Here is a 142,135-nt window from a genome sequence, read left to right on the forward strand (position 1 = left end):
TTTGGATGGTCTCTGCGATAACAGCCCAAAAGGTATTGCTTAGACAGCATGTAGCTATGTCTTCGCACTGGTAGGATCTTTGTCTCCTGATGGAGATGGACCACATGAGAGTTGAGGAGACAGCCTGTCCCAATTTGGAGGGTGGTATTCTGACAGATCTGAATATTATTCCACTGCGTGTCACAGAGCTGACGAGACCATTGTGCATAACTTGACACAGACCGGCCAATTGCTTTGTACGTAGTCAACAAGATTTCTTTGTCTGTACCCCAAGTGCTGCCGGCAAGTGACTTAAGGACCTTGTTTATACTTTTGACTTTATGGCAAATTGCAGTGGCATATGGGGAGAATATGTAAGAGCCGTCAAATGTGACGCCAAGTATTTTGGGACACTTGAAGGTCGGAATCATTTCTCCATCGACCATCACTGTCAGCTCGGTATTCACCTAACGCGTATTTGTAGTGAACAAAGTGGCTGAAGATTTTTTGGCAGATATCTCCAGATTTCTTGCCACGAAATATGAGGCAAGTTCGTCTGTCATTTTCGGGATGCACAATAAATTGATGGTTAAACAACCTGGCGCATCTCTTCGGATCAGTCACGGTTACGTTGCCAAAATTGACTGTGGTCCTGTCATTCCGTCTATCGGGGTTCGAGAGTCACTTAACAGTAGACCACAGCTTGCCTAAGCCGGAACCTACGTTATATTGCTCCAAGTGTTTCAGCCACAAATTCCGCCATCACGCTCGTCTGCGACTACCACTGCTTGCGCCGGGAAATTCGGCCGCATTTGGGGTATTCGACCGGCTGCTGGTATAAAGCGAGCGGCTGCTGCGTTAATGATGTCTCGGAATTTCCTCTCGGCAACTAGCACATACGAGGGGGGTGGCAGTTCACTGAAGCGGCGATTGGTATACTCTCTAAAGCTAACCCCATCGGCATTTTTCTGATTGATAAACGTTCGGCGCTATGGGGAGGTGGTCTGACCCCAAAGAGATGACGGCTTGCCAGGGTACGTCACTCAGGGGATCAGGGGGTGCAATGAAAATGTCTGACGAACTGCTGCACCTCCTCTTAACCCTAGTGGGGGCATCCTCATTCACCGTGCAAAACGTGGAGCGTTCAACCTGCTCTGCCAAAGCCATTCACGCTGGTCATTACCTAGGAGAGCATGCCATGAAATGTGATGTGCATTAAAGACCCCTAGAACCAGACGATTATGGCCAGATAGTAACCCATTTATGTCGGGATTGTAAGCTTGGCCATTAATTGGAACACAGCTACCAACCGGCGGTATGTACACGTTGTATAGCCCTATCTCGGCAGTACCGGGCCTGACTACTATTCCCATGCACTCCATGTAGGGTCACTAGCGCCAGGCGCAGGCGAAATAGGTTTATATTGCACGGAATGGTGCATCACGAATGCAAATCCCCCACCTCCATTCCTTCATATAGTCCGACGACGAGGACGCAGAAGGCGACGACGACGCTTGTGACCCACTGCTAGCTATGTTCGCACAGCACCTTGCAACATATTTAGTATGACTATACTCTCGTACTTATGTGAGGCCAGGGCAAGATCGGAAATATATCCACTCCATGCACACCTCACCGTCACCGACCGGTGATAGATGGGGTTCTGGCAAACCGAACAGAACCAGGCTCCGGGGTTCTTTTCAATCTCGGCACGCACCAGAAGCGTGCGGAGGGATGTACCTCTCCCATGATGAAAAAAAGACGCACACGTACACTGAGGCAGCAGCCCTTGCAGATGAATGATTCCATCAGGTCTATCCGGTGTGTACAACCGGCTGCCATTGGATTGGATTTGTTGTTTAAAAGATATAGTAGTGGCATTCCATTGTGATATCACAGTACTAGCAATAGACCAAAACTTCACTTGTATCCCGAGTTAGCTCAGCTACAGGTAGACAGTCAAGCCTATATCCTTCCCGCTTTAGAAGAACGACTAAAAACTCGTTTGGGAAAAATCGAGGTAAAAAATCTTGGTCTCGTCACAAAAGAGGTCTGCAACCCCCGTATTAGCTTTTGAGGTTTGCTATACTGGAATTTTCCATTTTCGAACCAATTTACAGCAAGTCTGTTGGAAAATGTGAACAAAATTGTGAACGTACCTTATATGGAGTTGTACCGTCATATGGCTGTTTTTCCAAAAGCGTGAAATTATTTTTGTCACACCTCTGTACAAATGCAACTGTAATTACGTTATGATTCGTCCAATTGCCGCAGAGGCTGGCTATTGAAAAAAGGTGCGGATTCTAATCCACGCCATGCCACCTAAGCCAAAAAGAGGCTTGTAGTGCGCTCTAAATTCGAAGAGTATTCCCGACGAGATCTATATCAGGCTATAGCTGTGAGCATTATACAGGCTGGAACATTGAGGTACGATCTGTATGGTTTTCATTGCTGTCACGAGAAGCTTAGCTGCAGGCTACACAGTTGCGGATAGTGGAATGCCCCATACTGAGTAGCTGCAACGGCAGGCGCGGTCGGGTGGCGCCGGCTCTGTGTGAACATAGTAAATAAATGCGGGAATTAGGCCCAGGGTATTTCTAGGCCTGATTTGCTTTCTCGCAGAAAACTGCCTTATACTTAAACTGTATGTTTGAGTTGTAGATCTTGTACTGCCTCCAGAGCCGTAATAGGCGCGGTCCTCATAGCCCCGTTTATTCCAAGAAAACGCATTCTTTTACCCTGTTGTAATGTCTTATCTTTACCCTAAATTGATATTTCCAACCGCCAGATTGTCGGTTGTAAGTTCTTGCAAAGTTTCTTTGTAAAAACTGAACCGCCAGATTGTCTGTTGTAAGTGCTTGCAATGTTTCTTTGTAAAAACTGAACCAAAAGCTTCTAATAATAAAAATACACATGTAATTTTTGTGGTGTTTTGTTGTTGTTTTTTTTTGTAAACAGTTTTTATTATATGTATTTGAAAATAATTATTATCAAAAGAGGAGGGTGATTAATAGTATGACTCAAATTACAATAAAAAAAAACTAAAATAGAATAAAACCATATAAATATGTATGTATATATGTATATTTTTAAAAAAATATTGCTATTTTATTTTTTTTCATAAAGGTTAGATCATAGACATGTTTTAGCTGCTACAAAAACAATAAAAAAACGTCAGATACAAAGAATACATTCGGGTGTGGAAAGACACAAAAAAACATGAAAACACTCAGATATATATAAAGAGAACGTTGATAATTAAATAAAATTAAATTATTTTACAACAGTTAATGAAGAAAAGAAATTTGGTAAAAAATTAATTAGCTTTTTTTTTTAAATTATAATAAATAAAAAACATCCAAGAGAAAGTTTAGAGTTTCTTTTTTTTTTGTATTGAAACAACAATTATTTTGAAAATTATTTATACTGATTTTTTTTGTTTTAATTAATTACATTAATAATTTATCTATGGCATTATTGTACGTTTAGACACTTTAGGTTTTTGTTGAGTTTAGTTTGTGCTGTTGGTTGTTTACATGTTACACATATTGTAAAATGTATATATATATGCATATTTATGTATGGTATATAAATTGTAGGTATACATGGATTTCAATATCGGCACAAAATTTATTATTTATTTAAAAAAAAAATGTTATGTTAGTTTAAAACAACTAATTATTCGCATTGGTTTTTGTTTTAACAATTGTTGATTGTTTTTGATTGTTTTGTTTTGTTGATTGTTTTAAGGTATACAAAAATTACTAAACAACAAACAGTTCTCATGGTTCGGCACATAGGGAGTGCTGCTCAAGCATTCCATCCTAGCCTTATTCCCAATCATTCTCATGCTGTGACTATTTCAAAAAATTCCTGTGTTAAATTTGTTAAGGCACTATTTCTATGTTGTTACAAAATCGCAATGGGGGTTTTTGTATTTAGTTTGTTGATTAGGTTCTCTATTCTCTTTTTTTGGGATTCAAATGTCCTGGAAGACCCTTCCATTCTATATCTTTTTATTCATGGTATTCTCATGGGCGGTACGCAATCGCTTTCTTAATTCATTGGGGAAGCGTTCATAGCATTTCTTGCATACTGGCTTCTCATCGTATTCATAGAATTTCGACTTTTGTGTCATTTTCATGTCGCACACGGAACAAGCGAAATGATGAACACACCAGGCTTTATTCAAGGCTGTAAATACTGCGAATGAAAAAATAAATATCAATTCCATTAAAGCTTTGCCTTTTAATGTCGCTAAGTTGTATAAAAACGAAAGAAAAACTTACCATCTCCTGCAATGACTTGATTGCAAACGAAACACAAATTGCCAAACAATTGATGATAATGAGTTTCACAATATGCCAGACCACGTTTCTCGTAGTGACGATGTCCCAAGAAGGGCTTCTCACATTTGGCACAAACGAAATGCTGCAAAATGAAATGAAAGTATTGTTTTATTTAATTTCTGGTGTATCTGATATTCGTTCTTACCTCAACGTGCCAATGTTTGCCCAGCGCTGTAACAACACGCTCCTCGATGGGTCGACGACAAGCGCCACAAATGGGAATGCCCATTTTATCATGACAACGTAGGCAATACAATTCGTTCTGGAAGCGATAAATAAATTTTAATTTTTTTTCGTTTTAGGAAAAAGCAGATATGAGGAGGAAATATTTTTAATTTATACACTAGCATATATTCTTATGCACATATGCATGTGTGTAGTAATGGCAAGTAAAAATGCAGTATGTTCGGCTGGGCCGTAATATGGTTACCACCAACCTTCCCCACAAAAAAAAAAAAAAAAACAAGTAAAAAGCCATTAAGGCAACTTTGGATACCCACCACACCTCGGGTTTATATGTAAAACCCCTTTTCGTCACAATCCGATGAAATTTGGATAATTTAAGCACCCAAATTCGGCACGGACATTGAGTGGTCTAATAAATATAAGTCACTGTTCAATTTTGTACAACAAAATATTTGTCTTTTTGGCAGCTATATCCAAATATAAACCGATCTGAACCATATAGGATACGGATGTCGAAAAGCCTAACATTAATCACAGCGTCAAACTAACTGGAACAAACTAAACAAGGATATAATAATCATTCTATTTTATTAGAACTCCACTACTATATCCGTAGTTATATCTTAATAGTGGCTGGCCTCTATCATATTTTATTCAGGTCCCAAGAACTTAAATAAAAGTAAAATTTCCAGACAATGAATCTACATTTTATGGGATTAAGACCCTACATTGGAAGATTCGTCTATATGACAGCTATATCTATGTAGTCTGATTTGACTAATATGTGGGTCGGATGTCGGGAAGCTAAAACCAACTCACTATTTCAATTTTCGACGAAATCGGGTAATAAATAAAGTTTTTATGAGCTTCAGACCCTTAATCGGCATATCGGTCTATATGACAGCTATATCTAAATACAGTTCGATCTTAAACATATTTATGTTGGATGTCGGAAGGCTTGAAATAACTCACTGTCTCAAATTTCATATTTGAGATATGATCCAATTTTGCCCATGAACATTCCACTAAGGAACAGGGGCAAACTTCTCACATATTCCAAGCACTGTCTCATCTGCTTTCACAAGTACCAATGCTTTAGGACCATATAACAACACGGGCAGTATCAGTGTCTTGTATAGTGTAATCTTCGTCTGTCGAGGGGTGGCATTTTTTCTGAACTGCTTACTTAGTCCAAAGTAGCATCTGTTTGCCAGTATAATTTTTCGGGTCACTGCTCCCTGAAGCTCATTCTGACTAGGAGGTAAACATTCTATACGATCATCAGGGATTGGATCTGCGGTATGCTCTTCGTCGCCAACGTCGTACACTAGCAGTTGAGTAAAATGTTCTTTCCATATCCTCAGCATGTCTCTGCAGGCGGATGTGCCTGCACCAAAGCCATCGTTTTGATTTTAAATTTTTTGGTAGAATCTCGTGGAGGCTAAACTTTTCAACTGTTGGACCAAAAATGTTCCGGACTTCATTCTGACTCTGATACATCTCAATTTACTCACACTCACGTCTTTCCATTTCCTTTTTATTTCTTCCCTCTTCTTTTCTCCCGATGCCTCTACTTCATCTGGCGCGTTGCTACTGATTGCAGGGTTGCTCTATATGCCGCATTCTTGGCTTCAGTAGCATCTCGACACTCTTGGTCGTACCATGGGTTTCTTGGATTAGGCTTCCGGTACCCAAGTACGGATTTCGCGGCATTTTCCATCAAGCAGTTGGGTCAGTCGAGAGGAGTATGCCGCTGCCATCTGTTGAGTTTGCAGCTTTTCAATGTCTAGCTTCCCTGCAGTGTCAGATCGTACCTTCCTCGCCATGTTCAAACGGGTGCGAACCTTTGTTGCAAAAAGGTTATGATCCGAATCCATATTCGCACCATGGATCGATCGTACATCTAACACGCTGGATGAATGCCTTCCACCTATCACAACCTGTGGACGCGCCCGGTAGCTTTCAGCGAAGCTTCCCGTGGTAACGATGGACACCACACAAGTCGGAGCTCAAAGTTCCAGCCTATGCAGTGCTCATAGTTATGCAGTGTCGGCCGGGGATAGTTATCTAATGTCGCAATCATTAGAAGCGGATAACCACTGCTTTTGCTAATGTTCTCGCCAGGATGCCTACCTACAGTGCAGTCCGATTCAAGTTTAAGCTGAATGATAAGGTGCCTCCTTTTTATAGCCGAGTCCGAACGGCGTGTCACAGTGCGACATCTCTTTGGAGAGAAGTTTTACATGGCATCCTACCTCACAAATGTTGCCAGCATTAGGAGGGGAAAACCACTCGCCATGATTCGAACCCAGGCGTTCAGCGTCATAGGCGGACATGATAAAATCTACGCTACGGTGGCCTCCGTATAGTAATCTTGCCGTTTATTTCGCTGCAAGAATTTTAAAGAAGAAAGTAGTAGTGACCAGGGCTCGGGAGTCGGATAGTCGACTTCGACCCCGGGTCGCAATCAGAAAACTGTTCGAAGTTGGGGCAAACGTGCTCAACTCTGAACCAAACTCCGACTGCTTTTCAATAGTCCGACTCCGACTTCGACTACGGCCTCAAAACCTCGAGTTGGGTCGAATCCGCAGCCCTGGTTCTGGTTCAACTATATAAACACAGATGCAGCCGCCCCATATGTGGCCCGCTTCCTACCAGGGCCCACGCGACACACGTCAACTTTTCATCGGCCCAACCTAAGTCGAGTGGGAGACTAAGTACCAGTTTATAATCTTTGGCAACCACCGTATACAGTCGAAAATGCTTGGTTCTGTTGAGTATTTAGATCCAGGAACTCTGTGACGGATTCGAGTAAGTCTGGCTGGGCAATGAAACAGGTGACGAATGTCATGCACGTTGGCATCAATCTGAATATTATTCCACTGTGTATCACATAGCTGACGAGACCACACTAGCGCTACATAACTTACCACAGGTTTCTTTGTTGCCGGAAAATAACTTGAAGACCTGGTTTTTATTTCTGACCTTATCGCAGATTGCAGTGGCATTTGAGAATTTGTAAGAGCTGTCAAATGTGACACCAAGTTGTTGTTGTTGTAGCAGTGTGTTGTACACTGAGGCGGCAGTCCTTACCAATGGAGATCTCCATCGGGTCAATCCGGTACGTACAACCGGCTGCCATGGGATTGAGACACTTGCTGGTCGAAACTGTTACTCCGTCGACCATCACATTCAGCTGCCTACCCACCTCATACATGTATGTAGTGAACAATGTGGCAGATATATTCACATCTTTTGCAGCATAAAAAAATTACAAAATGATAAATTCCCCTTTAGTGAAACTTGATGGAAAGAATCATTGATTTTTGGTGTTGTTCAATGCAATTACGGATAAGCGAAACCAAATTTATGTATATTTAGCGTTCCACTTATCCCGGTTCGGCTGTACTGTATAAATGCGTTCATATTGTTTTTGAATTCTTCGACACGAATGCTTTTTAGTGGTGCGAGTTTAAACTGCTAGACCGCAAAATAAAAATAACTTCAATGGCATTCGTTATGTCATACATCCATGTACAGTTAAGAGTGTTATTGAAAACACCACCCAAGATATTTTAAAGATAATTTCGATATGAGACAACCACTTAATAACAAATACAAAATATTTTTTGTTTACCTACCAACATCGCGCTCTCTCTTATCAATGATTCATGTTTGGGCTTAAAAATAAAGAGTCCCCTTTTATAGCCGAACAAATTGGCACAGATCGACTCCTATAGTAGAGATGTTTTGCAAGGCTGAAATACTTAAACGGGCTTTTTGGTTAAGTCTCTGTCTATGCCTGAGTACGATGTGCTGAGCAGATAGAGGAACGTCATATGTCGTGTGGTCTCTGGTAGTACACATCTAGGACGTTGGTGTCAAACCCAGACCAATGGGAATTGATAGTGGCTAGCGGGGGGTTTTGCCAATATATAAGGTTAAATGTTGGCTTCATCCCAAACAAATATAATTGTGTTTTTGCACGGAAAGGATCTTTGTTTCTTAATATATGCGTTCCACGTGGTAGCAAAGAAAAGTACGTTACAGTTCGCTGTTGTTGTTGTATCAATGTGTTGTACAATGAGGCAGCAGGCCTTGCCGATGGAGCACTCCATCGGGACAACCTGGGATTGGTCACAGTTCGTACAGCAGCATTTTCTCCATTCTAAATCATAAAATGCTTTGCTTATGTAGTGGAAAAATTACGAATATCTAAAACTTTTTGGAGCGAAATAAGCAGCAAAATCAACAAGGTAGACAGGATAACGATGAGCACCACGCAGTTTGGAATTACGAGCTTCGATTTGCAATATGGTCAGCGTCATCATGGAAAGCTCAACTGAAATCTACAGGGCATGTTCACAGTTTGCAGATAGTATAAAGCTCCGTAAGTATGCGTAGTAGCTGCTACATCAGCGGTTTCAAGTAGAGAATACTGAGTGCCTGTGAAATTCGATATGGCAATAACGTTCCGGGTCCTATAAGGATGAACGACCTTGTCCAGCTACAGGAGCTTGACGAGGATCGCTATTCCACATGCATATATATGGTTACAACGACTGTATGAACTGTATGAATTAAAAGCTTTCGATATGTTGAATGATACGAGAGCTGTCCTGTAAAAGGATTGACCTAGTTAAGACCTCGCTTATATGTGTGATGATGGTGTGCAAAGTTGTCCATGAAACCAATCATGACGATTGACAATTGACATGTGGAAAACTGTAACAAGAATCAGAAGGAGTAGTTTCACAAGTATCTTATCTTGTTGTTGTTGTTGTAGCAGTTTATTGTGTTCTATCTTTCGTCTACTTGATTCTGTTGAGTGTCAAGACCAGGAACTCTACGACTAGGATGGGGTCCATCCACAGGGATCTGGGTATGAGTCGAGTGGGTCTGGCTGGGCAGTTAAACAGGTGACGTGTATCGTGCGTTCCCTGTTTATAATCGAGACATACATCTTGGACGTCGATATCAATCCTTGTTCTGTAGGAATTGAGGCGGCTGCATTTGTCGGATCGTAATTGAGCCAGAACCACTCTGGTTTGCCGTAGAAAGTCAATTTCTTCAGGTGCAATGGGAGGCGGTCGTTCTCCAAGGACTACATTCACCCGGTAAAATTTTACCGCTACCGTGTCTGCATGAATGTTGTTTAGACCTGCTTGATATGCCGCTTTATCTAGGGGTTCTCTCTTGTAGCGCTGAGCTGCTCAGGAGCTTGATCTACCCTAAGGCTTCTGAACACGTGTACGTGTTCATCTTATCTTGTCATCTCTAATTGCTCACCGGCTAGTTGACCATGGATGCGACAAATGGTGCTGCTTCAAATCCGGCTGTAGTGCTATAAGTGTCTTATCTTGTCGATAGTTTTGTCCACCGTAAATTTAAGTTGTTGTGCATTGGCTCATTCCCATTAGAACAACGAATGGCTCTGCTTCAAACTCTAGCACCATCGAGATTGTCAACAAAAATCTTTGTATAATTTTCACAGGTGTTTTATACCATCCACCATAGGATGGGGGTATACTAATTTTGATATTCCGTTTATAACACCTCGAAATATACATCTAAGACCCCATAAAGTATATATATTCTTGATCGTCATGATATTTTAAGTCGATCTAGCCATGTCCGTCAGTCCGACTGTCGAAAGCACGCTAACTTTCGAAGGAGTAAAGCTAGGCGCTTGAAATTTTGCTCAAATACTTCTTACCAGTGTAGGTCGGTTGGGAATGTAAATGGGTCATATCGGTCCATGTTTTGATATAGCTCCCATGTAAACCAATCTCGGATATTGACTTCTTGAGCCACTAGAGGGCGCAATTCTTTTCCGATTTGGCTGAAATTTGTCATTACGTGTTTTGTTATGACTTACAACAACTTTGCTTTGTATGGTTCAAAACGGTCCATAACCTGATATAGCTGCCATATAAACCGATCTTAGATCTTGACTTCTTGAGCCCCTAAAGGGCACAATTCTCCTCCGATTTGGCATATAACTTCCAAAAACTGTGCTAAGTATTTTTCAAATCGGTATATAACCTGATATAACTGCCACATAAACCGATCTGGCATTTTGACTTCTTAAGCCCCTAGGGGGAGCAATTCTTTTAAGATTTAGCTTAAATTTGGCATAAGGTGTTTTGTTGCGTCTTTCAACAACTGTGCTAAGAATGGTTCAAATCGGTATATAAATTGATATAGCTCCCATATAAACCGATCTTCGATCTTGTCTTCTTGAGGCACTAGAGGGCTCTGATTTGGCTGAAGTTTTGCATAAAGTCTTTTGTTATGACTTCCAACGACTGCGCTAAGTATGGTTCAAATGTGTCCATAACATGATGTAGCTGCCATATAAACCGATCTGCGATCTTGACTTCTTGAGCCACTAGAGGGCGCAACTCTTATCCGATTTGGCTGAAATTTTGCATGAAGTGTTTTGTTATGACTTCCAAAAACTGGTTCAAATCGGTATATAACCTGATATAGCTGGCGCATAAACCGATCTAAGATCTTAACTTTTTAAGACTCTAGAGGGCGCAATTCTTATCCGATTTGGCTGAAATTTTGTACAACGATCTATAGCCTGATACAGCTCTCATATAAACCGATCTCCCTATTATGCTTCTTGAGCCCCTACAAGGCGCAGTTCTTATCCGAATGGACTGAAATATTACCCAATGACTTCTACTATGGTCTTCAACATTCAATTCATTTATGGTCCGAATCGGACTTTAACTTGATATAGTTCCAATAGCCTAACAATTCTTATCCATTATTCTTTGTTTGCCTAAAAATGGGATACCGCGTAAAAAACTCGATAAATGTGATCCATGGTTGAGGGTATATAAGATACGGCCCGGCCGAACTTAGCACGCTCTTATTTTTTTTTTTTTTTTTGTGGAATAGTTTTTTGCCCTGGATTAGAGATTTTATAGCATCGATGAACTTGTTGTAGCCCCATTTCCATGTGGAAGTAGCGATACTCGTCAAGTTCCTACAGATGAGCAAGCTCGTTCCGGTCCATTTAAAGGCGCCAATAACTCACTTTGTCATATCAAGCATCATTTGCACTCATTATTTAATCAAAAGCCGGTGCCGACCGGCCTATCACTGAGACTCTCTACTCTATAACGCTGATTGCGCGCGAATGCAAGCGAAGTTAAGCTTATCGCGAACTTCATACAGATCGAAACTCAAAGTTACAGCCTGTGTGGTGCTCATAGTTATCATAGCTTCGACAGTTCGGTTTAAGAGGATTGTATAACAGTTTTTCTACTTCCCATACTTTTGCACTAACGAATTTATATATCTTTGCCACTTTATGACCACTGTATTTGACATGTTTTCCCATTTCTTTAGCTCATTTATCACATTCTAAGAAATTTGAACTGATAACGCAACGTTTGAAATAAAAATAAAAGAGATTTAATTAGAAATTATTTACCATATCATTAGCTGCCAAACCGGGACGGCTTTTAACTTCTCTGGCCGTTGAATCCAGTTCCTGACCACATGCTGTACAATTAAAATGATAGCCATGGTAAACTTCACCACGGAAACGCAGTGGTTCGTCATCAATAAGGCCACTGAAATTTCGAAAATTGATTAAAACAATGAGTACCACAATGTAAATGTAAAAATAATCATCTTCCAATTTCCAGTTATTATTGAAATTTTTTACTGGGATTTTGTACAACCGAAAAAAAAGCTTGGCTAATTACAATTGCCGCATGAAGGGCGTATCTGTTTTCATGTTTGTATACTTACTGGCATTTCTGGCAAACATAACGTCCAGTGATTTCAGCCTTTACCTTGGCATTGCATTCGTGACACAGAGCACGATTTTGATTGCGTATAAAACCAGAATCGGCCAATTCTTTGGAACACAATTGGCAACGGAAGCACTGTGGATGCCAACTGGCCGACATGGCCTTAATTACGCGACCAATAACGAATTCGCCGCATTTATTGCAACAGGGTGCAAATAGAACATGAAAATCACGTTCACAATATTTGCGACCCTCGAACTCGTAGAAAATGCCATCTTGAAAAGGTCGGAAGCACTGGGCACAGCTGTAAGAAAATGAGAATTAATCAAAGAAGGCAAAGGCCACCCAAAAACAACTTACACAAAACACTGTGTATGCCATAACTCGCCATTTGAGTTGACTATTTTTTCATTTGGTTCAAAACCATCTGTACATCGGGTGCAATGCATTGCCCCCAATGACATGTTAGCTGCCTGTAATCTACAAAAAGAAGAAAAGGTTTCTTAGTAAAAATTATTTGTGGAAATTAAGTGATCATCAATTTTTTTGATAATACATCATTGATCTTCGCTGAGAGGTAATCATTGTGCTTCAACTAAAGTATTTTTTCTTTTGAAAACAGTCGAATAAATCCTTCTCCAACAAAGTTTGAATGCTTACTGTGGTGGGCATTTACTTTTAAAACTTTGCCTGTATGTAGGAAATTTGTATTTTTTCTTTATCAAATGTGGTGATTGTTGTGATTCATAAGCACCACCGCTAAAATTGTGACGCTTACATGGTTAAACCAAAAAAATGTTCATAACGATAGCAGTTTTAAAATAAACAAAAAAAAAATGTCTACAGTGGAACTCTACACGTCACAAGAGAGGCATGACCTGCACAAGCCCATTGGAAATTTTAATTAAATTTATATGGTAGATAAAAGCGTACATTTTCATAAATGGGAACTGCACTTCTAGACACATTATCCATTAAATATTAAACGATAGTGGAACAGTGAATAGTGAGGTAGGCCTTTCGAAAACCATTTGCTATTACAAAAAAGGGTTAAAATATTCATTTTTACGCAACTTCCATACATTGATTGATTTTGTGGGAAACGAAAGAGAATTTGATATTTACGATACCACATCCAGTACGAGGAGGAAGAATGCTCCCGGCACGGTATAACTTATGAGCTTCACACAGGCTGAAACATTGAGCTCCAATATGTGTGGTGTTCTTTTTTTTATCACGAGCTAAGGGCTACCGGCCGCGTACACAGGTTGCGGATAGTGGAATGCTCCATATGGAGTAGCTGCAACTGCAGTCGCGGACAATCAGCGGTATCAAGTGGAGAGTCTCAGTCAGAGGACAGGTGGCACCGTCTCTTGCTTAAATACTGAGTGCCTATGATGCTCGATACGACAAGGCGAGGCGAGATATTGGCCCCTTTAAATAACCAATGGCCATCATGTTCCTGCGGCGATCGGTCGTATAGACCAGAATAAGCTTGCTCGCCTATAAAAGCTTGACGAGGATCGCCACCTCACATGCAAATATGGCTATAACAACTGGAAGAAATCCACTTCTGCTGGATACATGCAGGGAGTCCCGGTTAGGGAAATGCATGCTGATGCTCGGCGAATGGAATTGGTCCAACGAGTGGATCGGGAGGAGTAGTCCCTCAAGCGTCTTGGCTGCTGATGAGAGAAGCAAGATCGGTCTGTACGACTCCTCTTTGCTTGTGTGCTTTCTAGGACTTGGCGCCACGGATGACATTCGTAGCTTCGTGTACGGTAAATTGCGATGGCGGTCTAGCGGCACGGAGATCACGGAGACGACAAATGGCACCCCTTCTAGCCTTGTCACTCTCGGGTCAATTGATGTTTATCTAAGGAAAATACCTCAAAAGTATCGCCAGCATTTTTTAATTTAAACAGCAGTTTTCCTAAGCAAGCAAATAAAAAACCAACCAAAATAAAAATCAGCTGTTGGTCTGCAAATTTTCACTAGAAGTCGTTCGCGTACTTTTGCTCGAAAATTTTTTAAAGAGGTTAAAAAGGCTTTTACTCTCCTGAAAATTTTTACTGAAAAAGTAAGCGAACAGACCTAATGTATTCATGTAACTAGTCCCTCTGGGCAATAATATTTCATCTTGATTTAAAAGGGGTGATCATCCACCAATCGTTGTCAGAATTTGGTCTTATATCCGCGATAGAATTGAAGGCATACAGAATAATATCGTTTCCCTTTTTAATTAAACGCAAACAAGTCGAAAGAATGCAATGACTTTTATCCAAAAGCATTTGGAACTCGTGCTGTAGTTGATCTTCTGGCGTCAGCTGGAAATTTCGACACTTCTGCCACTTTTTGCCATTTTGTATCGCTGCTGCACAGTTGTAAGGTTCGCCTCTTTATACTTTCACCTGGTACTATCGTCAATACCTTCAAGATTTTGTTCCTGCTTCCTACATTCTAAACTTTCGTTTAGGCGTATCTACAACAGTGGAAATAACTGTGTATCGTTATTCGTGGCGAAGGAGATGCTTGCATGTGCATAACATGCTAGCGGTTTACCTATTTTTCCACGCTATAAAAAAGGTATACATCGGCATAGTAGCAGAGAGCAACAGTTTACGTTCGGCGAAGAAATCCTTGAGTAGAGGTTTGTAATGCCATATAGGGTGGCCATTGGTTATTTAAAGGAGCCAATAACTCGCCTTGTCATATCAAGCATCATAGGCACTCAGTATTTGTGCAAGAGCCGGTGCCACCTGACTTCTCACTGAGACTCTTCACCCGATACCGCCGATTGTCCGCAAACTGTGGTCGCACCCGTCAGCTCGCAGCTAAGATTTTCGTGACAGCAATGAACACCACACGGATCCGAACTCAATGTTCCAGCTTGTGTCTTGCTCACAGCTATCCCGTGCCGCGTCGTAAATATTATGGATTATTAGCTAAGGAACAGATCTCAAGACCATTCAGAGTCAAATGTTTTTTGCTTTGTCTTCTATGCAATGTATCGGTGATATAGCGATTATTACACTGGCAAAATCATTTATGTAGATTTTTAGGTCATCGTAGGTGCCGCAAACAGCGGTCATGAAGTCCTTCGTCCACATATGAGGCGATCTCGATGCCTTTCTCAAAAGGTATACAGCAAAAGTGGAGATTAAACAATATACAGAGTGATATTCACTCTACCAAGGAGAAATCGCCATTTCATGGTAGGGGGCTGTGACCTTTTATCCCTAAATTTCACTACTGGAGAGCACACATGTCATCTCATAATTGATCTCATGTTAATCTCATAATTGAGTTAAATGGCGCGACATTTACAGCGAAGACTTTAAGAGATAACCGAAAAGACGTAGATCTTAGCCAAGATCTACCTTTCGGTAGATCAGAGAAAAGCAAAGGGCAATTTTTCAATGGTTTTAATGGACGACGTGTTATTAAGACCACAAGGCCACCTCTCGACAGGCGAAGATTACACTATACAAGACCCGTGTTGTTATATGGTTCTGAGGCATAGGTACTTGTGAAAGCAGATGGGGCAGTGCTTGGAGTATTTGAGAGAAAGATTCTTTGTGAGCTAACGTTTTCCCCACTATAAGGTATATATCTTTTGTCACGCATAGTGGCCAGTTCGCATTTTTGTATGTACCATTTGGGATATCCAATTCCCTTGCTGTATTTTGTCGATATATATTCGCGATTTTTCATTCTTGTTCAAAATATTAACCGCAGACCACTGAAACTACTCTGTCTGTTGTGTCTATTGCGGTTTGGGAGACGTCGAAGAGGTCACATAGTTCGACGAAGACGCTTGCGACCCATTGCTGACTACGTTGGCACAACACTTGGCAACGTTGCCAGAATGATTTTACTTCCGAATGGTGGTTAGGACAGAGCACGTGCACTCATTCCTTATATCGGAAAGGGATGACTATGAGCACCACACGGGTTGAAACTCTCAGTTCCGATTTGTGAGGTGTTCATCGTCAGAATGAGAAGCTCAGCTGAGAGCTAACAAGCGCGTTCACAGGTTGCGGATAGTGGGATGCTCCATATACGGAGTAATTGCAACTGCTGTCGCGGACAATCAGCGATATCGAGTGGTGAGTCTCAGTGAGAGGCAGGCCGGCACCGGCTCCTGCTTAAAAACTAAGTGCCTATGATACTCTATACGAAATGGGCATAACGTTCCCGCGGCGATCGGTCCTATGGATCGGAATGAGCTTGATAATATATGGAGCTTGACGAGGATCGCCACTTCCACATAGAAATGTGGTTACAACAACAACGATTTCTACCATCCCGACCCGTATCAATTGAAAACTTAGTAGAAATTCCGGAATGTGCATCTTCCAGTGAGAAAAAGAGTAAAAAGATGTATACCCAAGTCAATCCAATGCATTAAACCAACCGACTTCCATTGGAGTGCGTTGCTGGTGACAACGGCCAGAGTTGAGCGACGTGAACAGGTTGCTAAATCAACTATCCACAAAAACCGTCCTAAGCCTTAGATTGAACGGGTTAAGACATTGGCTAAATATGATATCAGATAATGGAAATGTTTCCCAACCTTTAATTGACCGGTGATGTGCCCAGGCCTCTCTTCTTTCTTCTTCTCTTTTTCTTATTTCCATCAACGATCTGTTGGGTCAGACATCGAATCCGATCTACCCATTTACGGATGACAGTAATCTCTGTCATTCGTACTCATTCAACCATAGACCGAGTCTTCGAGAGATTGGGGGCAAGAGGCGGGTTATGGATGATACACTCTGATAGGATTTGCTGGCCATTTCTGAGTGGGGTCAAATGAATCAAATAGATTTTAATGTACGGAAGACTCAGTGCTGCTTGTTGTCACACAAACGATTCGCTGACCCATTACGATCATCTTTGTCCATAAGCGGCATAGACGTCGAGCAATCAGGAGCTCTTGATGTTCTGGGCATGAAAATACAAAGTGATGTCCGCTGGGCTAAACATGTACTTGAAGTGTCGAAAGAAGCATTCAAGTGCTTAGACTTCCTTAAACGGTGTAAGAATTACTTCACTCCGTCTGATCTTCTTACCATCCACACCACTTTCATAAGGCCAAAAATGGAGTACAACTCACATGTATGGGCTGGAGCTTCAAGATCATCCCTGGACCTACTGGACCGTGTACATAGGAGAGCGATGGCGTTGATTTGGGACTTGATGGTATCCAACTCTATTATCTCCATTGAACATCGTCTCAATGTGGGTTATTTGGCGCTGTTCTATCGGTACTTTCATGGTGTGTGTTCGTCTGATATTCCTCTTTTTATTCCTGATGTAAGGATGTATGTCAGGGATACTAGACATTCCAGAAACACATACCCGTTTGTAATTGATTGGCCAGCGGACCGTACAATTCATTATAGAGAGAATTCTTGTTTCGCCCGAACCGTTCATATGTGGAATCTACTTCCGGCTAATGTTTTTCCCACCCACTTTGACATCCAGAGATTTAAGACACATGTCAATAAACACTACATCCTTTCCCCACCCCCTCCAATTATTAATTTCCATTCGGCAACGCAATGCACAGCATTCATAGGGGACATCCCCTGCGTGTTGGTTGATAGAAAAAAACTTTGGTTATCATTCTTAATTCAATTGGGGCGTGAGTAATTAATTCGCTCTCCCAAAGCTATGCGCTTTTCACAAACCAGCAATGTCTTAAAACGTGGTTTGGAGGTAAACTCTCCTAGTACCAAGTGATGCAGGTTCACCATTATTTTTCGAAACGCATCACCTATACCGACTCTAATAGTTCATCCTGAGGAAACCCAAAGCTATTCAGAACCGAACCAGATGTTGTTGCAGTCATCAGAAAAGCCCAAGCAGTTGAAGCTGCGAGAATCTCGCGGTGGATGCTAGCGAAAACCTGCAATCTGTCTATCTCCACTCTGGTGGTGCATGAAATTTGGAAATTGCTGCCCCTAGGCGAGTTAGATTCACAAGTCAATAGAGGCTTTTAGGCTGCTCTCTCTCTCTCTTCTATCCTCGGTCGAAAAGACAATTGAGACACTGCTCTTACCCAGCATGAGGTTATCCTTACCCCCGGCCGATCATCAACACCGTTTCCGTAGAAAACACAGCACAACAACAGCACGTGCCGCCATATCTTCCACGGTCTAAATGGAAAGAGGCTATGTATGTGGTTGAGGACTATTGCGAGCTTCTCTCAAAAATTTACTTTGGGATGTCATCGGAGAGATCAATCATTCATGCTCGAAAAATCACTATAAGCGGCTAGATATCTGGAGTTAGAGGTCGTCGTTCAAATTTTCCTTTTTAAATATTCTTTTACATTAGAAATTGGTAAGCAAATAATTTAACGGCAACTAAACATTTTTAAAAACAAAACAACGATTTTTCTAATCAGAATTAACATTCAATTTGTTCACAAATATTGACATACATATAAATACTATGTGGATGTATGTATGTATATGAGTGTGTTCTGTGTTGATATAAAAAAATATCAATTCTCGCACCCATGATGGCAAGCATACATAAACAAATGAGAATGAGAATGAGAAAGAGAAGAGAAGCGAAGCAAAGCGACATCAATAGAAGATACTTCCAAAAATAACAATGACGTCATACACATAAATAAACATCTGGACCTGCAAACGCAGAAAACAATTGAAAACATTTAAACATTTTGAATCATCATGGCTGTTTTTTTTTGGGGGAAAAAACAGCAATTGAATAAATCAATGAAGATGTACGAGATCATATCTTTTTTCTCCAGCAGATAAATGCTACATGAAAACTCCGACAATAAACGAAGACTATATATGCACCGCCATCATATCATGATCATAATAGAATATGAATTTTCATAAGTCCATAGTATTGAGGCCATTTTAGAGGTCTTGTTTGCAAAAACACAACGAAGTATGAGATAATCGTAGGTGGTTTCATTGACAAGCAGCAGCTCACAAATGGAGGGACCGAACGACCCGACCCACCAACCAACCATAGTGTAGTATGGTTCTTGTATGTTAAGATATTTTCTACATAGTTTTGACTTTAGTTTATTCGTTCATTAATATTTTCTGCATGGGCGTTAGGCGTCGGATGTAAAGCATTTGTCCGTCCATCCACCTGTGTAGACCAAGAGTTGATTTCATTCATTTTTGTGTTTCACCGAACCGAATAGTGATTGTCGTTGTATTTCAAAGTCTACTATAATTCCACATTATCACATTTTATTCACAAAGATAATCTTGCAACTTGTTGAGATATGTTCATATTCATAAATTATGTCATATTTCCATTTAAAAGGCTCTTGGCAGTATGTAAATATTTGTCCACCTTGAGAAAACACACAAGGAGCTGATGATGCTTACTCAACGGGAGGCATATTTTCTTCTAGCTCAACAATATAATGCACGAAAAACGCTACAATTAATTAAAAGCCAACAATTGCAACACCGTTCTCGCACACGTTCAATGCAAAATTTCTCACGAAACTAATGAAACGAAATTTGCCAATAGGTTGGCACACCACAATCTTCATCATCAACGTAAAATCGCAATGGAATGAGTGCTGTGCTTTGTTGTTACTTTTGATTGAGAAATCTAAACATATTAGGCTCCCCCTTCTGCGGTCCCAAACTTGAATTCGTTCCTCATATAGTCAGAGAATTTCTTCTTTTGCTCTGTTGAGTATCGAGTGCCTCGACAATGTGTTTTCTTTTTTTTCGTCTTTACGGATCTGGATCTCGGATCTCCTCCCTAAATTGGCAAATGCAAGATAACATTTTTTTTGCTTTTATCAAATGATGATAATTTTCTAGTATTTTAATGGAATCTCCAATCACTTTCACCACATTCATTTCAGCACTAGTTGTTGTTCTTTATTTGTATTATTTATTTTGCCAATTTAGCAAAAATTACCTTTAATTTAACACTAAAACTACTAAAATTAATAAAAGAAACTACAAGACATTCACACGAATGAAGCCGCCAATGGGGAAAAAGCAAAGTCAACGCAGTCGGTCTTGACTAACGGCGACGAGCTATGCTCGATATTTCGATAACATTGTCAGTTTAAGGTTTTATGGGGTCTTTAGACAGTGGAATTTAGATGGCACGGAAAGTACAGTTGATTTGAAAATATGCACAACAATTTTAAATTTCAATTGAAATATTTATTCAATAACTTGTTAATCAAATCTAAGTGATTTTTCTTATCAGATAATTACAATTAGCAAATTTAAAAAATAATTTAATACAAATTATTAATTTTCTAATTTTTATATTTCAGATGTACATGGAAAATGGGTATGTTATATATATTTATTACAATAATAAAAATTAAAATTTTTAAATCATATTTTAAGTTAATGTCATATGTTATTTGTTATGTCATATGTTATTTGTTATGTCATATGTTATCGGCATCATTGGATGGGAAATTGCTGTAACTGTGCTGTAACTTGCCCGTAGATAAAGCGGGGACAATGTATAATAAAATAAGAGCTTGCCAGGTGAAGTTCTTAAAGTTCAGTTGAATGGCAGTAGTTATTATTCTATAATAGGCGATAGCCCGTCCAATATTAGAGCAAATAAAATATAAATATGCCCATGAACATTTAATTAAGAAACAGGGGTAATCTTCTCACATATGGTTGAGTGCTGTCCGATTCAATTTAAAACTCAATGATAAGGTGATATATTTCCGAACGCATTGCGACACCTCTTTGGGGAGAAGTTTTTACATGGCATAGTACATGACAAATTTCGCCAGCATTAGGATTTAGTTTAATATTACGAACTTAATTTTCATTAGATCGATTTTTGAATTGAAGTTTCATCTACATGCTAATGAAACACGTTATTAGTACTTTTAGTCTACGCTGAACCTTGTCCATTGGGTGCTGTTTATTGTTCTTTATGTTCAGTATTGGTTGTTGGCTTTGCTTCTTTGTGCTTAGTACACAGTGACCTCTTGCGGCAAATAGTTGAATGAGGAATGGATGGTCTTGGCTTCTTTATTTATCGTTCAAACATTGACTTTTTACATGGGTCGATTATTTGCAAACTTTTTTGTAAAGAAAACGAAAGGCTATACATTTTGCAAGTTAGCCGTTATTTTTTTTTAGAAAATAATAGGTAACAAGGCCTCATGAATGCCCAAGATTCACTAAATTAATTTGCGAAAAGTGATCAACCGACAAGGAATTTTTTTTAAATTGTTGGCTTAGAGGATGTCAACTTGTTTCCTCACATTCATTCTTTGTTTTTCGATGTGGCACTTTAAGTTTTCGGCAAGTGCCATAACCTTTTGTTGGTGAACCCTAATAAGGCCGCTTTTTAACATCGAATGCATTAACATTAGAGAGCCTTTAAAAAATACCTATTTTTCGTGTATATTTCCATTAAAAATTTACCAGGAAATGGCATATGAGTGGTCTAGATTTAGTGGTCTGTATGTAAACCTAGCGATGACTAAGATCTGTGTTTTTAGGAGTAAGGTAAACATTGGCCTCAGTTCACATGTGGTCCACCTCCATCTAGAGGTAAGATCCTACCCGTGCGAAGGTAAAATTACACGCTACCTAATCAATATCTGCTGGGCCGCCATTGCAGAAACCATCCCAATCACCATCTTGTAGATAGTCATGCAACGCCCATAGTGTAAGGTGTAGCGCTACAAGAGACCTGGCGTTTTAAGCAGGTCTAGATTGCATTCACGCAGAAGCCGTGATAAGCTACCGAGTGAACGAAAACCATGGAGTTCAACCGCCACCCATTGCACCTGAAAAAGTTAGCCTTCCTCGCCAAACCAGAGTAGATTTCAATTGCGTTCTGGCGGATGCAGCCGCCTTAAATCCTAATGAACTAGGTTTAATGCCATCTTGGATCTAAAATCACCTCTACAGACCCTCTACAGAGTTCCACACATGTTCGAAAATCCAATCGTTAACCAGATCCTCCACTTGGACATCGGTCCTATGTTGATGATCTGGTTAATGAGCGGATTTTTGGTGGAATCCTGCCAGTTGCACTGCCGATATTGATGACTACTTAAGTCCCCTCATCTCTGTAGTGCTTCCTTGCCTCTCTGGCATAAGAGGTACGCTCCCAGTCGGCATATATTTTATACCACCATCAGGGATTGCTTTTGTGGTATCACATAGCTTACAGAGACATCTTTCCATTTCTCTTTTTCTGGGGAATAGACGTTTCTCCTCTCTCTCTTTTTCCACGCGCCAGACAAAGCTGAAACATAGCGCTTGGCTTCTGGCTTTAGGGTTGCTCTATATGTCGCATTTTTGGCTTCACAAAGCTCGCGATACTTCTACCTATAGATGAGAAATCGATCTGAATACTTTCCGGTCTTATGTTGTGGATCACTCTGCCCAGACAGGTTGGGTTCCTTTACTAGATATTCCACTCTCGAAAAATCCAAATTCTTCAGCATCAATGTAAAAATTTCGTCGCAGCACTTCGTACAAAATGAATGGTGATGGTTTATTAGTGAGACCACGATTCCGACAAATGAGTCTCCTTCTCGCCCTATCACTCTTGAAATGCTCAAAATATTGACGGTTGAACAACTTAAGGCATGCCTTTGAATCAGCCACGGTCCCTTCACCAAAAGCGGCTCTGTCATAGGATGGGGGTATACTTATTTCGTCATTACGTTTGTAACACCTCGAAATATTCCGCCATGACCCCACAAAGTATATATATTCTTGATCGTCATGATATTTTATGTCGATCTAGCCAGGCCCATTCGTCTGTCCGTCCGTCCGTCCATCTGTCTGTCTGTCGAAAGCACCCTAAATTTCGAAGGAGTAAAGCTAGGCACTTGAAATTTTGCACAAATACTTCTTATTAGTATAGGTCGGTTGGGACCGTAAATGGGCTATATCGGTCCATGTTTTGATATAGCTGCCATATAAACCAATTTTGGATCTTGATTCTTAAGCCTCTAGACGGCGCAATTATTATCCGATTTGGCTGAAATTTTGCTATGCCAAGTATGGTCCCAATCGGTTCATAATCCGATATAAAGGGTGATTTTTTTGAGGTTAGGATTTTCATGCATTAGTATTTGACAGATCACGTGGGATTTCAGACATGGTGTCAAAGAGAAAGATGCTCAGTATGCTTTGACATTTCATCATGAATAGACTTACTAACGAGCAACGCTTGCAAATCATTGAATTTTATTACCAAAATCAGTGTTCGGTTCGAAATGTGTTCAAATTTTGACAAATTTTGTTCAGCGATGAGGCTCATTTCTGGTTGAATGGCTACGTAAATAAGCAAAATTGCCGCATTTGGAGTGAAGAGCAACCAGAAGCCGTTCAAGAACTGCCCATGCATCCCGAAAAATGCACTGTTTCGTGTGGTTTGTACGCTGGTGGAATCATTGGACCGTATTTTTTCAAAGATGCTGTTGGACGCAACGTTACGGTGAATGAACACATTTCGAACCGAACACTGATTTTGGTAATAAAATTCAATGATTTGCAAGCGTTGCTCGTTAGTAAGTCTATTCATGATGAAATGTCAAAGCATACTGAGCATCTTTCTCTTTGACACCATGTCTGAAATCCCACGTGATCTGTCAAATACTAATGCATGAAAATCCTAACCTCAAAAAAATCACCCTTTAGCTTCCCTATAAACCGATCTCCCGATTATTAGTCTTAGGGCTCTAAAGGGCGTAATTCTTATCAGATTTGGCTGAAATTATGTAAAACGGTTTCTCCCTAACCTTCACCATGCGTGTCAAATATGTTCTGAATTGGTCTATAGCCTGACACAGCTCCCATATAAACTGAACTCCCGATCTTACTCAAAGCAATTCGTATCCATTATCCTTTGCTTTCCTAAAAAGAGATACCGGGCAAAGAACTTGACAAATGCGATCCATAGTGGATAGTATATAAGATTCGGGTCGGCCGAACTTGCACGCTTTTACTTGTTAATTTTTTCGGCAGAGCTGCTTGCTTTGGAAAAAACTAAGATATTTAACGACACCTATAAAACCCCGCTTACACTGCTCTTTAAATCCGTTTTTAATGGCTCTATCGTCTGTTTTCCCTTAAAAAAATCAGCTGACGAGAGTCATAAATCCGGATATAATGAGCATTGTAAACGGTGTTTAAGCTTGACTTTTGCTGTCAAATTTTGAGATAAATGAAATCTATTTGTTATTTATATCCTCTTTGAATCGATGATTTGGTTGCCAATCTTTCAATAATATTAAAAAATACCCCTTTGACAAATTGGTGACTTTCAAGTGTTAATAAGACTCTTAATTACTTTGTCATTTAAGCATAATTATGATGGATGGTTATCAGCCATTAAGAGGGGGAGAGATAAAGACAATCATCGTAATATGTGAGGCTAAAGCCTTCTGCCGGTGCCATGCTAAGGAAATTTCTTAAAGAGTCACACCAAAAAAAAAAAACTGTAAAAATGTTGTAAACAACAACAAGGTCGACATTTCATAAATGCTCAAAACAAACTAAAATTAAAAAAAAAATAACAATAACAGCCTAGAAATATCCACAAACACACACACACACATCATGCGTACGGGCAAGCATGGATAGACCGATGAATGGATAGACAGACTGATGGACGGACAGAACACTGCTGCGTAAACAAACAAACTTGCCAGACAATCGCGACAAACGGCACGTAGCAACAATCCATTTTCTTCGGAGACCAAAAAAGAGCGTTGGACTGTATTCGTCACATCACAACATTTATGTTTAGTAAGGTTAGTGCCGTTTTGTTGTTGCTACCCTTTTCCACTGTTATGCTTAATGAAAACAAATACAAATAACATTTTTTAATATGGCAAGAAAAACTATCTATGTACATAAGATCTTACAAATATGTTGGTTCAACATTCTCCACGGGGCTTCGCTATGAATGAATGTCCACCCTTAGCCATGTGGCCAGTGGAGGCCTATAATTACAACACAAATAAGATGTTGTTTTGATGATCTACATTGAAGAAAGCATGAGTCCAATATCCAAAGGCCTAAATGGTTAAATGCTTTTGGTCAGGTAGGACAGATAGCGCGGTAGTGGCCTACGCATTATTTCATGTAAATGTAGCTCGCTCACAACCACCTGATATGGCACATGACAAGAAAAAATAAAACATAGAAAATGTCAATCACTTATTTATTGGCCTCAAAGAAGCCGTAAACATTACGTGACAAAAATCGAGCAATTTGTCCCATAGAAAATTCCAGAATTAGGTGAATGGTGATTTGAATGATCGAGTGAGTTAGTGAACAGTAGCAGATCATGTACGCAGATGAAGAGTTGGGTTAATTTACATCATATATTTTTGTATGGTGGAACACATGACGGTTTATTGGGCAACGTGGTACAGTGTCTTAAAATGAAAAATTTCTCTGGAATGAAGATAGACAAATGCCACAGAAAGTTTCATCTTGAACTTATTTTCTGGAAACTCTTGATTGTTATGAAAAAATGCATCTGCTATCGTAGCCTCATGAATACGTTGTAATCCTGCTTGATTTAGAGACTATTTTTTGTAACGCTTAAAATTTACCTCTGAATCACAAAAATCCAACCTGACGGATGGCTGCTGCGAAAGCTGTCCAGTAGATACTGCTTAGGTAAGGTTGGAGGGCACCGAACTAGGAACCTCCGATACTAGCCGCTTCACTCGCAGACTTTAGGTCCCTTGTGTTCACCCTTGAAGAAAGAAGATGATGAACAGAAAACCGAAAATAACGCATAAGACCTGTTTTTTTTAGTTGGCTATGACAGAACATTTGTTCCACTAGACGAACGTAGAATAGCATTCCAAGCGCCTCGATCTTCTGCGCTCATACCAAAATCTCTGACACTAAGTTTCGAGCTGTCTCCCACAACTTGATCTTTCCATCGGGCTTTTGGTCTTTCCGGTTTGCGGGTACCACCGTGTTTGCCTTCAAAAGACTTCTTTGCTGGAGCTTCTTCATCCATTCTGACAAAATAACCTAGCCAACGCAGCCGTTGTATTTTGATGCATGTAACTATGCTGTAGTCGCCATACAGCTCATACAGCTCGGGGTTCATACGTTGCCTATATTCTCCACTAACGCAAACTGGTCCATATATTTTACGAAGAATCTTTCTCTCAAATACTCCAAGCACTGCCTCATCTGCTTTCACAAGTACCCACGCTTCAGAACCATATAACAAAATGTCTGTCGAGAGGTGGCCTTGTTTCTAAACTGCTAACTTAGTCCAAAGTAGCATCTGTTTGTCAGTATTATTCTTCGCTTAATCTCAAAACTGGTGTCATACGTTTCGCTTACGGCGGTGCCTAGGTAGATAAAAAATACTGACTGTCTCAAACTTGTGGTTCAAAACTTTCTCCATTTTCTTTATCTGCTCGCTTGTGCAAGGCTTTTTGGGAGTTGAAACCATCCATTTCGTCTTATCTCCATTTACTGCCAGATCCATTTACACTGACTCTCTTTCGATTCTTTCAAAGGCTGCAGTTACTATTGGGTTGCTTTTTTTACACTTTTTTTCTAAAGCAAGCTAAAAGTAACAGCTGATAACTGACAGAAGAAAGAATGCAATTACAGAGTCACAAGTTGTGAAAAAATTTGTCAACGCCGACTATATGAAAAATCCGCAATTACTTTTTGGGCAACCCAATACTTCCGTTGACCGACCTATGATGTCGATGTCGTTGGCATAGGCGAGTAGCATGTGTTCTCTTGTGATTAGTGTGCCATATCTTTTTATATCTGCATCTCGTATAATCTTCTCCAGCAGGATATTAAAGATAGGCTGTCTCCTTGTCTGAAATCTCGTTTGATATTGAATGGTTCGGAGAGATTCAAGTGTCACCCTGCCGAGTCTTATTAATTTTGCTGGGATGCCAAACTCAGACATGGCTTGAAATACCTTTAAATGTAAAGGAGTATCGAAGTCGGCTTTGTAGTCAATAAAGAGATGTCAGGTGTTGATTTGTCCTTCTCGGGTCTTTGCCAGGATTTGGCGCAGTGTGAGTATCTGGTCTAGGGTGGATTTACCAGGTCTAAAGCCGCATTGATAGGACCCAATCATCTAATTGACTTTCAGTTTTAATCTTTCACACAGTACGCTCGAGAGTATCTTGTATGCGATGGGGAGGAGACTTATTCCTCTGTAGTTGGCACATTCCGTCTTGTCTCCTTACGGGACATAGTATGCCGAGGTTCCAATCATCGGGTATGCATTCTTCTAGCCAGATTGCGCAGATAAGGTGATGCCTGTCGCCTCCGGTCTTAAATAGTTCAGCGAGTAACCCGTCGGCTCCTGCTGCCTTGTTGTTCTTTAGTAGGGTCAGTGCTATTTGGACCTCATTCTGACTAGAAGGTAAATATTCTATATCATCATCAGTGATTGGTTCTGCGGTATCCTCTTCGCCGCCAACGTCGGACACTAGCAGTTGGATAAAATGTTCTTTCCATATCCTCATCATGTTATCTGCGTCAGTTACCAGATTTCCTTCTTTGTCTCTGCAAGTGGATATGCCTGCACCAAAGCCATCGGTTTGATGTTTAATTCTTTGGTAGAATTTCCGGACTTCATTCTGACTCCTGTACATCTCAATTCGCTCACACTCACGTCTTTCCATTTTCTTTTTCTTTCTGCGGATTAGACGTTTCTCCTCTCTGCGTTTCTCCTCCGCGTTGCTACTGATTGCAGGATTGCTCTATATGCCGCATTCTTGGCTACAGTAGCATCCCGACACTCTTGGTCGTACCATGAGTTTTTTAGAGCAGGCTTCCAGTACCCAAGTACGGATTTCGCGGCATTTTCTATGAAGTGGGCAATAGTTTGCCACTCCGCCATTATATCATCGGGACAAAGAGTGCTTTCATCAAGCAGTTGGGTCTGTCGAGAGGAGTGTTTGCAGCTTTTCAATGTCTAGCTTCCGTGCGGTGTCAGATCGTACTTTCCTCGCCATGTTCAAACGGGTGTGAACCTTGGCTGCAACATGGTAGTGATCCGAATCTATATTCGCTTCACGGATCGATCGTACATCTAACACGCTGGTTGAATGCGTTCCATCTATCACACAGCCATGTTGTGAATATTTTTATGTTGAAATCTGGCGCTATTAACTACCATGTTTTTTGCCGCTGCTTAATCAATCAGCCTCAACCCATTACTAGACGTTATCTCGTGGAGGCTAAACTTTCCGACTGTTGGACCAAAAATGTCTTCCTTCCCTATCTTCGCATTAAACTCTCCCAGAACGATTTTAATATCATGTGCGCTCGTAGAAAATATTCTTTGTATTTGTCTTCCGTCGGCGCATGTGCACAAATAAGGCTGATGTTAAAGAATTTGGCTATTAAATTGCTTGGTAAATTTTCACTGTGAACAATTTCTTTAGTAAATTGTTCACTGTGAACAATTTCTTTAGTAAATTGTTCACTGTGAACAATTTCTTTAGTAAATTGTTCACTGTGAACAATTTCTTTAGTAAATTGTTCACTGTGAACAATTTCTTTAGTAAATTGTTCACTGTGAACAATTTCTTTAGCAAATTGTTCACTGTGAACAATTTCTTTAGTAAATTGTTCACTGTGAACAATTTCTTTAGTAAATTGTTCACTGTGAACAATTTCTTTAGTAAATTGTTCACTGTGAACAATTTCTTTAGTAAATTGTTCACTGTGAACAATTTCTTTAGTAAATTGTTCACTGTGAACAATTTCTTTAGTAAATTGTTCACTGTGAACAATTTCTTTAGTAAATAGTTCACTGTGAACAATTTCTTTAGTAAATTGTTCACTGTGAACAATTTCTTTAGTAAATTGTTCACTGTGAACAATTTCTTTAGTAAATTGTTCACTGTGAACAATTTCTTTAATAAATTGTTCACTGTGAACAATTTCTTTAGTAAATTGTTCACTGTGAACAATTTCTTTAGTAAATTGTTCACTGTGAACAATTTCTTTAGTAAATTGTTCACTGTGAACAATTTCTTTAGTAAATTGTTCACTGTGAACAATTTCTTTAGTAAATTGTTCACTGTGAACAATTTCTTTAGTAAATTGTTCACTGTGAACAATTTCTTTAGTAAATTGTTCACTGTGAACAATTTCTTTAGTAAATTGTTCACTGTGAACAATTTCTTTAGTAAATTGTTCACTGTGAACAATTTCTTTAGTAAATTGTTCACTGTGAACAATTTCTTTAGTAAATTGTTCACTGTGAACAATTTCTTTAGTAAATTGTTCACTGTGAACAATTTCTTTAGTAAATTGTTCACTGTGAACAATTTCTTTAGTAAATTGTTCACTGTGAACAATTTCTTTAGTAAATTGTTCACTGTGAACAATTTCTTTAGTAAATTGTTCACTGTGAACAATTTCTTTAGTAAATTGTTCACTGTGAACAATTTCTTTAGTAAATTGTTCACTGTGAACAATTTCTTTAGTAAATTGTTCACTGTGAACAATTTCTTTAGTAAATTGTTCACTGTGAACAATTTCTTTAGTAAATTGTTCACTGTGAACAATTTCTTTAGTAAATTGTTCACTGTGAACAATTTCTTTAGTAAATTGTTCACTGTGAACAATTTCTTTAGTAAATTGTTCACTGTGAACAATTTCTTTAGTAAATTGTTCACTGTGAACAATTTCTTTAGTAAATTGTTCACTGTGAACAATTTCTTTAGTAAATTGTTCACTGTGAACAATTTCTTTAGTAAATTGTTCACTGTGAACAATTTCTTTAGTAAATTGTTCACTGTGAACAATTTCTTTAGTAAATTGTTCACTGTGAACAATTTCTTTAGTAAATTGTTCACTGTGAACAATTTCTTTAGTAAATTGTTCACTGTGAACAATTTCTTTAGTAAATTGTTCACTGTGAACAATTTCTTTAGTAAATTGTTCACTGTGAACAATTTCTTTAGTAAATTGTTCACTGTGAACAATTTCTTTAGTAAATTTTCACAGTGAACAATTTCTTTAGTAAATTTTCACTGTGAACAATTTCTTTAGTAAATTTTCACTGTGAACAATTTCTTTAGTAAATTTTCACTGTGAACAATTTCTTTAGTAAATTTTCACTGTGAACAATTTCTTAAGTAAATTTTCACTGTGAACAATTTCTTTAGTAAATTTTCACTGTGAACAATTTCTTTAGTAAATTTTCACTGTGAACAATTTCTTTAGTAAATTTTCACTGTGAACAATTTCTTTAGTAAATTTTCACTGTGAACAATTTCTTTAGTAAATTTTGACTGTGAACAATTTCTTTAGTAAATTTTCACTGTGAACAATTTCTTTAGTAAATTTTCACTGTGAACAATTTCTTTAGTAAATTTTCACTGTGAACAATTTCTTTAGTAAATTTCCACTGTGAACAATTTCTTTAGTAAATTTTGACTGTGAACAATTTCTTTAGTAAATTTTCACTGTGAACAATTTCTTTAGTAAATTTTCACTGTGAACAATTTCTTTAGTAAATTTTCACTGTGAACAATTTCTTTAGTAAATTTTCACTGTGAACAATTTCTTTAGTAAATTTTCACTGTGAACAATTTCTTTAGTAAATTTTCACTGTGAACAATTTCTTTAGTAAATTTTCACTGTGAACAATTTCTTTAGTAAATTTTCACTGTGAACAATTTCTTTAGTAAATTTTCACTGTGAACAATTTCTTTAGTAAATTTTCACTGTGAACAATTTCTTTAGTAAATTTTCACTGTGAACAATTTCTTTGGTAAATTTTCACTATGAACAATTTCTTTAGTAAATTTTCACTCTGCAAGATTTCTTTGGAAAAAGTGTTAATTTCGTTCTCTTTGATTTGAGACACTGTTTTAGATTGCCTCTATCTCCACCATTGATCGATCATATCATTTTTTTTTATAATCAATTCAAAACTAATAATTGACCACAACATAGCACCACCATAAGTGGAAATATGTATTGTACATTGGTTGGCGGCGCACAGTGGGCCAAATGGCAAAAAAATTGGAAATAAGTCTACAACTTTTTATCTGTTGATTTTAGCCATACAAAATGTTCTAGACATTTGTAGAGGAGGACATAGGCTTTCAGAAAAGTGCTGTTGTTGGTCCATATCTTTAATACAGGGTGAGCTACAGGGTGTCAAAGTTGACCACTTTTGACTTCTCCAAGCTTCTGGGGGCCATAACTTTTGATCTACTCAACCGATTTACATGATTTAGGACTCTAGAGAAAGAGCTTGACAAGATCTAAAAAACTTATGCATAAAGTACCATGCCATCGTGTACTGTTAAGGAGTTATGAATTGTTTAATTTTAAAATATGAAAATTTGGCCTTGGTTTTTTTCAGTGTTTTTTAAATAACTCCGTCAATTTTAAAGCTATAAACTTCATACTTCACACAAATTATGCCAGCATATGTGTGCATAAAATACAAAAGGAATCACGTGAATATCTTTGGCGGTTTAAAAATTGCATCGTTTTCAATATGAAAAATATTTTTTTTGTCAAAAAATTGCAAAATTTTTCAAAAAAGATACTCCCATTTCCTTTAAGTTTTCGCAAACTTTGGCCGTCAAAGCATTATCATTTCTTTCCATTTTCACAAAGTCGAGGTATTAAGAAAAGTTTTAAGTGCTAATTTGGCTAATTTCGATATCAAACAACACCGTTATCTTAAGACCAAAATGGCCACTTAAATGAAAGCTTAAAATGTTCCCAACATTTTAAGGTATGTCTCGCCATATCCTAGCCATAAATGAGATCGTAGCGATCAAAATACTGAAAAAAGTCAATTTTCAAGTAGTGCTATATTCATTGCTAAAAAACAAGTATTACGTCACATTTTATTGCAAAGATGTTAAATAAACTTTTATTTGGTAACACTTCTTCTACAAAACACAAAAAGAATCATGGAAATATCTCTATTCTATTCCATTTTATGGAACCGGCAATAAAAAAGTCAATTTTTCAAAAAAGTCGAATTTCCCAAATTTTGTTTTTGTTGTCCTAATTGCACATGACACACTATAGCCATATTTACGCAACATACCTTATCGTAAAGGAAATTTTCATACCTTTCCAACGATGTATAAAACATTTCTCAACTCGGATTCTATCTACTCTAAAATTCATTTACACTTCATTAAACTCTATATAAAAATGTCTATTTGTGAAATGGAACCTTATATGGGGCCTACACTAAAACATTGATAGATTTGCCCAGGGTTTACAATACAAATGTGTTAGAATAAAAAAAGGTCTCCTGCCAAAGTTTAAAAAAATTGGAATAAAAATATGTGTTTTAGAGCGAAAACACTTCGCATCGGCGTGCGTTTGTATAGTACCTACATCTATTTTTAATGTAAGCTGATGATTTTTGAATAAAAAGTAACCTAGAAATATACCTGCATATATATATATATTTGTGTTAAGATTTGATGCAGACAAATGTTACCTGTTTCGCTATGTCGAATTCCCAGGAAATCCACCGTATCAATGAATGTGAAAAAACCTACCCATAAAAAATTCATTGTCATTTTTTTTAACCAAATTCGAGTCCAGGTAAATAATTATAGAAGAGTAAGTAAAAAGAGGCACTTTGGACCCCTTTTTACGATTGCGTCTGATACCTGAAATGGGTCATTAATTGTGAATATATTGCATAAATATTTGAACAAAATCCAAATTTTCTTCATTATATTTTGTAGAGGCGTAAAGGACATTTATAAGTTATGGAAGTCATACTGAAGTATTCCACTCTTTCGAAAATTGTATGGGACATCAAAAATGATTCCAAATCATACACGGAGTCATTTAAGGAACTTGTTTACACTTTGGACCACATATATGGAATAAGGCTAAATAAAGACGCTTTAGACAAACTTGAAAAATTCTACAAATCATTTGAGAGAAGGTTGCCAGAATGTTCATTCGCAAAAATCAAGTTTTTCAAAATGTATGAGAAGTGGCTGAAATCGGATCTACTTATTGAAATTAAACCGCTGATTCCCGGCCGGCCTAGCAAAGCATACGACGAAGTTACGGAGAAAACCAAAAAGAAAAAACAAGAGGAACTATTGGCGGCACATCCGCCAAATTTAATAAAAGATACGTTCAAAACAGCATTGTTAAAAACACAACCAAAAAATGTTGGACGAATTGTCGATGTTTTACCATTAGCATCTCCGAAAAGGGTAAAGAGAATGGTAGAAAGTATTCCAACTCCAAAATCGACTACAGAATTCACGGAGGAAGATGCACTGGCCCTGATTTTGAACCTAGGCCTCTCAAGAAACAAATACTCAACAATGAGGAAGGCTCTTCGTGAAAAAGGATGGGGTTGTTTACCCTCAAAACATAAATTGTACAACACCAGGACGAAAATGGTGCCATCAAATATATACGTGGACGAATTAAAAGCAAGAGTGAAACTTGCTGATCTTGTTGAAAATACAGCTGTTAGAATTATTTCTAATTTTACTGAAGAACAGTTGAACACATGTAATAATTCCGAAGTGGTTTTGATCAGCAAATGGGGTTGTGATGGATCATCTGGATTTTCCGAATATAAGCAACAAACAGAAATAGATACCAACTTCGCATCAATTTTCATGGCATCATTAGTACCATTGAGAATGAGATTGTACAAGGACCAATCTTCATCATCGAAAGAAAATGCATTTCAAGATATATGGATAAATAGAACACCTGGGTCAAAATATTTATGTCGCCCAATTCGGTTTGAGTATACAAAGGAAGACCGGAACACAACACGATCTTTGGTGAACGAAATAAAGGAAGAAATTGCTGCATTACCCATGATTGTTATAAACCAATTGGGAAGAAATATAAAAGTTTCGTTTCAACTACAACTCACTATGATCGATGGAAAGGTGGCAAACGCATTAACTGGCGTTATGTCCAATTGGAGATGCAATATTTGTGGCAAGAAGAATGGGCAATTCGAGGACAAGTCTGATGAAAATTTAGTAAACGAAAATGCGCTCAATTTCGGTATTTCGCCCCTGCACTGTAGAATTCGATTCATGGAGTATTGTTTGCATTTATCGTATGACCTTAAATATCGGACTAGCCCTGGAAACCGCGATGTCTCTGCTAGAAACAACCAAGATCTTCACAAAATGAGGCAGGAAGAGAAGAATCGAATCCAGTTGGAGTTTAAACAAAAGGGACTTATAATAGATAAACCTCTTTACGGATACGGAAGCACAAATGATGGCAACTCGGCAAGGCGGTTTTTTGAGGACCCCGTATCGACATCTAAAATAACCGGTCTTGATGAACACTTGCTAAGACGATTCAAAGTGATTTTGGATGTAATCAATAGCAAAAAGATGATAAATTCAACCAAATTTGAAGCTTATAGTAATGACACAAAAAACATTTTATCTGATTTATATTCGTGGAAAGCTTTAACACCGACAGTACATAAAGTCTTACATCATGGCAAGGAAATTGTGGAATACAACATACTTCCGTTAGGAGAACTTACAGAAGAAGCTCAGGAATGTTTTACCATTAGCATCTCCGAAAAGGGTAAAGAGAATGGTAGAAAGTATTCCAACTCCAAAATCGACTACAGAATTCACGGAGGAAGATGCACTGGCCCTGATTTTGAACCTAGGCCTCTCAAGAAACAAATACTCAACAATGAGGAAGGCTCTTCGTGAAAAAGGATGGGGTTGTTTACCCTCAAAACATAAATTGTACAACACCAGGACGAAAATGGTGCCATCAAATATATACGTGGACGAATTAAAAGCAAGAGTGAAACTTGCTGATCTTGTTGAAAATACAGCTGTTAGAATTATTTCTAATTTTACTGAAGAACAGTTGAACACATGTAATAATTCCGAAGTGGTTTTGATCAGCAAATGGGGTTGTGATGGATCATCTGGATTTTCCGAATATAAGCAACAAACAGAAATAGATACCAACTTCGCATCAATTTTCATGGCATCATTAGTACCATTGAGAATGAGATTGTACAAGGACCAATCTTCATCATCGAAAGAAAATGCATTTCAAGATATATGGATAAATAGAACACCTGGGTCAAAATATTTATGTCGCCCAATTCGGTTTGAGTATACAAAGGAAGACCGGAACACAACACGATCTTTGGTGAACGAAATAAAGGAAGAAATTGCTGCATTACCCATGATTGTTATAAACCAATTGGGAAGAAATATAAAAGTTTCGTTTCAACTACAACTCACTATGATCGATGGAAAGGTGGCAAACGCATTAACTGGCGTTATGTCCAATTGGAGATGCAATATTTGTGGCAAGAAGAATGGGCAATTCGAGGACAAGTCTGATGAAAATTTAGTAAACGAAAATGCGCTCAATTTCGGTATTTCGCCCCTGCACTGTAGAATTCGATTCATGGAGTATTGTTTGCATTTATCGTATGACCTTAAATATCGGACTAGCCCTGGAAACCGCGATGTCTCTGCTAGAAACAACCAAGATCTTCACAAAATGAGGCAGGAAGAGAAGAATCGAATCCAGTTGGAGTTTAAACAAAAGGGACTTATAATAGATAAACCTCTTTACGGATACGGAAGCACAAATGATGGCAACTCGGCAAGGCGGTTTTTTGAGGACCCCGTATCGACATCTAAAATAACCGGTCTTGATGAACACTTGCTAAGACGATTCAAAGTGATTTTGGCTGTAATCAATAGCAAAAAGATGATAAATTCAACCAAATTTGAAGCTTATAGTAATGACACAAAAAACATTTTATCTGATTTATATTCGTGGAAAGCTTTAACACCGACAGTACATAAAGTCTTACATCATGGCAAGGAAATTGTGGAATACAACATACTTCCGTTAGGAGAACTTACAGAAGAAGCTCAGGAATCCCGTAATAGAGATGTTAAACAGTTCCGGCTTTTCAATACCCGAAAGAGCACCAAATTTAACCAAAATTATGATTTACTTCAATATTTATTGTTATCGTCTGATCCGGTACTATACAGCATCAGAACTAAATGGCTACCAAAAATATGTGACGATATAGATAAGGACGATCCCGATGCCATTCAAATTAAAGAGCTTTTAAATTTTGATACCTTAGATTATTTGGTAGAGAATAAAATCAAATAATACAAAACTAAAATGCTTTTTTATTTTGGGAGTAGCTAATATACATATAAACGCACGCCGATGCGAAGTGTTTTCGCTCTAAAACACATATTTTTATTCCAATTTTTTTAAACTTTGGCAGGAGACCTTTTTTTATTCTAACACATTTGTATTGTAAACCCTGGGCAAATCTATCAATGTTTTAGTGTAGGCCCCATATAAGGTTCCATTTCACAAATAGACATTTTTATATAGAGTTTAATGAAGTGTAAATGAATTTTAGAGTAGATAGAATCCGAGTTGAGAAATGTTTTATACATTGTTGGAAAGGTATGAAAATTTCCTTTACGATAAGGTATGTTGCGTAAATATGGCTATAGTGTGTCATGTGCAATTAGGACAACAAAAACAAAATTTGGGAAATTCGACTTTTTTGAAAAATTGACTTTTTTATTGCCGGTTCCATAAAATGGAATAGAATAGAGATATTTCCATGATTCTTTTTGTGTTTTGTAGAAGAAGTGTTACCAAATAAAAGTTTATTTAACATCTTTGCAATAAAATGTGACGTAATACTTGTTTTTTAGCAATGAATATAGCACTACTTGAAAATTGACTTTTTTCAGTATTTTGATCGCTACGATCTCATTTATGGCTAGGATATGGCGAGACATACCTTAAAATGTTGGGAACATTTTAAGCTTTCATTTAAGTTCAAAAAAAGCGAAAAAATCCCCGTGGAACTTTTTTTCCAGTGAGAAACTTTTGAAGTTTAGTAAAAAAATTGGCCATTTTGGTCTTAAGATAACGGTGTTGTTTGATATCGAAATTAGCCAAATTAGCACTTAAAACTTTTCTTAATACCTCGACTTTGTGAAAATGGAAAGAAATGATAATGCTTTGACGGCCAAAGTTTGCGAAAACTTAAAGGAAATGGGAGTATCTTTTTTGAAAAATTTTGCAATTTTTTGACAAAAAAAATATTTTTCATATTGAAAACGATGCCATTTTTAAACCGCCAAAGATATTCACGTGATTCCTTTTGTATTTTATGCACACATATGCTGGCATAATTTGTGTGAAGTATGAAGTTTATAGCTTTAAAATTGACGGAGTTATTTAAAAAACACTGAAAAAAACCAAGGCCAAATTTTCATATTTTAAAATTAAACAATTCATAACTCCTTAACAGTACACGATGGCATGGTACTTTATGCATAAGTTTTTTAGATCTTGTCAAGCTCTTTCTCTAGAGTCCTAAATCATGTAAATCGGTTGAGTAGATCAAAAGTTATGGCCCCCAGAAGCTTGGAGAAGTCAAAAGTGGTCAACTTTGACACCCTGTAGCTCACCCTGTATTAAAGATATGGACCAACAACAGCACTTTTCTGAAAGCCTATGTCCTCCTCTACAAATGTCTAGAACATTTTGTATGGCTAAAATCAACAGATAAAAAGTTGTAGACTTATTTCCAATTTTTTTGCCATTTGGCCCACTGTGCGGCGGTACATTGGTACGCTTGGCCACACAGACGTAGAGAGATAAGATATGCATACCATTGAGGCAACCGGTCAAAACAAACGATGCTAAACACGGAAGTTTGTTGTGCAACATACTTCAAGTCTTCAAGACTTCAAAAGAGATAATGACAGAGAATAGCGGAAATATGCTTGGAACGATAAAATTGCAATCATTCAGAATAGAGTTTAAAATAGAATGAACAATTTGAATGTCTATTATCTTTGGGGTAAGAGGGATTTTAAATAGTAATGTGCTGAAGAAGATATCGTTTCAAAAGAAAAATTAAAGGAAGGAAATAAATATTTTAGATAGAAATTATTTATGTCCCATTTTGGTCTCCTATATGCTTTCTTGAATAAATAATTTTTTTATTTATATATTTTTATAAAAGCCATACCTTATACCGGAAGATATTGCTAGAATAGGTTTTCGTAGATTTAAGTTTAAAATACACTGGGAAAAAGTGCCAGGGGTTTGGTTGAGTTATAGTCGTAATCCAATAAATCCATTGACTTGTGATAAGTCAGGAATTACAGAAGGAAGGATGCCTTCTAGTAGTCACTATCATTAAACCAAACACTTGTTCCAAATTTATGTACTCCCATCGACTTTTCGCATAGGTAATATAAAGTACTGGTCATCTTGTATGTGCGTTTGGTCGTAGTTTGGGAAATGAAGCGTCTTTTCAGATACTTATACCTTCATACTAATAATAGACTTGAACTCTACTCTGAAAAACTTTGCATTTAGGCCGCACGTTGTTACGATCGGCCACATATCTATTTAGATACCTTTCATTTTAAAGCCATATTGTCCCAATCGGCAAACATGTCCGTTTGGGATGGGGCGTTCCCCTAGGTTTTTTGACCTGAAATTCGTTGAACAAATTCGTTTTTGTGGGTTACCATAAAAACGTATAGTTACCCACCGAACTCTCATTTCCGTTAGCCTGTGTTTTTGTAAATTTATGTATCAAAGAATATTTTGTGTAATTTCATGAAAATCCGCCCAGCCGATTTAAATTTCATATTTGAGTAATGATGCAATTTGTCCATGAACATTCCACCAAGAAACAGGGGCAAACTTCTCACATATTCTAAGCATTGCCTCTTCTGGTCTCACAAGTACCCATGCTTCAGAACTATATAACAACACGGGCAGTATCAGTGTCTTGTATAGTGTAATCTTCGTCTGTCGAGAGGTGACCTTTTTTCTGAACTGTTTACTTGGTCCAAAGTTGCATCTGTTTACCAGTATAATTTTTCGGGTCACTGCTCCCTGAAGCTCATTCTGACTAGGAGGTAAATATTCTATACGGTCATCAGGGATTGGTTCCGCGGTATCCTCTTAGCCGCCAACGTCGGACACTAGCAGTTGGGTAAAATTATCTTTCCATATCCTCAGCATGTTATCTGTGTCAGTTACCAGATTTCCTTCTTTGTCTCTGTAGGCGGATGTGCCTGTATCAAAGCCATCGGTTTGATGTTTAATTCTTTGGTAGAATTTCCGGACTTCATTTTGAGTCCTGTACATCTTAATTCGCTCACACTCACGTCTTTCCATTTCCTTTTTCATTCTGCGGAATAGACGTTTATCCGCTGTCCTTTTCTCCCGATACTTCTAGCGTTGCTACTGATTGCGGGGTTGTTCTATATGCCGCATTCTTGGCTTCAGTAGCATTTCGACACTCTTGGTCGTACCATGAGTTTCTTGGAGGAGGCTTACGTTACCCAAGTACGAATTTCGCGGCATTTTCTATTAAGCAGTTGGGTCAGTCGAGTGGAGTATGTCCATGTACAAACGGGGGCGAACCTTTGTTGCAACAAGGTAATGATCCGAATCTAAATTCGCTCCACGGATCGATCGTATATCTAAAACGCTGGTTGAATGCCTTCCATCTATCACAACGTGATCAATTTGGTTCCTCTTGTTTTGATCGGGTGTCAGCCATCTGGCTTTGTGAATATTTTTATGTTGAGTCTGGTGCTACTAACTACTATGTTTTTTGCCGCGGCGAAATCTATCAGCCTCAACCCATTACAGGGCGTTATCTCGTGGAGGCTAAACTTTCCAACTGTTGGATACCTATATTTGCATTTAAATCTGCCAGAACGATTTAATATCATGGGCGGGGCAGCGGCCATATTCTCTCCCTAGGCATTCGTGGAAAATATCCTTGGTCTGCTCGCCCTTTTCTTCCGTCGGGTCATGGGCACAAATAAGGCTGATGTTGAAAAATTTGGCTTTTATGCGGATTGTGGCTAGCCTCTTATCCGCCGGAAAGCTGTAGACAAGGTGTTTCACCTGACTCCTCACTGAGACTCTCGAAAATCGGTGACTGCCCGCATTTGCAGCTACTCCGCATTAAAACGAAGCTTTCCACCATTAGCAAACTGCTTTCAGCGAAGCTTCCCGTGGTATCGATGGACACCACACAAGTAGGAGCTCAAAGTTTCAGCCTGTGTAGTGCTCATAGTTATTCAGTGTCGGCCGGGGATAGTTATCTAATGTCGCAAGCACTAGGAGCGGATAACCACTGCTGAAATTTTATGCTGATGTTCTTGCCAGGATTCGAACCCAGCTTTCTGAGTCATAATCGGACATGCTAATCTCTGCGCTACGGTGGCCTCCAAATATGATATATTTTTATAACCTCCACCAGAATCCAGGGACAGAGATCTGTTTTAGAATGCCTGACCATATTATGGTCCTACAGGCGGAGATCCGCGCGATCAAGGAATGCGTGAGGTATTGTGGTACTAACGCGAGGATGTCACAGTAAGGTGAAATTGTCCTTATGGCAATTTTACGGACAGTAAAATTCCCATAAGGGCAATAACAACCAGCCATAAGGGCTATGGACAACCCGAAGCCTTTCGGGTCGACGGAGTCCGAGTTAAGAACGTGGGCGATGAATGCGCATGCAACCCTGTGGAACAGCGAAACGATCGGTAGAACGGTGAAAATCCTATGTGAGGATCCAGATCGTGAGAAGACAAGGCTATTACTGAAAGAAAATAAGAAGGAGGTCAGTATAGCTATTGGAATCATAACGCGACACACAGGAATTCGAGCTCACTTATGTAAAATCGTTGCGGCAAGCGATAGCATGTGTAGAGCATGCGGGGAATATGATGAGACGTCTAACAGATACCGACACTTAGGTGGGGACACAAAATACCAGACATGAACCAACTTAGGGCCTTGTGGTGTGGAAAAAATTAAGGATTTTCTAAATAGCACGGAATTCCTCACGTAGATTTTCTTTTTCGAGGTTACTTTTTAGTTTTCAACGCGCACAATAAGCCGATTATTGTCTTATGTGTATGTATATAGTGGCATGCAAATTGCAAATTTTGGCCATGAACATTCCACTAAGAAACAGGGACAAACTTCTCACATATCAATGAGTGCGGTCCGATTCAAGTTTAAGCTCAATGATAAGGGGCCTCCTTTTTATAGTCGATTCTGAACGGCGTGCCGCAGTGCGACACCTCTTTGGATAGAAGTTTTACATGGCATAGTACCTCACAAATGTTGCCAGCATTAGGAGAGGAAAACCACAGCCGAAAATTTTTTCTGATGGTCTCGCCAGGATTCGAACCCAGGCGTTCAGCGTCATAGGCGGACATGCTAACCTCTGCGCTACGGTGGCCGCTAAAGTGGCAGGGGCAGATGAATATCTGCCCCCTCATTTCAACCTAACCTAACATATACCCTCCACCATAGGATGAAACACCTCGAAATATTCGTCTAAGACCCCATTTAAGCATATATATTCTGGATCGTCATGACATTTTAAATTGATCTAGCCATGTCCGTCCGTCTTCCTGTCCGTCCGTCTGTCCTTTCATCCGTCTGTCCTTCCGTCCGTCTGTCTGTCGAAGTAGGCTAACATTCGAAGGAGTAAAGGTAGGCGCTTAACATTTTGCCCAAATACTTCTTATCGGTGTAGGTCGGTTGGAATTGTAAATGGGTCATATTGGTCCATGTTTTGATATAGCTACCATTTAACCGATCTTGGATCTTGATTTCTTGAGCCACTAGAGGGCGCAATTCTCATTCGATTAGGTGGAAATTGTGTACAACGTCTCTCATGACCTTCAATACACGTATCAAATGTGGTCTGCATCGATATATAGCCTGATACGGCTCCCATATAAACCGATCTCCCTATATTACTTTTTAAGCCCCTATAGAGCACAATTCTTATTCTGCTATGGTCTTTTGCTGGCGTTCGAAAAGAGGTCGATGAGTACTTTGACAGGGGTCATAACCGGACCCCTGTCAAAGTACTCATGCCATAGGCGGCGTGGCGGTGCGCATGGGGATACCGCACAATGATTTCTGTAGGAGTTGCCTTGATGAGGATGAGGAGGAGGCTATTGAGCACTTGCTGTGTTCCCGTCCGGGTCTGCAGAGACGTAGGCTCTCCTTGCTGGGGAGCCGTCTCTTCTGTGATCTGGGTGAACTTGCAAACATACCTCTGGTATCTCTCCTGAGGTTTGTTGAGGGGACTGGATGGTTCCAACGAGAGGGTGCCAAAAGCTCCGGCGTAGGTAGATCCGTGCTTGCGTAGGGACAGGCGGATCTTTACCTCCCGCTCGGGTTTCTCCACTCCTCCTGCCTTTTTCTTTTATTCGTGTATAACCTCTAATACGAGGTCTTACATTTTCTTTTTCTTCCCTTTCTCTCTCTAGGGTACCACAATGGGCCAAACTGGCCTCCGAGTGAACTCACCTTTGGTAGACGACCCATTCAACCTTACATAACCTAACCTCTGCTATGGTCTTCAACATTCAATTCGTTTATGGTCCGAATCGGACTATAACTTGATATAGCTCCAATAGCATAACAATTCATATCCATTATTCGTTGTTTGCCTAAAAAGTGATACCGGGCAAAGAACCAGACAAATGCGATCAATTGAGGAGGGTATATAAGATTTGGCCCTGCCGAACTTGGCACGCTCTTACTTGTTTTAATTTACACCAAAGCTCTCATTTTTTTTCTCAGTGTACATGTATCTTTATGTGTGTTTAATAAATCATTTGCAAAAATGAAATGAAATAAAATAAAATAAACCTAAGTTTGAAATATACACTCATGGTACACCTGACATATGTTGGTTTCGGCCAACTTCAAACACTTTGTCTTTGTGGATGTTTGTGAATTGTAATAGGCCAATTAAAGAGCAGAAACTTCAAATCTCCCATAAACCCTTTCAATGTCAAGGGCGGAGTTGTATGTATTCGGTGAGTTTGAAAAAAGAAACGTTTAAAAAAACACGTGAAACGGAACTAGTTTTTTTATTGTCTTTCAAATAAATTCACCCAGAAAGAGAATAAAAATTTTTGAAATATTTTAAATCTGTATATAAGTTACATCTAATCAATTAACACATATTGGTATGTGAAATACATAAGGGAGTAACAAAAGAACAGTTTGTATGGAAGCCATAACAGGTTGTGGACCAATTCGAGCTCAACATGTCACATTTCAGCCAAATTGTGTACAATTTATAGTCTACAGAAGTTTAGGAAGTAAAATCTGAAGATCGGCCCATGTATAATCCCAAGCTATCACCGACAAATATAAGTATTTGTGCAAAATTTTGAGCGTCTAGCCTCAATAAGAAAACATTAGGGTATCCCAAAACCTTATGCTCATCTACGAGTGCTTCATCATGGCATACCAAACTGCTTTCAGGCAAACTTCCCGTTTCGTTTGTTTCATTTTCCAAAGTTAATCGATAAGCTGGAGCCACCGTAGCTAAGAGGAAAGCTTGTCCCCCTATGACGCTGAACGCCCTTATTCGAATCCTGGCGAGAACATTAGCAAAATTTCAGCAGTGTTTATTCTCTCCTAATGCAGGCGACATTTGTGAGATAACCGCCATGTAAAATTTTCTCCCAAGGAGGTGTCACACTAGGGAATTCAGTTCGAACTCGGCTATAAAAAGGTGGTCCCTTATAATTGAGCTTAAAATTGAATCGGACATCACTTATTGAAATGTGAAAAGTTTGCCCCCTGTTCCTTAATGCATGTAAAAAAGTGCAGATGTAAAACGTTCTTATACTCCCGGATAATAGTTCAGCGGGTAACCCGTTGGCTCCTGTTGCCTTGTTATTCTTTAGTCGGGTCACTGCTACTTTGACCTCATTCTGACTAGGAGGTAAACATTCTGTACCATCATCAGGGATTGGTTCTGCGGTATCCTCTTCGCCGCCAACGTCGTACACTAGCAGTTGGGTAAAATGTTCTTTCCATATCCTCAGCATGTTATCTGTGTCAGTTACCAGATTTCCTTCTTTGTCTCTGCAGGAGGATGTGCATGCACCAAAGCCATCGGTTTGATGTTTAATTCTTGGGTAGAATTTCCTTCATTCTGACTCCTGTACATCTCAATTTGCTCACACTCACGTCTTTCCATTTCCTTTTTCTTTCTGGCGCGTTGCTACTGATTGCAGAGTTGCTCTATATGTCGAAAATAAGTAAAAAGGCATTAACTTCGGCCGGGCCGAAATCCGTTAAAAACTTCAGTGGTCTAATAAATTTAAGTCACTTGTAGAACAAAATATTGGTCTTTTTTGCAGCTATATCCAAATATAAATCGATCTGAACCATTTTGGACATGGATGTCGACAAGCCTAACATAAGTCACTGCGTCAAATTTCAACGAAATCGGGTAATAAATGTGCTTTTTATAGGACCAAGATTTTAAATCGAGTGCTCATTCTATAGGACATCTATAACCAAATCTGACCGATCTGGACCAAATTTAACAAGGATATAGTAATCATCCTATTTTATTTTTATTTTAATGGGATTAAGACCCTAAATTGGAAGATCGGTCTATATGGCATCTATATCTAAATATAGTCCGATCTAAACCATATTTGGGTCTGATGTCAGGAGGCTTAAAATAACTCACTGTTTAAAATTTCAGCGAAATCGGGTAATAAATGCAGCTTTTATGGGCTTTAGACCCTTAATCAGCAGGTCGGTCTATATGGCAGCTTTATCTAAATATAGTCCGATCTGAACCGTATTTGGGCTAGATGTCGGGAAGCCTAAAACTTCTCACTGTTTCAAATTTCAGCGAAATCGGATAAAAAATAAAGCATGGGCGTTAGATCCTTAACCGGCAGATCGGTCTATATAGCAGCTATATTCAAATATGGTCCGATTTGGCCCATTCAAGAACTTTACCAGCATGCATCAGAAATACGTATCTGTTAAAAATTTTGAGCTCAATATCTCAAATTTTGAAGGCTGTAGAGTGATTACAATAGACGGACGGACAGACGGAGAACACACGGACATCGTTAAATCGTCTTAGAATTTTACGACGACCTGAAATACATATACTTTGTAGGGTCGGAAATTGATACTTCGATGTGTTGCAAACGGAATGACTAAATGAATATACCCCCTATCCTACGGTGGTGGGTATAAAAAAATATATCTTCTATCTCGGATAATGGAGGTTGTCGAATAATCGATTCCCGCATAATCGAGGTCCGACTGTATATTCAAATCTGAACCGATATGGCTCAATTGCAATCCCCAACGACCTGCATTAATAAGGACATAGCTAGATCGACTCAGAATGCCAATAAAACCAATAACACATGTACTTTATGGGGTCGCGGATCAATATTTCGAGCTCTTACAAAGGGATCGATTATATAAGTATGCCCCAGCCTTTGGCGGTGGGTATAGAAACAGGTCGATTTTGTTAGCTTAATAACTTTGAAATTTCGTATATCAGTTAATTCAAACCAGTCTCCCATAAAAAAGAGAATCGGAATGGACCTTCTTTGATTGCCAGTGCAGATCACAAAAACAGCCGTTGTTCTATAGTATCCTCTTTTTCGGCAAGTTTCCCAACGGCAATGGGTGAAACTTCTATTCTAGCCAAGGACTGTCTGGGCCACATCATATTGGAGCATTTTGGTTGTGCTGCACAGAGCATACGTGTTTTGCGGCAGCAATCGACTGGGCATTGAATAGTAGGTGGATTATTTATTGTAGGTAAAAATAAAACAAGTAAAAGCATACTTAGTTCGGCCGAATCTTGGGATTTTGCAAAAAATGTATACAAACAAAATTTACTTGAAGGGCAACATTTTATTCTACAATACAATTCTATCAAACCAGCAAAAATTAAAACTTCTAGGAACCGAATAAGGATAATCAAGAGGCCGGTTTATATGGGAGCTATATGAGGTTACTTTACTTAGCACAGTTGTTGGACGTCATAACAGAACACTATGTGCAAAATTTTAGCTAAATTGGACAAAAATTGGGGCTTGTAACGGCTCAAGAAGTCAAATAGAGAGTTCGCTGGGCCGCCCCAGCCCCAAAACCCCTTAAAATAGGTTTATTTGACTATCATGACAACATGGGACACAAATGAAAGATTTTCGGGAGTAGATTACGAATATGGTCAGGAAGGAGGAATAGGCTTTATCATTTATTGATAACGGAAGTGGGGGCGTACCCCCATCGTTACCCCAAAAACACCATCCAAAATCAAAAGTGGACCGATAAGGACAATATGGGTATCAAATGAAAAGTAGTAGATAAAGAGTAGATAACCAATCTGGCATACAAATTCATGTCGAAGTATAGGGGGTCACCCCACCCCCACAAAAACGCCCAAAATGGGCACATAAGCCAATAGCGGATATATGGGACTCGGTTTGTTTGTTCCATATATACTGAAAAATGGCATAACCAATTTTCTCGAAATTTTCGCATATTGTGCAGGTTGGCCTGGAAGGAAACATAGTCTATATAACATTTGAAGCTCTACGCCTTCGTCCGCTATCGTAATTTCTACAGACAGACGGACGGACATGACTAGATCGACTTAGAAAGTCGAGACGATCAAGAATATGTATACTTTATGGGATCTTAGACGAATATTTCGAGGTGTTACAAACGGAATGAGTAGATTAGTATACCTACCTCCTATGGTAGGGTATAAAAAGACCATGATTAGATATGTGTGAAATTCAAAAAAATCCTAAATACATATCTCCCAGACCTCGTTGTCATGAATGTGGAAGAGAATTTTGTACCGCATTTTTTCACGAAATGTTTATTTCTTGCATCCCATAAGGCACAAAACAAGAAACATTTATATAATATTTTTCAAATGTACATCATATAAAAAAACCGTTAAATTTCCCATTACCTCCTGGAATAGCCAAAAATGTGTACGTGCCAATCGAAGAAAACATTGCTGTCTTTTTATAATCAAAATGTGGTGTCTTTGGTTTTTTGTTATGGTGCCAATTTTATTTTTGTATATCTATGTATCTGCCCGAGAGATTCTTTCTAATTTGAAATGAAATTAAATTAAATCAAAAGACAAAACAAACGCACACAACAAACGCACACGCCAATAATGTGTGTGTGAGTGCAAATAATCTCAAAGATGCACAAGACAGAAGAGATGCCTTTAAATAAGTTGTGTAAATAAATAAAAAGATATATTTGTTTATTCAAAATAAAAAGTTAATAATTCAACCATTTGAATTTAACATTCTAAATTTTTATCACTAAACTGCGTCGTTAGAATTCCACCCAAAAATTGTATTCTAAAGTAAAACTAACTGACAACAAAATATTTGGGTGGTCTTAATGGTTTAGTTGTTCGAAAATTTAATGAAATTAAAAAAAAACAAAAACTTTGGGTAACCCCGGCGTGGTTGCTGCTATAAATATACCCAAAATGAATTCAGTTTATGTGTGGGTATGCACGAAATGAAATCAGCGAGGTATCTAGCGGTTCATGAACTCAATTCGGAGGTTAGTTTCATATGGGGGCCATATCTATGTTGGTGTAGTCAGGGCCATGTTCGTCTGAAGGGTATTTCAATAGCAAATTTCAGATAACATGGTAAAAAAATGCTTCTTGGGGGATTTAAGAGTCAAATAGGGGGCATATATCTATTTATGGACCTAACTGAGTATTATTAGGTGTAAAGCCTAGCTGATTAAATTTTCGCTCGATATGACCACCTTTTGCCTTGACTATTGCTTTGAGTCGTTCAAAGAATGAGTTGCAAACTACACGAGAGTAATTTGCCGGTATTTTTGCCATCGTATTTTTAAGTTTTTACCTTGCTCTCTAAAATGGCCCAAATAGAAAAGTCCATCAGGTGAATTGAACAGTCAGCAACTGTGTGGACGAAATGAAGTACGGAACATTATTTTTTAACCATGTTGCATCGTCATTTGGTTCCAAAATCATATAGCTATCATTTCTAGTTTGACAGATATACCACTGTGAACTTGGTAACACTACCTGTCAGCTACCCTATTTATAGCATGAGGACTGGGTACTAGAGCCCTCGTTCTTGCCCTAGCCATGCATGTCGTATAATCTTCTCCAGCAGGATTTTAAAAAGGGTCTCACAATGAGGTCTCGTGACATAGTACGCTGAGGTTCCATTCATCACATATGCGTTCTTCTAGCAAAATTATGTAGAAAAGCTGATGTACTAAAGGGTGCGCCAGAGAAACTTTCTTAATTAAAAAACTCCCAAGCGGTGAGTTGGGCTGCGAGAGGGTCGAGGCGGGGTGCATTTGAAGTGGGAAGTCCCCAAGTTTTTCTCCCTTCAGTCAGTTGCAGGGGCAGTTCATACCATTGCGCTATAATCGAGGCGAGGATAGCAACCCTGGAAGGAATGGAAGAGGTTTCCGATCGGATACCTTAGACAACATTTGAGGTCGAGTGCGAGGCACTGCTGCCATCGGTACAGTCTTGGATTGACAGAACTCTGGAATTGCCATCTGGAAGATCATGCTACACAGATGGATCAAAGCTAGAGGACAGAGTGGGCCTGGGGGTTCACATTGAGAACCCAGGGACTGAGATCTGTTTTCGATTGCCTGACCACACAATGGTCCTTAATGCGGAGATCCTGGCGATCACGGAATGCCTGGGGTGGTATGGTGTTAACGCGAGGACATCGAGTGTGAACATCATTACTAAATTTGCCATGAACATTCCATTTAGGGACAGTGGATACTTCTCTTATATCAATGAGTGCAGTTCGATTAATGTTTAATCTCTATGATAAGGGGCCTCCTTTTTTATGCCGATACCGAACGGCGTGCCGCATAGCGACACCACTTGGTAGAGAAGTTTAAACATGGCAGAATACCTTAAAAATGTAGCCAGCATTAATAAGCGGATAACCACAAATGCTGATATTCGCGCCGGGATTTGAACCCATGCTCTCGGCGTCATAGGCGGACATGCTCTGCGAACATCTTAACGGTGTGAACATCTTTACGGAAATTAAACTGGCCTTCAGGGTAATAACATCGAGGATGGTAAGGTCTTCAGCAGTCGTGGAGTGTATGAAGGAGATTGACGCCTTCTCTGAGAATGGCACGATCCGCATCGTTTGAATACCGGGCCATAGCGGAGTAGGGGGATTGAAAAAACAGACATTTGGCAGTGAAGGCCAGAGGGCTGCCGTCAATAAACTTGGTTAACCCGAAAATTTTCAAGTCGACGCAGTCCCAGTTAAGGGCTACGAACACCCATGTAACTGTGGAACACCGAATCTGTGGGGAAATCCGGATTGTGAGAAGACGAGGCTTTTAGTGAAAGAAAGTAAGCAGGAGGTCAGTATAGCTTTCGCTATCGTAAGAGGACACATACGACTACGAGCGGCAGGTGATAGCATGTGGGGAAGATAATGAGACGCGGGAGCATTTCATATGTCATTTCAACAGACACCGGCACTTAAGTGGGGACACAATACCAGACCTGAAACATTTTAGGGGCGTGGTTTGGAAAACAGTTAGGGATTTTGGGATAAGTAGCACCGAATTCTTACATTTTGACTTAAAATTAATTTACGAGTTTACTTTTTAGTATTTAAAGTGAACAAAAAGCTGATTATTGGCTTAGGTGAATGTCCATAGCGACATGGGGCGCTATTCGCACCCTCTAACAACCTGACCTAACCTAACGTGTAACTGAAGTTTATCTGGTGCACCTTGTATATGCCTTATCGGCGTCTCACCTTCTGTCTTAAAAAGTTCTGCTTGTAACCAATCGGCTCTTGCTGCCTTGTTATTTTTCACAAGAGTTTCTGACTAGACGAAACCTCGTCGAAACCATTGAACGTCTACAGTTGGTAAAAATGTTCTTCCATATCCTAAGTACACTATATGTATCTGTTACAAAGTTCCTTCTCTGTCTTTGCAGGGAGATTTGCCTATATCAAGGCCATCGTTTTGATATTTAATAGAATTTCGGGACTTCATTCTGACTTCTGTACATTTCGATTTGCTACTGCGATATTAAGTCTGCCACTTCTCTCTTCTTTCAGCGGAATACACTTCTCCCCCTTTTCTTCCGATGCCTCTTGTTCGCCTGGCATATTGTTACTGAGTGCTGGTTTGGTATGTATGCCACATTCTTGGCTTCAGTAGCATTTCGACACTTCTGGATGTTTTATAAGTTCTTTGGGGATGCTTTTGGTTCTTTCTTTTGGTTTTGGCATATTGTTACCGAGTGCAGGTTTGGTATATATGCCACATTCTTGGCTTCAGTAGCATTTCGAAACTTCTGGATGTATTATAAGTTCTTTGAGGATGCTTTTGGTTCTTTGGGGATGCTTTTGGTTATTTAGTATAGATTTTGCGGCATTTTTCATGGACTAAGCAATGGTCTACCATTGCGCCGCTATATTATCGTGATATGGGGAGCTTTCTTCACACAAATGGGTAAGTCGAATGGAGTATACCGTCGTCATTTGCCGAGTTTGAAGCTTTTCAGCCTCCAGGTTCCGTGCTGCTTTAGATTGTACATTTCTCGTCATGATTAGACGGGTGTGAACAAAGTAGTTATGCGAATCTTTGTTTGCTCCTCGTAAAAATCCTACGTCTTATCGTCACTCTCAATGAATGTCTTCCATCTATCACAACGTAATCAATTTTTAAATTTTATTTGCCAGTTAGGGTGAATTTTGTATGTTTGGGCACCTTAATCAATTTGACAAAGTTGTTGATGTAGATACATGGTGTATCAGAAATCATGATCCACTAACCAATGAAAGTGTTTTGAAAAATAACACACACTTGCTCAACTTTTATACATTCTTTGCTATGCTACTCTTTGAATAGATATTATTGAATATGATCTCGAGCTGGAATTCAAAGATTTTAAAAATCAAAATAAAAGAGCGCAAACAGACAAACCAAACGATCCGACCCTTCGCTGTGATGTAGGTCAATGCGGCCTAAGTACAAAAAAGCACTTTTAGCGGCATTCAAAGAATGTTCTGGGCTTAAACCCTTTGAATAACAATAAAATTAGAAAATGTTGCCGAAAACAATGACATTTTTAAAATTTTAGGCTTTTTGGTGGGTCCTTAGGCTACCCCCAGAGCCTTTCTACGCTTATGCATGACGTTTCAGAAATCATGATTCACAAACCAGTCAAAGTGTCGTGAATAATAACACACACTTGTTCAACTTTATAAATTCATTGCTATGCTATTCTTTGAATAATGCCTCCAACTGGAAGAAAAAAAAATTAAAGATCGACATAAAAGATCTTAAACAGGCAAATTTGACTTTTATCCGAATTGTGGCTAGCTTCGCATTCTTTGGAGTAAACATTGCATTGTAACAGACATTGTGTATTAGTCCGCCAGTGTGTATATTGGACCCATTCTGTATAGAGTTCGGGCATGCCAGGTCCAATTTAGCATATCATGGTCGTTAAATTACTTGCGGGGATCGTCGGAAGAAGAAGTCAGTTTTTCTATTATTTTGTTTTATCAAAGTATTCACTATTTTCTACAAAGGAGGTTACTGATCTAGCGCCTCAACCCTATTTTTATAGTTTGCTATCAAGCTTGTGGGTTTTTTTACCCATTAAAGTTACCTACCCTAAGTGACACCATGGGGATGTCGTTATCTAAAATTCAGATGAGAGAGAGAGAGCAAGATTGGCCTGGATTTTTCCTAGTTAACCGTTACTTGGTATTCCTCATTCATTACTGTACCCGACTTGTTGATGTATAATTTTCGATTAAGTTTTAATCTGCTCAAGCAAGCTTATTTCTCCTTTACAATCTTGTTGTTCAAATTTTTTTAATATCTTGATTTCAGCTAATTGTTTATTTATTATTGAAAGGTCGTTGACATTTAATACAAGTTGTTAATACCTAGCTATTAAAGTGGCCACAAGTTTCCATTATATACGTACGTACTTTAAGGTGTGCATTCACGTTCCCCTACAAAGTCATATTTTATTTAGTTAAATTGCTGATATTCGTATCAAGTACTTAGCACTGTCATAAACTTTCCGCAACCTTTTCCAGTTTTTCTTCTATTTCGAATACAATAGTACTGTTTTATATTTCCAGAAAATATCCAGAATATCGACGAACCCAAAAAATTAGCTTCGTCACTTAAGATTTTTAACGCTCGTAAAGTACCGGTGACCGATTTTTATACCCACCACCATAGAATGGGGTTATACTAACCTAGTCATTCCGTTTGTAACACCTCGAAGTATTGATCTGCGACCCCATAAAGTATATATATTCTGGATCGTCTTGACATTCTGATTCGATCTAGCCATGTCCGTCCGTCTGTCGAAATCACGATAGAGGTCGAACGTGTGAAGCTAACCGCTTGAAATTTTGCACAGATACTTAATGTCGATGTAGGTCGTTGGGGATTGTAAATGGGCCATATCGGTTCAGATTTAGATATAGCTCCCATATAAACCAATCGCCCGATTTGAGTTCTTGAGCCCTTACAAGACGCAATTTTTGTCCGATTTGGCTGAAATTTTGCATGTGGTGTTTTGTTATCAATTCCAACATCTTTTCAAAGTAACGTCTGAATCGGCCTATAACCTGATATAGCTCCCATATAAACCAATCGCCCGATTTGAGTTCTTGAGCCCTTACAAGCCGCAATTTCTGTCCGATTTGGCTGAAATTTTTCATGTAGTGTTATGTTTTGAAATCCAACAACTGTATCAAGTGCGGTCCAAATCGGATTTTAACCTGATATACCTGTCATATATACCGATCTCCCGATTTGACTTATTGAGTCCTTACAAGCCGCAATTTTTGTCCGATTAGGCTGAAATTTTGCATGCGATGTTCTGTTTCGACTTCCAACAACTATGCCAAATACGGCCAAAATCCGTCTATAACCTGATATAGCTCCCATGTACACCGGTCTACTTATCATCCTTGTTCGGTTCCTAGAAGCTTTAATTTTTGCTGGTTTGACAGAAGTTTGGTATGTAGAATAAAATTATGCCCTACAACTTAATTTATTTTCTATAAATTTTTAGCAGAATCCATGGTGGTGGGCTCCCAAGATACGATCCGGCCGAACTTAGCACGCTTTTACTAACCAACTTTTAAATTTTTATGATTTTCAAACGTCGTTCATTCGTGTACTTTACCATGATGAAAAAGTTGAGTTTACTGAATAATTTGACAGTGACAGATCGATGATTAGTGTAAAAGTACGTTCACAAATTAAATTCAAAATTGTCAAGCTCCTATTGGAAACCCTTTTACTTAGTTCTTTACTGCGTAGAAATTTGTCATTCACTACAAGCTTGTTTAGTAGAGCGGGCACGTTTTTTAACTTGTGCCAACATCACAAAAAATAGAATTTGTATCGCATTTTCTTCCATTGTTTTGCATAAAATAACAAAAGTTGCCGAATGTAGCTTTTGACAACTGGTCGGGTAACCCTTTTCGATGTCACTAGTCCTAGTTCTTCAGAGTATACCCCAAAACCCATCTAGTCGTCTAGTTTGAAACCATCCATATAAAAGCCTATGTAACTTCTATTACTATTACCAGGGATAGATAGTAGGATTGTAGATCCAATCGGTTGTATCAGGAATAGTGGAACATTACTTTTATCAAAAGCGCAATGTGTAATTCACACTGGCTGGAATATCGGACATTGTATAAAAGATAACACATTGTCCGTAGCCGCCGCATAACCAAAGAGAAGGCTCCCTCATAGCAGTGGTCGCATGAATTCGTCTGGCCACAATGTCGAGAGGCATAAGGTGTAGCATTAAATTCAGTGCATCAGATGGTGTCGTTCATAGTACGGTTCTCATGCACAAACAAGGCATCATATAAATCCAGTGCCGGTAAAGTGCCGTCCACCAGACTACAACTCCATACAGCATTATAGGTCTGACCCCCAACTTTTGTCAATGAACGTCTTGCAGGTGTATAGGGAAGGGGTTGCCTTTTTTGGCCTTTCCAAAATGTTCGATTTGAAGTTAAATTTCCTGTCCACCAAAACCCCCAGGTATCTTGCGCTTTCAGTAAATGGAACATTCTCTCCTTCCAAGTAGACATGTGTCACTATGAATATTTTGTTTGTTCCTGCTGAAAAAAATAACCTCCATCCTAGACAAATTTACACCTAGACCACTTACGGTAGCCCATTTCGCTGTCGTACATAGAGCTTTCTGAAGTACAATATATATCTAAGAGTGCCGGAAAAGTTTCCCTTAACCCTATCATTTGTTTATGATTTATTTTACTCTGATATAGTAGTATGTCTTGAACCTCCAGCTCCTCCATGATTGATGTCTGTTTTACATTATTGAAAGCACCTTCAATGTCAAGAAATGCTGTCATTGTACATTCCTTGAGAGCGAGAGAAGCCTCTTTGTAGGCGACTAGGTCGTAAAGGGCTGTTTCTGTAGACTTGCCCTCACTAAAAGGTGATTTTTTACCTATAATCTTTTTGGCAACACTGGTTTAAACAAAGCACGTTTCGTGTTTGTTTTACTGTCAAACATCTTCAATTTGGTCTATAATTTAACCATGAATCGTCTTACAAACGAACAAGGCTTGCAAATTATTGATTTTTTATTAAAAATGGGTGCTCTGTTAAGTAAGTTCATCGCGCGGCGATCTCCAGGAATATTTGCCTTAAGATATGTTTCTATAAACCTCTCTAGAGTCTTCAATATAAAGGATGACAGACTAATAGGACGAATATCTTTCGCCTTCGTGTGGTAAGGTTTTCCTGCTTTTAGAATGAAAACGACCTTTGTGTCCCTCCATCCACAAGTATAAATGACATACCAGCAGAGTATATCTCCCTAAGCTAAGGAACCAGTCTGTCGGACACAGCTTGTATTCAACCGGTGATGCATCGTCGAAACTTTTCATCGCCCAAAAGGATTTTCGACTCAGACACAATTTCCAAACAACGTCCGACCACTTCTGCAGTATTGTCTCCAAGGCTGAAACTTCTTTAAGCCCACCAACACTTCGCAGTCACATATCCTTCCACTGATATTCTCTGATAGAAAGGTAACATTTAGTTCCTCTTGCTTGTTCCTAGTAATAAAGGTCAGTTCTATAAGCAGATCAGTACGATAGAAAAGTTGATGCCAAAAGTTCTCATTTCAGTACCATACGGTATTGATGGTAAAGCTACACCGTTTGGCAACAAAATAATAGCGCTTGGTATGGATAAGATATAAAATGATTAGTAACGTTTGGTACTAGCTTTATTATCAAAGTGCTTGTCAATACCAATCGGTTCCTGGTTTTTCTACCAAATCGCTATTGGTTTCAGTACAAAAGCCTTATTGAATATACCACCTCCAAATGAACCAAAATGAAATACCATTTAATATAATTTTAATCTTGTTTTATTTCTATTATTTATGTTAATAATTAGAATTCAATAATTAAAAAATAATGTAACACCGCGACCAACCTCGATTTTTTGTACTCAGCAATTGATTCCATACCCATTGATTCCCAGAAGCAATTTCTATATGAATACACCTACACACCACCGTTGCCACACAAGAGCCTCTATCGTGTGTTTGATATAGATAACGTCCGTAAAGATTGTACCATTTGCAACGCTATAGAGTATTCAAACACGTTTTAACGCACACACATTGTACAAAAACTTTTATTGAATTAAAAAAAATATTTTATAAGGGAGTCAATATTTTAAGTACAATCTTAACAAAACTTTTGTCCTCCGGTGACAAGAATACAAATCTGCCACAATTCTTAAAAGCTTACTTCGTCTGGTATTAAATTTATACCAAATAGTAATAAAAATACTTGCCAATAACGCTAACAAAAGAATACCAGTTGGTATTGAAAAAGTACCTTGCCCACTATCAGTGCAGAAGGACCTTTAATGCTGCTGAAACTGCTTGACTATGGTGAATGGTTTATCTGCCGAATCCCGGACCATAGTCAATGTTCAGGTTTTCCACCACTGTTGGGTTAGCCTCATCATCTAGGTCTGCCAGGAGTTCATCTTCACAAGATTCGTTCGATCTAGTCATGATGAGTTCCGTTACGCATCCAGAAACAGTTGGGGAAGCAGTGGAACCGCTCTTCCTCAGGACACTGTATACTTGCAGCGTGGACGATTCCTCTTTAGATGCTTCACCTTTCCCGCAGGCGTCCACCTTGAGGCCAATTCATTCGGACGAACCATCCACACGACATTTTCCCCTCCTGTTGTGATCCTCGCAAGGGAATTGAGAGATGTGGTGGGAAATTCTTCAGACAAGTATTGAGCAGCAACTGCTGAGTCGTCTCTTGATTCCCTAACCACACCCCATCTATACACCTTCAGCTTCAACTTGTTGAAAACGTAGGATAAAATTACCTTAGACTTGATGAGGTTTGTGACACTGTCAGAGTTTAATACGAAAACTCAGAGATGGGTTTCTACCCGGTAAATACCCAACACATGTGTATTTATTGGATATATACCCATTAAATACCTTTTTAAGGTATTTATTTGGGTATTTATAATTTTGCAGATATCTTTGGTATAAAAATTCTTTCCAAACAATTTTTGATTATTTCGTATTCTTTGTATATAAACCTCACCTTTTGATCTCATAAAGTCGGATTTTAGTTGTATAAAGCCGCTATATAGACCGATCTCCAAACTTAAAGTTTTGAAGCAATAAATTGGTAATTTTTCATCCGATTTCGATGAAATTTGTACAATGAGTTGTGGTAGACCCCTATTCATTTCTGTGAAGTGCGGTTCAGATCGGACTATATTTGGATATAGCTGCCCTTAGACCGACCATCCGATCTCCCGAAATAAGGTACTGAGGCCATAATAAATCTATTTATTGCCCAAATTCGATGAAATTTGGCACAGTGTGTTCTGGGAGACCCCTATCCATTGCTGTCACATGTGGTACAGATCGTACCATATTTGGATATAGCTGCCATATATACCGATCTCCTTATATTGTGTAATGAGCCCATAAAAGGAGCATTTTTCATCCGATTTGAAATTTGAAACAGCGAGTTGCGGTACCCCTCTAAATCTTTTTGTTGAATATCGTCCAGATCGGACCATATTTGGATATAGCTGCCATATAGACCGATTTCCCAATATAGAGTATTGAGCCCATAAAAGGAGCATTTTTCATCTGATGAAAATTGCTCCTTCATAGGATGAAATTTGCTCCTTTTATAGGCTCATTAGACAATATCGGGAGATCGGTATATATGGCAACTATATCCAAATATGGTCCGGTATGTACCACATTTGATAGGAATAGATAGGGGCTACCAGAACATACTGTGCCAAATTTCATCGAATTCGGGTAATAAATGGATCTTTTATGGCCTCAATACCCTATATCGGGTATAAATGGGTAAATAACCGGGTATTTACTCAATTCACCGGGTAAATACCTTTTGGGTATTTACCCATCGCCCATCTCCACGAATACTCTCAAGTCTCCTTGGTAACCATGCGAGTGCCATTGGTTGAGTAGGAATATCTTCCTTCTTGATTAAATCCAGTACTACGTTTGGCCATATGTCGCCAATCTTGCTTAGGGCGCAACTATACGTTTCAATTGAGCGTCCCCGAAAGCAGTTAATTTCTATCATCCCCGACAACAGCCTGCATCATCACAAACTGGAGGAGGCCGATGCAATTCCGCAAGGACGTCGGAGTACGTAGATGACAATCCGTTGATCATTCACTCCACATGTTCCTAGGTATGCGGCATCCTTTTTGTCCCTTGTCAACAGTAACCAACACCAAGCTGTCCTTAGCGACATCATAGTAATATTGAAGATACTACTAAGTCCACAACAATCTATCAATAAAAATAGTGGTCAATTCAATGACATCTGGTGCCAACTTGTCTTTTGCTTGTTTTTGAACACAAAATCAGAAAATTTCATCGTGTACGAACTTAATGTCCATCTTTAGTTTGGAGAAAAATTTAGTTTATTGACAATTAAAAAAAAAAACACTGCTATTACTAAAACTAATATACGTTTTAAAAAATGAATTCACTATAGAAGTTCAAGAGAAATTATTTTCTTGATAAGAATATTTGCGTTGCAATTTTGTCAACTCTTTAATAGTTGTTATCGCTTGTATCCGGCATATTCAGATGGAAGTGATTCAGGCACTCTATAAATTTAAGTGTCTTTAGGGGATTCATTGGTTGCAATAAAAATAGATTATTTTTTTAATGATTTATAGTAAATTGTTATCGCAAAGTATGGATTACTTGAATCTCTCATTCCGAGAGTTGGATTATTTACTATTGATATCTTTATTAACATTAGTATAATAGTCATAAACTTTTAAACGAAATGTTAGAAATACTGTACTTCCTATGGATTTATTATAACATTGGTCAGCAAATCGATAGCTGTCGAGAAAAACTGCGATGTTGCGAAAAAGTGCTGCCCAAATCTGCCGATAGCAACCGGTATTCAATACATATGCAGTGTTGCATTTCAATTTCGAAGGAGATTTCTTTCAAATCTTCTCAAATAAGTAGATTTGCTCACACTTTAAAATGTACGGGAAACCGCATTGAAAAACACGAGATTTCCGAAATTTCGTCACAAATCTAGATTTGCTCAAAGTGTACAGTGTTATTATGGAATTTTTGCAAAACTTGCGAATGACCTAGAGACAACATAGTCGTTGTCCTTCAATGTACCTGTAGAGCAAATTCAGCCCCGTTTGGCTCTCTCCTCAACGGTTCTCCTCTAGTTCAATTTTTGTTCAAGAATAACGTCTAGAAATTTAACCTCCCAAGTGAGTGGCAGCTCTACTCCATCAAAGACCGGTATCTTGAACTCGCCATATCCCCTCTTTCTTGTGAACAACACCAGCTGGCTTTTTGGGGTTTATAACTCTCGCCCTGGCCCTCTAGACAGCTTCCTTAGCGCGCCCTGAAGGATATCCGTAATAACAGAAGAAAATGACCGCAGCGTCCCCCTCCTCATAATTTTCTCTCTCTCAGCCGGTGATGCTTTGATTATTCTACCCTTAGGCATAGCATCAATCCCGTTCAACCGAAGAAGGGAGGACTTTCATATCAATTAGGAAACGACGTATGGATCCTAACTTCACTTTACTGAAATCCTTTTCTATATCCAAAAAGGCCGCCAGTGAAGTGAAGTGAAGTTGCCTGTTCCCAAGTGTCCCTTTATAAAAGCCACCACGTCGTAAAGGGCACTATCCACCGACCGATCCTCGCTTTAGGCATGCTGGTAACCGTTTACCAACGATGGGTCAGGAAGATGCCGGGTTTTTGCGTCCAACATTCTCAGTGTCTCCAAGAGCAAAGACTGATTGGCCTAAAGTCCTTGGGCAGGGAGTGGTTCAGTTTTCCCGCCTTGGGAATGAAAACGACCCTCATCTCTGGCCACGTAGTCGGCACAAAGCCAAGCAAGACAAAAACTCTAAAATCCCATCTAGAAGCCGCATGGCATACGGTCCCATCTTCAGCAGCATGGCAGGCAATAAGCCATCCGGTGCGGTAGATTTTGTAGGGCTCAAACGAATTTTGAGCCTGGATTTTCTTCCTCTCTGTTATCATCCCCTTAGCAACGGACAGCGCCTCAGAACTGCTTTGTATCCGAGTGACATCTGTAACATGGGAAGTCACCGGTCCACTAGCCAAATTCGAGCACACCGGAAATTGCCTTGTAGCCAGGAGATTGGGAGTTGTAGAACTAGACTACGTCCAAATTCCGTCATCGCTCAGGACACTCCCAAGGGTCTTCGGGTCCTCAGATAATACTTTTCGAAACCTAAACGGCTCATTCACCACCTTCACCGATTCACAGAAGCTGAGGGCCATGAGGCCCTCTAAGACAATCTCACCTCGCCCTTGTATCGTTTCAGGGACTTTGCGTTGTAGCCAGGAGATCGAGAGTTGTGGAACTAGACTACGTCCAAATTCCGTCATCCCTTAGGACACTTCCGAGGGTCTTCGGGTCCTCAGATAATACTTTTCGAAATCTAAACGGCTCATTCACCGATTCACAGAAGCTGAGGGGCATGAGGCCCTCTAAGACGATCTCACCTCGCCCTTGTATCGTTTCGGGGACTTCTTATTGAGGTCCCAATCCCAATTCAGCCTGATACGACTGGCTTTACGGTATAACCTCCTTGTAGTCCGCCTAAGTTTCCTCAGCTCCTCTTTCTAACAAACAGGATGCGATCTCCAACCTGGGTAGATGAAGGGGCAGTTCTCCTCAAAGCTACTCACAAAGGCCACTTTCTACCAAACAGGATGTGATCTCTTACCTGGGTAGATGAAGGGGCAGTTCTCCTCAAAGCTACTCACCAAGGCCCCTGTTAACGCGTACGCCGCCAACTCAAGCTTAGTGGCTCCAGTCAATCATTTTAGGATTCCTGTACATACAATAGCACAGGTATATCTACATACTTTTTTCACAAAGAGCAGCTACATTAATTGGCACTAAATTAGGATAAAATTTTACTTCAAATATTTTAACTAGTTCTAGTACTGGGGACCATGGTAAACAATTTTAGCATCAATAGACATTTGGAAGAAAAACTTTAACGTACAAAAATTTAGTGTTGTGAAATGTGTTATTTAAGTGGGTATCTAGAAGGCGGGCGCCTCTGAGAGGGAGGCCCTCTTGGCCATAGTTATGCCTATCACCTCTGACCGATTTCTAATTTGAAAGGGAGGTATATTGCCAACATTGCAAATTCTCAATCCAGAATCTAGGAAAAATCATAAATCGGTCACCTCTTTTGTTGGTATCCAAACTTCCTGTGTTGTGTGTTCGCATCGCAACATAGATTAGCCGCGTCCTTCGGCTACACAAGCCTCGCGTGCTATACTCCGCATTTGACAGGTCTATGTCCTCATAGAGAAGGGATACCTTCAATATTCAATCTCAACGTCGTCAGATCACCATTGCTGTAATTTGATTGAAGGATTAGCTTCAAACTTCTCCTTTTTTTACAATACATGTCCTCACCTTGTCATCCGTTGACGGAGTGAAGATGGTTTTTTTTCGCATTGGTCTGGATTGACCTTATTTCTCATGATGCACAGTGGGAGAAAATCAAAAAAAAAACTAGTTAAAATATGCCGTGTGATAACGGGTAGAGTTATCTGTTTGAAATTTAGAGCTGATGTATTAGCGATATTGTGTGCAAAATTTCAAGGTCCTAGGTTGTCCGGGCGCCTTTTGGCAGGCCCCTAAAGTTTGTCACCTCTGTATTTCGAAAAATGTTCAGGGCTGCCAATCTTCGTTTGTAGTCCGATTTCCAAGATTGAAAAAAAATCTAAGTTAATCCCGAATTGGAATATCTAAGTGACTCTTTTTGAATTTTACATACAAAAGTGCCCTTAAAAAATAAAGAAATTCTGTACGATTTTTTTTCGAAAATGTCCAAAATACCCCTTTCGGGCAAAGATGGTTTCAAAATCGGAATTTTTTAGTTAATTTTCTGTGGAGGCTACAAATATTGATAGGTGCAAAACATTTTGCATTTTGCATGGGCGTAGAGATAATGTTGCACCCTACATGAGCCGCTTTTCGAAAAAAATTACTGTACCCCTATTCCTGATAGAACCGATTGCAACTACGATACCCCTGGTAACAGAAGTTACATAGACTTCTATATGGATGGTTGACCAGGTGGGCTTTAGGGTATACCCTAAAGATTTAGAACTGGTCATATTGAAGAAGTTACCCGACCACTGCAGTGTATATCAAGCAGACATCCTTGCAATTTAGAATGTGGTGGAATGGCTATAATGTCATGTCCCTGGAGAACGCATTTCTGAACACAAAAACCGCCCTCGACTGTCGCAAATCTCTCAACGAGATGGCTGAACAGTTCAAAATTCACCTCTTCTGGGTGCCGGGCTACAGAGATATCCCAGGGAAAACTAAAGCAGGCTAGCTTGCGAGACTAGGAAATACCTTACACATTCCAGGGTATGCCTCTAGCCACATTTAAGCTAAGTTTCAGGACCAGGCCCGAACCATCCTTGTCATGGCTGTTAGAAGTCATACAAAAAACCATGTTTATAAGTTCAACCGAATTGGATAGTATGTGCGATTTTTACCATACTTGGCACAGTTCTCAACTCCACTTGCAAAATTTCAATCAAATCGGCTTAAAAAGTCAAATCTGAAAATCTGGTTATATGGGAGCTATATCAGGTTGTGGACCGTTTTGGATCATACTTGAACCAGTTAAAAAAAAAAACAAAAAAAAAAACAAGTAAAAGCGTGCTAAGTTCGGCCGGGCCGAATCTTATATACCCTCCACCATGGATCGCATTTGTCGAGTTCTTTTCACGGCATCTCTACTTAGGCAAAAAAAGGATATAAGAAAAGATTTGCTCTGCGATATCAAGATATGGTCCGGTTTGGACCACAATTAAATTATATGTTGGAGACCTGTGTAAAATGTCAGCCAATTCGAATAAGAATTGCGCCCTTTGTGGGCTCAAGAAGTAAAATAGAGAGATCGATTTATATGAGAGCTGTATCGGGCTATAGACAGATTCAGACCATAATAAACACGTATGTTGATGGTCATGAGAGGATCCGTCGTACAAAATTTCAGGCAAATCGGATAATAATTGCGACCTCTAAAGGCCCAAGAAGTCAAGATCCCAGATCGGTTTATATGGCAGCTATATCAGGTTATGAACCGACTTGTACTTTATTTGACATAGTTGTTGAAAGTAACAATGAAAAACGTCTTGCGAAATTACAGCCAAATCGGATAGAAATTGAGCCCTCTAGAAGCTCAAGAAGTCAAGTCCCCAGATCGGTTTATATGACAGCTATATCAGGTTATGAACCGATTTCAACCATTTGGGCACAGTTGTTGGATATCATAACAAAATACTACGTGCCAAAATTCATTCAAATTGGATAAGAATTGCGCACTCTACAGGCTCAAGAAGTCAAGACCCAAGATCGGTTTATATTGCAGCTATATCAGGTTATGAACCGATTTGAACCATACTTGGCACAGTTGTTGGATATAATAACAAAACACGTCGTGCAAAATTTCATTCTAATCAGATAAGAATTGCGCACTCTAGAGGCTCAAGAAGTCAAGACCCAAGATCGGTTTATATGGCAGCTATATCAGGTTATAAACCGATTTGAACCATACTTGGCACAATTGTTGGATATCATAACAAAACACGTCGTGCAAAATTTCATCCCAATCGAATAAGAATTGCGCACTCTAGAGGCTCAAGAAGTCAAGACCCAAGATCGGTTTATATGGCAGCTATATCAAAACATGGACCGATATGGCCCATTTACAATACCAACCGACCTACACTAATAAGAAGTATTTGTGCAAAATTTCAAGCGGCTAGCTTTACTCCTTCGGAAGTTCGCGTGCTTTCGACAGACAGACGGACGGACGGACAGACGGACGGACATGGCTAGATCGACATAAAATTTCACGACGATCAAGGATATATATACTTTATGGGGTCTCAGACGAATATTTCGAGTAGTTACAATCAGAATGACGAAATTAGTATACCCCCCATCTTATGGTGGAGGGTATAAAAACCAGTCAAAACAAAACATCTCAGGAGAAATTTTAGCCAAATCGGATGATAATAGCACCCTCTATAGGCTCAAAAAGTCAAGGTCCGAGATCTATTTATATGACAGCTATATCAAAACATGAACTGACATGGTCCGTTCACATTGGCCACCGCTCTACCTTTATATTTGTGTAAAATATTAAGCGAAAGTTTGCGTGCTTTCGACAGAGAGATATATATATTTTCAATCTAAAACATGCTGGTGTTTAATTTAATAACACTTCGTGTCAGCTAACCTGTCCCTCTTATATCTTATATCAATACTTTGAGGTGTTAAAAAATGTACTACGTAGTAAGTGCACCGTTCTTTTAAAATTAAGTGTATAATTATAATATAGCCCTTTCAGGTGTAGCAAACCTTGGTGTAATAGCACCAATCGTTGAGCTTTGGAGGTTCGCCCAGTAGGTGCACACCAACTTGTAACAAGCGCATTAGATATTGGGTTGCATTGCATATATATTTTTTGCAATTCAAAGAATGAAGTAATAGTTTTTGATTGATTTAAATTCATTGAGTTTAGAGAGCGCGCATGTTGTTGAACTAAAAAGCAGGTGGATTTCATTACGTTTACTTTTTCCCGCTGCATTGTAGTATTGAATGAATGAATTGACTGACGATTGCTGGTTCTGTCAGTCCGTTAATGAATTTATTTTTTTTTTTTCTGATATTCTTGTTTGGTTTTTATTGTTCAACTTACGATTTGTATATAGAAGAATGTATCAAAGCGGCGCCGGTATGATAACATCTATGGGGACAAAAGTATTTTGAAGGCGTTTTATATACATCACCGCTAGATGGGGGTATATTCTTTTTGTCATTCCGTTTGCACACACATCGAAATATCAATGTTCGTCCCCATAAAGTATATATATTCTTGATCGTCGTAAAAATCTAAGACGATCTATCCATGTTCGCCCAGCCGTCTGTCCACCTGTCTGTTGAAATCAGGCTGCAGTCTTTAACAGAGAAGACATTGAGCTGAACCTTAGCATAGATTTTTTTTTGTCCCATAGGCAGGTTATGTTAGAATATGAGCTACATCGGACTATTTCTTGATATAGCCCCCATATAGACCGATCTGCCGATTTAAGGTCTTAGGTTTATGGGTCAGCGAAATCGGATAACAAATTTATTCGATTTCGCTACAATTTGAGGCAGTGAGTTGTATTTAGCTCTCGACTCCCGTGTTCAATACGGCCTAGATCGGTCAATGTTTGGATTACTAAATTTCCCATGAACATTCCATTAAGGAACAGAGGATACTTCTCTCCTATCAATGAGTGCAGTGCGATTAATGTTAAACTCAATGATAGGGGGCCTCCTTTTTATTGCCGAGCCTCAACGGCGTGCCGCACTGCGACACCATTAGGTAGAGAAGTTTTATCATGGTAGAATACCTGACAAATGTAGCCAGCATTAGTAGGAGAAAACCACCTCCGAACATTTTTCTGATGTTCACGCAGGAATTTGAAGCCAGACTTTCGGCGCCATAGGCGCATATGCTTAGCTCTGCGCCACGATGGCCTCCTATGTTTGGATATAGGTGCCATATATACCGATCTCCTGTTTTAAAGTCTTGGGCCTGTAAAAGGCGCATTTATTATCTGATTGCGTTGAAATTTTACACAATGAGTTGAGTTAGGTCTCTATACAATCGTACCGAGTATGGTAAAGATCGGACTATATGTGGATATACCTGTCATATATACCGGTCTCCCGATTTAAGGTCTTGGTCCCATAAAGGCCTCATTTATTGTCCGATTTCGTTGAAATTGAGCACAATGAGTTGTATTAGGCCTCTCGACATTCGTATAGAGTACGGTCAAGATCGGTTTATATTTAGTTTACTACTACTACTACTAACTGGAGAATAAGTTAACTGTCACAGAACACATCCTACAGGGACTGAAGTAATAGTTTTCAAAGAATAAAAAGTTTCAATTGTATGACTTATGATTCTTCATTATTTTTTAATAAGTAAAAGCGTGCTAAGTTCGGCCGGGCCGAATCTTAAATACCCTCCAGCGTTGTACAAAATTTCAGCCAAATCGGAAAATTTACCGATTTAAACCATACTTGGCACAGTTGTTTATAGTCGAAACAAAACACCTCAAGCCTCAAATTTCAGCCAAATCGGATGAGAATTGTGCCCTTGTAAATTATTTCCAGCCGCCACACCCTCTATGGGCTCAAAAACAAGATTCAAGATCGATTTATATGGCAGCTATAACAGTTTATGGACCGATTGAAACTTTTCTTAGCACAGTTGTTGGAAGTCGTAACGAAACACGTCATGCATAATTTGAGCTAAATCGGATAGGAATTGCGCCCTCTAGAGCCTCAAGAAGTCAAGACCCCAGATCGATTTATATGACAGCTATATCAGGTTATAGACTGATTTCAACCATAATTAGTATAGATATTGGAAATCATAACAAAGCACCTCATGCAAAATTTCAGCCAAATCGGATAAGAATTCCGCCCTCTAATGGCTCAAGAAGTCAATATCCATGATCGGTTTATATGGCAGCTTCATCAAAACATGGACCGATATAGCCCATTTACAATCCCAACTGACCTACACTAGTATTTGTGCAAAATTTCAAGCGGCCAGCTTTACTCCTTCGAAAGTTGGCGTGCTTTCGACAGACAGACGGACGGACATGGCTAGAACGACATAAAATGTCATGACGATCAAGAATATATATACTTTATGGGGTCTTAGACGAATAATTCGAGGAGTTACAAACAAAATGACGAAATTAGTATGCCCCCACCCTATGGTAGAGGGTATAAAAAATCGCTTAATTATTGTTAAAAATTGCTTTTCTGTTAAATATATTTGCTTACTAATGTTATCTCCCTTAAAAATACTTGCAAAGTATACTCATCCTTTTCGAACTGACCCAGGACCTATCCTACGGTGCTAGAATGGTGGCAATTCGTCACCTCGAGTGACAAACCCTTATAAAAGTGATAGGTATTTTCCATGTAAGGGGACGAGAACTGAGACTGGTCCCTATCACCAGAGAACCTATTCCGTGACAGGTTTCGGACCTGTCCCATTTCCCGTAGGATGGATATACAATAGGTGCCGTATATATATTCCGATCTCCCGTTTTAAGGTTTTCCACACAAAAAAAACCACATTTATAAGCCGATTCCATGAAATGTGATACCGTAAGCTATCTTTGGCTTTTCGACATCCGTGCTATATATGGTTTAGATCGGTCTGTGTTTTGGATATAGCTGCCATAAAAAGGAGTTTTTTTTCTGTTTTACCGTCTTAAACAGTGAATTGTATTGGGTTGCCCAAAAAGTAATTGTCGGTAATATAGTAGTAATATAGTCGGCGTTGATAAATTTTTTCAACGGCTTGTGACTCTGTAATTGCATTCTTTCTTCTGTCAGTTATCAACTGTTGCTTTTAGCTTGCTTTAGAAAAAAGTGCGCGAAATTTTGTTTACATTTGTTTGTTTGGCGTCAATTTTAATATGGGTACCACATGTATTGAAAGAAATTCATTTAACAAACCGAATCAACGCTTGTGATATGCACCTTAAACGCAATGAATTCGATCCGTTTTTAAAACGAATCATAACTGGAGATGAAAAATGGATTGTTTACAACAACGTTAGTCGAAAACGATCATGGTCCAAGCATGGTGAACCAGCTCAAACCACTTCAAAGGCTGATATCCACCAAAAGAAGGTTATGCTGTCTGTTTGGTGGGATTGGAAGGGTGTGGTATATTTTGAGCTGCTTCCAAGGAGCCAAACGATTAATTCGGATGTTTACTGTCAACAATTGGACAAATTGAATACAGCCATCAAGGAGAAGCGACCAGAATTGGTCAATCGTAAAGGTGTCATATTCCACCAGGACAACGCTAGACCGCACACATCTTTGGTCACTCGCCATAAACTGAGTGAGCTTGGCTGGGAACTTTTGATGCATCCACCATATAGCCCTGACCTTGCACCATCAGACTACCATTTATTTCGATCTTTGCAGAACTCCTTAAATGGTAAAACTTTCGGCAATGATAAGACTATAAAATCGCACTTGGTTCAGTTTTTTGCAGATAAAGGCCAGAAGTTCTATGAGCGTGGAATACTAAATTTGCCAGGAAGATGGCAAAAGGTTATCGAACAAAATGGCAATTATATATTTGATTAAAGTTCATTCTAAGTTTTATTAAAAATGCATTTACTTTCTTTAAAAAATCCGCAATTACTTTTTAGGCAACCCAATATGATATAAGACCCTTTGACGAGCCATCGGGATGCATAGCGTGGCCGCCGCCTGGGTTCATATCCCGCCAACGAGAACACCTTAAAAATATTTTAAACGGTAGTTATCTCCTCACCAAATGCTAGCAACATTTGTGAATATTTCAGTCATGTAGAACTTCTCAACAAAGAGGTGTTACTTTTCAGTGACATGCCGTTCGGACTCGGCATAAAACAGGAGATCCCCTTTTCATTGAGCTCAAATTTGAATCGGGCAGCACTCAGTAGATATTGTGAGAACTTAGGTTTCCTCTGATTTGTTCCAAAACGGAATGTTTGGGAAACATTAAACCAGATCCCTCGACGTCCCCCAGTTTGGGTTCATAAAGGCAACAAAAGGTGGTTAACATTGTATGGCGGTGGGTATCCAAAGTTCGGCCTGGCCGAACTTATGCCAATTGTCAATTGTTGCTGGGTTTTATCATCATCACTCACAGTGCAAAAAAGGCCTTGAGCTGCGGCAGACATATTTTTTGATTAAGATTTAAGAATTTTGTGTGTTTTTTTTCTTTTTTTATAGTACATACATATTTTGATAAGACACCAACACCACTACCACCTGCTTGTTATATCTCAAAAGATTGCAACACAGTTTTATTGTCAAATATATTATCAAGTCACTTATTATCAAATAATATTGTGTTGCTCACAATATTTGTTGAGCTATAATAAATGCCGCACCTTTTTGACTGTGCCGGACCACTTTGACTCTGATCACAAGAAAAAAGTCAATTGTTAGAATGCTTCCACATTATCTGTCGTTCCATAATGACTGACTAAACATTTAATTTGTTTACCTATTGGGCAATATCAACATTTCATTTCAACATAAACATGATGATTTGGCGACGCAGTAAAAAATGTCAATTTTTTTCTTTTACGAACAAAAAAAATTAAAAACAAATTAAGAAAAGCAATTGTTAAAGTTCTAACAGTGGCTACAAAAAAAAATTCTAAAAATAGCACACTATATTGCGTTTTATTCAAATTCAGTGTTACGATCAAATTTTATGGTAATTTTATTGTTATAATATCGTTGAAGAACATTTTATGAAACTTTGTTTTTCAAGATAATTAAATTTAAATGTGTTTTTGGAGAGATTTTTCAGAGATTTTGGTTTTAAGGAGCACCTTCTTCTGTTATATAAAAACGAAAGTGTTGCGCTTTGTTTGTTCCGAATAGACTCAAAAACCGATTATGATATTTCACAGATGATGGAGTTTAGCCCCTCCCGGAGATAATAGGGTACTTCATTTTGTGATATCCGCGACGGGGGCGAACACTCTTCCTCCTAACCCCAAATTTTGAAAAACGTCAGATCTCGAAGATGGGTGCATCGATTTAAGTGCAATTTTGTATGGTAATCAAAACACACAAAATTTGCAAAACCTTGGGGTCAAATAACAGAGGGGGATGCGCTACCCTAAAACCCACCCAAACGGACATGCTTCTCGATTGGGACAAAATGGGTTTTAAATTAAAGGTATTTAAGAGTAGAGTACGAATTTGTTATAAGAATTCGACCTCTGGTGTTGGGAGGACCGCCCCACACCAAAAAAACGGCCAAAAATGATATGTTAACCCGTCAACCGGGTCAATATGGAACTTATATAAAAATTAGGGCTCAAGTCCCCAGAGGGCCTCCGCACACCAAAAACCACTCGCAAACGTTCATGTAGTCCGATCGGGACAATATGGGACTCAAACTAAAGGTACTCGAGAGTAGAGTACGAAACTTATTTAAAGGTTTAGGATCTATTCCCAGGCGGGTCACCCTACCTAAAAATAATGCACCAAATGGACATGTAAACAAAATTATATAAAAATTTGGCTCAATTCCCGGGAGTCTCCCCATCCCAAAATTATGCCCCAAATGACGATGTATACCTACGGGACAATATGGGATTCTATAGAAAGGTATTTGAGAGTTAAATACGAATATAAATAATTTTCAAATTTGAACCGCGTTAAAAGGTGGCCGCAAAAACTAATGGGTGTAGCGAAGCACACCGGTTCAGCTATTTTTTTTATAAATTTTGTGTCAGAAATATTTATGGAAGATTTCTGAAAATTTTATCGTAGAGATGAATTCTTAAGAGTTTTAACTTTAGAAATTTTTTTTAGAAGGTTGCTCTAATTAAAGCACACAACAAGTCGATTACTGGCTTGGGCGTATGTCCATAGTGGAATGGGGCGGATTAATATCTGCACCCTCTTCTCAACCTAACCCTTTTAAGCTCTTTTAAGGCAAATTACCCAGTTTAGCCATTCAATTCAGGCATCTACAGAACTCTAGAATGCCAAGAGGACCAAGTGCCCATCGTCCTGTGTCCATCCTGACGTTTTAATGACCATTAATGACTCTTATCAGCAGCCCGAATCTGGGCTGTGGAGTCGAAATCGAGCAATTTTTCCTGACCTAGGAGTCGAAAAAATTACCTCGACTCCGAATTTGGGCAAATCAAAAAAAAAAAAAAAAAATTATATTAAAAAAAAGATTTTAGTCTTTAGAAAAATTTCATTAAACTTTTGTAATTAAATTTTGTCATTGAAATTTTAGCTCTAGAAAATTTTTTTTGTTTGTTTCTTTTTCGAGACGAGCTCAATGATCGGAGATTGCAAATGGAAAAGGAAAGCCAAAGATAGCAACACACACCAACCACTATATGATGCGTTTTGTCTTTGGTTAAAAGACTTTTCAACCATATTAGGTGTGATGGCTTCAAAGGCCGTGCGTTGGTTAGTTGTATTTGAAACGTATTAATTGCGAAAACGCATCTATGATACAATAACCACATTAACCACGCTTGACAACCTTGTCTATTAGCTGTACATTTTCCCAATGCATGTGTTTTTGTGTAATGCCCCGGAGCCCGGCCGGGATTCAAATCGGTCCACGTTTTGATAAAGTTCCCCTATAAACCGATCTCCCGATTATACTTCTCTTGAGGGCGTAATTCACATCCGATTTGGATGAAATATACGAATGTTGGAGGTCATAGGAGAAGTCGTTGTGCAAAATTTCAATTAAATCAGACAAGAACTACGCCCTCTAGGGCTCAAAAAGTATAATCGGGAGATGGGTTTATATGGGATTTATATCAAGTTTTAGACCGAGTTGAAGTTGATGAAAGAAGTGGATGTGCAAAACTTTAGTAAAATCGGATAACAAATCGGGATACCCCCTCTATAGGCTCAAGAAGTATAATCGAGAGATCGGTTACAGAGGTGCTATATCAAAACATGTACTAATATGGCCCATTTACAATCCCAATCGACCTGTACTAATAGGAAGTATTTTTAAAAATTTCAAAGGCCTAGCTTTACTGCTTCAAGAGTAAGAGTGTTTTCGATATAAATACAGACGTACAGACAGACAGGCGGACGTACATACGGACGGACATGGCTAAATCGACTCAGAATGTCAGATCAATATTTCGCCTCAGATCAATATTTCGCTGTGTTACAAAAGAAATGCACAGTGTTGCCTCTTAATGTATTCGTTGGACAAAAATAGTTAGAGTTAGAATAGGTCTCTTAAATTTTACACCGAGTTATATTTGTTTGTAATATAGATAAAGATTTAGTATGGTCCAAAACGGTCCATAACCTGATACAGCTCCCATATAAACCGATCTCTCGATTTCACTACTTGAGCCTCCAGAGGTAGCAATTATTACCTCATTTATCTGAAATTTTGCATAAAGACATCTGTTAAGAGTCTCAACAACTACCACAAGGATGGTCCAAATCGGTCTATAAGCTGAAATAGCGATCGGGAGATCGGTTTATATGGAAGCCTCCAGAGGGTGCAATTATTATTCGATTTCGCAGATATTTTGCACAATTACTTCTCCTATAGTACAATTTTGTGACTCTCAAAAACTCCTGTAATTATAATCCAAATAATTAATATAATCGATATAGCTCTTATATAAACCAATCTCTGGATTTGAGTTTTTAAGCCTATAGATGGCGTTTACTTTAATTTACGATTTTATCCCTGAATGGTATTTTCCGTTTTACCGATTTCCGGGGACTTTAGTACAATTTTACGACGACCATTGTTGTAGAATATTTTGATATGCTATAATCCCAATTTAAAAGTTTTTAACCCCGTTTCCAGAAAGGGGCCGATAAATCATTATTTAAAAAAATAATCCAAAATATTCAATTGGTTCAAGTTTGTGTATCTGAAATTTCGATTTGTCCATTTTTGTCCACCAGGGCAACACTGTGCGGCGGAGGGTATAATAAAATACGAAGCCTGTCTCGGCCAACATTCCAAGAGCACTGTACAGAAAAAATATGTTGGAAATCGGCCTGAAAATTTTTTCGAAAAGCCGAGTTGACCAAGTTTCGGGGCCTGTCAAGAGGCGCCCGGAACCCCTAGGCCCTTTTTTCAAAGAAATATCTCAAAGGGCAATTTTTTCCATTTTGTTTTTGTTCTTCCCAACTGTTCGTCTTGTCATTTCTGCTTATGGCTTCAGCAGCACTAATGGCCACTCCTGGTGGACCATGCACTAATGAAGCAATTGGGCCAGTCGAGTGGAGTATGGCGTTGTCATCTTTTATTTAGAGAAGATTTCTTAAAATTTTTTCTCTTGAGAAAATATTTTTTTAGAAATTTTATTTTAAGAGAAAATTTAAAAAAATTGTTTAACGAATATTTCTAAAAATTTAGTTTTTAATGAAAATTTCATTCAATTTTTTTTTAAGAAAAAAATTTTCTTTTTTTATTTTACTTTTGTCGATTATTCCTTATTCCACAACAATTCGTGTGCTTTAACTACTTCGACGTAGCTTTAGGTAATCTGGTATTGCTTGGCTTAAGCAAAAGGTAAGTCGTAATGTCAAACCAAAGCCAAAGATTATCAAATGTTCTAAACTGTTTTGGTTCTGACCTTTCAAACTTTTATAAATAATTAGAAATTTAATTAATTTTTTAATTCAATTTTTATGACGAATTAAACATTTTACGAACATAGTAATCAAACATTTCTAAAACTTGGTTTGAATTTAGGTAATAAAACCATTGACAATTCAAAATTTTGTTGTGCCATCAATTCACTTGAGATGAAATTGTCTGACTTTTGGATTTGTAATCATGCATCCATTAAATTAGTCTGTGCAAAGGTTTATTATCAACTACATCGAGGCTGTTAACCCTTGAGTAAAACTGTAATGTTTGATATGGTAAATTTGTGTTTGCTTTCCATTCCCACCCCGGTGTGAGACATCATGCTTAAGTCAATATATTTATGAAGATAAGCCACCCTCATCCAGGGTTTATACAGATTTTGTGTTATACAGAGTCTATAATATTTTCTTTTCTACATTTTAAACTAAATTTTGATTTTCTTTTGCCAACCATTGATCTTTTCTTTTAAAATAATTATTACTATAAAAATTTTAATATTTACTAATTAATGTTAATTATACGCACCTGCGTTTCGCTTATTTATATAACTCATTCGCCACAAGAGCTTTAGTTGCTTATCTAAAACCCTTCTGATAGAAATCTTCCGTTCAAAAATAAATCAATCAAACCACACTTGCTCACTTCTGGATTGGTAATTAGTCATACGCCAAGTGAATCAGTTCAGAGATTAACATGGCGTATGACAGTATATATATCACTGGACATTGCTGCCTTTAAGCTGTTACACCTGATTAAAACTGAACAATTTGCAACGGAAAATTTGTATTCCATTCTTACCTTGATATTAGATATCAGTTGTAGTGACATAACGATTTTTCCTTGTAATGAAATCTCTCAGATAATACCATCATACGATGAGGCATTACGTTGGAATCTTAAATATCTTGTTAAACGTATTATCAAACAGAATTTTTATTGTATTGTATTTGCATGTTTGAAACCACACATCATCGACTTTCATAATATTTTTTGCATCTCACATTCATTCTGGTTTTTTGCTTGGTTGATTTTAATAGTTTAATAAAAATGTATGTCCTTCACTTGTAATGAATAGAAGAATATATATACACATAGAAACTAAAAAACGTTTCTAATAGAGAAACTAAATGGTTATTTTGCATTTTCAGTGCCATGTATATAAATTGTAATTGTTTTTGAAAAATGAGAAAGTGAAGAGTACACGTGTAAATACTTAGTCATATAACCAATCCCTTCCAAATGTCAACCTCTTAAACACGAAATATTTCCCGTTTCCCACTTATAAAGTTTAGAAGACCTACCATAGACAGAAGACGTGTACGTGTAAATACGTACGCCCATCCTATCTAGATTAGAGGAATTATTGGCAGTGCCTATGTGAGGTTGAGACAGTAGATGGGCAGGACCCTACAACCTTGTCAACTTCAAAAAATAACCAATTGTCCTGAGGTTAACCACTCCCGAATGCATTTTAATAACCATGAATTGTGAATCGCCGCCAATATTACGAGGGTTCTTTATTAGAGATACATTAACAAATAAGCTAGTGACCACGGACAGCGTTCACTGGGCACTATTTCCCTTTGAGCCTTACAAGTCTCCCTAAGATGTGTCAGGAGTCTTTTGAGTGTTTGTCAGACTGATATGTTTGTTTGTTTTGGGTATGTCTAAGGCTATCCTATGTGACCCAGTCTTGGAAGAGTCCAAGGCGGAGATGCTGTTATATAGTGAGGCCAAGGATTTCAGGTCTACAAGTCTTTCTTCCTCTTTCGTTAAGACGTTGGACAGGATTTAGGATTTGCATATTACGAACAAGCTGGGTGTTTCATACTTCTCCGGATATCAGCATCCTTTCATCAAGGGAAGAATAGCTGTGTTCATCACCCGGAGACGCTTACAAGGATTTTACCTTGGCAGTTTTTTTAGTCATTGAGGGGGCCTTCAATAACGTTCATTCGTTTGCCATAGAGGTGAGCTTGATAAACGCGGAAATAGAGGAGGGAGCGCCGACTTGAATAATGAACATGCTTCTGAATAGGACTATCACCGCGAGCATAAGAGACAGGTCGGGGGGACAGGTCGCGAGCAAAGGCGCCCGCCATGAGGGGTGCTCCTCAGGTTGTGTCATTTCACCGCTCTTATAGATAGACCGGATATAGGTAGACCGGATTCTTGTGTAACTTACGACAAAAGTGGTCAAGGAAATGCGCGTATGACCTAGTTAATCTTGCAACGGGCAAATTGTGTCTACAGGTACTGTAACGTAGTTCACCCTAGGTGCTAAAATGTCGTTCACCCTAGGTTGAAAAGTGTGGATTGAGCGTGAACGTTAGGAAGACGGAGGTGGTATTGTTCACACGGAGAAGGAGAGTTACCGAGATTAGTCTTCCCTCTCTGCAGGGTGTGGCACTGGAACTGTTAGGATCAGCCAAATTCTTTGGTGTGGTTCTGGACAGCAGAACATGCGACACATGTGAGGCATATTGATAGGATTAACTGAAATTCATAAACTGAAATTCATATCCAGTGCCATGATCTAGAGCGTTGAAGGTATTACTGGAAATCCTATACATTAGGGAACAGGCTGAGAGAACATTGTTTAGACTACTGCAGCTAGACCCACTTAGCGGGCTGTCATCGAGACACACTCGTATATTAGATAGTGCCATGATAGATCGTCGGAATGATTTCCAGGTAGAGAAAGTAAATGTTAATGGAAGATTGGTGGTTCAAGTGCCTACTATAGAAAAAGGGGCAGAAAGGAAGTATTAGGTTTATTTATTTTAATTTATTTACAAGTCAAACGAAGATGAAGAACGGCACTGAATGTAGTGTCTACCCCGAGCTCGGTATTGATGTATCTCTATGCATGCGCAACGAGTACAGCATTTTCCAAGCGAAATCTATGCAATGACAAGGTCAGCCGATATCTTTTTGTCGATGAACACCGACCGAAGCAATATCTATATATTCAGCAGCAGTCAGGCGGCACTGAAGGTTAGCACTCGTACGGGTTCAAGCTGCAAGGGCGTGGACCGATGTAGAGATAGTCTACTGCGGCTACAAGGGAACCATTATCTGTCTCTATGCTGGGTATCAGGACCAATCTCTCTCTCGGAAATCTTCTATGTGCTTGAGGTGCGATCAGAAATGATCATATCTGTCGATGTGCCCCGATAGAGTCGCTAAATGTCATTCTCGATATTATGCCTTTGCACCTATATATTGTGTGAGTGGTGAAGGCTCTGGCACAGCGTGAGGTCAAAATTGTTAAGAAGATGCTTTAAAGCATGGATAATGCTGTGAGGTTCTGCTGGGTCTCAGGCCATCAAGGTGTGGCGGGATACGAAGCCGCCAACGAGCACACCAGGTATGGCTCGCTGGTTGCCGCAGATCTAGCTACGGAATCAGTGAGCACTCCACTGTTAGAGATTCTTGATAGGGCGAACGTCTTCTAATATGACTGCGTGAATAAGGCGCGGGCTGGTGCTTTGGGTGTCAAGGGTCGCTTATCCTGTGACTGAGAAAGCATGACTTCAGACTGCTGACAGGAGTGCTAACTCGTCATTTTAATGTCATGTCCATGACGTAGAGCTGGGCGCAAGCAGCGGTAAATTTCCGAGGAGTTGGATATAGTCGAGCACTGTTGTGTCACTGCCCCGCAATTGGGAGGAGAAAATACAGGGTAATAGGTGAACACCTCTTTTCTTGCCTGGATTCCCTCCAGGCACTTAGTCCTTGTTCTGTGGTTGCCTCAATGGCTGGACTGGATCATACCCTCGCCAATGATAATTGTTATATCTCACCATAGGATGGTGTGCCTTAAGAGTGAAGAGGTTAGAGCTGGCAAACTATCGATATTTCTCTTAATATCGATAGTATCGATGCTATCATTTATTTCCCATCACCTATATTTCAAACGAAAATGAGAGGTAAAAATCAAGAGATCGATTTATATAGAAGCAATATCAATGCACAGACTGAATGAAACCAAATGTAATAAAGTCAGTTGGAAGTCATGAAAGAAATCATTGTACAAAATTTAAGCCCAATCGGATTAAAATAGCGCCCTCTATAGGCGGAATATGTCTTATAGGATTCATTTAGTGTCGGATCGCTTATTTTTGCTCAATTTTGCAAAAAAAAATAACTTTGCCGATAGTATCGATATGAAAAATATCAATTGATATTCAGACAAAAAAAAAAAAAAATATCGATAGTGCCATCGATATTTTGCCAGCTCTACTCTGCACCCACTAGAGCTGGCAAACTATCGATATTCGCAACATTCGATATTTTTAGTAAAAAATCAAAAACGATAGTAACTTAAAAATTAATTTTCTATCGTTAATTTTCCATCACCTATATTTCAAACGAAAATGAGAAGTAAAAATCAAGAGATCGATTTATATAGAAGCTATATCAATGCACACACCGAATAAAACCAAATTTAATAAAGTTAGTTGGAAGTCATGAGAGAAATCATTTTAAAAAATTTAAGCCTATAGGATGAAAATAGCTACCTCTATAGGCGCAATGTGTCTTATAGAATACACTCATGATACACTCCTCTTTCTGGAAGACGATTTCTTTCAGACTAAGCGTAGTACTACATTCCGAATAAAGGCTGCACTCAGAGAAATTTTTAAGTAAACCCAGCAAAAACGTTTGCTGTAATAACAAAAAGCCTGCTGAAAATGAGACAACAGTAATTTTGTATGCCTTACAACTTCTTCCTTTTGTTTACCTTTTGCGAGACAACTTCAAATCGAGGATAAGGCCCAGGTATTTCGCCTCCTTTGGTAATTCTCCATAAAGAGACAGGACATAAAATTCCGTAAATTTCCTCAGAGTGAATAGGTGTAACTATTTGCCGATTTGATATCATAAGCCCCTTGTTAGATGGCATTCTTTCCGATTTTGATGACATGTGGTACTGTGAGTGCTGTCGGATTCAAGTATTTTAGTTGACAGATAGGTTAATAGTCTGACATCAAACTCATTTAGAAGTTTTCGTCCATTGTGGGACCACAGGAACAGGCGAAGAAAAATACCTTTTAGTTCCTATTGTTGAACCATCCAGATAGTTCTAAAAAGCCCTACAAATTACGAATGTTCATATCCGCTAATTCGGAAAAGTTCTCAAAGAATTCGGACAAGTTATCAAGTTCCCAGAAGGAGTTCTTAAATGGAACTCCTTCTGGCTGCCGGTGCCGGACACACATAAAAGCTATTCTATAGCCTCATTTTTCTCAACTTCCTCACAGCTTCTGCAGAAGACGTTACATGAAACCTTCAGTCTGTCAGCATGTTTGCCGATCAGACAGTGATAGGGACCACTTTGTTAAAACCGATTTTGAAGGAAGTTCCGCTGTGCTAAGCCTATTCGGTTAGAAATTTTACTAACATGGCTAATAGCCTCACAAATTTTGCTAAGCAACAACAACCGATGAAATATGTTTCAGCAATTAAACCCAGACATTAAGCGTAATAGGCGGAATTGTTAACCTATAGGCCAAGTTGTTCAATATTAATAGAACACACACCCATTATTCGAAATTTTAGGAATTTCTTATTGTTTTTATGAAATTTAAATTTTTCATTTCAAAATGTGTTTTTTTACATTAACGAAAATACTTAGTCTAGTTCCACTGTACTTTCTGCTTATCTCAACTTCTCGTATACCATATCTAAGAAAATAATTTAATTCACACTCCCGTGTAGATCACGTGATCTTAGAAAACTTGTGGGCTATGAAGGCACTGCTGCTCGTGCTTGCCGTAAATAAATTTAGAAACATGAGCTGGCAATGATTCGAAGCAAACTAATGTTGATGACGACGATGATGTTCGTGACTCATCCGTAATGGTTGCCGGCGGCTACAACACAATGTTCTAAATTTTCAAAAAGCACCACCCTTCCAAATTGAAAACTAATATTCCCCCATTAAACAAAAAAAAACAGAATGCAGTCACTAAAAGCCTCATTGCCACCAGCATAAATAACAACAACAATAAATTCTTTCATAATTCAATTTGTTTATAAAATTAAGTCTTCGCTTAAAAAGTCATTAGGGGTTTTTTGTTGTTTCTTTTCACAAATAAAGTGTTTTAAATGAGCCTTAAGAGACGATTAAGAATTTCATAAATTTTCAGTAAATAACAACATAACATAAAGCATCTGAGTTTGTAAATTTTGGGTAATTTCAATGATGCGCATGTAGGAGGAGAGTTTTTTTTTTTTTTTTTTTGAACAGAGAAATAAATTTTTTGTTAAAAGAATCGAATACCACACCGATGGCTTTGGTGCAGGCACCTACTTCTGCAGAAGCAAAGAAGGAAATGTGGTAACTGATACAGGTAGTGTGCTTTGGATATGGAAAAAAATGTTTCCCAGCTGCTAGAGTCCGACGTAGCGGCAATGGGGTTACCGCTGAACCAATCCCTGATGATAGTACAGAATGTTGACCTCCTAGTTGGAATGAGGTCCAAGTATAAGTGACCCAACTGAAAAACAACAAGGCAGCAGAAGCCGATGTGTTGACCGCTGAGCTATTTAAAAACGGAGGAGGCACGCTGATAAGGCGCATTCATCAGCTCGTCAGCGCCATTTGACTGGAAGAATGCATACCCGATGATTGGAACCTCAGCATACTTTGTCTCGTACACAGGAAAGGAGACAAGCCGGAATGGGCCAACTAGAGATGTGCAAGTGAGTTGTCGTGTCACACCTAAGTCAAGTGATTCGTGAGTGAGATCTAAATCCAATCGCGTGATCGTGCGTGACCGTGATTGAATTAAAATTTGTTAGTGAAATCCTGCTCACGACACTAATCATGACTCACGAGTAAATCACGATTCACAAAACACCCACGACTCATGAGACACTCACGACTCACGAGATACTTACGACTCACGACACACTCACGAAACACAAATCGCGTAACGGTCACGACTCAATAGAAAATCACGGCTAACCCTAAATACTCTCGAGCGTACTGTGTAAAAGATTATAACATAAAGTCAATGAGATAATAGGGTCCTATCAATGCAGAGGCCACCGCAGCTCAGAGTTTAGCATATCCGCCTATGACGCTGAATACCTAGGTTGGTTAATCCCCATCCTAATGCTGGCGACATTTGTGAGGATCCATGCCATTTGAAAGAATGGTATGGCAGCCATGTAAACACTTTTCCCCAAAGAGGTGTCGCACTGCGGCACTGCTATAAAAAGAAAGGTCCCTATTATTGAGCTTAAATTTGAATCGGACAGCACTCATTGATATGTGAGAAGTTTGCCCCTGTTCCTTAATGGAAGGGCAAATTTGTATTTTTATCAATGCCGCTTTAGACCTTCCAAATTCTGAAAAAGACTCGAGAAGCATATGTCAACTGTTACCATCCTTCGTTGACTACAAAGCCGCCATCGACAACCTGAACGAATAAGGCTGTCCAAGCCATGTCTGAGTTTAATAAGACTCTGCGGGATGACACTTTCTGATACACGTTCCTCAGTAAGAATAGGAAAGAATCTCTTCGAATCTTTCAATACCAAACGAGGTTTCAGACAAGAAGACAGCTTATCGTGTGATCTTTTCTGGAATCTTCTCCAGCGAGATGCAAATGTAAATAGATATGGCACACTACTCACAAGAGAACACATGCATTCGCCTACGCAGACGACATCGATATCATGAGTCGGTCATCGGAATCGAAAGAGAATCAGTGAAAGTGGGTCTGGCAGTAAGGGGAGATAAGACAAAATGGATGGTATCAAATCGCACACCACCTTTAACACCCGACCAATAATGATAATGAAGAAAGTTGGTAGTAACAACTTTGAGATAGTCAGCAACTTTATCTATCTCGGCACCACCGTAACCGAAACGAATGACACCAGTTTTGAAATAAAGCTAAGAATAATACTGGCAAACAGATGCTACTTTGGATTAAGCAAGCAGTTTAGAAACAATGCCACCTTTCGACAGACGAAGTTTACACTATACAAGACACTGATACTATCCATGCTGTTATATGGTTCCGAGGCATGTGTACCTGTGATAGCAGACGAGGCAGTGCTAAGAGTGTTTGAGAATAAGATTCTTCGTAAAATTTATGTATCAGTTTGCATTTATGGAGTGTAACGGTGACGTATGAACTGTCCTTTCACGGGATATTTGCCATATGATTGTCACCACGGCGAGAATTTCATTGAATTCAAGACTTCACTCGCCGAAATCTTTTTGGCGCTGGCGTTTGGGAATGCTAACAGTATCATTATAACGATTTATGATGCGATGCGGAAAACATTTTGTTCATTTTGAGGTGTTTGAGTTCGCCAACAATAGCCGGTTGTGATTTTCCAGCCAAATATAACGCAATCACAGAATTAGACTAGAACTCCATCACAAATAACTATTTGTTTAAACAAACTCAGAAGAAAAAGCTTTTGATGGCTTGTAAATAATATAATGTGCTGTCTATAAATCAAATATCATGTAGCTGTCATTGCTAGTTCGAACTTATTAACGCTTCATGCCTGTAGATGTTTCCGAACCCTAGATAGCCTAGAGCCTATTGGTGGGCTTTAATCTCATATCAAATTTTAAGCCTAACTTTAACAAGTAGAAAGGCATTAAGGTAGGCCGAGCCGAACTTTGGATACCCACAACCTCGGGTACATATGTAAACCACCTTTCGTCATAAACCGGTGGCAAATGCATAATTTATGCCCCCATAGCAGCTATATCGAAATATCATCCATTTTGGACCAAAATCGACACGGATATTGAACGGTCTAATAATATAAGTCATTAATCAACAAAATATTGGTCTTTTTGTAGCCATATCAAAATATAGACCGATCTGAACCATATGTACACGGATGTGGAAAACATAAGTCACTGTATCGAATTTCAGCGAAATCGGATAATAAATGTGCCTTTTATGGGGCTAAGACATTAAATCGAGAGATCGGTCTATATGGCAGCTATATCCAAATCTAGACCGATCTGAACAAAATTGAAGAAGGATGTCGAAGAGCCTAACACAACTTACTGTCCCAAATTTCGACGACATGGGATAATAAATGCGCCTTTTATGGGTCCAAAACCTTAAATCGAGAGATCGGTCTATATGCCAGCTATATCCAAATCTGGACCGGTCTGAACCAAATTGAAGAAGGATGTCTAAGGGCCTAACACAACTTACTGTCCCAAATTTTGGCAAAATCGGACAATAAATGCGCCTTTTATGGGTCTAAAACCTTAAATCGAGAGATCAGTCTATATGGCAGCTATATTCAAATCAGGACCGATCTGAGCCAAATTGAAGAAGAATATCGAATGGCCTAACGCAACTCACTGTCCTGAATTTCAGCGAAATCGGATAATAAATGTGGCTTTTATGGGCCTTAAACCCTAAATCGGCTAATCGGTCTATATGGGGCTATATCAAGATATAGTCCGATATAGCCCATCTTCAAACTAACTTAGGGAGAAAATAAGAATCTGTGCAAAGTTTCAACTCAATATCTCTATTTTTAAATACTGTAGTGTGATTTCAACAGACAGACGGACGGACATGTCTAGATCGTTTTAGATTTTTACGGTGGTCAAGAATATATGTACTGTATAGGGTCGGAAATGGATATTTCGAGGTGTTGCAAACGGAATGACAAAATGAATATAAAATGGGATTTTTTATTGTTTCTATTTGTAATAGAAATAGAGAAACCTACAGTCTGCAGCCGGACAAAATCCGATTGTATCACTTCAAATAACTTACAAATATCTCTATCCGTTCAAAAATGACAGATGTTTCCTTTTTCCACAAAAAACTGGGTACACTTTGCTTGAGGGATTTTTTAACAAAAATATTAGATTACAACTGTGCCATTGTTCTTACACCCTTTCCTGTACAAGTAGTGATTGTGGATTTGAAACAGTGGTAAAATTGCGGCATTCTAGTACAGCTCTTTCCCAAAACCCCTTAATTTTTCTCATTTATTTTTGCTTTTGAATTTGGCAAATGCAGTTAGTGAACAGTGATTTCCGCTTGCAATTCTAAGAAACTACAATACGAGGTGATTGTTTATCAACACAAAATATTGGCAAAGGATCAACAGGTCCTATACATTTCGCAATAAGTACATGATGTGACAGTGATCTGCATCTGTATTTCAATCAACATTGGATGTACCAACAACAAATATCACTATAATTACTTCGTTTTATACGTATTTTATGCACTCAACGTTTTTCGATCAGAGAAGTAAACAAAGACAGTGCGTCAAATAGAGCGGGGTTGGGAGAGCAACAGATATAAGAGAGCATTAACAAATCGAAAATAATAAAAATTTTATCGATACAAGACTAATAACAATGGATTTCTCTGGCATTTGTGTGTTGTAGTAGTGACTATGGTGACGGTGGCTGGTACCACCAAGCAGCCATCTATCTGAATGCAAACGGAAAAAGTGGGTGTAGAATAAACAATGCTCAGATAATTGCAGCTGGTGCTGCTGCATACTCAATAGTCAGCAACAACAACAATAACAACAACTAGTTGCATTAGTGCCAAAGCTGTTGAGGAGATATGAAAGAAAAACGATGAGCCGACGTATGCACACCGACGTCATAGACTTGCATGCAGCCAGCAAGCAACACACCCCGAATATCCGTCGACAGCCAGAATGACAGATGTACGACGGACATTGTACCTATAGATAGACAGACAGGCAGGCAAGCAGAGATACGGGCTTGAAAATCTCACGCCAAACCCCACCGTCATTCCAACTAAGAAACAATTGTGGCACATATAAAGAAAACAAGAAAAATGTAAGCACAACAAAAGAAAAATAATCAAGCAAAACAAAATTCCAAAGAAAAAAAACACAGAAAACAAGATCTGTCAAAAAGTGTGGCTAAGTGATTTCGTTTTTCTAGAATTTTTTTCTAAGCCAGTAATCGGCTTGTGTGCGCTCTAAAAACTATGAAGTAACCTCTATAAAGAGAATTTTGAGCTAGGAATTCCGTGCTACTTACAAAATCCTCAATTATTTTCAATACCACTTCCCTAAGTTGGTTCATGTGTCCCCACCAAAGTGCCGGTATCTGTTAGACGCGAAAGCAGGGCAAAGACAAAGGAAATGCTCCAACGTCCCATCATCTTCCCCGCATACCCTACACATGCTATCACTTGCCGCACCGATTTTACAAAAGTGATATCGAAGTCCTATGTGTCCCGTTATGATACCAATAGCTATACTGACCTACTTCTTACTTACTTTCAGTAATGACCACGTCTTCTCACGATCTGGATCCCCCATAGGATTTTCGCTGTCCTACCGACTGTTTCGCTGTTCCACAGGGTTGCATGCGCATTCGTCGCCCCCTCCCTTATATCGGACTGTGTCGACCAGAAAGACTTCGGGTTAACCAAGTTTATTGACGGCAGTCCTCTGGCCTTCACCGCCATATTGTCTGCCCTTTCATTCCCTCTCACTCCGTTATAGCCCGGCATCCAAAGGACAAGGACAGAGAAGGCGTTGATCTCCTTACACTGCAAGACTGTTCGTGACCTTACCGTCCTGGTTGTAATAGCCCTTATGGCAATTTTACTGTCGGTAGAGATGTTCATACTCGACGTCGTCGCGTTAGCACCACATCACTTCACGCATTCCGTGCTCGCCCGGATCTCCGCCTGCAGGACCTTATTATGGTCAGGCAGTCTAAAACAGATCTCAATCCCTGGGTTCTCAATGTAAACCCACATGCCCACTCTGTCCTCTAGCTTTGATTCATCCGTGTAACATGATTTTCCATATGGCAATACTAGGGTTCGGTCAATCCAAGACTGTGTCGATGGCAGCAGTGCCTCGCACTCGACTTCAAGGCTCATCTCAGGTATCATCTCGAAAATATATATGAAAAAAATATTACGTTGATGGTCGACTTAGGGGTAACCGTGATACCTAGGATGGGGCTCAAATCCGAGTGCAAATGTTTAAAACTTTTTCAGCGATCATTTTCACACGTTGTTATACTTATAACAATATATTTGGTCGTTTTTCATTTGACAATCTAGCGGAATCGCTAGTTTATGGGCAAATTAAACGCTTTTCCTCTAAAAGACTTTTAAAGGGTTTTCCAATAGGGACTTGACAACTTTGAATTTGATTTGCGAATGCACTCTTACACTAATCATCGAACCATCAGTGTGATTTTATTCAGTAAACTCAACATTTTCATTATGGTAAAATACACGATCGAACAACGTCTGCAAATTATAAAAGTTTACTACCGAAACTCGAAGTCGGTGACCGCTACTTTAAGAACTTCGATGTCGCAAAATCATCTTCAGTAACGAAGCCCATTTTTGGTTTAATGGGCTCCTTAATAAGCAATATATGAGTTATAAGTGAGGTGAAAATCCACGCGTGCTTCACGATTCAACACTTCATCCACATAAAAATGTTTTGTGCGGTTTGCATGCCGGCGGCGTCATTGGGCCATACTTTTTTGTCGACGATGCCGATCGTCACGTTGTCCTGAATGGACCTACCCAAGCTCACTGATTATTTTAGGCCTAAATTGGAAGATATAGACCTGGGCGACATGTGGTTTCAACATGACTGTACCACATGCCCAACAATGGATATATTGAGGGGCGCGTAGCAATGGACATATTGAGAGGCGAGTTCGGTGAACATATTATTTCACGTTCGGGACCTGTTAATTGACCTAGATCGTGCGATTTAATGTCCTTAGATTTGTTTTTGTGGGGCTATGTAAAAGCTCATGTCTAAACAGACAAGCCAGCTTCAATTGACGCATTAGAAGACAACATTGAAGCATTTATTCGTGAGATACCGGCCGAAATGTTGGAAAGAGTATGTTAAAAATGGACTAAGCGGATGGACCAATTGAGGCGCAGTTACGGTCAACATTTGCATAAAAAAATCTTCAAATATATAATTAAATTCGACGAAATTTTCTTTAAAGATTAATTTTTTTCTAAAAAAAAAAATCGATCAAATGTTCTCCAAAGAAAAATTGTCGAAAATATGTTCACAAAAGACAGAATTTCAATAAAATGTTTTCTTAAGACAAAATTTCAATAAAGTGTTTCTAAAAACAAAATTTTAACTAAACTTTTTTTAAAGACAAAAATTCAATCAAAATTTATCCGAAAAAAAATTAAAAGAAATTTGTTTTAAAACAATGAAATTGTTTTTAATGACATAACTACAAAGACATTTTTTTCTAAAGACAAATTTTCAATGAAATTTTTGTTGAGCTAAAATTTTAAAGATAAAATTGAAAGAAAAATTTTAAATGAAATCTTTTCTATAGACAAGATTTCAAATAATTTTTTTTTATTGGCGTTGTTTCAGCGTTCGAAGCCATCAATACAACTTCAAACAGATGAACAAAATCATGTGTAGTACGGAAGAAGTGTAATTTGACACAGATAGAATATCTGTCATTACACGAAAATACATGCATTGGGAAAAGTATAGCTAATAATCAGGGTTGTCGAGCTCGAGCAAATAAGCACAGTATAGTCATTTCAGCGGAATTACTGTACCAATCACTGGTATAGATCCACAATGATTCCAATGATTGCATTAGAATCAAACCATATTCCTTGATTTCGATGTATGTTTGACAACCATTTTTTGCGTTTTTCCCAAATATGTTTCTTTTTCTAAACGTCTGTTACACAAAGTTGACAACATTGTTTTCAACTCAAATGAATGAATGCATCCATCGAGCCCGCTGCCACCAGCAAAGAGTCATCGCTTGGAATTCCAAAATAAATCCGTACAACAAGCGGTAGCATTGGAATGCAGACGACCTAGCCGATCGAGTGCATGGGCTAAGTATGCGAGAGTGCATGTTCTTTGTGTATGCATGTATGTATGTGTAAGCACACTGCAAGTAACTATGATTTTGTATCTATCTATCTGTTGCTGTTGCAGTTGTTGTATGTAAAGTGTGTATGACACAGCTGCCGCAGCAATATCTATTTTTATGTGTTTTTAAGTATTTCTGTTAGCTGTTGTGCTTGTTGTTGTTGTTGTCGTTGTCGTTGTCTTTCGGCAATGTTATGTTAATACCATTTCCTCCAACTCTCCCTCGACTTCCTTTGAAATACAGTCTCTGTCAATCCATCCATCATTCATTCATTCATTCATCTTAAGAGTAGAGACTTACCCCTGACGACTGTGTATACATACACAAATATTTATAGATACGTTTTTGATCACCACGGCATTTACAACCACATTACGAGGAGGCATTGTATTTAAACTCACAACATTTTTAGATCAGTTTCAAATTACGAGTGCATTGTACTTGAAATATGATGAAAAATTGAAAATAGGGACTAAGGAACAAGGATTGAGGGAAAGTGATAGAGGTTATTGACCAAGGCCTGTGGAGTGGTAAATTTTTTTTACAATAAAAAAATGTTCATCAACATTTTAAGATAAAGCCTAATTTTAATAACAACTACATAAGTACAAAAATGTATTTCTCTAGAAAATGTTATCAAATTGTTATTTCTATGAAAATTTTCCAACATTTTATTTTTTAAGAAATTATTGTGTATTGAAAATTTTGTCAAAATTTTATATCCATAACAATTTTTTAATGTGCTACTTCTGTGGTAAATTTGGTCAGAATTTTACTAAAGAAAATTTGGTTAAAATTAATTTTCTACTAAAAATTTTATTTCTATAGTAGGATAGGATAGGCAGAAATTTTCATTCTGCGACATCAGGCCGTGAAGTGGCAGGTGACTCAACACCGCTCAACAAACAGGGGACCGACAATGTGACAATCACGGCATCTCTCAATATTGGAAAGGCTAGGAGAAGCAATGATTCTTATACTAAAATATCAGGCAGTGCAGTGGCGAGAGACCCAACACAGCCTAACAAACAGGAACCCGACAACGGACCCATCACCGACTTAAAGATTCGGAATACTGGAATAGGTAAAGAACCTAATAGTGAAACATTATGGTACCATCACCTACCCCCAAGAAGCCCATTTTTTCTTGAGATTTGGAAGGCTAAGATAGGCAAAGATCCTAGTATTGAAACACCAGGCAGTACAGGGAATGGAAACCCCATAAAACTTAACGAACAGGGACCCCACGATGGAAACATTACGGACTTTATAAAAACGATTACATCAGACAGTGCAGTGACAGGAAAGTCAATGCAGTCTAAAGAACAGGGAGCAGATGATGAGATCATCACCTACTCCCAAGATGCCCATTTACTGGAGGATCAATGATTGGGGTAATCCAGATAAACCTCCACCGGAGCGAGACTTCTACACACGCTCTGATGGAGAAAATCAGCAAGGGCAAAATTCATATTGTCTTAATTCAGGAGCCATGGACGACAAGGAATAAAGTCTCTATACTGAACCATATCAACTGCCAATTATTCTATCCTAACACTGGTACTCGGCCTAGGACCTGCGTTATTGCGTCATAAAATTTTGAAGTATATATTTTCCCCAGAGTTGTCAACGTCGGATGCAACAGTGGTGAGACCGGGAGACGGTGGAGCATACCTGGCCTATATCTGCCTTTCGACTCTCCGACACCGGCCGTTGCAGCTCCCACGTCGGAGCTGCAACGGCTGGTGAGGAAAACAAAACAGACAGGAAACGAGGTACTAATAGGGTGCGATGCGAACTCTCACCACATTTCGTGGGGTAGCACCAACACTAATAAGCGTGGCCAATAGAGTTTTTGAATACTAACGACCTAATAACACTTAATATTGGTAACATCTCTACCTTTGTTAATAGGATTAGGGAGGAGGTGTTAGATGTGACGATATGTTCGGGAAATCTAATCGATGAGGTTCAGGATTGGAGGACCTCCATGAACACTCATTCTCTAACCATCGCTACATAAGGTTTGGAATAGCACATCCAGCGCCGAATCTGATAAGCTTCTGGAATAAGTAAAAAAATCAAATAGACAAAATTCGGAAGGCTCCTCAGAAGAAGGCAAGACAATTTTGATTGTCCAAGCATAGAAGACATTGACGAAAATGTCAACAGGATTACGACTGCACTGGTGAGGTCTTTCGAAGATAGTTTTCCCTTTCGGGAAAGGAAATCAGCCCAAGAAAAACAACGGATGACATTGGTAGTATTAGATGTGACGATATGTTCGGAAAATCTAATCGATAAGGTCCAGGATTGAAGGGTCTCCCTGAAATACTGTTTCTCTGATCATGACTACATTAGGTTTGGAATAGCACGGCCAGCACCGAATCCGATAAGCTTCCGGAATAAGTTGAAAACCAACTGGACAAAATTCGGAAGGCCACTCAGAAGAAGACTTGGGCAAGTAAATTTAGATTATCCAAGCATAGAAGACATTGACGAAAATGTCAACAGGATTACGACTGCACTGGTGGGGTACTTCAAAGAAAGGAAATCAGCCCAAGAAAAACCCTGGATGACCGGGGAGATTCGCAATATTGGGATAAAGGTCCGCAGGCTTTTTAACAGAGCACGTCGTAAACAGGCGGAAGTTTATTGAGATGTGTATTACACACATTGCTCAAGGAGTACAATAAGATTACCAGAGCGGCAAAACGTGCCTCCTGGAAGCTTTTCTGCGAACAGGTCGAAAGCGTTAATGACGCCGCTAAGATAAAAAAAATTTTTTAAAAACCCAACTGAACTGAAACTTTAGTAGACGACATGGGAGTGAGAGCAGAGACAACGGAAGACATGTTGAGGCTTTTGATTAAAAAAACCCATTTTCCACAGGATACGAAGGGACTCGCGGAGACACCGGAATCTTGGAATAATGACGTTGATCGAAGGTTTATAATAATGGAATTTATGGTGGAGGAATCCTTGAGGAGCTTCAAACCATTTAAGTCACCCGGACCTGATGGAATATTTCCGGCGTTGCTACAGAAAGAGGCAGACTATCTAGCGCCTCGTCTGGCCAAAATTTTCACAGCATGCCTAGGACTTGCATATACTTCGAAAGCCTGGCAGGAGGCAAATGTGGTGCTTATACCAAGCCCGGCAAGGCAAAGTTATGCGACACCAAAGGCCTATAGACCCATACGCCTTACGTCCTTTCTACTCCAAACCATGGAACGTATTGTGGACACCATGATAAAGAGTATGACATCCAGCGAACTGCCCAAATACAAACAACTTGCCTAATTCAAGGGAAGGTCGGTGGAGACTGCACTGCAGGTTATGCATAAAATAGAAAAATCCTTCGATGTCAAAACGTACACACTGGCGGTATGCATTGACATCCTTAGACCAGTACCGGGTGGTCACGGTCCTTAGAGACTGGATAAACCATATGCTAAGGAACAGGTAGATAAATAAGGGCATAAAAATAAGGGAGAAAGTGGCACAGGGCACGTCACAGCACTCCTATGGGTGAACACCATAAATGACCTAATACGAATGCTGACTGAGGAGGGATATGAACTCGTAGCCGATGTTATAATACTTCTAAGGGGTAAGGATCCGAACGAGCTAAGCAGAGGAGCCGAAAGGGTCTTGCACATGGCATATGACTGGACTAGACCCAGAGGTCTCAATATTAACCCAGACAAGACTGAAATATGCCTGTTCACGAGGAAGACCAAGGTGGGCCAATTTAACGCACCACGTTTCCTCGATAAGACTATTTCGATATCTGACAAGGTCAATATATCTTGACACTTCCAATTCAGTTTACGCTCACTTTCACATTCAGGAGCGTACTGAGAAGGCTCAAAGATGTTGGGCACTATGTAGACGGGTTGTAGGCTCGAAATGGGGCCTAAATCCGAGGATAGCCCACTGGCTCTACAGGAGCGTGATTAGACCAATACTAACTTACACCTCAGTAGTTTGGTGGACTGCTATGGAGAAAAAGTGCAACATAAGGACCATATAACATGTACAGAGAACATGTTGTCTTGGCATAGGCTGAGCGATAAGGACAACGCCCACTAGGGCACTGGAGACTGTTCTAGATATCCGACCCATTGACATACAAATTAATTGTGAGACAGCCATTGCGGCTATGAGACTTAAGGCGATGGAAGAATGGATTGAGGTTGGGAGCAGCTCATACCATCGCGGTATAATCGAGGCGACAATAGGAAACCTGGAAGGAAGGGAAGAGGTTTCCGATCGGATACCTGAGATGAACCTTGAAGTCGAGTGCGAGGAACCCTAGTATTGCCATCTGGAAGATCATATTGCACGGATGGATCAAAGCTCGAGGTCAGAGTGGGCCTGGGGGTTTACATTGAGAACCCAAAGACTGAGATCTGTTTTAGACTGCCTGACCGTAATACTGTCTTGCAGGCGGAGATCCGGGCGATCACAGAATGCGTGAAGTGGTGTGGTACTAACGCGAGGACGTCGAGTGTGAACATCTTTACCGACAGTAAAATTGCCATAAGGGCAATAACAACCAGGACGGTAAGGTCACGAACAGTCTTGCAGTGTAAGAAGGAGATTAACGCTTTCTCTGAGGATGGGAAACCGCATCGTTTGGGTGCCGGGCCATAACGGAGTAAGGGGAAATGAAAGGGCAGACGATTTGGCGGTGAAGGTCAGAGGACTCCCGTCAATAAACTTGGTTAACCCGAAGCCTTTCGGGTCGACGCAGTCCGAATTATGGGAGTGGGCGACGAATGCGAATGCAACATTGTGGAACCGCGAAACGGTGGGTAGGACGGCGAAAATCCTATGGATCCAGATCGTGAGAAGACGAGGCTATTACTGAAAGGAAGTAAGAAGGAGGTCAGTAGAGCTATTTGTATCATAACGAAACACATAGGACTACGAGCTCACTTATGTAAAATCAGTGCGGCATGTGATGGCATGTGTAGGGGATACAAGGAAGATGATGAGACGTTGGAGCATTTTCTTTGTCATTGCCCGGCTTTCGCTTCTAACAGATACCAGCTTTTAGGTGGAGACACAACACCACACATGAACTTAGGGGAATGGTACTGAAAACAGTTAAGGATTTTGTAAGTAGCAGGGAATTTCTAACTTAAAATTTTCTTTTTAGAGGTTGCCTTATAGTTATTACAGCGCACAACAAGTTGATTACTGGCTTAGATGTATGTCCATAGTGCCATGGGGCAGATTAATATCTGCACCCTCTTTTCGACCTAACCTTACCTAACCTAGGCCTCTAGAGAGACCCAAAGGCAACGGTGTCATATGGTTGCATATTAGGGACTGTGAAAGCTACAAGATTATATAGTCCAATCTACACTTGAAGACATTTATCGCTTTGATGTGGTGTTGGGTAGAACAAAAGTCTCACTCATTGTTTCTGTCATGATAGGTAACAGGACATGTCTGATTGAAAAACTGTTGATCGATTAAAGCTAGAAACGAACTATTTTTGCAAATGATGTGAAGGCGTCCATGAAGAGAAAATTATAAAACACGAGTTCATCTCTAAGTTCTCATTTCTTTGAAGATTTTACTGAATTAAGTGTTGTTTGGTTAATAGGCATCTTTCATCTCTTGTTTCTTAGAAGTCACAATGGACTATAATATCGTAAGTTCGATTGCAGAACGCCACTATAGCCTTACATTAGATTACTTTATATTCCTATAGAGAACAACTTGTCAGACCCACCTCGTATTATGTGTGGGCCCCCAAAAATTTATGAATTTTGTTTTGGGGCCAATACGCCATATGAAACTGTTACAATAGCAATAAAAAGTAAATAAATGCCACGACAACTACAACAGTCTTTGGCTGCCACAGCGCCATATGCAACTAAAACCAATCAAGCCGCCAGCCAACTACGGAAAATGAATATCGTTTTTTTGTTTTATTTCTTCTGTGGCTGTGAGCGTTTGTCGTTTGAAACTATTTTTAAAATATTGACTTCCTTCTTGTTATTGAGTGCACCATGGGCAACCATCATTGAGCATTTGAACACTTAATCACAATGGGCGTATGTCATTCATCCCAAATTGAAAATCAAAGAAAAAGGATGGGGCCGGCTGTACAACTTGTAATGGCAAGACTCACAAAAATGCTGTCACATCTGGGTGCACCAGTTTTCGTGGGAATTTGATTAACATTAAATGTATTTTCTCTTTTTTTTTTTTGCTTGGTTTGAATAATAGAGTTGTTTGATGTTTATTTGGTTTTTATGGGAGGTCTTCCTACGTACAATGTTTGTGGTGTATTTACAGCGATTATTGGTAGTGCTACAATTTGGATTTAAGTATAATTTCCCAGGTGTTACTACATAATTGTTTCAAGTCTCTGTTCAACTCGTTTAAGCGGAAATTACTTAATTTATCGTAACGCCCTCTTAAAGTGAATGATGTTGTAAACGGAAAATTTCAATTGACATAAACTGCGTTGCTAATGGAAATTTTGGTAAAGAAACAGTTGCAGTACAAATATTGTAGTTAACAATGTTAAAAATGATTGAAAGGTGCTAATAATTCCATAAACACTCAAAAAAGTGCTAAGTTCGGCCGGCCGAATATTGATATGGCACAACCATGGATTTTGCAAAAAATTTATACATACCAAATTTCTGTCAAAGAAGGCAAAAAATTAAAGCTTCTAGGGGATGTAGAAGTCTAATCGGAGGATCGGTTTTTATGAGATCTATAACAGATTATAGACCGATTCAGACCATACTTGGCACGATTGTTGGAAACCGTGCAAAATTTCAGAATAAACGAAAGTAAATAAAATAAAACTAGTAAAAAGGCGTTAAGTTCGGCCGGCCAGAACTTTGAATACCCACCACCTCGGGTATATATGTAAACCAGCTTTCATCAAAATCCAGTTAAAATTACATACCTTATGTCCCATAACATTTCGATCCAGATCCGATTTGGACCAAATACTAATAAGTACAAGTCATTGTTCGATTATGTATAACAAAATATTGGTCTTTCTAGTAGCTATATCTAAAAATAAACCGATCTGAACCATATACAACATGGCCTTACATAAGTCAATGTGTCAAATTTCAGTTAAATCGGATTATAAATGCGTCTTTTTTGGGGCCAAGACTTTAAATCGAGAAATCGGTCTATATGGCAGCTATATCCAAATCTTGATCGATCTAAGTGAAATTGAAGAAGGATGTCGAAGGGCCCAACACAACTCACTGTCCCAAATTGCGGCGACATCGGACAATAAATGCGTTTTTTCTGGCCCCAAAACCTAAAACTGAGAGATCGGTCTATATGGCAGCTATATCCAAATCTTGACCGATCTGTGCCATAATGCAGAACTATGTCAAGGGGTTTAACCTAACTCAATGTCCCAAATTTCGGCGACATCGGATAATAAATGCGCCTTTATAGGCCTAAGGCCCTAAATCGGAGCATCGGTCTATATGATAGCTATATCCAAATCTGGACCGATCGGAGCCAAATTGAAGAAGGATGTCGAAGGGCCAAATATAACTCAATATCCCAAATTTCGGCGACATCGGATAATAAATTCGCCTTTTATGAGCAAAAAACCTTAAATCGAGAGATCGGTCTATATTGCAGCTATATCCAAATCTGGACCGATCTGAACCAAATTGATGAAGGATGCCGAAGGGCCTAACACAATTTACTGTCCCAAATTTCAGACAAATCGGATAATAAATGTGGCTTTTATGGGCCAAAGACCCTAAATCGGAGGATCGGTCTATATTGCAGCTATATCCAAATCTGGACCGATCTGAACCAAATTGATGAAGGATGCCGAAGGGCCTAACACAATTTACTGTCCCAAATTTCAGACAAATCGGATAATAAATGTGGCTTTTATGGGCCAAAGACCCTAAATCGGAGGATCGGTCTATATGGCAGCTATATCCAAATCTGGACCGATCTGGCCCAAATTGATGAAAAATGTCGAAGGGCCTAACGCAACTCACTATCCCGAATTTCAGCAAGATCGGATAATAAATGTGGCTTTTATGGGCCAAAGACCCTAAATCGGCCGATCGGTCTATATGGGGGCTATATCAAGATATAATCCGATATAGCTCATCTTCGAACTTAACCTGCTTATGGACAAAAAAAGCAAAATGCAAAATTTCAGTTCAATATCTCTATTTTTGAAGACTGTAGCATGATTTCAACAGACAGACGAACAGACGGACGGACATGCCTAGATCGTCTTAGATTTTTACGCTGATCAAGAATATACATACTTTATATTCTTGATCGCCCTCAAAGCAGTGCAATTCATTTGCTATGGTACAAACCAGGATCCGGAGCGGGTACCTTTTTCCGCTCCTGCACCGGCAAAGTTTTTTTCAAGAATATATATACTTTATGGGATCTCAGAGGAATATTTCGAGGAGTTACAAACAGAATGACGAAATTAGTATACCCCATCCTATGGTGGAGGGTATAAAAAGCCGGAATCAGTTAATAAAAGATTAATTCAATTAATTTTTTAATTGAAAACGTTATTTTCAATTACAATTTTAATTGAAAAAAATCCGTGATATTTTTTTCTATGCATGTTGATTTGTTAGTAAGCTAAGACCAGGTTTGAACAAAACTATTGCTGCGATGACAAGACTCCCGCCAACTCCTAATAATCTTCTTCATCTGGTATTGAATTAATACCAAATGACATTAAAAATATAAATAAAATGCTGAAACATGCCTAAAGCGATATTGGCAAAGGTTCTTGTACCCACAATATTGTTAAACATCTTTGTTCTTTTTGGGGGATGGTGTGATCAGCAGGCGACCGCAATCTTATTGATGATTATCGTACAGTTATAGACGCCCTGCAGCTAGTAAGCTCCGAACCCAATTGTGGGTGAGCGATTCAAGAACGACAGCAACTATGAAGCCTGGTGCCTGTTATTATTCGTCGTCTGCGAGGGCTAGTGCATGTTTCTAAAATGGTAAGGGTCCTGTATAAGTTCGCCCGGTATGGTATGGAACACAAAAGAACTTTTTTTATTCCACAATTACCCAACGAACAAGCGATGTGCGCTCTTTTTGGCCTTGTCACCAGGTTTTAGTTTTAGATCAATTGCCAGCATGCTGGATCTATTTTTATTGTTGCTAATCTTCATAGCTTCAACAGGTGCATCTTCGTCCATTGAGATTATAACTTGTTTACGATTTTTTACATTTACCTTTACTTTCTCTGCTCATTTCCATAAACGTCATTGGTCACTATTGTAATAACTAAGCTAAGTTTTTGGTAGCAACAAATCATTATCATTGAAAATCGCTGCGGTAGCATTTTTGTCTCCGCATTAAAATTAACAAAATAGTTTAATGCGACTCATTTATGTAATTTTGCTTCGCGTGCAACTTGTTATTCTCTACGAAGAATTGACGACTTGCCGTGCTAAAAAAGATTTATGACATGGAGAAGGGACAACCGGCATGTCTCTTTTTTTATTGATTTGTGCATTTGCCCGATGGGATTTTATTTGGAACTCTAAAAATAGCTTCAGTAATAAAGCCTTGCCGCAAAGTGACCCGCTAGGCCACAGGCTTGTCCTACCGGCATGGGTGCATTGGTGCATTTTTATTGCAAGTGGTTGGCGTTTTTATCAGCAGCAGCAGCACTTGGTGAGCTTAGCTAACTGGGCGTTGTTGTATTTCTCTTTTTATTAGTTTCTGTGTTGGTTTTTGTTTTGGTTTTGCAAAACTTTGTTGTAAACGCAGCGTACCGGTTTTCACCGATATTCACAATCTGACACTTGGTTAGATTGCGAAGTACGTTCGTTGAACGTTTTATGTTGATGAGTGAGTGCTTTAGCAGCAGGCACGAGTTGAGTTTCGCAACAACTTTCAAAATGAGCAAAAAAACAAAACAACAACAACAACAAGCAAACTATCAGAAGTGAAGATTCTGGTTACATTGAAAAAGGAAAAACTTGAAATTTTTTCGGTTTGGTATTAATTTTGTGAGAATTGTCAGGTTAATAATCGGGTTTTCATTGAACTGGGTAGACGAAGGGAATTAACCGCTTAGGATTGAGAAAGAAATTTGAGCTTTTGCGTTTTTTTTTCTTATCAGCATAGCTTAATGTAGAAACTTGCTGTGATCCATTGAGTTGCAATGGCAACACTGGTTTAAACAGGTGTGAAACATCTTCAGTTTGGTCTAACCAAAAATCATCTTACACACGAAAAACGCTTGCAAATTATTGAATTTTATTATCAAATGCGTGCTTTGTTAAGAAAGTTCACCGCGGGCTTCTTCGACGATATAAACGTAATTGTCGATTTTGGTATGAAGATCAGCCAGAAGCATTACAAGAGCTGCCAATGCATCCAGAAAAAGTCACAGTTTGGTGCGGTTTATGGGCTGGTAGCATCATTGGACCGTACTTCTTCAAAGATGATGCGAATCGTAATGTTGCTGTGAATGGTGAGTGCAACCGTGAGATGATATCCAATTTTTTTTCCCCCAAAATGTGGTTTCGACAAGGCGATGTCACATGCCATACAGCACGCGTAACAATTAATTTGTTGAGAGGCGAGTTCGGTGCAGAGGCAAGTTCGGGACCGGTCAATTGGCCGCCCAGATCGTGCGATTTGACGCCTTCAGACTACTTTTTTTAGGGCTATATTATAGCTCATGTCTCTACAGAGAAACCAGCTTTAATTGAAGCATTGGAAGATTCGTTTTATTCGTGAGATACCGACCGAAATGTTGGAAAGGGTAAAATAGGACTAAGCGGATGGACCATTTGAGGCGCATTCACGGTCAACATTTGCACGAAATAATCTTCAAACATTAAATTATATGGACCGTACTATCGATTCAAATTAAAATTTCATGCATTTTTCTTAATTTTTTATATTTTTTTCAAAATTTCTTATATCTCTTAAAAAATCACCCTTTATAAATCATTACATCAATATTCACATAATTTACTTTTAAAAACAAATATTTTCATTCCTACACTGAATTAGTATTTGACAGATCAAGTGGGATTTCAGACATGGTGTCAAAGAGAAAGATGCTCAGTATGCTTTGACATTTCATCATGAATAGACTTACTAACGAGCAACGCTTGCAAATCATTGAATTTTATTACCAAAATCAGTGTTCGGTTCGATATGTGTTCAAATTTTGACAAATTTTGTTCAGCGATGAGGCTCATTTCTGGTTGAATGGCTACGTAAATAAGCAAAATTGCCGCATTTGGAGTGAAGAGCAACCAGAAGCCGTTCAAGAACTGCCCATGCATCCCGAAAAATGCACTGTTTGGTGTGGTTTGTACGCTGGTGGAATCATTGGACCGTATTTTTTCAAAGATGCTGTTGGACGCAACGTTACGGTGAATGAACACATTTCGAACCGAACACTGATTTTGGTAATAAAATTCAATGATTTGCAAGCGTTGCTCGTTAGTAAGTCTATTCATGATGAAATGTCAAAGCATACTGAGCATCTTTCTCTTTGACACCATGTCTGAAATCCCACGTGATCTGTCAAATACTAATGCATGAAAATCCTAACCTCAAAAAAATCACCCTTTATTTATGAAAATTTTCATTGAATTTATGAAAACATACTTATGAAACGCATCATTGATGCGATGAAGCATTATCCTTTTTGTATGTGGACCTATAACTTGAAGATCTAATCATCTTTGTGAATTTTATGTGTTTTTTTTTGAAGAGCTTTCCTATAGCTCTTAAAAAATTACCCTTTCTATATCATTATTGCAAAATTCACATAATTTACTTTTATTTTACAAAAAAAATATTTTCATTCCAACAATGAATTCCATTTCATTCATTCAATGAAACCATGAAATGACAAAAATTATAGTAATGAAACTTTTCATTGCACTAATTGAAAATTTCTTTGTATTTATGAAAATTTTCATTGAATTTATGAAAACACACTAATGACGAGCGCCATTGATGCGATGAAGCGTTTTCCTTTCAGTATGTGGAGCTATAACTTGTAGATCTAATGTACATATTCGGGCGGCGGGCGCTTTTCTTGGTGGTTGGGACGGCTGCTAGTGCTGCCGATAAGTGACTTGGGTATCCATCACCATGGATTCCGCTAAAAATATACCCTTATTAACTGAGTTTGTATTTGAATTCTTTTGGACTCAAGAAGTCATATCGGGATATCGGTATTTAGGGGCCTATATCACCATATTGACCGATTCGGATAAAACTTGGCACTGATGTTATAAGTCATAAACCAGGGTCCAAACCATGTTAAAAGGGCTGAAGAAGTATAATCCGGGAATCGGTTAATATGGGGGCTATGCCTGTTTATAGACTGATTCAGATCATACTTTGCATAGATGTTGTAAGTCACATGCCTTTGTCCTAAATTTCAGTCAAATCGAATGAAACTTGAGGCTTCTAGGGGCTCAATAAGTCAAATCCGGGGATCGGTTTATATGGGAGCTATATCTGTTTACATACCGATTCGCATCATACTTAGCATGGATGTTGGAACTCATAACACAAGTCTTTGTTCTAAATTTCAGTCAAATCGAATGAAAATTTAGGCTTCTAGGGGCTCAAGAAGTCAAATCCAGGGATCGGTTTATATGGGAGCTATATATGTTTACAGACCGATTCGGATTATACTTGGCCTGTATGTTCAAAGTCACGACAAAAGTCTTTGCTCAAAATTTCATCCGAATCGGATGAAAATTGAGGCCTCTAGGGGCTCAAGCGGTCAAATCCGGGGATCGGTTTATATGGGGGCTATATTTGTTTATAGACCGGATCATACTTGACATGGATGTTGAAAGTTATGACACAAATCTTTGTTCCAAGTTTCAGCCAAATAGGATGAAAACTGAAGCTTCTAAGGACTCAAATCCGGTGATCGGTTATAAGGGGGCTATATCCAAGTCTGAACCGATATAACCTATTTGCAATCCCCAACGACCTACATCAATAAGAAATTTCTGTGCAAATTTTCAAGCAGCTAGCTTTACGCGTTCGACCGCAATCCCCAACGACCAAAATTAATAAGAAGTATCTGTGCAAATTTTCAAGCAGCTAGCTTTACGCGTTCGACCGCTATCGTGATTTCAAAAGACGGACGGACATGGCTAGTTCGATTTAGAATGTTGAGAAGATCCAGAATATATATACTTGATGGACCGACCATATAGACCGATCTCTCGACTTAAGGTCTTGGATCCATAAAATGTGCATTTATAGTCCGATTTCGCTGAAATTTGGTACAGCAAGTTATGTTAGGCCCCTCGACATCCTTGTTTTATTTGGCCCAGATCGGTACAAATTTGGATATAGCAACCGATCTATCGATTTTAGGTCTTAGGTCCATACTAGGCGCATTTATTGCCCGATTTCGCAAAAATTTGGTACAGCGAATTGTGTAGCTCCTCGGCATCACTGTTCAATACAGCTCAGATCGGTTCAGATTTGGATATAGCTGCCTTATATACCTTTCTCCCGATTTAAGTTTTTAGGCCGTCGACATTCGTACCGAATACGTTTAAGATCGGTCGTATTCAGAATAGGGCTATTTAATTTTGTTTTATTTTAGTTTAGTAGCCTTCTAACAACTCCACATAAATTGAGCAGCAGTCATTTTCAGCAATCAGCCTGCTGAAATTGCAAATATTTAGCTTTAATACCAAAACTGCTGCTAGCTAGCAATAGTGGCGAAATTAGCTACAAACAGTCAGCAGACAGTGTTTGCTATTATCCTTTACTTTACTTGAATTAGCTATGACAGAACATTTGACCCATCAGCCACTTAGAACTTAGAATAGCGTTCCAAGTAACTTCCACACCCCTTCTTAAATCTCTGACACAAAGTTTCGAGATGTCTTTCATCACTTGATCTTTCCATCGGGCTTTTGGTCCTCCCAGTGATTGCTTTCAAAAGACTTTTTTGCTAGAGCTTCTTTATTCATTCCGCCAACATCACCTAGCCAAAGCAACCGTTGTATTTTGATACGTTTAACTAAGCTAACGTCTTCATAGAGTTCATGGTTTGCTATTATCAGCAGACTTTTTTCTATGAGTGTAGGTCAAGTTGGAAACGAGAAACATCAACATAGTCATTGAAATATATTTTGGCTCAATTCCCATTCGCTTAAATTGAATATGAAGATTTATACTATCTGGAACATTAATAGCTTTCCATTCCATCATTTGAATCTTCATATTTACACCTTACTACATAAATCGTATAACAAAATTGATAAGCTTTTAAAAATGTTGTTGTTTTCATTATTGCTCTATTCGCCTAGTGTGACAATCGCCATTTGCCACGCTTAAAGAATTGCAACGTGACATTCCACTACTACCACAACGGCTTTGTCAACATTACCAATATTAGGGTGTTTAACAAATCAATATACAGTCGAACCTTCCTATAATGAATCTTGACGGGACCGGTAAATCACTTCATTATACAGAAATTATATTTTTCCCCACGTTTTATAAAAAAAATAATATTCTGAACTCCACGAGTTTCTAGAACACTGTTTAAAATATCCTCATCGGACGGGATGCCCATGGTCTGCACATCAACATCAACATTGACATAATCTTCAAATGATGCATCAACGTCCGTTACTTGCCTAAATGAAGCCTGTAGAGCAGCCAAATCAGCTAACGGAAGAAAATCTTCTCATTCCAATGAGCCACCATTCCATCATGCGAAAATCTTGCCTTTTTGAAACAATGGGCAATTGTTTCTTGTCTTACAACGGCATTCCGCTCTGTGCTTAAATTTCGAATAGCTTGAAGCAAATCTATGGCCGGAATAGGTTTGCGGTCCTCCATTTGTGACAGTATGCTCATCAAAATGCGTTTTCTGCGAAGTTGTTTAATATTGTGAACAATGTTTTGGTCCGTTGATTTAAGTAAGGACATCATGTTGGAAGGAAACATGATGTCCTTACTTCATGATGTCCATTTTGCAGCTTATCACTTCAACCTCTTTAGGTTGAGCTGTGCAATTATCAATAAAAACTAAAACCTTTCATTTTTGAGAAACGGTTTTTGCTATAATACCATGCCGCTTTTTGAACTTGTCTAACCATACTTTGATCGCTTCAAGATTTTCATGACCCAATGCATTAGCAAACTCTTTGGTTTTTTGCTTTATTAATGGCCCAGAAATAGGAAGATTTTTACCACATGCAGCAATGACCCATTTAAGCATTGCTTCATCAATATCCTCAAAGGGGCAGATGCGAAGCCTTTTCCGTTTACTGCTAAATTGTTCATCTTCTAAATTTTCACGAATTACAGCTTTGTTTTTTTTTTTTTAAATAGTTGATAACATAGTAGACAGAATTCCAAACTGCTTAGCAACGTCTTTTGTTTACTCCTTCTTCACCTTTTTTTTCTGTCAACCAACACGCAGGGGATGTCCCCTATGAATGCAGTGCATTGTGTTGGCGAGAGGAAATTAGTAATTGGAGGGGTGGGAAAAGGATGTAGTGCTTATTGACATTTGTCTTAAATCTTTGGATGTCAAAGTGGGTGGGAAAAACATTAGCCGGAAGTCGATTCCACATACGAACGGTTCGGGCGAAATAAGAATTCTCTCTATAATGCATTGTGCGGTCTGCTGGCCAATCAATTACAAACGGGTGTGAGGTCCTGGAATGTCTAGTATCCCTGACATACATCCTTACATCAGGAATAAAAAGAGGAATATCAGACGAACACACACCATGAATGTACCGATAGAACAGCGCCAAACAACCCACATTGCGACTATGATGAAGGGAGGCAATAGAGTCCCCACTGTGCCCAATCAACGCCATCGCTCTCCTCTGTACACGGTCCAGTAACTCCAGGGATGATCTTGAAGCTCCAGCCCATACATGTGAGTTGTACCTCATTTTTGGCCTTATGAAAGTGGTGTAGATGTTAAGAAGATCAGACGGAGTGAAGTAATTCTTACACCGTTTAAGGAAGCCTAAACACTTGAATGCTTCTTTCGACACTTCGATTACATGTTTAGCCCAACGGACATCACTTTGTATTTTCATGCCCAGAACATCAAGAGCTTCTGATTGCTCATCATCCACACCGTTGATAGACAAAGATGATCGTAATGGGTCAGCGAATCGTTTGTGTGGCCAGCAAATCCTGGCAGAGTGTATCGTCCATAACCCGCCTCTTGTCCTCAATCTCTCGAAGACTTGGCCTATGGTCGAATGACAGAGATTACTGTCATCCGCAAATGAGTAGATCGGATTCGATGTCTGACCCAACAGATCGCTGATGAAAATTAGAAAAAGAGAAGGAGAAAGAACAGAGCCCTGAGGTACACCTGCGGTCAATTTGCGCGCATTGGATGAGAACCCATCTCAAACGACTCGAATAGTGCAATCTCTGAGAAAGCTCGAAATAAATCGCACGAAGCCATTACCGACACCAAATGCAACAGGCTTTGATAGTAGTGCACCGTGCTAGACCCTATTTAATGCCTTGGACATATCCAGAGCCACAACCTTACTCTTACCAAACTGGTGGATTGAGCGACTCCAACGTTCTAACAGAAGTGCCATGAGGTCACCCGTAGGGCGATTTCTGCGGAACCCATCCCGTTGGTCGCTAAGAAGGCCATTAGACTCTAAATACCTCACAAGATGGCGATTAACCATGCTCTCCATGACCTTGGAGAGAGCGGAGCATATCGCAATTGGCCGATAATTCGCAGGATTGCTTGCCTCACCCTTCTTGGGTATTGGCTGAACGTTCGCAACCTTCCAACGCACCGGGAAGACTCCCACATGGTAAACAAGATTGAAAAGGTTACGAGCGAGCGTCGAAGAACACTTGCGTAAGACAAGTGTTGATATGCCATCCGGGCCCGGGGATTTATTTACGTCTAGATTTTCAAGAACCCTTTTAACTCCACGAGTTCGAAAAAATATTTGGGGCATGATGACAGATACATTTTCGATTGAGGCTTGATTGCTATCCGGCAGGGATATTATTTTTTCTCCAGAGAAATGCTACTGCGCTGCGTCATTATCGTTGCACTGAACACCACTAACTGATGCCAAAATTGTTATTGATATGACTTTCTTCTTTTGTTTGTTATGGTTTTTTATGTGTGGGAATCTCCTCATTATATGTAACTTTACTCTCGGTACACAGAGCTGTTAGTGTGCGTAACAGAAAATTGTTTGAAAAATTCATCATAAGGAGACAGAAACGCACATAAGTCAAATTTACACATGCAAAATAGTTTCATTGTATAGAAAACTTCACTGTATAGAAATTCATTATAAGCAGATCGGAATACACGAAAATGGGAAGGAAGAAACAGTGTTTTTGAAATTTGTTCATTATAGAGAGAGAGCTTAATTGTAAAGAAGTTCAATGTAGAGAAGTTTGACTGTAGTTCATCGCCAGTACAAAACCTCAGCGACCAGGTTGAGTGCTCTTATTTAAATCAAAAACGATTTGTTTAGCTTGCAATTTGTTTGGTGCGAGGAATTTTTGTTGAATTTTTTTTTTGATTTTTTGCGCACATTGCACCATTTGTTATCAGTTCATTAAAATTGTAAATTGTTTTGGAAATACTTTTTACTAGAGACGTCATTTGCCAAAAAATTTTGAAATACGCTTGACTTGTTGGGTCGTTCATTCATAAATATGTATGGGATGCTCCAATATCAGCCGGAAAAGCAGCACCGAGGACAAGTAATCATCGATATTTTGCAATTGATGAGACAATTTTACTTGTTTTGACTCTGCTATAGATGATTAACGCTTCCATCGATCATTTTTGTATGTTAATCAAATTCCAATGATTTTTTCCCCAAAATGTTTATATTCTGTCACTTATCTAACTGAGTGCACAAGTCCTCAATACGAACCTCTTTTCGGTGGCTGTTACTCTTTGGTGGTAAGAATTTTTCTAAACCAATGAACCTGATTGAAAGTCAATATTTTTCTTTTTTGAATGTAAACAACGAATATTGCGATAAGTGATCGTTGACATGTTTTTTCCTGAAGAGTTTAAAATTTTGTGGTACATTGAGCTGGAAATAATTTGTTTTATTCATTAACAGCACAACCATTAATTTTTTTGTTATTTATGTAGTGCTGAACCATAAAGTGGCGAAGCTTGAAAAATTCTATTAAAAGAGGGTGAGTATTCATATTAAAAAAAATTTTGAGATGGATGATCAAAGGTTTGGATTTCTAAGGTTGGTATTTAATTCGATCTTCACTTTAATTTACATAACACTATAATTTTTCTATTATATTGCAAATTGCATATTTTGCCCATGAACATATCACTAAGGAACAGGGGCAAACTTCTCACATATCAATGAGTGCAGTCCGATTCAAGTTTAAGCTCAATGATAAGGGGCCTCCATTTTATAACCGAGTGCGACACCTCTTTTGAGAATTTTACATGGCATAGTACCTCACAAATGTCGCCAGCATTAGGAGGGGAAAACCACCAATGAAAATTTTTTCTGATGGTCTCGCCAGGATTCGAACCCAGGCGTTCAACGTCATAGGCGGACATGCAAACCTCTGCGCTACGGTGGCCTCTCTATGATATAAAGTAAAGAAATGTGAAGTACATGATGTAGGGTAGTGTTTGTGGAAACCTGTAGTATTTGCAATGCACATGACATATCATTGAAGCCTATTTGAAGCAGATCAACTGAATAATATAAATAAATTTGAATTTATCAACAGTTTGCTGGCGTCAGCAAAGAATTGTATTACAAAAAGGAGGTTTGTCCACGTCATTGGTAAAGTAGGACTAATTAGAAATCAGTACGGTTCGTAAATTATTCTATGCATAATACAAAAACTTTTTTGGTTTTATGTTAGTTGGAAAAAAGACTTTTAAATAAAAATTATTATATTTAAATGTAAATTAGGGGACTTTAGATAGGACTATCTGGCCCGGCTTATTGAGATTTCCTTAAATATTTTCAAGATGCTGGCCAGTGCATGTCATCTTATGTATAACAAGTGAAAATGCGGTCGGGCCGAATTTTGGATACCCACCACCTCGGGTATAATCCAGTGAAAAATGCATAATTATTCCCCCATAGCAGCTATATCGAAATATGGTTCGATTTGGACCAAATTCGATAAGGACATTGAGTGGTCTAATAAGTAGAAGTCATTGTTCAACTTGTAGAACATTGTTCAACTTGTAGACCAAAATATTGGTTTTTTGGTAGCTACATACAAATATAGACCGATCTGAACCGACAATATAGACGACACGGATGTCGACAAACCTAACATAAGTCACTGTTTCAAATTTCGGAAATGGAGCCAAGACTTTAAACAAGAGATCGGTCTAAATGGCAGCTATATTCAAATCTAAAGGCTCTAACACAACTCACTGTCCCAAATTTCGGCGACATCGTACAATATACGCACCTTTTATGGGCCCAAGACATTAAATCGGGAGATCGATCTGTATGGCAGCTATATCCAAATCTGAACCGATCTGGGCCGAATTGCAGAAGGATCCCGAATTTCGGCGAAATCTAATAATAAATGCGCCTTTTATGGCCCCAAAACATTAAATCGAGAGATCGGTCTAAATGGCAGCTATATTCAAATCTGAAGGCGTTAAAACAACTCACTGTCCCAAATTTCGGCGACATCGTACAACAAATGCACCTTTTATGAGCCCAAAACCTTAAACCGAGAGATCGGTCTTTATGGCAGCTATTGGGTTGCCCAAAAAGAAATTGCGGATTTTTTAAAAGAAAGTAAATGCATTTTTAATAAAACTTAGAATGAACTTTAATCAAATATACTTTTTTTACACTTTTTTTCTAAAGCAAGCTAAAAGTAACAGCTGATAACTAACAGAAGAAAGAATGCAATTACAGAGTCACAAGCTGTGAAAACATTTGTCAACGCCGACTATATGAAAAATCCGCAATTACTTTTTGGGCAACCCAATATATTGAAATCTGGACCGATCAGGGCCAAATCGAAGAAGGATGTCACTTTCCCGAATTTCAGCAAAATTGGATCGGTCTATATGGTGGCTATATCAAGATATAGTCCGATGTAGCCCATCTTGGCACTTAACCTGCCTATGGGCAAAGAAAGAATCTGTGCAAAGTTTCAGCTCAATGTCTCTATTTTTAAAGACTGTAATGTAATTTCAAAAGACAGACGGTCATTCGAACGGACATGGCTAGATCGTCTTAGATTTTTACGACGATCAAGAATATATATGCTCTTTAGGGTCGGAAATGGATATTTGGATGTGTTGCAAACGGAATGACAAAATACCCACCATCCTTCGGTGGTGGGTATAAAAATCAACACCGATGCAGGTCGATAGAAAATTCAAAGCTTTCTTTTTACCGCATTCAATGACCTTCCCACCCTTCTGCAATTTAGCGTCATCGAAAGCCGCGAAGGAGTCATCCTTTTTCAATGGCTTCCGATAGAGCTCGGAGAATCTCCTCTTCGATTAACCACCATCTTACATCTTTAGGATTGCTCCTGATAACAAACTGGTCAATTTCTTGGACATCAGGCGCCTGTTGGGACATGCAGATATTGTGTCCCTGCCGAACCTGCTGGTTCGGGTGGATTCACGGTACTGGACCGTTGACCACATGCAAAGTTACTCATGTTTGTATATTTGGAAAAACTTTTAGTTCAGGTTGAATCCGAAGTCATTGCATTCACCTAGGAAACCATGGCGCCATAGGGCATTATAATTTCCCAAGTGAATGCACCGACCCCAGATTCAGCCTTTAATAACCACACGCGGGGAGGAAAAAAGTTGCTTTAATAACTTTACTTTTTCTTCTTCTTTTGTAAAGGGAACATATTGTAGATGTTTTTTAAATGAAGCTTAAAAAAGATTTATCGACTTAGACGAGTGCAATATGCACTTCAGAATAGGCAACTTTTTATTAAAAAACTGGAAAAATCCAACAATTTCACAAAATGCAAAGCCCAGATTCCCCATTCGGGCTAATGTTTTTTATACCCTCCACCATTCTGTTTGTAACTACTCGAAATATTCGTCTGAGACCCCATAAAGTATATATATTCTTGATCGTCGTGACATTTTATGTCGATCTAGCCATGTCCGTCCGTCTGTCTGTCGAAAGCACGCTAACTTCCGAGGGAGTAAACCTAGCCGCTTGAAATTTTGCCCAAATACTTCTTATTAGTGTAGGTCGGTTGGTATTGTAAATGGGCCATATCGGTCCATGTTTTGATATAGCTGCCATATAAACTGATCTTGGGTCTTGACTTCTTGAGCCTCTAGAGTGCACAATTCTTATCCGATTGGAATGAAATTTTGCACGACGTGTTTTGTTATGATATTCAACAACTGTGCAAAGAATGGTTCAAATCGGTCCATAACCTGATATAGCTGTCATATAAACCGATCTTGGGTCTTGACTTCTTGAGCCTCTAGAGTACATAATTCTTATCCGATTGGAATGAAATTTTGCACGACGTGTTTTGTTATGATATCCAACAACCGTGCCAAGTATGGTTAAAATCGGTCCATAACCTGATATAGCTGTCATATAAACTGATCTTGGGTCTTGACTTCTTGAGCCTCTAGAGTGCACAATTCTTATCCGATTGAAATGAAATTTTGCACGACGTGTTTTGTTATGATATCCAACAACTGTGCAAAATGTGGTTCATAACCTGATATAGCTGCCATATACACCGATCTGGGATCTTGACTTCTTGAGCCTCTAGAGGTCGCAATTATTATCCGATTTGATAATATCGATTGAAATTTTGTACGACGGATCCTCTCATGACCATCAACATACTTGTTTATTATGGTCTGAATCGGTCTATATCCCGATACAGCTCCCATATAAATCGATCTCTCTATTTGACTTCTTGAGCCCCCAAAGGGCGCAATTCTTATTCGAATTGGCTGACATTTTACACCGGTCTCCAACATATAATTTAACTGTGGTCCAAACCGGACCATATCTTGATATCGCTCTAATAGCAGAGCAAATCTTTTCTTTTATCCTTTTTTGCCTAAGAAGAGATGCCAGGAAAAGAACTCGACAGATGTGATCCATGGTGGAGGGTATATAAGATTCGGCACGGCCGAACTTAACACGCTTTTACTTGTTCTAATTCATACCTTTGTCCCCTAAATACATGCAAAAAATCTTTAGCCTCCACAGCAAATTTAGTAAAAAATTTCGATTTTGCAATCATCTTTACCCAAATTGGGTATATTGGAGATTTTTGTAAAAAAAAGTGGGGCAAAATTTACTTTTGGTTGTTAAAAGACACTCTTATGTGCAAAATTCAATATTCAATTAAGATATCTCTATTCGTTTTTTTTTCTTAAAGTTTTTCTATAGTGGTGGGGATCAAAGATTCGGCCCGGCCGAACTTAGAACACTTCTCCTTTTTTAAAAACCATTTTTTACATGAACCGCTCAATATTAATTACAGTCACAATATGCAGTTTTATGTAATACTCAGCATTCGTTATTTAAAATTCTCTACCTCTCTCTCATTGGTTACAAATTAATTTAATATTCAATTGTCGACTTTTAGCTGCTTGACAATTAACTTCAGACTTTGTACAACTTCAATTCCATTTCTTTTTACAAGGTAGGCATTTTTATTTGCAATTTGCTAAATGCTGTTACTTTGTTTCTGTTCCCAATTCTGAACTTTGGACCAAAACACCACGTACTTTTACTTGGGAGCACTCAGCAGTTGTACCTGCTGTTGTTGGGCTGTTATTCTTATTTTCTTTATTTAATTTTTCTGCCTCTTATTATTATTATTTATTGTTCTGTCAAATTTTCAAGATAACCACAACAACAATTGTATCCGTAACCAAACTGTTTCAGTAATTTCAATACAATTTTGGCAGTAGAAAAAAAAAAACTCAATATTATCAGCATAAATATAAATATTAAACAGACGCCAACTACGTTGTGTGCATTCGCCACAAACACGTGAATTATAACTGCAAATAGACACAAAAGATAGATACACGTTCCCAAATGCATTCAGCGAGGCTAGGTCGAATATTATCGGCACTTCCGTTGTGATAATCAACATTTCAAAGCCATAAATTGTTAACGAAATTTCTAAAAAAATGAAATTTCTACGAAATTTTTATATACATAAATTTTTATCAAATTCAAATTTGAAAAATCTTTTATATAAAAATTAAAATGTTGCGCGCTTTGTTTGTTATTTTGTTTGTCTGTTCCGTATAAAATCAAAAACGGCTGAACCGATTTTCATGAAATGTTAGAGTTTGAACTCTCGGTGAAAATAGGATACTAAAATTTTTGATATCCTCGATTCGAAACTGTCCTGGAAGAGGAACACCGAGCAAAGAAGTTGTAAGGCACTGTGCGCTTTTTACTGGGGGTGACTCCCAGGATGATTTATTGGATGTATACGGCCATCGTGAGGCCAGTACTGGCCTATGGAGCACTGGTATGGTGGGACGCCGTTGGAAGGAGTTCGAGAAAGTCTAGAGACTGACCTGCGTCGGGATCACAAGGGCGCTGAGATCCGCACCGCATGCAGGCCTGCAGCCGATGCTGGATATGCAGCCCATTGGGACCTATATTTGGAACTGCGTCGCCAGAGTCGCCCTTAGGCTGAGAGAGCTCGGCATGCTGAAGGAGGATGGTTGTGACCACAGTTGGATTGTGGGTGTTATGGATACGTAGGGTAGACTGAGAAGGATTTCTGACTACCTGGCACCAGTGCCGGCTGGAGTGAGGGAATTCGCGATTCGTTTTTCCGAGAACGACAAATGGAGGGCGAATGGTGTAATTGAGGAGGATGAGACCTCGATCTACACAGATGGCTCCAAGATGGAGTCAGGCACTGGATTGGGGGTCTACTCTGATGCACTCAATATAAGTATGTCTCTGAGACTGCCGGACGAGTGTACGGTCTTTCAGGCTGAAGTCTGTGCCATTGCAGTAGCCGCAAGAGAAATTCTGGCAAAGGGCCTACCGCCCTCGAAACTCAGAATTTATGTGGACAGTATGGCGGTGAAGGCCAGAGGACTGCCGTCAATAAACTTGGTTAACCCGAAGCCTTTCCGGTCGACGCAGTCCGAGTTAAGGGAGTGGGCGACGAATGCGCATGCAACATTGTGGAACAGCGAAACGTTCGGTAGGACGGCGAAAATGCTATGGGGGGATCCAGATCGTGAGAAGATGGGGCTATTACTGAAAGGAAGCAAGAAGAAGGTCAGTATAGCTATTGGTATCATAAAGGGACACATAGGACTACGTGCTCACTTATGTAAAATCGGTGCGGCAAGTGATAGCATGTGTAGGCCATGCGGGGAAGATGATGAGACGTTGGAGCATTTCCTTAGTAATTGCCAGGCTTTCGCATCCAACAGATACCGGTACTTAGGTGGAGACACTTAGGGGGAGTGGCATTGAAAACAATTAAGGATTTTGTTAGTAGCACGTAATTCCTAACTTAAAATTATCATTTTAGAGGTTACTTTATAGATTTTAGAGCGCACAACAAGCCGATTACTGGCTTAGGTGTAACTCCGTAGTGGCATGGGGCTGATTAATATCTGCATCCTCTTTTCAACCTAACCTAACCTATGGCGGCGCTCAAGGCCTTGGGGTTGAGGATGGTAAGGTCGAGATGCGTGGCGGACTGTTTGGAATCCCTGGATAGGCTCCGGGCCCACGATGTGACGCTGACATGGATTCCTGGGCATGAGGGGATCCCAGAAAATGAGAGCGCGGACGAGTGCGCAAGGGGGGTTCGTCTCCGCTGGGCAAACCAATCATCGGTCTTGCCTAAGTGCCATTTGTCGAGCTATCGAAAACAGTAGAGGGGATGGCCAAGGCAGCATCGGTGACAAGGTGAGACACGGTAGATGGTTTCCGGACTGCGAAGGCGCTATGGCCGGTCATCGACCGGAGCAGAACGAGGGAGTTGCTGGCGTTCGATAAGAGGTCGATGAGAACTTTGACAGGGATCATAACCCGACACTGTGCCATAGGCCGCATGGTGGCGCGCATGGGGATACCGCACAATGACTTCTGTAGGAGTTGCCTCGATGAGAATGAGGAGGAGACTATTAAGCATTTGCTATGTTACTGCCCGGTGCGCAGAGACGTAGGCTATCCTTTCTGGGGAGCCGTTTCTTCCGAGATCTGGGTGAACTTGCGAACGTACCTCTGGTATCTCTCCTGAGGTTTGTTGAGGGAACAGGATGGTTCCTATGGCGATGTGACACAGGCTCCGGGGTAGGTAGATCCGTGCTTGCGTAGGAAAGGGCGGTTCTTCACCTCCCGCTCGGATTTCTCCACCCCTCGTGTCTTTTTCTTTTTATTCGTATATATCCTCTAATACGAGGTCTCACATTTTCGTTTTTCTTCCCTTTCTCTCTCTCTCTAGGGTACCACAATGGGCCAAACTGGCCTCCGAGTGAACTCACCTTTGGTGGGCGACCCATTCAACCTAACCTTACATAAGGTATAATAGTAATCTGACATAAAAAGTTATTCCTTGGTGTCTGAAGGTCCTACAGGACATATTTACCGATGTTGAGTACACATCTGTTATAAGAATTTGGCCAAGGTGTCTACGGTGCCTCCCCAAGCCCAAAAACCCCCGGGCATCACAAAATGGGTGTCTTTGGGAGTTGACTACGAATCTGGTATACACATTTGGGACAGAGTCTGGGACCGGCGCACCCACTAAATACCCTTCAATAGGACGTGTAGTTCGAGCAGGATAATATGTGAATTAAAAGAAATATCTATGTTAGTAGAGTTCGAATCTAATGTTGATATAGGGATTCAAGTATCTTGGTCACGTCCTGCCGTTCAGCAGTACATGCAAATCGCGGCAATAAAGGACTGAAATAAATGGTCTTTTGGGTCTTAACATCGGGGGGACCGACCCTCTCCTCCCAATAAAAACAAAACCAAACTGTCATGTAGGACGACCGAGAATATATTGTACTCAAATGAAGTATGTGTCAGAGGGCAATCCCCCTCCCTCTCCTCCGTCCGAGAATATATTGTACCCCTATCCTACCCAAAAAAGGAATTAAAAATATTATTAGAAGGCCGATCAGGATAGACAGCAAAAAAATGTCTTTGATTGTACACTAAACTATACATCATTTTTTTAATAATCGTTTACACGACCTCGAACAAAAAAACTAAAAATTTCTACAAAACTTCTTTCCAATTAAAATTTCGCTAAATTTTTTATAGACCAAAAATTTCCATAAAATTTTTGTAGACCAAAAATTTTGATAAATTTTTTATAGACCCAAAATTTCAATAAATTTTTTATAGACCAAAAATTTTGATAAATGTTTTATAGACCAAAAATTTCGATAAATTTTTTATAGACCAGAATTTTTAATAAATTTTTTATAGACCAAAATTTTTTATAAATTTTTTTTAGACCAAACATTTTTATAAATTTTTTTATAGACCAAATTTCGATAAATATTTTATAGACCAAAAATTTCGATAAATTTTTTATAGAACAAAATTTACGAATTCATTTCGAAAAACGTTTTCATAAATTGTTAAACATTTTCGGTTTGATCGAATTTCCAGTCTTCCAATTAATAGAATAACCAAAAACTACCACATCACAATTATTTCGAGTCTGCGCTTTATGCATGACCAATGACCAAATATGTCATTGGTATTTGCATATAATTTTGGAAAATTGACTCATAAGACTGGTAAGTAAGTAAGCATGTAACCTTAGCAAGTACGTGGTCGTCGTTGTATCAGGCCAGACTGCAAATGCCTCATCGCTAATGCACGTGTCTATGTTACCAAATATGGTGGTGGCCAACAATGCTGAGTGCGAACTGCACTAAGAAATCTCAAACGGCTCAGTCAAGCATACAGCCAACCAGCCAGCCACATACGCAACAAGTTGGCAATTAACCTAAATTAGGTGTTTGCATAAAAATCTGGAGGTTGTTGCCTGTGGTTTTGGTTATCTGTTCGATGCTTGGGTATGCAAAATATTTCGCTGCCAATGATTTTGTGTTTTATCGTATTTGGTTTTCAATTGAATGAGAATTATTGCAGGAAGTCATAGTGTGGGTTGAAAAGATTTCGCTTAAGTGAAAACTTTGAACAGATGTTTATATGAAGTGGAAAATTGTTGTCGTTAGTTTTGTTTGTATCACCAACTTGGTAGTTATACAGGCAAATTAAAAAGAAGTGGTTATGCAGGAAAATCAAGGAAAACTATTTATAATATTTCTTTGTGGAGAAATTTAATAATAATAATAAATAGAGGTTCTTAACCCTTTGTGCTTATAAAAATTTTACATTACTTCTTACTGATGTACACTGAAAAAATTTTTGTCTTAATATAAAGGATTTTTTTCGTAATATTGAGGAAGTGAAATGCTCCTAATTTTTAGGATTTTATGCTTGATTTTAAAATTTAGCTTTTAAACACAAAGATTTATTAACCTTAAAAAAAGTATATTTAATCTTTTAAATCTCGTCCTTGACATAAGAGCTATATATAGCTTTAAGCTAAATTTAGTTAAATTTAGGGGCATTAGTTTTAAGCTAAATTTAGGGGCATTATATTGCAGTATATTAACTTTAAGATAACTTGAAATTGAAGCAGACAACACGACTTTGATAAAAAGTCAAAAATAACATTGAAGATTAAAAAACACTTCACAAAAGTCAAGTTTTTATTAAATTTGAAGATATTATCCTTATTATGAAGCATATTTCCAAATTTAATAAACATGGGTATTCGGAGTGCTATCCCAATTTTGATCAAAAGAAATTTTGTTGTGTTCACGAGTTTAAATATGGAGATAAGTTTCCATAACTTTTATATCAAAACATTTTAAGTTGATGGGCACAGCGCACCTTATTTAGGCTTCTAGGAGCTTAAGAAGTTAACACTGTAGATCGATGTGGTCAAACCGACTCAGACGGATACGTGCATAATAATCAAAAGGTGATTTGTATGACACGATACATCAGTCACTTCGCTACGCTGTAGAAATTGCAAAATGACGCAAACCACTGCCCATGGTGCCAAAAATACATTGACTGACGGTCAATTGTCGAATTTGGTGAATCAAAGTAATCAAATTGGAAACATTGGGGAGACACAGAGAAAAGTATGAAGGCATCATGTCTTGTGCTTTGATGTCTTAGCGAATTTCATATGTAAGAGAGTTTAGCAACTAAACATTTCGGAAGTATAGAAAAAGTAAAAGTGTGCTAAGTTCGGTCGGATCGAAGCTTATATACCCTTCACCATGGATCGCGTTTGTCGAGTTCTTTTCCCGGTATCTCTTTTTAGGCAAACAAAGGATAAAAGATAAAAATTGCTATGCCATAAGAGCTATATCACGCTTTGGTCCGATTCCGACCATAATTGAATTGAATGTTGGAGACCATAGTAGAAGTCATTGTGTAAAATTTCAGCCAATTCGAATAAGAATTACGCCCGGTTTATATATAGAATTGCGATCGTTTTATATGCAAGCTGTATCTGGCTATAGGCCGATTCAGACCCTATTCGACACGTACGTTGCAGGTCATAAGAGAAGCCGTTGCGCCCTCTAGAGTCTCAAGAAGTCAAGATCCCAGATCGTTTTATATGGCAACTATATCAGGTTATGTACCGATTTAAACATACTTGGCACAGTTGTTAGAAATCATAACAGAACACCTTATGTAAAATTTGAGCCAAATCGGATAATAATTGCGCCCTCTAGAGTCTCAAGAAGTCAAATTCCGAGTTCGGTTTATATGGCAGCTATATCAGGTTATGGACCGATTTAAACCATACTTGGCACAGTAGTTGTAAGTCATAACTAAACACGTGGTGCAAAAATCGGCCAAATCGGATATTAAATGCGGCCTCTAGAGGCTCAAGAAGTCAAGACTCCAGATCGTTTTATATGGCAGATATATCGGGTTATGGAGCGACTTCAACCATACTTAGCACAGTTGTTGGAAATCATAACAGAACACCTTATGCAAACATTTCATCTAAATCGGATAAGAATTGCGCCCTCCAGTGGCTCAAGAACTATTTTATTTGTAGTTGTAAGCCTTTATAACTTTTTGTTGCAATCTTCAAACCATTTGAAGTAGAGGATATAAGCTTTCAGAAAAAGCTTGTTTTGGTCACACTGTTTATAATATAGGGTATACTATTTTGTTATAGTTGACCTCTAGTGATTTCTTTAATACTTAAATGCACATAACTTTCAGTTTACCGAACCGATGTAATTGAATTTTTTTTTTAACGAAAACACTTCGAGATTGACAACACTTTGAATCGCCAAAGCATATGAACGATTACAATAGTTAATAAAAAATGTTTTTTTTTTCAGTGCCAAAGTTTTTAAAACATACACTTTCTAAAAATTTTCTTTCACATTTAAATAATAAGATATTAATGATGTTCTTATTTAAATATTATTAAAAAAAATTTTTTTTCTTTGGATATACGCACCATGGCTGAAAGAAATATATTATTTTTTTCGGATGTATTAGAGCAATATCCACGTGTGTCACCAATTAGTTAGCAACTTAATTGTATACGGTTGTATAACTGTTAATTTCTTTTCGCACCAAAAATCACTAAATTGACCTGACTACGTCACTTCGACTTATACCAGCCTTGAATCTAGGTTGTTACACGTAGTAACAATATCAAGACAACCTTGGTTGGTATTTCATTGGGTACTTACTGTAAGGGTTACCATATGGATAATTGAACATTAAACACCTAATTTACAGCACAACTGCAACTAAACTCAAGTCTAGAGTGACGTACCTTTATTAAAATAGATATTCCAATTACTGAAAAATCAGTAGTTAAATAGGTTACGTTAGGTTGAAAGGGTGCGGTTATTAATCCGCCGCATGCATTGGCGTAGCTAGTCGAGTCCAGGGGGGGGGGGGGACTTAGTCACCCCCAGAGAAGCGGTAGCTCCCCAGAATTTTCGTCAACACATGTATTTGTATACCCTCCACCATATGATGGGGGTATAATAATTTCGTCATTCCGTTTGCAAAAATGCAAATTTTGCCCATGAACATTCCAATAAGGAACAGGGGCAAACTTCTCACATATCAATAAGTGCAGTCCGATTCAAGTTTAAGCTCAATGATAAGGGGCCTCCTTTTTATAGCAGAGTCCGAACAGCGTGCCGCAGTGCGACACCTCTTTGTAGAGAAGTTGTACATGGCACATGATATGTTGCCAGCATTAGGAAGTGAAAACCACCGCTGAAAATTTTTTCTAATGGTCTCGCCAGGATTCGTACCCAGGCGTTCAGCGTCATGGGCGTACATGCTAACCTCTGCGCTACTGTGGCCTCCTTCCTCCGTTTCTAATACCTCAAAATATTCGTCTAAGACCCCATAAAGTATATGTATTCTTGATCGTCTAGCCCTGTTGGTCGATCCGTCCGTCCGTCTAACGAAAACACGCTGACTTTCGAAGGAGTAAAGGTAGGCGCATGAAATTTTACACATATACTTCTTATTAGTGTTCTTATTGGCATTGTAAATGAGCCAAGTTCTTGAGCTTCTAGAGGGAGCAATTCTTATTCGATTTGGCTAAAATTTTGCATGACTTCCAACAACTGTGCTCAACGCAGAGATTAAAATATCCGTCTATGACGCTGAACGCCCAGGTTCGAATCGTGGCGAGAGAAACAATTTTTCGTGGTTGTTATCCCTTTTTAATGCTGGATACATCAGATTAGTCCAGATTTGGATAAAGCTTCTTTATACAACGATCTGCCGATTTAAGGTTTTGGGCCCATAAATGGCGCATTTATTGTCCGATTTCGCTGACATTTGGAACAGTGAGTTCCGTTAAGCCATTTGAAATCCTTTTATAATTTAGCCCAGATCGCTCCATATTTGGACATAGCTGCTATATATACCGATCTGCCGATTTAAGGTTTTGGACCCATAAATGGCGAATTTATTGTTCGATTTCGCTAAAATTTGGAACAGTGAGTTGTGGTAAGCCATTCGACATCCTTCTATAACTAAGCCCACATCGCTATAGCCCACATGGATATGGCTGCCATATAGAGCGATATCACGATTTTGAGTCTTAACACCATAAAAGGCGCATTTTTTGACACAGTGACTTATTCTATGCTTTTCGACATCCGTGTCCTACATGGCGGCTCATCTATATTTTGATATAGCTGCCAAAAAAAAACAATATTTTGTACTACAAAATTGAACAGTGACTTCTATATATGAGACTACTCAATGTCTGTGCCGAATTTGGTCCAAATCCAATCCAAACCATATTTCTATGGATGCACAAATTATACATTTTTCACCGGATTATTACGAAAGGTTAACATATACACCCGAGGTGGTGGGTATCCAAAGATCGGCTCGGCTGAGCTAAATGCCTTTTTACTTGTTTCTGTTCATCCGAGTGAACATTTCAGCACTATTTTCTACAAGGCTGCAACTAAGCTGGGTGGCATCCAATACTTCCCAGTCCCATATCCTTCCGTTGATATTCACTGATACAAAGGTAGCATCTAATACCTCCTGTCTGTTCCTGGTAGTAAATGGGGCCCTATTTCCTTATTACAAATCTCTAGATTGCAACTTATAATATACTCTATAAGAAGCTCGGCTTATTCGCTGATATGCGAACTTCCCCATATCTGGTGATATGCACTTTTGACAACGAGGCTCTTTTTCAACCGGCAACTTCAGGCTTGAAGGCGGCATCTCTGACTCGTGTGCCATATAGGCAAGCCAACCTGTAATGAGACATTAATATCCAGGCTAGTTACCACAGAATCTTCAGTGAATCTTCAGCAACAGAATGAGAAAACCGTTTAGACTACTCTTTGCAAGAATACAGGCTATGTGTCTCCCATTCCCAGTAACCTGGATTTATACTACAATCCAGGAATTTTTAGTCCACAAACTACTTTTTTACACACCCTTGGTTCTTTGAAAAGAATAACGTCAAATCCTCATGCCATCATAATAACCTTAATACCGCCGTTGCGGCTTTACCATGTTAGAAATTTGTCTGCGGAAACCGAACCAAAGTCCGTCCTTCCCCGCTTGCGCATACGTTTAACCCAATCCCACCGTATAACCCACCAATCCATTCCCCTCCTCTGCTGATGGTGGCAGGGAGATTTTTAGTCTCCTGCCATTTGCCAGACTTTAGAGGTATGGTCGATAGTTCCTTAGATAAGTGTTCAGCAACAACTGTTGAATCGTCTTTTGATTACCCATCCCCACCGCTTCTATACACTTCAGCCTCAACTTGTTGAATCCGTAGGATACAACCCCTACATACTTTTCAGACTTGTTGAGCACAGTCGGAGTTCAGTACGAATACTGCATGTCTCATCCCATCTTCTATTACTATGGACAAAAATGTCTAAGGCGTACTTTCCTATGTTTGACAAGGGCGTTATTTATAATTTTTATTTTTTTGTTATTAATTTTGCGCTTCTTCTGTTTGGTCATAAAATTATTTCATTTTGTTATTGGATTCATCCAGCTTAGACCAATAGACTTTATTTTTTGCATCTATTTTATGTAGAAAAGCAAAACAACAAAACCCCTTCAAAAAGTCTCAGCCATGTGGTGTGTTAAAGGTTTTGGGGGCAGGCTGCATTGATCGCGATTTCGCCCTTTACCAGAGGGCTCATCAGATTGCTATGCCACCAAAAGATTACATGCTGCCACCTACTCAAAAATTAGTGAGCATGCCCTTCGGATGAAACGTTGGGTCTTACTAGTCAATCCTTTCTTATGCGCAGTAAGAAAAAATCAAATCCCAACAGCCAACATCTTTTCAAAAAGACATCTGACATCAAGAACACACACAAAGCCAAAACTTTTTATCCAGACAATCATTGAGTGTCATATAAAAATTTTTCATAGGAGCATATTGCAAGTACATATTTGTCGACGTACTGTTCCATTCATTAATTTTGCGCTTATTTTTTTTGGCCACAAAATTATTTCATTTTGTTATTGGATTCATCCAGCTTAGACCAATAGTCTTTATTTTTTGCATCTATTTTATGTAGAAAAGCAAAACATCAAAACCCCTTCAGAAAGTCTCAGCCATGTGTTGTATTAAATGTATTGATTGCGATTTCGCCCTTTGCCGGAGAGCTCATCAGATTGCTATGCCACCAAAAGATTACATGCTGCCACCTACTCAATAATTTAGAAAAAATCAAATCCCAACAGCCAACATCTTTTCAAAAAGACATCTAACATCAAGAACACACACAAAGCCAAAACTTTTTATCCAGACAATCATTGAGTGTCATATAAAAATTTTTCATAGCATATTGCAGTTACATATTTGTCGACGTACTGTTCCATTCATTCATTTTGCGCTTATTTTGTTTGGTCACAAAATTATTTCATTTTGTTGTTGGATCCATCAAGCTTAGAGCAATGGTCTTTATTGTTGGCATTTATTTCAAATAGAAAAGTAAAACAACAAAAACTCTTAAAAGAGTCTCAGCCATATGTTGGGTTAAATGTATTAGGGGCAGGCTGCTTCTACCATTGCACTGCTTACTAATTAGGGAGTAGGTGGAAGCAAGTAATCTTTTGGTGGCATAGCAATCTGATGAGACCTCTGACAAAGGCCGAAAAATCGCCATCATTGCAGCCCACCCCAATACATTTAACACACCACATGGCTGAGACTCTTTGAAGGTTTTTTGTTGTGTTACTTTTCTATTTGAAATAGATGCAAAAAAAAATAAAGACCATTGGTCTAAGCTGGATGAATGCAACAACATAATGAAAATTTTTAAGTATATTTTCCATAAAATTTTATGCACATTTTTTATTGTATGTAATAATTTTTTTTAGTTTCATTACAGTTAGTAATTCATGAGGGCAATCCCAAAAATTGTTCCACGTGTAAACATTTTTTGTCAAAAATTTATAAATAAAAGATGTATGGAGAAATTTAAAAACAAATTTATTGTTTATATGGTATATATTTCATATTATTTAATTTTAGCAGTCTGTTTTGTTCGGTTAATATGAAACAAAAATAAAAATTAGCAGAGAATTAGCAAATGGAATACCCAAGGCTTTTGTTCCACGTTGTTGGTCTACACAATGCTTTTGTATTATTATCTAATATTCACAATTTATCAATAATATACATGAAATATATACATATACATTTTGTTGTGTATTTTTGTCAACGCTTTTTGTTGTTTTAAGAAAAATTGTGTTCTTTTTTAAATTAAATGCAGCTCTAGAATGGCTATTTTTGCCATTTCGACTTATGGCTGTATATATGGCTGTATTTTTGCATGTTTTGTCAACATGAACAAAGCAAAGTATCTGTATACTATATTATGCCGATTAGCAACAAATAAAAAATAAGGAACTTTTAATGTTACCAACAGATTATTGGATTTAAACAATTTGTATAAGTTTATTTATTTTTCTTTAATTTTTCCGTGAAAAATTTCCCAAAAAATATTTTCAAACAAAACAAATGTGGTAATTTGCTATCACTTTGTGTAAGCTACCCTTTACAAAATTGTATCGCTTTGTGGCGCGCGGTACGAAATCGGGAAATAAATTCCCTTATCATTGAGCTTAAACTTATATCGGATAAAATAAAATGATATTGAAGAAGTAGAATCAAAAAAAAGGTGACCCAATGGTTGAGTTAAAATTAACTACTTTCGAATAAATTATTCTTTACTCCGTGCATATAATAAACAATCGTGAAAGATATGTTGAACTGAAATCAACACAATTGATGGAATAAAATATACGAAATATTTACTGTGTGGTAATATATCTGAACAAAATTTTGGCAAAATCTCGTCTTCCATTCCGTTTATCAAAGGTGTACGTCTGTTAGTAGTATAAATCCTTTGCGAAATCATTTGAGTTCAAATATTCCATCGCTGCATAAATTGTAGATCGCATTTCATTTTTAAAAGTTCCTGGAAACAACAGTTAAATAAAGATCAGTAAAACAACAGGCCACCCTAGCGCAGAGATTTGCATGTCCGCCTATGACGCTAAACGCCTGGGTTCGAATCGTGGCAGGACCATCAGAAAAATTTCAAGCGGTGATTAACCCCTCTGAATGCTGGCGACATTTGTGAGCTACTTTGCCATATAAAAACTTCTCCCCAAAGAGGTGTCGCTCTGCGGCACGCGGTTCGAACTCGGCTATAAAAAGGAGGAGATAAGGGTATCATTGTGCTTAAAATTGAATCGGACAGCACTCAATGATTTGTGAGAAGTTTGTCCCCGTTCCTTAATGGAATGTTCATGGGCAAATTTGCATTTGCAAAACAACAGAATAATGTTTGTTTTTATACCCTCCACCATAGGATGGGGGTATAATAATTTCGTCATTCTGTTTGTAACTACTCGAAATATTCGTCTGAGACCCCATGAAGTATATATATTCTTGATCGTCATGAGATTTGATGTCGATCTATCCATGCCCGTCCGTCCGTCTGTCTGTCGAAAGCACGCTAACTTTCGAAGGAGTAAAGCTTGCCGCTTGAATTTTTGCACAAATACTTTTTATTAGTGTAGGTCAGTTGGGATTGTAAATGGGCCATATCGGTCCATGTTTTGATATTGCTGCCATATAAACCGATCTTGGATCTTGACTTATTGAGCCACCAGAGGGCGCAATTCTTATCGGATTTGGCTGAAATTTTGCACGACGTGTTTTGTTATATTTCCAACAACTGTTCGAAGTATGGTTCAAATCGGTCCATAACCAGATATAGCTGTCATATAAACCCATCTGGGGTCTTATGTTTATGCGTCACGGGAATAGTTTGCACGGTTTTCAGCTGTTAACTGTGTGTGTTGCTGACGCCTTTTGTTGTCGGCACATGTGCATGATGCATAATTTTTATATCCTATTTTTTTCATTTTTTTTTTCTTGCTACCGTCCACGACCTTTCTTGAAAAAGCCGTACATCAGACTGAGCGTTGTCATATGTTTATGCGTCACGGGAATAATTTGCACGGTTTTCAGCTGTTAACTGTGTGTTGGTTTGCTAACGCCTTTTTGTTGGCGGCACATGCGCATGATCCTTAACAGCACACCCTACGTATATAGAGGAGGCGGATTTTCCTTTTTATATAAGAATTTGTGTCAGTAATAAACCTTTTAAGGTTTCTAAGGGCATTTTATATAGGGTTTCTAACATGGATCTATTTATCCTATAAAAAGTAAAGTCACAAATCAAACGTTCTTGTATTATGATATTCTAAGTTTTTAATCATGTGATTATTGTATGACTGGCAAACAACGCGTTTTCAAAACACCTTTATAATTACCTTAAAGCTATGTTTGGTATTACTGACAACAATGAATTTAATCATCTCTGTTACAAAATCTGTCAACCTAAGTTTATTTTAAACAAAATTTTAAGTTAAAACTTGTAATTGAATTAAATTTATTCTATATACTCAAACTTGAGAAATTCGTAAACTATTTTGAACGAATATTTATTCAAATTGAAAATATAGATTTATAGGAAGCGTTGAACTCAACATAATAATATGTTTATATTGGGTAAATAAAAACGTTGTTTGGTATAGGATTCTTTAACTTGTTGAGAAGAAACTTGGTTAAGTAAAATGACAAAACCAAGTCTATGAACTCTTTGCGACTAATTGCAGATGAGTAAACTTACTAAAAATTTGCATTTTTTCTTTGTTTTAATAAAAATTTAACCAAATTAGATTAAATTTTGCTAACTTATTTGGAATAAGTGTTTTAGTTTATTTTATGCGCACCATTTTTCTGAGTGTAGTACCGCCTAATGGAATGATAATGGACAAATTTTCACTTTTATAAAGTAAGATTCAAATTTTGTGTTTCTTATTTATTTCTCATTTCTTTATTTCTCTTTATTTCTCATTTTCTTAAAAGCCTCTTTTCTTTTCAACGAGTGCCTAGAAAAGTTGGCTTAAAAGTGCAAAATTATGGTACCAATTTGTATGCACAATACATTACATTGTAATGCTCTTCAATACAATGACCCTTCACTGTATTGATGACATCGCATTCTGTCATATTAAACAACATTTGCATATATGCACAGATCTCGGAATCAAAAGTGAAACAAAACAAGTGACTGTGCGGGTATTGTTGTCAACCGACAACCACTAAGCATTATGTCTTTTTGCTCTTCTTTGTATTCATCACTCGATGAAATTATTGCACTGCTCGAAATACGGCACTCTGCGGCAAAATATTGCAAGACCACCGACCGGCGACCGCAGACCTGGGAACAAGACCGGCGACGACACAACGGTGGCGTGTGACGACAGTCTGATGTGATGATATAAATTGACCAACCAGACAAAAATCGCACACAAAGCAATGCAAGCGAACCCGTCAATAATTCTTACCTAGACCAGACTACGACCTGTTCATTGTTTCCATGGGTTTGGGCGTGGGGTGAATTATGTATTATGTATAAATAGCCAATTGATTGTAAAACAAAATGGATGTTTTTTCTTCCTATTTTGTTGTTCCCCTGAAGAAAGGTATTCGAATATGTTTTTTATGTCTGGCATAAAAATTAAAAATCAATCATAAAAAATTGTTTCCCAGATATGTATGTGCACTAATTATGAAGTCAACGAATTCTGAAATGGCAAGGTTAATGGAACTTTTTATTTTTAAACTTGTACATATTATTATGTGTCAGCCTGTAGTGGTGGGGGTTTCTCGACAATCTTCCCACGATCTTTAAACCAAACAATCATTGGATAGAATTAGTGAAAACAGAGCAGTTTTTAAGTCGTTTTCACAGTTTCATTGATGATATGGTAGAATAGGAAATTTTTACTAGTTTTTTAAAGATATTTATACCGTTTACTTTACGTAAGTTAACTAGCACTAAAGTCCGGATTTTTATACAAAATCCAAATTTTTCTTCATATTAGTAGACAAATGCGATAGCATCTTGCAATATAATTTAATTTGATAAATATATAATGATGAGCTGAATGACAGGAGATTTTTCTTTGCAAATGGAAAAGGAAAGCCTTAGATAGCACCCACCAATCACTATGGGACGCGTTTCGTCTTTGGTTAGAAGACTTTTCAACCATAATAGGTGTGATGGCTTCAAGGACCGTTCAATGTAATGTTGTATTTGAATCGTATTAATTGTGCAAAACGCCTCCATGACATAAACACCATATTAACCACGCTCGACAACCTTGTCTATTAGATGTACTTTTTCCCAATGCATGTGTTTTTGTGTAATGACAGACTTTTTTTTTTGTGACGATTACATTACTTCCGTGGTACATATGATTCTGTGCATCTGCTGGAAATTGTATTGATGGTTTCGAACGCTAGACAACGGTAACGGCTCTCGCTGTTGCTCCGTGTGCCCACGTTCGAATCCCGGCTGGGCTCTGCCGAATATTTTCATTTTCAACTTTTTTGTCTGTTAGGGCGAAGATCATTAAATTTTACAATTTTTGTTTGTTTACGTTTCGAGACGAGCTCAAACTAGATCTCCACGCAACTCGATCTACTGCGCTCCTCCAATTTCTGACACCTCGTTGCAATATGTCCTTCTCCACTTGGAATTGCCATTGCAGTTTTGGTTTTCCTTATTCGTTTATCATCAGGTTTATTTTCAAAAGACTTATTAGCTAGAGTTTCTGACCACATGACCTAGCCAACACCATCCTTGTATTTTAATGAAATTAACTAAAGCTCATGCAGTTCGTGGTTCATACATCGCCAATATTCTCCATCAACACCAACTGGTCCATAAATATAAAGAGGCGCTTTTCTCTCAAACACTCCATCGAAATTCACCTGTTCTGGGTAGATCAGAGGAGCTTGCGAGAATTGGAACACATGTCAGGCGAACTCCTCCAGCTATATCTTCAGGATGAGGCTCGAAGCACAATGAACGACTAAAAGTCACAAAGTGCAATTGGTGAATTTGTATTATTCCCCAATCTGGACTTGGCTTGAGGACTTGTTTGAACTAGCGGTTATGAACATTCGCAAGTTGTTGGGCTTTAAAAGCGGTCTGAATGGTGCATATCGAGAAGGTTATCTGATATCTGTATTTTGTGTAAGAAGCAGATATTTGAATTCCGCTAACTGACTGAATATCATTTTACATCGCTAATGAGTCTCACATTCAGCTTTAAGTTAGGTAAGATTAACACGTCCACCGCAGCAGGAGAAAAAATAAAAGCCTATGTTGAATATTCTTTGTTTTCATATATTCTTCAATGCTCTTCAATTCTATGCCTCTGAATTGGCTCATGTCTGTTAAGAGGGACGATCTCAAACGGCGCTCTCTTTCTTTTTTATTAGCTTTGGAAATGCTCTCATACACGTGTCACAAACCTATGTGACCCGTATAGACTTCAAAGAATTATGTAGCGTCCTCTCCCAAAACCAGTCTTGCTAATGTTTTCGACTGCCTGACCAGGCGGAGATCCGGGCGATCACGTGAGGTAGTGTGGTATTGACGCGATGACGTCGAGTATGAAATCTTTACGGACAGTAAACTAACCATCAGGGCAATAACAACCAGGACGGTATGGTGATGGAGTGTAAGAAGGAGATTAACGTCTTTTCTGGGTCCACATGTCCACAGGTCCGCGAGTGTGTGGTCGTCCCATTGTGGACTGTAGAAAATAGCTGTTCACCAAAAGCATAATACCCTGCAAAGTGTTTGCTTTTTCCGAAGTAGCCTACGAATCTCTTAGTTTGGATATGAGTTTTCAAGTGAGTGACTTTTGTTCATCCTAGAAGCATCTTTAAAGCTGTCGACTTGTTCGCTGAAAAGCCTCCTGGAGATACACTCTAGTTATTTTTTAGTGTTCCGGGCGAGAACATCAGAAAATAAGTTTCAATATAAAACAATATTTCTTAAATATCAAGTAAAAAATCTTTCCCCCAAGGAAATTGTTTTTAAGTAAGTTTTGCCCATGAACATTCCACTAAGGAACAGGGGCAAACTTCTCACATATCAATGAGTGCAGTCCAATTCAAATTTTTTAAGCTCAATGAGAAGGGACCACCTTTTTATAGCCGAGTCCGAACGGCGTGCCGCAGTTTTACATGGCATAGTACTTCAGAAATGTTGCCAGCATTAGGAGGGCAAAACCACCGTCGAAAAATTTTTCTGATGGTCTCGCCAGAATTCGAACCCAGGCGTTCGGCGTCAATGGCAGACATGCTAACCTCTGCGCTACGGTGGCCTCCTGTTTTTGTGTTGTTTTCCTTAATTTGTTCATCAATAAATTTCTAGTAACAAATTATAAAACTAGGTAAAATTTTTTCAGTGTATGCGTTGTCCCAAAATGTTAATGCGTTAAATTAAAATTTCCCGCTAAATCGCAATTATTTGCATTGATTCTAAACAAAACCAGATCTGTGGTGATAAGCTCTGAATAAGTCGTATGTTTTTTTTTGTACAGAGTGAATTCCTATTGAGTCGAGTGTTTATAAGACTGATAGGTCACGTGAAAAATTAGTTTAACATGTATTTTTCCTGTCAAAAGGTTGACGGCTAATCCTAGGCACGTGGTTTAATTAATTCAAATGATTTTTTGTTTTATATACACAAACCTTTTTAATTTGTAGCTTGAGCGTTCATTCAAAACTTAGAGATTTAGTTTTTTTGCGCAAAATAGTGATTGTGCCGTTTTATAAGTTTACGCTGAAAGCGATAATTTTCGTAAATAACCAATCAATCTACCTACCGGCATAATACCGGTTTTACTTAACCCAAAGACCAAGTTTGATTTTATTTAGTCAAGAGCTTTGTTGGGGATTTTTTTTGTATTATTTTGTATTTATTATGGTTTGCCCCCATTGTTGTTTAGAGCAGACAAACAAACTAATTCAGCCTGTTCATGTAGTGGCTGTCTTGCCCCAATGTTGTTTGAGGTCGAAGTCTAAGTATGATTGCAATTGAATAATAGTAGCTGTATTCGTACTCCCTCAGTTTGTTATGCCATATGAAATCGCATCTTTGTATGATGACTCGAGTATTATTTACACGAACCCTGAGTGCTGTCAAAAACACTTGAGGAGGAGACACCGCATCAGTGACCTGGGTCTATGTTTAAAGACGAGGAGGCACAATTTTTTAATTTACTTTAAAATTTCATAAGAGAAGAAAGTGAAGAGCACATCTCAAAACTTAAATTGCAATTTGTTTACTTTCCCAGAGTGGGGGCTAAGGAGCATTTGCTGCAGGATGTGTGGGCACATGAAGTAGGTACATACTTGTATGGTGTTTACTTAAACTGGAAATTTAAAATCAGATAACAAGAGGAGAGTAACTAGAGTTTCATCCGAATTTGGATGCAATAGATCTTATAGCACTTTGAGTGTATAAAAACTTATTCTTCTTATATATAAAATTCAATTTGTGTTTATTTGTTGGTTTGTCTGTTCCGCATAGACTCAAAAACGGCTGAACCGATTTTCTTGAAATTTTCACAGATGATGCATAATGAACCCTTTGTTTTTTTGATATCTGAAGGGGGGCGGCCCTTCCCCCTTACCCTAATTTTCAGTAACGCCGGATCTCGAATTTTGTGTGATCTCTTATAGTAACCTAAAAACAAAAATGTGGCATGCAAATTCCGGATGGGGTACCTAGCGGGACGCCCCACCCCCAAAACCTACCAAATACATATATAGACCAATCACGACAATATGGGGCTTAAATGAAAGGTATTTAGGATTAGAAAACATATCTGATATCTAATTTTCGGGCCAAGTGTTTGGGGGACCACCCCAACCCCCAAAACACTCCTAAATTGGACATATTTATCGACCATGACAATATGGGTCTCCGATGAAAGCTTTTGAGAGTAGAATACGAATCTGACATCCAAATGTGGGACCAAGTTTCTGGAGTCCACCCCTTTCCTAAACAGTACTTATTTACTCACCATGGCAATATGGGACTCAAATAAAAAGACCCAATAAAAGGAACAAATCACATAATGACTCTTCATGACGGATGCGTTGAATGGGTTTGTTGCCTAATTTTTGTTCGCTAGAATGAACAATAGTAAGGCAAAAACCTTCTGAAGATTAAATTTGGCCACGTACTCTTTGAGCGTTCATACCCCAATTGTCCCAGTTTTTGACCCACTTATTTGAAAGGTCAATAAAAACAAAAGTATTTCAGTTATTGTTATACCCACCACAATAGGATGTGGATATACTAATCTTGTCATTACGTTTGTAACACCTCGAAATTTTGATATGAGACCCCATAAAGTATATATATTTTTGATCGTCTCGAAATTCTGATTCGAACTAGCCATGTTCGTCCGTCCGTCTATCGAAATCACGATAGCGGTCGAACACATAGAGCTATCCGCTTGAAATTTTGCACATATACTTTATAAGTTGTTGGGGATTGCAAATGGGCCATAACGGTTCAGATTTGGATATAGCTCCCATATAAACCGATCTCCCGATTTGACTTCTTGAGCCCCTGGAAGCCGCAATTTTTCTCAGATTTGGCTGAAATTATGCATGTTGTGTTCCGTTATGACTTTCAACAACCTTTTTAAGTACGGTCCGAATCGGGCAAGAACCTGATATAGCTCCCATATAAACCGATCTCCCGATTTAAATTGTTGAGCCCATGGAAGCCACAATTTTTGTCCGATTCGGCTGAAATTTTGCATGTAGTGTTCTGTTATGACTTCCAACAACTGTACCAAGCACGGTCTAAATCGGTCAAGAATCTGATATTGCTCCCATATTAACCGATCTTCCGATTTAACTTCTTGAGCCCCTGAAAGCCGCAAATTTTGGCCTATTTGGCTAAAATTTTGCATATGATGTTCTGTTATGACTTCCAATAACTTTGCCAAGTACGGTAGAAATCGGTCTATAACCTAATATAGCTCCCATATGAACCGATCTCAGGATTTGACTTCTTGAGCCCCTTCCAAACGCAATTTTTGTCCAATTTGACTGAATTGATTGAGAATACAATATGGCAATTTTTTCAAGCATTTCAGGAAAACTACTTGTTGATATAAGCTTTCCGGATAACGCCTTTAAATCGGCAAGACCTGAAAGTATATTAGAGTCGACTAAAAGCTGTACTCTGCTTGTATCAGCAAGACCTAAAAGCATATTAAGGGTCGACTAAAAGCTGTACTCTGCTTGTATCAGCATGTCATACATACCTGTGGTTGACAATTGCATATCTCAGGTCGAAGATTCCAAGAGATCGCCCGAGTTGACAACAATAAACCTAACTAAAAAAGAAAGGAAGTTGATTAATAATTTACTACATACAATGGTGGTTATCCCATCATAATGCCTTTTATACTTGTGACGTACTATGCCATATAAAAAAAGATGTCACACTGCGTCATGTCGTTCGGACTGGGCTATAAAAAGGAGGAGAAGGTTCCTTATCATTAAGCTTAAACATGAATCGGACTGCACTCATTGATATGTGAGAAGTTTGCCCCTGTTCCTTAGTGTATTGTTCATGGGCAAAATTAGCAATTTTTACAAACGAGTAGGCCACCGTAGCGCAGAGGTTAGCACGTCCGTCTATGACGCCAAACGTCTGGATTCGAATGTGGTGGTTATCCCCTGCTAATGCTGGGGACAGAAGTGACGCACTATTCCATAGAAAACATCTGCCCCAAGAGATGTTGCACTGAGGCACGCTGTTCGTACTCGGCTTTAAAAGCAAGATCCCTTATCATTAAGCTTAAACTTGAATCGACAGCATTTGATGATATGTGAGAAGTATGCTCCTGTTCCTTAATGGAATGTACATGGGCAAGTAAAAACTACGCCATTACTAAAAATGGAACGATACACGCTTCAACAACGCATTGACTTTATTAAACTTCACTAAAAAAAAATTGTGAAAAACTTGCAGTCACAGTTCGCAAAACTTAAGCATTTTTGGGGTCGTCTTCAATCACCTTGTCGGACCCCAATAAAGCAAAATTATTGCATCTGGGGATCGGAAAACCCAAGAGTTATTGTAGAGAAGCCTCTCCACGCCCACATGAAAGATAAGGTGTACCCTAACAGCCCAGCGTCGGTTCAAGACTTCAAAGATAGAATTCGTGAGGCTATCGAAAAATTTAATTTTTCTTTGAATACCAAAATAACACCTCTTATTGGAGAACCCTATGAGAACCAAAAAACATGAAACCGATATAAAACATAACAAACAACCTCTCCTCTCACAAAGCCCAAAATGACATGTAAAAGGACCAGGACGAATCTTATATTAAAATTTGACCCGTGTCTAGAGGACCACCCCCCAGAAACAACCCCTGCAGGACATGCTTAACAATTTGGAAATGTGGATATCGAATGAAAGATATTTGAAAGTAGTGTACAAATCTTATGTCACATTTTTGCAGGTGTCTTAATGGCCGCCCTCGTAAAAAGAACCACCAAATGGACATATTTGACCCACTATACACATTAGATCTCAAATGAATGGTCAAAGGGAATAGACTACATATTTTATATAAATATTTAAGACCAAGTGCCCCACACCATTAAAACGTATAAGCTGAATACAAATCTGATATAAATGTTACATAGGGACTAAGTGTTTGGATGACCGTTACACTCCCATAACACCCTTCAACAGAAAATTTTGACAGATCGCGACAATATACGACTATAAAAAAAGGGTTTGGCAGTAGAGTAAAATTCGTTATTATTATTTGGAACCAATTGTCTGAGGGACCTATCATCAAAAAAAAAACACGCCGGGCCACCAAATAGCCAAGTATATAGGTACAAGTTATTTAACTATATATTACGTGTATACCATTAGCTATGACTCCCATGGACAAGTAACTCTTGGTATGGGTATTGTAACTGACTTAACACATTCCATACATAATTAATGTCAAATTGAACGAGAATAGAAAACTTAGACTTTTAAGTGTTAAAATCGGTAGATGGATTTATATAGATGCTATATCCCAACCTTGGGCGATTTAGCTCATTTACAATCCCAACCGATCTACATCAATAAATAGTATATTTCCTACAAGTGGACTGGCGAATGATCAAAAACAAGTATGAGGTATATTCTTCAGTCCTTATCAGCATTTTTAATCGTTGCTAGCCCCCAAACTTTGGTGTGGGGTAAGTTGCCAAAAATGTCATTAATTTATTTTATTTATACTATATTAAGTGTGTTCGTGTACTTAACAATTTTTGCAAATTTGCACAAATTTTTACCTGAAGACATTCGCGTATATTATTTGCCTGCAGAAGAGAGCGCGACGAGAGCAAATTTTGACTTCCTGTTGGGAGTTTTTTACAAGCGGAAATTTTCAACATTGAACAGATGTTTAATGAAGCTCAGCTGTTTTATGAAAATACGAAAGTTAACACAAAAAACATAAAAAATGACAGAGGTAAATAGTTTGAAAAATATTTTGAATTGTGATACCACAGGAACAGAAGAAGGAAGATGCATTCTAGTTCCTATCTTTGAACCTTCCAGATCGCTTTAAAAAGCCCAACAACTTGCGAACGTTTACATCCGTTAAATCAGACAGTTGCTCAAAGAAATGAGAACTTAAAGTGGAACTAGCAAGCTTATCCGCTTTACAATTCCCTGGGATATCTTTGTGGCCAGGCACCCATAACAGGTGAATTTTGAACTGTTCAGCCATCTCGTTGAGAGCTCTGCGCCAGTCGAGGGTGGTTGTTGTGTTCCGAAATAGGTTCTCCAGGGATTTTATGGCTGCCTGGCTGTCTGAGAGGATATTTATGCCACAAGTTCCTTAATTACAAGGATCTCCGCTTAATACGTACTACAGTGGTCGGATAACCTTTTCGATATGACCAGTTCTAGACCTTTAGAGTACACCCTAAAGCCCACCTGTTCGTCTAGTTTGGAATCATGTAAATTTTATTACCGGGATATTATAGTTCCATCGGTTCTATCAGGAATAGTGGTACAGTACTTTTTATCAAAAAGTCACACTGCCTGACACATCGGACATTGTATCAAGGATAACATAGTGTCCGTAGCCGCCACATGACCAAAACGAAAGCCCCCTTAGCCTCAGGCAGTGGTTGCAGCAACTTGCCTAGCCACAATGTCCAGAGTCATTAGATGTAGCATTAAATTCAGTGCATCAGATGTGATGCACAAACAAGCCATCCTTTGCATCTGATTGCCCTATGAACAGTTGATGGACTTTTAAAGCGCCATCTACCAGACCACAACACCATATAGCAGGTCTAACAACTGCAGAATATATCCAATGCATGATCCGCGGCTTCAACCACCAAATTTTACCATTGGCTCTCTTGCAGGTGTATAGGGTCAGAGTTGTCTTTCTGACCCTCTCCAAATTGTTGGATTTGAAGTTCAATTTCCTGTCCAGCGAAACACCCGGTATTTTGCGCTTTCAGTAAATGAAGCAAGGAGACAGGTGCCACTATAGGTAATTTGTATCTCCTGCGGAAAAGAGCTACTTCAGTCTTGCACGGATTTACGCCTAGACCACATTCGGTAGCCCACTTTGCTATGGAATGTAGAGCTTTCTGAAGTATATCTCTTAGAGTGCTAGGAAACTTTCCCTTAATCGCAATTGCCACGTCATACTCAAAAATTTGTGAAAATTTACACAAATTGTTACTGGAAGTCGTTTGCATACTTTATTTGCCAACAGAAGAGAGCGGAAGAGTGCTTAAGAACGAGCAAAATGTTGAGAGTTTGGTAATTGAGACCTTGCAAATTTCTAATGAAGGTTTTTTTTCACAGCAGAGATTTGCAGCAACGAACAGCTGTTTTATGAAAACGTGATGTTTAATACAAATAAATAAGAAGAGCGAGAGAAGGTTGTTCTTACTCTCCAGCATATTTTTACTGGAAAAGTACTCGACACACCACATTTTATCCAAACAGCTGTTGTTTTGCAAATGTTTACTAGAAGTCGTCCGCGTACTTTGCTGGAGAGTTTTTTAATCGGAGTTAAGTGGTTTTTACTCTACAACAAATTTTTAGTGGAATAGTACGCAAACAGACCTATTATATATTTTTGTTGGCACACTTTTTTTACCAATCGGTCATAAAGACTATAACCCCATCACCTTTTTATGAGTTCTCGTGCTATCATCAACATTGTTTTGAAATGTGGCGCTAACACTGAGAAAGCCGTGGTGCCTCGTGCCCTTTGTTACTATATTTTTGCTTAGTTTATATTATGACAAGTAATGCTATACTAAGCTTTTTCAATTAGCAAGTGGCAAAAATGACACATGCGTTGCCAACTGCAACAATGTATAACATTTCATAGATTCAGTTGTTATTGAAATAGCTTTACTTCAAAATAAAGGTGATAATCCTATCGGTGGTCAATGTACACATTCAGTTAAAAATACTTTGTATTCACTATCTTGTAGATGTATTTCGTTGCAACTGTAGCCTTGCTTCTGTTTTCTGTTGTCACTCCTTAGATTTGTCATCATTCTTGTATATGTCATCTTGCCAGTGCATTGTGTTCTGGTGTTAGGAGTCCGATAGAAACAAATTGGAGTGGAATATTTCAATTTTTATACCCACCCACCCAAGGATGAGGGTATATTCATTTTGTCATTCTGTTTGCAACACATGGAAATAGTTATATCCGCCCCTATAGAGTATATATATTCTTGAACCTCGTACAAATCAAAGACTGCTTGTCTGTTGAAATCACGCTACAGTCTTTAACAAGTAAAAGCTTGCTAAGTTCGGCCGGGCCGAATATTGGGTACCCACCACTATGGGTTCCGCTAAAAATTTACCCTTTTTACTGAGTTTCTATTTGAATTATTCTGTTCTCAAGAAGTCATATCGTGATATCGGTACTTAGGGGGCCTATATCACCATATTGACCGATTCGGATAAAACTTGGCACTTACGTTTTAAGTCATAAAAAAGGTTTTTGGGCCAAATTTCAGCCAAATCAAATGAAAATTTAGGCTTTTAAGGGCTAAAGAAGCAAAATCCGTGGATCAATTTATATGGGGGCTATATCTGTTTATAGACTGATTCGGATCATACTTGGCATGGATGCGTAATCCAAGTCCTTGTTCCAAATTTCAGCCAAATCGGATGAAAATTGCGGTTTCTAAGTTCTCAAGAAGTCAAATTCGTGGATCGGTTTATATGGGGACTATATCTGTTTATAGACTGATTCCGAAAATACTTGGCATGGATGCTGGAAGTCGTAACTCAAGTCCTTGTTCCAAATTTCAGCCAAATCGGATGAAAATTGAAGTTTCTAAGTAATCAAATTCGTGGATCGGTTTATACGAGGACTATATCTGTTTATGGACCGATTCCGATCATACTTAGCATGGATGTTAAAAGTCTTAACAGGTCTTTGTTCCAAAGTTCAGCCAAATCTGATGAAAATTGAGGCTTCTAGGGGCTCCAGAAGTCGAATCCCGGGATCGGTTAATATGGGGGCTATATTTGTTTATAGACAGATTGGAATCATACTTGGCATAGATGTTGGAAGTCGTAACTTAAGTCATTGGCCCAAATTTCAGCCAAATCGGATGAAAATTGAGGCTTCCAAGACCTCAAGAAGTCAAATCCGGGGATCGGTTTATATCCAAATCCGAACCGATATGATCCAATTGCAGTTTCCAACGACCTACAACAATAAGAAGTATCTGCGCAAAATTTCAAGCGGCTAGCTTTACGCAGTTGTAAGCGTGATTGTGCTAAAATCCCCAACATCTCCGCCAAATATGATCCAGATCGGTCTGTATCTTCATAAAGCCCCTATATGGACCGATCTTTCCATATTAGGTCCTAGGCCCATTAGAGGCACATTTATCGTCCAATTTCCCTGAAATTTGGCGCAATGACTTGTGTTGGCATCCTCGACGTCATTGCTGAATATAGATCATATCAGTATATCTTAATATAGCCCCCATATAGATTGATCACCCGATTTAGGGTCTTATGTTCATAAAAAATGTATTTATTACCTGATAAGGCTGAAATTTGGCGCAATGATTTGTGCTAAGATCCTCCACATTAGTTGAGTCTTTATCTTAATATAGTCTCCATATAAATCATACTCCCGATGTAGGGTCTCAGGCCAATAATAGCGGCATTTATTGCCCGATTTTGCTGAAATAAAGGTTGAATTTTTAGCTATTATCTTTTTGGCAACACTGGTTTAAACAAGTGTCAAGCATCTTTAGTTTGGTCTATAATTTTACCATTTACCATCTTACAAACGAACATCGTTTGCAAATTATTGAATTTTATTATCAAAATGAGCGCTCTGTTTAGAAAGTTCATCGCGCGCTCAGTTTTGCTAATTTTTTCCCATTTACGGCTCAATGGGTACGTAAATAAGCAGAATTATAGATTTTGGAGTGAAGATCAGCCAGAAGCATTGCTAGAGTTACCAATGCATCGAGAAATAGTCACAGTTTAGTGCGGTTTATGGGCTGGTGGCATCATTGGACCGCACTTCTTCAAAGATGATGTGAATCGCTACGTAACTGTGAATTGTTAGCGCGAGATGATATCTAACTTTTTTGCCCAAAATGCAAGAACTTGACTTCCAGGACATGTGGTTTCAACAAGACGGTGTTACATGCCATATAGCACGCGTAACAATGGCGAGTTCGGTGAACATTTTATTTCACGTTCGGGACCGGTTAGTGGCCGCGTAGATAGTGCAATTTAACGCCTTTAGACTTTTTTTTGTGGGGCTACGTTAAAGCCCATTTCTATACAGTCAATCCCGCTTCAATTGACGCATTGGAAGATACATTGAAGCATTTATTTGTGAGATACCGACCGAAATTTTGGAAAGAGTATGCCAAAATTGGACTAAGCGGATGTACCATTTGAGGAGCAGTCAGTTTAGTGCGGTTTATGGGCTGGAGCAGTCAGTTTAGTGCGGTTTATGGGCTGGTGGCATCATTGGACCGCACTTCTTCAAAGATGATGTGAATCGCTACGTAACTGTGAATTGTTAGCGCGAGATGATATCTAACTTTTTTGCCCAAAATGCAAGAACTTGACTTCCAGGACATGTGGTTTCAACAAGACGGTGTTACATGCCATATAGCACGCGTAACAATGGCGAGTTCGGTGAACATTTTATTTCACGTTCGGGACCGGTTAGTGGCCGCGTAGATAGTGCAATTTAACGCCTTTAGACTTTTTTTTGTGGGGCTACGTTAAAGCCCATTTCTATACAGTCAATCCCGCTTCAATTGACGCATTGGAAGATACATTGAAGCATTTATTTGTGAGATACCGACCGAAATTTTGGAAAGAGTATGCCAAAATTGGACTAAGCGGATGTACCATTTGAGGAGCAGTCACGGTCAACATTTCCATAAATAATCTTCAAACATTAAATAATATGGGCCGTACTTTCGATTCAAATAAAAATTTCGTGCATTTTTCTAAATTTTACGTGTTTTATTTCTGATAAACTATCCTAAAGCTCTTAAGAAATCACCCTTTGTAACACAGTGAGCTGTATTCAACCCTTCGGCGTCCGTGTCGAGTATGGTTTAGATCGGACTATATTTTGGTATATCCTTCATATAGACCGATCTCCCGATAGAGTGGTATGTCAAATCCCTACACATCATCCGGATCGGATTATTTTTCCGGTTTTTTTGTGTATGACATATACTGTCCGACTTATAGTTGATAAGACATGATAGTGAATAGCTTAAACTTCCGTCCTTCAATGTTGTACCTCTTTATCAGGATTCACTGCTACGTAATGTAGAAGCGAATTTTGTTACATGGAGATACAACAACAAACTTCTCACATATACGTGAGTGCTGTACGATTCAAGTTTAAGCTCAATGATAAAGACCTCAATTTAATACTCGTAGCTGAGTACGATCTGCATTCCATAGGGCGACATCTCTTTGAGCACTAGTTTTTGTATCATAAATGACCCCCAGCATTAGGAGGGGATAACCACCACTAACCTTTTTTCTAATATTCTCGCTGAAATGTCTCATAAATGACCCCAGCATTAGGAGGAGATAACTAAACTTTTTTCAAACATTCTCGCTGGAGTTCGAACCTAGGCGTTCAGGGTCATAGGCGGACATACTTACCTCTGCGCCACGATAGCCTCATTGCTCCCGTTTTTTAATTTAATGTTCGTGGGCAAATTTGCATAAATATTGGAGATGTCATCTTTGACTTTTTACGTGGCATAATCGACAACCCAGAAAGAGTGTCTCCAACACGACTCTTGGCCCAAAATTTAAGAGTTTTCCTTATTCGTAGGATTTTAGAAACAAAAACGAGTCAAACAACCAAAGCTTTAAAATAAAGATGCTATGATATGAATAACAAGACCCAACATTTCATTCAAGAGGCATGCTTCTACCATTGCACTGCTCACTAATTAGTGAGTAGGTGGAAGCATGTTATCTTTTGGAGGCATCGCAATCTGATGAGGCCCTGGCAAGGCCGAAATCGCGATCATTGCAACCCGCCCCTGATACATTCAACACACCACACACTCTTAAATTGTTTTTGTTTTTTGGTTTTGAAATAGAAGCAAGAAGCTAAAACAAATTGGTCTAGGCGGGTTAAACCAACAACAAAATGAAGTAATTTTTGTGACCTAGTAAATAAGCGCAAAAAACGAATGAACAGCACATCGAGAAATATATGACTATGCTTATATTAAAAAGTTATTCTATGGCAAGCGAAGTTTGTCCGGATAACAAGTCTTTGGCTTTGTGCGTGTTCTTGAGGTTAGGTGCCTTTTTAAAAGATGTTGGCTGTAAGAATTAAGCCTTTCTCTTACTGCGCTATAAGAAAAGGTTGAATAACAAAACCCAACATTTCATTCAAGGGGCATGATTCTACCATTTCACTGCTCGCTAATTAGTAAGTAAGTGGAAGCATGTAGTCTTTTGGAGACATCGCAATCTGATGAGGCCCTGACAGGGCCGAAATCGCATTCATTGCAGCCTTTCCCTCATACATTTAACACACCACAAATGCTGAGACTCTTTAAAGTGTGTGCTGTTGTTATGTTTTGAAATAAAAGCAAGAAATAAAAGCAAATTGGTCTAAGCTGATTAAACCAACAACAAAATGAAATAAAGATGCTATCTTTAAATTTAATTTCTTATCTACTAACGGACATGACCATCCGTTTCAAATTTTAATTGCTGATTGATTCTTATTTTGCTTCATAGATGACTGTCCAATTATTATTTTTTGAAAAATTCTCTTTTCAAACTAAGCATCTTAACCAAATAAAAAGGTTTTCAGTATACGGACAAACATTTTTCAGTGTATGAAAGAGTTTATAAAGAAGAGCTTCCGTATTCGGAAACACTCTCAACGTTGTTCTGAAATATGTCCAAGATATCCAAAACTTGTAAAAGGTCCCATGGACTGGTCGATTGGACTTCTTAAGCATCTAGACGGCGCAGTTAATATCCGATTTGGCTGAAATTTTGGAAGACGACTTCTCATATGACCTCCAACAGTATTCGTGAGTAAAGTTCGAATCGATCTATAACCTGATTTAACACTCATATAGACCGATCTCCCGATTTTACTGCTTGAGACTCTAGAGGGCATAATTCTTATCCAATTTGGCTGAGATGATGCTTTCTGCTATGACCTCCAATATGTACAGCAGGTATGGTCCAGATGGGCATTATACAAGCATAAACAAAATCCATCCATGGTGGACGGTATATAAGATTCGGCACAGCCGAACTAAACAAGCTTTTAGTTGTTTTTTTTTTGTTATTATTTAATATAAAACTATATGCATATTTTATTTTCCCATAAATTTTCTTATTCAATTATTTTATAATTTTTTTGCCATCAATTATTGCTTAATAGACATTCATATTTGTTTTCCCTGGCAAAACATGAATTAGAATCAAGCGCCGGTTATCGAAACGGGTAATCAATCAAGCGTCAATTTTTGAACCTTCAAGTCACGATGGACATGGGGGAAACAGATTTCCATTCAAGATACACTTTATACAAGCGCAAGATAATAAAAATCATTGACGTATTATATTTAAAACGAGATTCTAATACTGCTTTCTAGTTGTAGTAATAGTAAACACAGCAATCTTAGCCAACCACGTCGAAAAATGCCTTCGTTACTTTTTGAAAAATTTCCAATTATAATTTAACAAATATATATATTTACAAGTATACAATATTGTTTTATGATGGCCTGTTGTATTACAAAATTATGACATGAAGGTCAATGAAAATGAAATTAAATTAAACTTAATGCGTTATAAATGTTCTGAACAAATTCCCATTCTGGAAGAGGGAATGAGATGCCACTATCAGAATATTCTTTTTTCCTACTATTTTTAACAGTACACGCAAAAAATTAAAACGTTTGTGAACATTTTTCCGACAAACAAAATACCTTTCCTACGAAGGTTTTCTTTTATTGTAACCTTGTAACGTTTGGCTTCAACATACCAAACGTTGGCCACAAACGTAGCATTATTGAACGTAACTAACTTTGTTTGCCGTTAACCCTTTAAGACCCCGCCTGCGGTAAAAGGACCTTTTAAAAATGGCATTTTTCAAGATTATGATTTAGGAACAAAAATGCTGATATGCCCAATGACAAAAATCATTAGAACAACACGCAAATGGCTGCTGGGTACAAGTTAGTAATATTTATGCAATAAAAAAATATACTTCCCAAAGTTGGTATTTAAATGTGCGATTTTTATCCATAACCTGATATAGCTCCCATATAAAGATATCTCCCAATTTTATTTCTTGAGCCAATTTAGGGCGCAATTCTTATCCGATTTGGCTGAAATTTTGCACAATGAATTCCACTTTGGTCTGGTATCAAAAGACGTTTTTCTGTGAGTGTATATTTAGAAGCACATGAAGGAGGCTCATCGATGTTGGGTGATACGCAAAAGTCTATTAGGCTTGAAATATGGTCTGAATCTCAATCTGTTCCATTAACATTAAGAAAGCGTGGTCGGGCCGATTCTGACATACGCATTGGTAGTATGATGGAAGACAGGAGATTTAGAACGATAGGAAAATTGGATAAAAAGTAGAAGTAGTTCGGGCCATCGACGGATGACAGAGAATTGTGGTGGTAATACCTGGACGGCCATTGAGGTTAAGTGTAAAACACGTTTACCAAGAATGCAAAAATGGGTAGGAGGAACCCTCGCATTAATACGACCTAGTTGCAGTTGCTACTAGGTGCGGAGCCCACTGTGGCGCAGGGAAGAATACCAGAAATAATTTTCATTGCTGGCTATCGCTTCCTAATGCCGGCGACATTGATGAGGTACTATGCCATGTAAAAACTTCTCTCCCAAATGCCCCTTATCATTGAACTTAAAAACTTGAATCGGCCAGCACTCAGTGATATGTGAGAAGTTTGGCTTGTTTCTTAATAGAAAGTTTATGCCCAAATGCAATTTGCAGTTGCTACTTATATGGTTCGAAACTAGGGAAGAAAACGGGTCTGGATGTCTATATTGTAGATCCAGAAACCGAGGTCTTTGCCGGCCTAGGTCCTGCAGGCGGAGATAGTGGATGCAAGTCATGTAGTTGTAAATTTTCTATCAGTTCGATTTGCCCAATTATAAATTTGCCCAAGTATAGTCAAATGGCCTGCCATTCAAGTGAAAAATATAAGCGAGAGACGGCCTTGTAACAGATTGAAAGCTGAAGGACAGCAAAGACTTATGGACTGCTACTACAGACTGCAAAAGGGCTAAGAACAAACTAACATCCAATGAATTGGAGGAATATGAAATTTGAATGAAATTTGCCACTGTTGAACTGATTCGGTTGGATAGCTCTTATATCTGGGAGTCGAAAATTCCAAGTTATGGTGGTGTGCAGCAGAGCAAAAGGATAATTCTTTTTCGCTTAAATATTATCAAACAATTTATTTGTGTTAGAAATTCTTGTTGTG

At 38.7% G+C, this 142,135-nt stretch overlaps 1 protein-coding gene across 4 annotated transcripts; it reads right to left on the minus strand.

Annotated features, from left to right (window-relative positions):
• Positions 1-3,589: 3,589 nt before the first annotated feature.
• On the minus strand, positions 3,590-73,767 carry LOC106083386 (LIM and senescent cell antigen-like-containing domain protein 1). Of its 4 annotated transcripts, none has more exons than XM_059363256.1 (7): positions 73,648-73,767; positions 12,650-12,769; positions 12,288-12,593; positions 11,965-12,106; positions 4,474-4,590; positions 4,269-4,410; positions 3,590-4,182 (listed from the first exon to the last, which is right to left on the minus strand). In XM_059363256.1, exons 2-7 carry the CDS (start codon positions 12,751-12,753, stop codon positions 3,986-3,988), a joined length of 1,008 nt encoding a protein of 335 aa, XP_059219239.1. In that variant the 5' UTR covers positions 12,754-12,769; positions 73,648-73,767; the 3' UTR covers positions 3,590-3,985. The 4 variants fall into 4 exon arrangements, with proteins under 4 accessions (XP_059219239.1, XP_013101791.1, XP_013101790.1 ...); XM_013246337.2 differs by lacking the exon at positions 73,648-73,767 and adding an exon at positions 20,228-20,312; XM_013246336.2 differs by lacking the exon at positions 73,648-73,767 and adding an exon at positions 19,678-19,783.
• Between the last annotated feature and the right edge of the window lie 68,368 nt (positions 73,768-142,135).

The sequence above is a fragment of the Stomoxys calcitrans genome, chromosome 2 (genome assembly GCF_963082655.1).
Source record: "Stomoxys calcitrans chromosome 2, idStoCalc2.1, whole genome shotgun sequence".
NCBI classification, from domain to species: Eukaryota; Metazoa; Arthropoda; class Insecta; order Diptera; family Muscidae; genus Stomoxys; species Stomoxys calcitrans.

Coding starts and splice junctions, on each gene's coding strand:
- LOC106083386 (XM_013246333.2), bottom strand. CDS start 12,874: ATGATTACCTCTCAGCGAAGATCAATGAT. Junction 12,107..12,287: donor TATGTTTGCCAGAAATGCCA/GTAAGTATACAA, acceptor TCGAAATTTCAG/TGGCCTTATTGATGACGAAC. Junction 4,411..4,473: donor GCAAACATTGGCACGTTGAG/GTAAGAACGAAT, acceptor TTCATTTTGCAG/CATTTCGTTTGTGCCAAATG.